This window comes from Microcebus murinus, chromosome 14 (genome assembly GCF_040939455.1).
Source record: "Microcebus murinus isolate Inina chromosome 14, M.murinus_Inina_mat1.0, whole genome shotgun sequence".
Lineage (NCBI taxonomy): Eukaryota > Metazoa > Chordata > Mammalia > Primates > Cheirogaleidae > Microcebus > Microcebus murinus.
In genome coordinates, this window is record NC_134117.1 from 42,552,375 (window position 1) to 42,696,553 (window position 144,179).

General features: G+C 38.7%; 2 protein-coding genes, 1 non-coding gene and 1 pseudogene across 6 annotated transcripts; 1 reads left to right on the forward strand and 3 right to left on the reverse strand.

Annotated features, from left to right (window-relative positions):
- Positions 1–41,527: 41,527 nt before the first annotated feature.
- IPMK (inositol polyphosphate multikinase) lies at positions 41,528–88,903 on the reverse strand. Of its 2 annotated transcripts, none has more exons than XM_012762835.3 (6): positions 88,404–88,903; positions 72,518–72,603; positions 69,381–69,477; positions 56,114–56,286; positions 47,534–47,615; positions 41,528–44,966 (listed from the first exon to the last, which is right to left on the reverse strand). In XM_012762835.3, exons 1-6 carry the CDS (start codon positions 88,591–88,593, stop codon positions 44,344–44,346), a joined length of 1,251 nt encoding a protein of 416 aa, XP_012618289.1. In that variant the 5' UTR covers positions 88,594–88,903; the 3' UTR covers positions 41,528–44,343. The 2 variants fall into 2 exon arrangements, with proteins under 2 accessions (XP_012618289.1, XP_012618288.1); XM_012762834.3 differs by having other exon boundaries at positions 72,509–72,603.
- Positions 88,904–90,037: 1,134 nt separating this feature from the next.
- Positions 90,038–109,642, forward strand: CISD1 (CDGSH iron sulfur domain 1). Of its 3 annotated transcripts, none has more exons than XM_012762840.3 (4): positions 90,038–90,226; positions 96,725–96,865; positions 99,051–99,256; positions 109,226–109,642. In XM_012762840.3, exons 2-4 carry the CDS (start codon positions 96,859–96,861, stop codon positions 109,313–109,315), a joined length of 303 nt encoding a protein of 100 aa, XP_012618294.1. In that variant the 5' UTR covers positions 90,038–90,226; positions 96,725–96,858; the 3' UTR covers positions 109,316–109,642. The 3 variants fall into 3 exon arrangements, with proteins under 3 accessions (XP_012618294.1, XP_012618290.1, XP_012618292.1); XM_012762838.3 differs by lacking the exon at positions 90,038–90,226 and adding an exon at positions 94,201–94,329; XM_012762836.3 differs by lacking the exon at positions 96,725–96,865 and having other exon boundaries at positions 90,041–90,226.
- Positions 109,643–115,044: 5,402 nt separating this feature from the next.
- On the reverse strand, positions 115,045–115,193 carry LOC142875738 (uncharacterized; annotated as a pseudogene).
- A 17,939-nt stretch (positions 115,194–133,132) lies between these two features.
- Positions 133,133–133,269, reverse strand: LOC142875741 (U4 spliceosomal RNA). The gene has a single exon (XR_012923036.1). It is a non-coding gene; the product is annotated as a U4 spliceosomal RNA (small nuclear RNA).
- Between the last annotated feature and the right edge of the window lie 10,910 nt (positions 133,270–144,179).

The window sequence follows — 144,179 nt, forward strand, 5'->3', positions numbered from 1 at the left end:
GCTTGCCTACACAAGAGCTCTTTCCACAATCAGAGGCAAAGCCGTCAGCAGTGGCATACCTCACTCTACATTTAGAGGTTTTCTTTAAAGACAAGTATATAGACGCCTATGAAGTAAAATATTGTGGAAAGAGTGAGACTGCTGAGCAGCACAAGAGCCTGATGGAGCTTTCTTCATGAATTTCTAAACCTGCAGTGATGGTGGGGCTCCGGATCTATGGTTGTGCTTTGAGATTTAATTAGGAAAATATCACAGCTTTTTTTTTATGTTCCCTTTAACTACCTCTGACTTCATCCCAAAGAGTAAGGAATGTTGTTATAGACTGGTCAAGATACTGGACTACAGTTCCAGAGTTGGACCTCCAGAGGGGTTGAAATTCAATGTACATGACCGTGGTCTTTCTTTACAGGTATTTTATTCTTAGAGACTAAAGAAAGTAGAGGTAGGATTGACCCAAAGAAAGTCTGATTAAATCCTCACTTTATTTTGGACTGAGAGAAAGCAAAGGTGGCCCCAAGCACCTGATTTTGAACAATAAACAGTGTTGTTCACAAAAGAAAACCCAAGGAAAAACATGAATAGTGCTTAAACTGGAATAAATAGAAAAAGAAAGTAAATTAGTAGAAATATGTTAAGGGAGGGGGAGATGGTCCTCCTCCATGATAAAATTCCCACAGACCTAAGGAATTCCAGATGAAAAAAAAGTATGATGGCGTAAGAATAGAGGAGGGCCAAGAAAGCCTTACAATTGTGCTAGGGCAAAAAATATGCAAAGATCATGAATTATTCTTAGGAAAGTGCCTGTTAAAAGTGCAGAGTGATCTGCTACAACAAAGAATGAGCTCTATCTCCCTAGAGACAATCCATATTTTAGGAACTGAATTATGTCCCCCCAAAATATATTAAAGCCCTGACCCCCAATGTGACTATATCTGGAGATAGGACCCTTAAGGAAGTTATTAAGGTTAAATGAGATTATAAGGGTAAGGCCCTAATCTGATAGAACTGATGTATTTATAAGAAGAGGAAGAGACACTATAGTTCTCTCTCTCTCTTTCTCTCTCTCTCTCACTTTCGCTCTCGCTCTCACTCTTGCTCTCTACAGAGGAAAGGCCATATGAGGACATAGCAAGAAGGTTGCTGTCTGCAAGCCAGGAAGAGGGCCCTCACCAGAAACTGAATCTGCCAGCACCTTGATCTGGGACTTCTAGCCTCTATAACTAAGAGAAAATAAATTCTGTGGTTTAAGCCATTCAATCTGTGGTATCTTGCTATAACAACTTGAACTGGCTAATACATACACTAACTCAGCAATGGAGCACAAGGAAGTAGAAACTCAAAGAAAGATAGAAAAAAAAAAAAAAACTAGAGATTTTAAATAAACAAAATGGACACCAAGAAAAGAAGAATTCAGGAAAGACCTGAGGATGGGCAACGCCACTATAGCAGGTTGCTAAATTTTACAGAAAGATAGGAGTTTTAGATGCCGCCCTCGGAGAAAAGACAATTTGAACAGTGGTGGATTTCCCCCTGAGTATAAGAGCTACTGTATTAACCTCCTGACGGGCGAGTCCTCCCTACTGAGTTGTCATTTCACCAGTCCTTCTCTCTGGAGAACCGGCATAGATTGATTACCACCTGGCAAAGCTGGACCCAAGAAGTCTTTGTCTTTCACTCTATTCTCTTTACTCTATCCATCAACTTCCCCCAGATAAATCTCTGTTATAGTCTGCGGTCCATATCAGCAATGTAGATCTAGAATACAACACGTGTTAAGTTCCAACTAATACTTTGTCATAAGGAAACTTGACTGCTGCTCTGATTGAGAGCTGCTGAAGCAGGAACATTGGGTGCTGCAATTTCACGTGCTCTGCGCGTTGTTGGAACTTTAGAACCAAAAACACATGTGGGAGTTGGAATCAAAATAATCCAAATTTTGAGATACCTGATGGTGCTAAAAGGAACAACTTCAGTTCCAGGGAAAGGCAGCTGCAGTAGAAGAAACTCAGATTCCAAATAAGCCACCACTGACAGAGAATGAGCCAACCAAGAAGGGGATGAAAGAAATTGGGGAAAATAAGCTGTTTTATACATATTTGGCAACAAAAAGAAAGCAGATTTGTTTTATTGTGTCTTTAATTTCTCTGATGAGATGAAGGATTGACTTACTAAGGGAATTCATATTGGTCAACTTTAGGTTTATTTTTTTTTTAATTTTTCCAGGGCATTACTGAGGCATACTTTAGGTTTATTGTGTTATATCATTATAAAGTAGATGAACCCAAATTGAAATCCTAGATCCATCGCTCATGAACATATTGTTTTGACAAACTTAAAGTCTCTGAGCCTCCAGTCTCTTCTCTATGAAATGAGATTTATGATACTAACCATCTCAGAGTGTTAATGTGAGAGTCAAGTTAAACAATGCCTGAAATGTGCTTTGCACATAATAATTGCTCAATAAATGTTAGATAATATTGTTGCTATTATTTTTATCTGTATTTTCCTCTGGTGCAAATAGTAAAACACTATTTGGTAACACTATGTGGTAAGCTATGTGGGAGGGGTAGAGTAGTAGGAGGAGGAGAAACATCTAGCACTAAGCAACCTCTTACTATGTGCTAGACACTGTATTCTATTATTATTACTATTGTATTTTTATTTATTACGTACCTATTTGTTTCATTTATTACTTATTAACCATAACATTATGGACTAGGTACAATTACTTTACAGATGACAGAGCAATTGAAAAAAGTTCAGAAGGAATAAGCGTTTTACCAAGTCAACACTGGTAGTAACGCCAGGCACAGTGGTCATGCCTATAATCCTAGCACTCTGGGAGGCCGAGGCGGGAGGATCGCTCAAGGTCAGGAGTGCGAGACCAGCCTGAGCAAGAGCGAGACCCCATCTCTACTAAAAGAATAGAAAGAAATTAGCTGGATGACTAAAAAATATATATACATATATATATATATATATATATAAAATTAGCCGGGCATGGTGGCACATGCCTGTAGTCCCAGCTACTCAGGAGGCTGAGGCAGTAGGATCTCTTGAGCCCAAGAGACTGAGGTTGCTGTGAGCTAGGCCGACGCCATGGCACTCTAGCCTGGGCAACAGAATGAGACTCTGTCTCAAAAAGAAAAACATGCATTTAATGTATTAGGTTTTTGAAATCCTGTTGGCCAAGCCACATCCTATACCAATTTAGTCAGGATCTTTGGTGGCAGGGGAAAGCAAAACACAAGCAACAATCTTTTTTCAATCTCAGATCATTCCAATGGGCAACTAGTGAAATAAACCACATAACCTATTTTGGTTCTAGACCTCAGAGCACTAAGGATGGGCAAAAATAAATTCTCCCTATGTCTCAGTGTAAACCATTAAAGTTCTACAGTAGATTTAGGGACTAGAGTTGGAGCAAAATAATGTTCCTTGCTGCCATCATTTTACTCCATTAATATATGTTCCCTTTGGAGACTTTGCATGATTAAACTGGAATAGTATTGAAGGGTTTGGGATCAAGTCCTCTTTGGGTCAAATATGATTCATGCTTTCTTACTGCATAATATTTCTAAGAAATTTCAGAGCCCACTGTCTCTCTAATTACAATAGTGCTCTTTTCCCTTCCCATTTCCCTCAAGTCTTCAGCAATACTTCAACTGAAAATTAGAACCTATATAATTATAATATGGTTCCTGAAATACCAGAAATGATTTTTAAAGTATCATAAAAATACTTACAAAAGGAGGGAAAATGTATCTGACAGAAATACAACAGGTCAGCCAAAACTTCTATTTACATGTATCATGAAACAAAAATCATGGTTCTATTTGCCCTATAACTATGAAAAATTACATGTTATCTTCACCAAGGAAGAAAATTTTAAAGCAATAACAATAAATATAAAACTATGCATAAAGAAAGAGGTTAAAATAGCAGTATCAGAATGAAACAACCATGGCCACAGACCGTGGCTCTTAATTAAGTTTACACATTACGATCTCCTAGTGAGCTTTTTAAAGACCAATTGAACCAGAATCTTTAGAAGTGAGACCCATGCATCATTTGTTTTGTTTTGTTTTGCTTTGCTTCTGCTCCCTAGGTGATTCCAATGTTCAGCCAAGATTGAGAATCATTGCTTTAAAAAATGGTATTTCAGGACCTTGGACAGCCATATGCTGATTTGGAAGTAGGAAGAAAAGAATAATAAATTGAGACACTGTATTTGAGATAGAGTCTCTCTCTGTTGCCTGGGCTAGAGTGCAGTGGTTACATCATAGCTCACAGCAACCTCAAACTCCTGGGCACAAGCAATCCTCCTGCCTCAGCCTCCTGAGTAGCTGGGACTCCAGGAGAACACCACCCCACCCAGATAGAGACACTATTTTCAAATGATTACTTTTTACTGGATTTTACTCTTCCACTTTTGATAGAATAATATTTATAAGACATAATGGCTCAAAACACATAGCATTTAGAGGAAAGAATAAAACAAAAGTTAAAAATTGCTTAAATTTAAACTATTCTTAAAATTAAAAAGACATAATGGCATTTTCCTTTTTATTCTGCTATAAGAAAAAGAAGATTATAATAAATAGAAACTTTACGGGACAGACAAGAACATAAAGACTGAACAAAACACATTGTTGGACAACTTTGGCTTATGTAACATCAACCTGCAACTGATGAAATTAACAAAAAACAAAAAATAAGAAACTTTCTGGCTTACCTCAAACTAAGTTCAATTAATTCTCAGGCCATAATGTACTATGATTTATGGAGTACTTAAGGGAGAGAGACCCTTTCACTATTTATCATCAGCCTTCCTACTTCCCAGTCAAATTATATTAGCAAATTTCCGTTTTGCAAAGCACCTGTTGACCTGATCACTATAGGTCATACAATGCAAAAAACTATTGCAATTATCTGGCTAATTCATGATGAGCAGGGCATTACCATAGCATTCAGGACACTTCATTGTCATTTTCACTACAATATAGCCAAATTACTTTTTAGAAAGCCAGATAAAGCAGCCCACATTTATCAGGCAAAACCACAGAGGCACTATGCAAATGCCCCAATCTTTTCCATCAAATGTGGTATTTCGGTCAGTTAATCATTAAAAGCACCTTTCATTAAACAAAGGAGTCTGACTGTGAAGGCCTAAAGCCAAACAAAACTCATAGGGAAATAGAAAATGCCTACATTATCTTATTTATTTATAAACGACTAGTCACTGGAAATCAAAAACAAGAGAGATGTTTGTTTTCTCCATCAATAAAGTAAACCGTTTCCATGTTATTTTTTAAAAGAGAAAGTCCTTTCAGGTATCTGGTTCATCTTATGAATGGTTGCGGTCTTCGTGATAATTTTTAAAACTTTAGTTTAGAGCTTAGACTACTAGAGTCAGAAGTCAGTTTTTCAAACCACCCATTGTCACTCCTGCACGATCCAATGAGCTCTGTGTAATGCTCTGTCCAAAGAGAATGGTGAGTCTGTGGCCATACCACCCTGAATGCACCCAATCTCATCTGATCTCTGAAGCTAAGCAGGGTCATGCCTGGTTAGTACTTGGATGGGAGAATGGTGAGCACACTGGACCATGCTTCCTGTGACTTTGAAAAGAAAAACCATTAAAGCATAATGTCAGAAATATTTACAGTTGCCAACAATTCCATCTCTGAGCTAAAGTCATAAATACTTGACTAAATTCCAAAGCAATATTTATGAGATTTTTTTTCCCTTGAGAAACAATTGCAATCTCTAAAAATGTCTGTGGTTAAAAAAAAAAAATCTAGTTGAAAAATGTATGTTTGTTTCTGGTTTCACAAAACTTTGGAATCTGTGGTACAAGAGGCCCTAGCACTTGTCTCTTTAACCCTTACCTCTGCCTGGGTGCCACTTGCAAAACTTAAAGCCTTCAGCTGTTCTAAGGGGTTGCTTAGTTGCTTTGGCTAAAAGCCTCTCTGGTAGGTCTTGCTTTTTTGTATTGTGTCTAAACCCTGCCCATTAATTAGGAACTGGAACAAAATCACTGTAAATACTGGAAGGATAAGCAAATCGGTTTCCAAAGCATATATTTTTGAGATTGATTAGCCACATGGGCAAACAGAGATACCAAATGTCACTAGCACACAGTTCATTATCTATCCTGAATTCTGTATTCACTTGCCTAGGGCATAAGAAAGTATGTGTTACTAAGGAACATAACAGAGAAAGGACCTAACAATTTATGATAAAAACTAATGAGGTAGGTGGCTAATCTAGAATTGATAGATAGTAGATAGAAAATTTCCCCCCAAGTGAAAATTTTGCTCTTTTTAGTTATTTTTGTGTGTGTGTTTTTTTATTGAAGTGAAAATCCCATTAACACAAAATTAGTCATTTTAAAGTGAACAAAACAGTGTGATCTTTCTAGGTATTTTAAAGCCTAGACTGGCTAATCATGCCATACCAATGCTAAAGGTGAATGCTATAGTTAATCAGATTTTTTTTGTACTTTATTTTTATGTCATGTTTATGCCAAATGAAAGGTTCAACTGATTTTTCTCATTGAACGGATTTTATTAGACACAGCTGACTCAAATCGACTGATTATTCAGGACATGCTTACATAACACTACAATAATAGATCCACCAGAAGAAAAATAATAATCAAGGAGATTGTGTCCTCATGTATTTTTGCTAATGGGCAACATCTTTACTTTTTAATTTACCATTGCAGTATCTTAGAGACATAACTCAGCAGTAACTCCATTGAACCCTAAGACATCCACAAAGAGAAGCCCTGTGCACAGGTTCAGGAGACCTGACTTCATCTCTATCACCACTTAGAGTTTACAAATGCCTTTGACAACAATGGATTCAGCTTCTCTGATCCTGCCCAGGGAAGAATTATACCGTGATACTTGACTCTTCCATACTAAGCAGTAAGCTTGGGCAGCGAACGGCAAATTTAGAAAACATACAAAGTCTGCTTTGTAGAACTCCCAAATTCACTAATCAGAGTCCTTCCACCGTGTTACACTCTGGGTGACCAGTGAATTTCTGTGCCTCTGCATAATCAGGCCTGGATGCAGCATCCTAAACATTTCTCAACTCTGATCAATCTATTGCTTTATGCCCAGTGCTTTATTGATTGCTTTTGATAGTATAATGAACAACTCAGAACTATAAAGCTTAAAGGCTGTTAACTAATGAAACCTCACATTATTATTGTGCTTTAGCCTCAGAGACACAAAGGGAACCATTGAGAAACCTTCAAACCTCTTGTTAATCTGAAGGAGAGAATGGGTTTGGGCCGCAATGAGATATCACTTAACTCCAGTGAGAATGGTCTTTATCAAAAAGTCCCCAAACAACAAATGCTGGCATGGATGCAGAGAGAGAGGAACACTCCTACACTGCTGGTGGGACTGCAAACTAGTTCAACCTCTGTGGAAAGCAATATGGAGATACCTCAAAGCGATACAAGTAGATCTACCATTTGATCCAGCAATCCCACTACTGGGCATCTACCCAAAAGATCAAAAGTCACTTTATGAAAAAGACACATGCACTCGAATGTTTATAGCAGCACAATTCACAATCGCAATGCTGTGGAAACAACCCAAGTGCCCATCAATTCATGAGTGGATTAATAAAATGTGGTATATGTATACCATGGAGTACTACTCAGCTTTAAGAAACAATGGCGATATAGCACCTCTTGTATGTTCCTGGATACAGCTGGAGCCCATTTTACTAAGTGAAGCATCTCAAGAATGGAAAAACAAGCACCACATGTACTCACCAGCAAATTGGTATTAACGGATCAACACCTAAGTGAACATATAGAAGTAACATTTATCGGGTGTCAGGAGGGTGGAAGGGGGGAGGAAGGGATGGGTATATACAAACTCAATGAGTGAGATGTGCAACATTTGGGGGATGGACATGCTTGAAGCTCTTACTCGAGGGGGGAGGGGGGCATAGGCAATATACGTAACCTTAACACTTGTACTCCCATAATACACTAAAATAAAATAAATAAATAAATTTTTAAAAAGAGAGAGAATGGATTTGGGGCACCTCAGTTCCTTCTGTGCTCCTATAACTGCAGCTGTGGACTATTGCCCTGATAAGGCAGATCTTGAGAATGTGTTTATTTTATGCTTAAGAAATTACAAATGTTAGTCTAGGGGCAGAGATTTCACTCTAGAATCACCTGTGCAGCTTTTCAATGGCAGATGTCCATGCCTGTGACCTACCTCAAGGGCTGCTGTCTCTAGCATCCAGGCACCTGTGGTCTTTGAAAGCACCTGGGTGAGTTTTAGCCACAGCAGGGGTTGACTTCCTCTCGAAAAAAAATTCTGGCCATTAGACTATTACTGGGAACCAACCTAAATTTTAAGTTCTATGATGTGCAATTAAGCCCTTATCTCTCCACAAACACAAGTGAAGATTCCATCCCACAGTCTGTTCTGTTGGCCCCTTCTAGGACCCCAAGAATCTTAGGCAAAGATTTCTAGTACCAAACATGACATCAGGGTTTTAAATACAGATTGCATTTGTCTCCTAATATTCACCATTGATGAATGAGAGGTTGAAGTCCTGGTGACTCCACTCCATTACTGAAATGAATTGAAGGGCTTCAGAAAAGCATCCCCAGCCAAGCCATCAATAATGTAAAAATACGGTCCCTGTGGAGTGCAAAGTAGATGTCTTTTTTGATGGGAACATCCTGTGTGGCCTTTGGGGGTGGGAGGGGCATTAGGAAGGGGTGACTGTTTAATTAAGAGAGCTCATCAGCCCTGTCAGGACAAAGTCACTCTCCAAACTCGCTCATCAAATCTTAACAAGAGCACGTCTGCCACCTAGTGTTGAAAGCCGGCATAAAATTCTGCCAGCATTCAAAAACAAGCCGCTCCCCTCTCTCTGGGGTCTACTTCGGTTTTACTTTTCCATAGCTAAAATCAACTCAGGAGATTGGGGTATGCTTGGCAGTCATAAGAAAAGGTATCATGTATGGGTGAAACCTGTAAAAACATTTATACTCATCACTCACTCACTTACTGATGACTATAAAAATCAATCCAAAAAGTCATGACCCATGTGTCTTATGTTCATTCTCATTATGTGTGCCAACTGGCTCCCCAAAATTGGAAACCAGAAAAATACACATTTGTGGAGACGCACCCTTGCAGTAAGCAGCGATATGTAGTTTCTACATGCACGTTTATAAACTTCAGAAATTTTGCTCCTCGTTGGCTGACAGTCATTTAAATTTCAAAGAGGATAGCAGTGAGGATTGTACTTTTGGTACTGAAATTCAGTTTTTCACAAAATACAATTTACATTAAAATGTTCTATGCCTACAAAATGCCTCAGGCTCACAGGTCACTGGGCTAAAGAGCTCTACCCCCCCCCCAGGTAATAACAATAAAGACTCTTCATCCCTCACCTAGCTTTCCTCAGCTGGAAAATAAGCCTGAATTTACTTGCAAGGAGGTGTTGAGGGATAGCTATTACATGCAAGAGTAAAAGGTCTTGTGGAAGCAAAGATGCAGATGTGCTGTAGTGGTATTATAAGGCCCTTTCTTCCAGCCAGAGTACGAGCTGCATTATAGCTAATGGGATGAGGGATGGATCGCCAGCTAAGAGATTCAGGGGGAGGAGCCTGCCGGGATGACCAACACATTCTTCCTCGGGGTCCAACCTCCACAATGCAGTCTAACCTCTTTGCAGCGGCCAAGGTTAAACATAGAACTATGATCCTCTGGGAACAAAGGACTAATGGCCACAATGGGAATTTATCCAGCCACCACTGTGAAAGTAGTCTAAGCCTGATCTTTCTTCTAGTCACATATTTTGCCCCAGAGAGAACTAACTGGCACTTACTAAGTACCAGCCACTGTGCTTTACCTACAGTGTTACTCTCATTTTACAAGTGAGATAGCACTAGCTGTCTGACACCAAAGTCCATGCTATTCCCAATACCCTGCACCAACCAGGCCTGAAGGAACTAGAGGTCTTCCAGACATCTGGGAAATTCCAGCATTCCATTTACTCTTGATACCATAAGACACCTTGGCCATAAGCTCTAGAAAAAAATATATATATAGTATTTGGAACTCCAAACCAACGTGCTTTAAACATTAGACTTGTTTATACAGTCTGTTACCAACACTTTCATGATCTAAACCATATGGCCGGCCACAGTGGCTCACGCCTGTAAACCCTAGCACTCTGGGAGGTCGAGGCAGGAGGACAGCTTGAGCTCAGGAGTTCGAGACCAGCCTGAGCAAGAGCGAGACTCCATCTCTACTGAAAACAGAAAAATTAGCTGGGCGTAGCGGTGAGTGCTTGCAGTCATGGCTACTCGGGAGGCTGAGGCAGGAGGATCGCTTGAGCCCAGGAGTTTGAGGTTGCTGTGAGCTGGGCTGATGCCACGGCACTCACTCTAGCCTGGGCAACAGAGTGAGACTGTGTCTCAAAAAAAATAAATAAATAAACCATATGAACAAGAAGTCACCCAAGATCCATATATATATATATATATATATATATATAATTTATTATTTTAGCATATTATGGGGGTACAAGTGTTAAGGTTATTGCCCATGCCCCTCTTCACCCTCGAGTCACCCAAGATCCTTTGACCTCATGTCAGGATTTTAACAGTCACCTCCTAATTGGTATCTTTTGAGCCACGGGTGCTCCCTCCACTGGTGCTCTAAATTCACCTTCCCACATACCTACTTTGTCATAGCACATTCATGCTTTCGTATTTCTCCTGTGGTCCAGAACAAAATCCAAATTGCCTACTGTGGCATTTGAAGCTTTCCTCCATCTCACCTCAATCTAGAAATTCAGCCTTTTCTGGTGCTCCATGTATCTTCCTTTCTAATTAGTAGCATATGTCTGCTTACTAGAAAAATGCCCTTGTTTACATATCTCTGCTCCTTCACTACTATAGTTTTCAAATCTAGAATGATCTTGCCAATCTTCCCTGCTTGTCCATATGTTCCCCATACGTTTCTTGTCTGGGCTTTAGTCCCATCTCCTTAATGAGGACTTCTCCATCATGTCATCTCTCAGTGGTGATTCTGACGACGGAAGTGCTCCAGCTCTTATCGTCAGTATCATCCATGGAACAGGTGTGTGTGTGTGTGTTTCCCCATTGCACGGAGCTCTTTGGGGGCAGAAACCACATTTCCAATTCAATGTTAAAATACATTTATTCTCTTGATTTCACCCCACCGTCAGCCAAGTTTGGGCTTACATGGCAGCAGCTGCCACCCACCCAAAGAAGGACACAAAAATCAGACTGTCCTACACATACCCAGGAAAATACCCACTGTCCTGCAGTGGGCTGCCATGAGACTGAAAAAGAAGTGAGCTACACTTCCTAAACCTTCTTGCCCACTCTGCGTGACTGAGTGGGGCCCCACTGTCTCTGGTCCCAGGCCACAGCCCACAGCATTTGGAGAGTTTAACAGCTGGCTGTGACCCACCCTCAGGCCATCTGAAGTGTTGTGACTGCAGCTGGGGAAGGACAGGGAAGACAAAGATCTCCTAAGCCTGCCTACGACCGTACCCACCACTGTGCTGTGGGTGGCAGTGGACTGCACACTAGATGAACCCAACCCACCGCAGTTACTTACCAGCAATGCCAACACAGACCCCTTGCGTCCCAGTGAGCTGCTCCACCACCACTCCTGCCATCATTCACATCCCACCAGCCGCCCAGGAGGAGCCTGAGAATCTGCCCACACGCTGAGCCCACTCCTCCCAGTATCAGCTTCTGAGCAAGCTGCCTGGAGGCCCAAAAATTTGTCCTCCAGGACCCACTAACAGTGGTGCTAGTGTAAGCTGCTCTGGTACCTAAAACTAGGCCCATTCATCCTTCTTCTGCCTCCACTGGGGCCCAAAGTCTGGCTCAGCTGACATCCAAGTCCCCAGAAAAACTTCACCATAACCTCAACTAATAACTAAGTGTCCATCCACAGAGGATTGGATAGAGGAAATGTGGTCTATACACACAATGGAATATTATTCAGCTACAGTAAAGAATGAAATCATGTCTTTTGCAGCAACGTGGATGAAACCGGGGGCCATTATCTTAAGTGAAACAACTCAGGCACAGAAAGACAAGTACCACATGTTCTCACTCGTAAGCGTGAGCTAAATAATGTGTATAAGTGGAAGCAGAGAGTGGAATTATGGACAATGGAGACTCGGAGGGGTGGGGGGATTAGGTGATGGGAGGTTGCTTGGTAGGTACAACGCGTGCTGCTCCAGCGATGGGTGCTCTGAAGGCCCTGACTTCACCACCATATGTCAATGTACCAAAATTGCACTTATACCTCATGAATATATACAAATAAAAAATTAATGGGAACAACACATTTATTGAGAATCTACTCTGTGCCAGACACTGTGCTTCATACTGTCTTATACTTCTTTTAACCCCCTACATGACACCTGACACCCAGCTGGACTTAAAGTGAGTGGTTCAAGAAATATTTGCAGAAGAAAGAAAGGAAGCTAACGCTATTTGAGGGCGTACTCTGAGGCAAGCCCTGTAGTAGATGTTTTATGTGCACTATTTTATGTAATTATAAAAAACCACCCTATGAGGCAGGTATTTTTCCATCTTTGAGGATGAAAAACTAATATTCTAAGAAGTTAAACAATTTGCCAAAGGTCACCTAAAACATGGTCAAGTTCAGATCAAAGCTAGTGGTTCCTACCTCCAAAATACGTCATGTTGTAGAGTTGCCTTGTCTTTATCACACTTAAATATTTCCTCTGACTCGTTCCCATGTCTAACATAAGCATTTAAACTGGTAAGGGATCCCACAAAAGAAAAATATTCTTTGGGACACAACTGACTCTTTCAAATAAAACACCATCCTGCAAGGAGAAATTCTCCTTTTCTCACCAAATTGTCCCCTAAATTAGTTGGTGCATATGAGTCCAAGTTATAAATTAGACAATACAAATTTGTCATAATAGAGTAGTTTGAATTTAGATGCAAATACTATGTTTGAATTTTTAAGACTGTTAGTAGTATGAAGATTTTTTTCCCCTAAAAATTCAGCCTCTAGATCTAAATACCAAATTACAGAAAATTCAGGGTTCTAGGGACAAGCCAAGCAATGCCATGAAGAATTAATAAGCCAAATTCAGAATATGGAGCATTTTATTGAACAAATGATGCAATTTGGGCAATAGATCAATGGCCCATCAAGTCAGCAGCTAAGCTAGAACTGAACCCAGGAAGTATTCAGTTGGCGCTAGAATCTGGGCTCTTAACCACTACACTGTATATACTGTCATATTTCTCCCTTGATTGTTATCCTTAGCCCAATAGAAATATATATATGTTATATAAAAATATAATCTCACAACGTGATACCCTTCAAACTTAAATCAGAAACTGAACAACTTCACTTTTCCTCCAAAAAATAAAAAGACAATTTTAAATGTTTTATTCTTTACCAGTGGTATAAACATTCCTGACAGCATGGCTCAGTGCCATGATGAAAAATAAAACCACAAAGCCATCCCCGGCCACCACCACTGACATCAGCAAGCCTGGGATGGTTGCCATGACTCTAACAATGTGAGTACACTCTTGTCCCACAGTCTCAGTCTTTCTCCTGGTTATTCAACATGACCATTGTATAACAACTGAACTTCCTTTCTACGCGGTTGAATGAGATTGGTAATAATGCATCCAGCTATTGATTTCAACATCTGCAAACATTTTGTCAAAACAAAAGTTTGTCAAGCAATTTAAGATGATCTAATTTTAAAATCAGACTAAAATGATAACTAACCATTTTTTATGGTTTCAATCTTTGTACTGGGTATTTTTACTTATGCGGGTTAAATTGTTTACTCCCAGCAGACAAAATGTATTTATACCATGTGAAGCCCTTGAAATATCTTCAGGAAGACAAAGTTCCCAGGATTCAAATCACAGGTTCCCACACCTAACTAATTATCACAACTTCCAGGTCAGATTTGCAAAAACACAGGCTTCTAGGCTTCGTCTTAGAGCATCTGAGTCTGATTCTGTGAGGCTCACGAATTTTTAATTTTTTAAAACTCCTAGTGATTTTGATGGTCAAGTTTGAGATGCTCTGCTGCAGTAAACAGGAAGAGTCCTTCTCTTTCTTTTTGTTCCTGTACGGGCCCATGGGTAGGAACTTCCACCATGAATTTTATTCTAAGTATTAGGAAAGTTTCTCCCAGCCATTTGTTCCTCTTCTCCTCAAGTGCTCCCACTCCAGAAAAGAGAAATGAATTGCCTTGATTGGGGACTTTGAGAGAAGGTTCCTGAACATGCGCAGCCCATCCTCTGGACTCTGGTTTTTGCTCTCTCCCAGGGAGGTCTGCTCAGAAGTAGAGAATCTTCTCCAATCTGCTCCTGCTTCTATACTGTAACTACCCCTAGAATGGCTCTGTCTTCTAGGCTTCTCTCTTAGCCCTCTGACTCTTCTCTATCTGAACCTGAAGGGCTAGGCACAGGCTGTGACCCTCCAATTGTCTGGACAACAAGTATCCACTTTACAAACCTAATACCTCCTACATGTAATTCCCAAGGTGTAGACTTGTGTGCACATAAAAGGAGTTTCCTATGTAGACAACAAAATGAATCCTTGCTATGATCTGAGTTTTGTGCATCTTAACACATACAAATTCATATGTTGAAACCCCCCAATGTGAGAATATTTGGAGATTGAGCCTTTGGGAGCCTTTGGCAGAACCCTCATGAATGGGATTAATGCCCTTCTAAAAAGGGCTCCAGAGCGTTCCCTCGCCCCTTCCACCATGTGAGGACACACCAAAAAGAAGCCATCTATGAACCAAGAAAAGCAGGCTCTCACCAGACACCAAATCTGCTGGTGCCTTGACCTTGGACATCCAAGTCCTTGATCTTGGATGTCCCAGCCTCCAGAACCATAAGAAATAAATTTCTGTTGTTTATAAGCCACCCAGTGGTCGGTATTTTGTTATTGCAGCCCAAATGGGCTAAGACAATCCCGCATTTTAATTCCCACCCGGTTCCTGTAGCTACTTCTCAACTAGCTCCCTGAGAACTCCTGATTCAGATGCCCTGGTATCCAGCCAAAACACATCTGCGTAGCTCATGTTGTGTTTCACCACTAATCAGGAAGTGGTGCCCAGCAAGCCCCAGAGTAAACAAAAAGATGGAGCTGGAAAGCAGGCAGGAGGTTGGTGAAAGGTGCCCTTTGCACTGCCTCTGGCAAACCTCACCTATGGCATCAGCAGGTCGAGATTAAAAGATGGAGTAAAAGAGGATGCATTGATTAGAAATAGAAAAACAAAGGGATTGCAGGGGACAAAAGGAAAAAGGCTTTCCCTCCATTATCTCTCCTTGGTAGAGCCAGATTCAATAGCTTCTAGGGGTAGAAGGTTGATCCTCCTAAATATCATATATCCTTTCTTCCTATCACCTACACACACATGCATGCACACGTACATACACACAAACACATGCACAACCCTCATTCTTAAGGCTGTATCTACAGCTGAGTCATCTTACGCAGCAAAAGCACGTGCATCAGGCATGTTAATTTTGCTGAACATGTTTCAGTGTGAATTTTATATATAATTATTGTACAAAAGAGAAATAACAGCTTTTCCAAAATGAATGCTATAAAAAAAATACTCCAAGCTCCAATTTCATTAACAGCTTTCTTTATGCAAACTCCATTATGCTGAAGGTAGAAATACAGAGGTGACTTTGATGTCACTTTTTAAAAAGTGTGCAGGTGTAGGCTGGGCGCGGTGGCTCACACGTGTAATCCTAGCACTCTGGGAGGCTGAGGCATGACGATTGCTTGAGCTTAGGAGTTGGAGACCAGCCTGAGCAACAGTGCAACCCCACCTCTATCCAAAATAGAAAAATTAGCCTGGTTCGGTGATGGCACGTGCCTGTAGTCCCAGCTACTCAGGAGTCTGAGGCAGGAGGATAGCTTGAGCCCAGGAGTTTGAGGTTGAAGTGAGCTATGAGGACACCATTGCACTCTAGCCAGGGTGACAAAATGAGACTTGGTCTCCAAAAAAAACAAAAACAAAAACAAAAAAAAGGTGCCCAGGTGTTTTCAGTTTAAAGGTAAACACCAGATAGAGTTTTCATAGACAAGTAAATGCACTTTTCAAAACTCTTCAAACCAAATCTTGTTGATATTTTTATAAAGAGTTTCAGAGTATATTGTGGAATAGCAATAAGGAAAAAAGATAAAACAAACCATCATACCAAGAAGCAATTCTGATACTGAGAGAACCATTAATAACAGCCTCACGATGTTACAGATTATCTACCATCAGAGCTTAACATACATGCATGCAATCAACATGCATCAAGTTTGACTTTGCCAACTTGAAATTGATTATGATTCTAGCAGCAGTTGTTCATTTTCTTGTCTATGATGGAAAAAAGAACTCATGAAGAAAATCAATAGTATTGATAACATAGGAGAGTGCTTCTTAACTTAAAAAATAACAAATATTCAAACTCTTTTTAAAATTCTTTTGCAAAAAGCAATATTGACTTAAGAAGCAAAAGCCATTGTCTCATTGCACATACATTCATAGACTGTTCTTTAACAATAAAAATTAAGGGGCCTGGCACGGTGGCTCACACCTGTAATCCTAGCACTCTGGGAAGCTGAGGCAGGTGGATCGCTCAAGGTCAGGAGTTCAAAACCAGCCTGAGCAAGAGCGAGACCTTGTCTCTACTATAAATAGAAATAAATTTGTCGGCCAACTAATATATATAGAAAAAATAAGCCGGGCATGGTGGCGCATGCCTGTAGTCCCAGCTACTCGGGAGGCTGAGGCAGGAGGATTGCTTGAGCCCAGGAGTTTGAGGTTGCTATGAGCTAGGCTGACGCCATGCCACTCACTCTAGCCTGGGCAACAAAGCGAGACTCTGTCTCAAAAAAAAAAAAAAAAATTAAGGAAAGTGCTGATGTGCCATCAAGAGAGTTTTTCCAACTATAGTGGATGCTCTTTAATCCATTTTCATATTCTCCTCTGAACTGCCTACTGACCAGCAGTGCTCTTCTGTAAGGACAAATGATCCCTACACAGACTAAAATTAATTGACCAATATGGAGATGGTCCCAGGCTGGTGAGAACTGAACCCAGATTGGGTTATCACACAATCCTAATGAAAACTAAAGCATAATTCCAACAGCCCTCCCTGTGAGCCACTTACAGGATGTCTATTTATATGCAAACAATGCAACTATAATTCACTTAGCCTAGTGGTTTTGAACTATCCTATTCATGGTTTCATTAAAGTAAGCATTCAGGGAGGTTTGGAGTACAAGTAGACACTTAAAAATTTCAACTGAATTTATTTATAATTTTTTTCAAATTTATTCAGTTTTCATAGACATTATCACCCACACTGCCATTAATTTAAATTAGTAACATGGTGCTATCATGCTGAGTTCTGAAGAATTCATACTATAAATATATGCATTTTAAATAATGAGATAGAGGCTGGACGAGGTGGCTCACACCTGTAATCCTAGCACTCTGGGAGGCTGAGGCAGGAGGATAACTCGAGGTCAGGAGTTCAAGACCAGCCAGAGTAAGAGAGAGACCCTGTCTCTACTAAAAATAGTAAGAAATTAATTGGTCAACTGAAAACATATAGAAAAAAATTAGCTGGGCATGGTGGCGCATACCTGTAGTCCCAGCTACTGGGGAGGCAAGGCAGAAGGATCGCTTACACCCAGGAGTTTGAGGTTGTTGTGAGCTAGGCTGGTGCCACAGCACTCTAGCCAGGTCAACAGAGTGAGTGAAACTCTGTCTCAAAAAAAAATAAAAATAAAAAATAAAATAAATAAATAACTAGATAGATTATAACTGCACTTTCTTTAACTAAGAGCAATTACATATTCTCCACCTTGCAGCAAATATTTAAAAATAAGCTACCTCAATGCATTATATGTACACATATAATATTTATCAAGGGTCACCAAGGGTTTGGTTCTGCTATTTTTTAAATATACTTTACATCAGGCCGGGCATGGTGGTTCACGCCTCTAATCCTAGCACTCTGGGAGGCCGAGGCGGGCAGATTGCTCAAGGTCAGGAGTTCGAAACCAGCCTGAGCAAGAGCAAGACCCCGTCTCTACTATAAATAGAAAGAAATTAATTGGCTAACTAATATATATAGAAAAAATTAGCCAGGCATGGTGGTGCATGCCTGTAGTCCCAGCTACTTGGGAGGCTAAGGCAGAAGGATCGCTTGAGCCCAGGAGTCTGAGGTTGCTGTGAGCTAGGCTGATGCCATGGCACTCACTCTAGCCTGGGCAACAAAGCGAGACTCTGTCTCAAAAAAAAAAAAAAAAAAAATATATATATATATATATATATATATACTTTACATCAAAGGCATTGATATTCTTATCTGGCAAGATAACATCCCAAGCAAGATATGAATTAATCAGATATTTGGAAATCATTCAATTTCACGTAAGAGTAAGGGAAAGAAAACACATTAACTGGCAAAGAAAATGCATTTTCACCTATAAGAATATTGATTTGTTCATACAAATGGAAGAGCAGTGGTTTACTTTACCAGCAGAAATGTCTAATATGGACCCTTAGGATCTATTTTGTACTATAATTTCAAATATTTGAATGTTAGATTGTTCCACCAAGTTGCAAATTTATTCTTCTCTTGCATCAAAAATGTATTCCTCTGTATGATTTTTTTCTACTTTAGCAAAAATAATTTATTGCTAGATGGCTTTATAAGGCAGAAGGAAATATACTTATCTCTTTAATATCTTTTTTTTTTTTGAGACAGAGTCTCGCTTTGTTGCCCAGGCTAGAGTGAGTGCTGTGGCATCAGCCTAGCTCACAGCAACCTCAAACTCCTGGGCTCAAGCAATCCTTCTGCCTCAGCCTCCCGAGTAGCTGGTACTACAGGCATGCGCCACCATGCCCGGCTAATTTTTTCTATATATATTAGTTGGCCAATTAATTTATTTCTATTTATAGTAGGACCTTTAAAAGTGATTTAGGGAAACCGAGCTACTCTCTGGCCTTATAATAGTATGAAGAGCATGAGGAATTCAACATTGTGGGATGGTCACTTTTAACAAAACCAGTAAGTTTAAATACAGAGAATAAAAGTTCAAATCCCTAAATTCTCTGAATGAGGAGGAACTAATGTCTTTCTATTATTATTTAGAACCAAAGCTGAGATAACTAGGGACCAAACTCCTTCAGGTTGTTCAGCCTCATGATTCCTTACATGACAATTATAGCATCAGTCACTAAGGAATGGGACACCAAGAATTTTACTAAGAGTGTTTGACAGGATTTAGAAGATTTGGACTACCACAAGCCTCCAACTCCCCAGGACCCTCCTCAGACAAATGAGTCAGACTCTCTGCCCTGGCCTGATCAGGCTGCACCCACTTTCTTAAAGACCCTCACTCCCTTACCTGAGTGAATCACTTTGCAAAGGGAAGCCACTTCCCAATTCTCATCCTCAATCTTTCCCTCACCTCAACTCCTCACAGTCTTCAGATATTAACTACAATGAATGATAGGAGACTAAACCCAGGAGGAAAATTAACTGTAGCATGCTGCTTACATTTCAGGAAAGGTACTATACCACAGTGGTTAAGACAACAGGCACTGGCCCCGACTGCCTGAATTCTAGCTTTTCTTGTGACACTGACTATGTGACCTTCATCAAGGCCCTTTACATACTTTTGCCTCAGTTTCCTCCTCTGTAAAATTGGAATAATAAGTTTTCCACTTAGGGTTTTTATTTTATTTTTTTTTTTTTATTTTTTTTGAGACAGAGTCTCACTTTGTTGCCTAGGCTAGAGTGAGTGCCATGGCGTCAGCCTAGCTCACAGCAACCTCAAACTCCTGGCTCAAGCAATCCTTCTGCCTCAGCCTCCCAAGTAGCTGGGACTACAGGCATGCGCCACCATGCCCGGCTAATTTTTTCTATATATATTAGTTGGCCAATTAATTTCTTTCTATTTATAGTAGAGACGGGGTCTCGCTCTTGCTCAGGCTGGTTTCGAACTCCTGACCTCGAGCAATCCTCCCGCCTCGGCCTCCCAGAGAGCTAGGATTACAGGCGTGAGCCACCCCGCCTGGCTAGGGTTTTTGTAATAACTAAAATGAGTCAATATATAATGTGCTTGGAACAGCAGGCACATAGTAAATGCTACGCAAGTCGTAGCTATTATTGCATGTTACATTAAACTAGCTTTAGATCACAGTCCACTTGGGCTCCACCCAGCTGTCATCTCTTAGTGTAGTTAGACTCTGGCCTTTTCTGCCATCCAGGTTCCATACTGACATGTTCCACACTTCTAGGTCACTGTCACTCCCAGCACAGTCAATCTACACAGCTCCTGTGCAGGTAACCAAGTAAACAAAGACAATTGTCACCACCCAACTGGGTCACTTGTCCGCTGCCCAGATAGAGGTCAATATACTGAAACAGCAGGAGTTGCAGCAGAGAGAGAGAGAGTTTAACATCACAAGGCACCAAGAAGGAGATGGAAGAAATTTCTCAAATCCATCTCCGTAAGAATTTGCGAGCTAAGATTTTTAAAGGTGGTTTGACAAACAAAAGGCTAGGGAATTGGGTCTGTTGGTTGGCTGGGTTTGAATTCATAGGGCTGGGAAGCAGAAATTGTCTTCTTGGCTGAGAGTTTCTGGGAAGAGGGTCACAGGACCTGTTGGATCTGTTCCCGTACGTGGACACTAGTCCAGTCAGTTGGTATCCCCAAATACAGAGTCTAGAAGATATCTCAAAAACCACTTCTAGGTTTTACAATAGCAATGTTATCCAGAGAAGCAATGGGAGAAGTCACAGTCTTTCTGCTGTCGAGGATACATGACACTTAAATAGTAAGCAATTATAGCAGTAGGCAAGTTAGGGGACAATCACGAGTTAACTTTTAGTTAATGTCTTACTTCTGTGGAATTCAGTATTTTATCACAATTCTTGCCTTATGGCCTTACCTTATTTTTTTTTTTTATTTCGGCATATTATGGGGGAACCTTACCTTATTTTAATATAGGCACTTTCACAATGACAACGCTGTATGTGCCAATACCAGATTCATCTTACTTAATCTGCAACATGAAAAAGAAGAATTGTACACTGAGATCAAAACAGAGAGGCCTAGATTATATCTTCCGCTTTTGATAAAACTACCGTTTCCCACTTTACAAGCTGTTGTGGACTGAGTGTTTATATACCCCCAAAATCCACATGGTGAATTCTAACCTCCAATGTGATGGTATTTGGAGATGTGGCCTTTGGGAGGTAATTAGGAGCCCTCATGATAAAGATTAGTGTCCTTATAAGAAGAGAGCTTGCTCCATAGAGGTAGCCCCACTACCCTTCACCACCAGCCCCTGCGTAAGGGCCCTGGGAGGAAGTTATAGCTATTCACAGCCAGAAAGAGAGCCCGCACCAGAGCCTGACCATGCTGGCACTCTGATCTCAGACTCCCAGCCTCCATAACTGTGAGAAAATAAACACAGCTAGTCTATAATACTTTGGTATGGCAGCCCCAGCTAACCAAGACACAGGCATAATCTTTTGTCCTCACAAGAGTGCACAAGACCCAGTCCCTGCCCCCAGGGAATATGCAGTTTAGTGATTAGGTGCTAACTCCAAGTCATTAGATACAGAGATAAGTACAAGGAAAGCTTGAAGGAAGGAATATATAAACTACTCCCTCAACACACACCCACAACTCTCTGCCAAATGCCAGGGGTTTGTCTGGTTCTTTCTTGATGACAGCAAGCAATGTAATTTGAAAACTATGTCAAGTATGTATTTCTTCCCACTCCTTGCCTAGCAGCTTCTCAAGAACTATCAGGAACTTCTCAGGAACTCCTTCTCCTTCTCCTCCTACTTTCTCCTTCTCCTCCTCCTTCTTCTTCTTCCTTCTCTCTCTCTCCCTGTCTCTCTCTCCTTCCCTTCCCCTCCCTCCTCTCTTCCTCTGAGTGTGTCTGTGTGCATGCACAAACATGAGTGTGCATATGCATTTTCTTGCACTTTTGCCCTCACCTGTTTCAAAATTCTTGGAAGAGGTTGGATCAGGAAATCACTAGTATCCTGAGGTTGCAAAGCAAGCATGCCCTTCTGAGTGTGGTGGTTTCAGAACCAAGGACAGCACTTTGTCCTACTCTCCCATATTTAGAATTTTGTATCTACACCTATGGGAGTGTTATGATCAGATTTCCCCTAAAGTCACAGTTAAGACAGATCTTTTAGGTACTACTCTAAGAAAATAATATCAATAGTAAAATAATGGTAGTAATACCTAACTTTTTGAGCATTTAATATATGCCATACATCTATTATTTAACTCCCATAGCAAACCTGTAAGGTAGGTATTTTTATTATCTCCATGTTATAGTTGAGAAACAAATGCAGAAGGGGATCAAGCGATTTGCTCAAGGTCACGTGGATAGTAAGAATCAGAGCCAGAATTGGAATCTAAGTTAGGCATTTATTATTATTATTCTATTTGACATCTCTACTTACATAACTGTTTGCTGGAATTATTGTTTCTCTGAATAATTTTTCTGTAATAAAACACTGTTTTCCAGGAACACTGTTAGAATTATGTGCATTCCACCTTATGAACTTTACACTGACATAATTTAATTAATCATGGGACACTGAGCTTCCATGAAGCCGAATAACATGCAGGGTTTCCTGCAAGGAGTTATGTCATGAGGCTGGGAGGCTGAGACAAAATGTTCTCAATTAACCACTGCCACCAATAGGGAGGAAATGGCAAAGGCAAATGATTTTCAAGGAAAATTGCTGTTTGGGGAGAACTTTATGAGGCACTTTTGCAATATTTTGAAATGTTATGTTCACTTTTTAAAAATAAAGTTTATTACAGTCTTTTCAAATATGTATACATATATATTAAATATAATATACTTAAGAAAAATAAAACCAAAAGGAAACACTCATTTTCCAATACACAAAGATAACCACTCTTTCTATTTTGGGGCATTCCTCCACAGCTTGTTTTTTTAACAAAGTTAATTTCCCCAAGTGGGGAAGCGAGTGGATCCTTTCTGGTTCACACAAAGTTGCTAAGCATTTATCAACTGAACATACTAGAGCTCCAAGTAAACACTCATTTGAAGGAAGAACATCATTCTTTTTTAAAATAAAGTACTTAAAATTTATCTAGTAAAGATTTTGGATAAGCTTGTGGATATTTTGAAGTCGAGTTCCAGTTATAAACCATAAATATTAGTAGCTGATTTAATGATCCCATGGGGGGGGGAAATCTTGAATCCGAGGATTTCAGGAACTCCAAAATCAACTTGCTATCTACCTGTATACCACTAGGTGGCACTAAGTGATTTTTCTTTTCTCTAAGTAAACTGACTTATGTGTTGCCTGCATGTGAGTGCCCACATTTTACCCCCTTGTGCTTATTATTAAAAGGTGAAAATGAACTTGAGGAAAAGTTTTGAGCGGTGGAAAAGTTTTAAAACTGAATTGTGGTGAAATTTTAAATTAACTTATATGATCTGGACATGCTTCTGCTGTTGTACTTTTACTCTTTTAATCCACATATACTTTCAAAACTGCCTTACAACATCAGAAAGTCACCACAAGACTGTAAGGAAATAATTAACCAATATAATTAAGTGCATCTTTAAAACCTTTATTCCTGAGTTATACAATACTTTCAAATAGAAACAATCTGATTTTTAGTACTGGCCTTTCAACATCTTCTTAACTATATAGAGTATCTCCATGAAAAACAAGAACCAAAAAACCCACATCTTTAATTTGAATATTTTCATCATGTAATCTGATCATAGATTTTTTTTAAACAATGATATGATATACATAATACAGTATATTCTCATTAATCCAGGCATCTCTTGTTAGGGAAATCAGAGTGTTGGGAAGTAAGCAAATCTAGTGTGAGAGTTAAACTGTTAGGTAGATAGTTAGGATCTCCAGTTCTTCCCAGAACAAGGACTCCCAGCTTTGGTGCTATCTGAGCAATTGTTCCACCTGGGAAGAAGGATAAGGGCGAGCTCTTCATTTTTGTATGCCCCACCCCTTAATCCTATCCCAAGCAACTGCTAGACCTGGGGAAGGAGGTAATCCTTTATCAATGTGAGAATTCCCCGGCCCAGGCATGATAGGATTTAGAAGGTGACCTAGAGTAGCGTAAAGGTAATTATTATGCCATTAGCTTGGATCTGCATTGTGGTTAACCCCAGGCGGGCTTTCAGAGATGGAGCTCATGAATGCAGATTTTGAGGACACCTGTTGATTATTTGATAACATCCCACACCTCTCCAAGAGCCTGCCCCCAGACTCAGCTAATAAAAGGAAACAATCCAAGAAATCAGAGAGAGACTTAGAGAGAGAGAGAGTGGGTCAGTCTATCAGTGAGTGAGTCGGCCATTCTTGGTGATAGACCCGTTTTGTTCTACAACAAAAAGCTGCTCATGTGAAACTGCTTCCTACCTGAGGTTACTCAGTGAATTGGTCCTGCTGGTGACTCTTCCAAGCAGGGAGGCAGAGACCAGGATAACGGTCTGGACTTAACACTTCGGTGTGTCTGATCATTCTTGCCAAGAGCACACTAAGAACTGAAGGCAGACTGCCACCCTGACAACACAACCTGGCCCCTTAGATCCAGGTTGAACTCTTTATATGAAGCTCCATGAACAGAGTTCAGAAGTCAGAAGTTGCTTAACTTCTCTAGGCCTTTTCCTCATCTGTAAATTTGGAATAAAACTTTCTCATAGAGATGTTTCAAGGATTAAACAGGTTTGACATCAGTAACAGAGAGGGGGGGAAATGCTACTAAATCTACCACAGCTAACTATGCTTGTCAAAAAGAGGGTATCAGGCCAGGCACTATGGCTCACACCTGTAATCCTAGCACTCTGGGAGGCTGGAGGTGGCAGGATTGCTTGAGGCCAGGAGTTCAAGACCATCCTGAACAAGAGTGAAACTGTCTCTACAAAAAATAGAAGAATTAGTTGGGTGTGGTGGCGCACAACTGTAGTCCCAGCTACTTGGGAGGCTGAGATAGGACAATCACTTGAGCCCAGGAGTTTGAAGTTGCAGTGAACTATAATGATGCTACTGCACTTTAGCCCGGGCCACAGAGCAAGACCAACCCCAAAAGTGGCTATCATTAATTCATTTCCACAAAACTAAATTTCTGTTCCTATTCTTCTATTTATAGACATTGTTGAGAAAGAGGAGACAAAAACAGCCTGAAAGCCTTGGCCAGTGCTATTAAGCTTAAGGTCTGAAGTAGGTAGATAGTCTGCTGTTTTTAACAAAGACATTAAAGACTCAGATGTACTATTAAAAATTCCTGAAGGGGGAGATGAAGGGACTGAAGGGTAGTTTAAGAGATGATGTTTAACATTCTATTTTAATTTGTGTTATTGCAATATAACCAAGTTTTTCATTCCCAAGCCTTCCCTTAAGCTACTCAAAGGCCTGTGTGAGTAGTTTGGGAGGAAATCAAGGACAAGGAGCTGAGTCCAACCCTTGCTCGGTGTGGAGCAGAAAGAGCAGCTGCAGAAACAAACAAGATCAGAGCCTGTTACTGAAAACTCAGCATTTGTCCACGAAGCCAAAGAAGAACAAGGACAAGTGGTTTGAGGAGGAAGGAAAGAGAGTTTACTTTGCCAGCAAAGGAGGAAAAAACGGTAGACCTTTTATCTCAAAATCCAAATTTTTCCTGAACATTTGCAGAAATACAGAGCTTTTAAAGGACGGCTTCTCAGCTTCAGGCAAATACTGTTCAACTACAGTTGATAAGTCTGATCATCCCATCTCCACTGAGGGCAATCTTGTGACCTCCTCCAGGATCTCCCTTTACCAGGTCGGGCTGGACCATCTCTTGCTGCACAAATAAACGAAAGGCTTACCCTGCCCCTCCCAACCACTGGCCTGAGGCAGAGATGCAGGCTTTAGTTATCAAAAACGAGTGGAGGCTGTTTTAAAGAGATAAAATATTTTTACCATGTTTTTCTAGGCCATTCCTCTGTTATAGGCCTAGGAGCAATACAAATCTGGGTAGTTTTTGTTAAACGCAAGACCCTAGGATTTCACAGTGTCTCCTGTGTACTTTCATTTGGAAAGTACATCGTATTTCTTTTAGGATGTGAGAAAGACAGTTCTAACCATGTATGTGTTTGCAGAGTTGAGCCTCATTATTCACAGATGCCATATCTGTGGATTCACTTACCTGCTGAAATTTATCTGTAGCCCCCAAGTCAACATTCGTGGAATTTTCTCAGTCATTTCTAGACATGGGCAGAGCAGCAAAAACTTCGATTCATCCGATGTGCACGTTCCCAGCTGAGCTCGAACAGGTAATGAATGCTCTGCCTTCTTGTTTCTGCTCTCATAAACAAGTGTTCTTTTTGCAGTCTATTTTAATGCCACATTTTTTTTTGCATTTGGGTACTTTTTTTTTCCCCAGTGATATTGCTGTTTAAAATGTCCCTCCAAAGTATAGTACTGAAGTGCTGTCTAGAGCTCCTAAGCGTGGAAAAGCTGTGATGAGCCTGAGGAAGAAGATACATGAGTGGTGAGCTTCATTCAGGCAGGAGTGACAGTGCTGTCCGTCAGCTGGGATTCAATGGGAATGAATCAACGACATGTAGTAACTAAAGGGTCTTTGAACAAGATCACACATTAAGGTACTGCAATAAAAGCGTGATGCCAACCACATGGAGTTAGCATTCAGACTCCTCAGGTTAGAGGGCAGAGTCCCCCAAAAGACTGCCCTTGCTTCAGATTCCAGTTTGGAGGTGTCCAGGCCACCCACCCTTCTTACCAACAGGCTGCAAATCTGGGGGTTTCAAGGACCCCCTCAGGTTTAATAATTCACTAGAATGACCCACAGAACTCAAGGAAATACTATGCTTATGATTACAGTTTACAGCAGGGGTCCTCAAACTACGGCTCGGGCCACGTGCGGCCTGCCGAGGACATTCATCTGGCCTGTGGGTGTTTTTGCCGCCCGCTGCCTGTCCTGCTTAGCAGCTCGTCTGGGGCCCACAGTGCGCATGTGTGGAATGTGCGCCACACTCTCCGTCAGTCCTCCCAAGGTCTGAGGGACAGTGAACTGGCCCCCTGTTTAAAACCTTTGAGGACCCCTGGTTTACTGTAAAGGATACAAATCAATTCCTAGTGGACAGGGTAGAAAAATAAAAAAAATAAAAAAAAAAAAAAAAAGGATACAAATCAGGAATAACTAAGTAAAGAGACAGGGAGAGAGGGCTAGGAGGGTCCCAAATGCAGAGCTCTCGTGCCTGTTAAAAAACCTTTTGTTCCAACATGAATGTCATTTGTTAAGAAGAAAAAAAAAGAGGCCAGGTGCAGTGGCTCACGCCTGTAATCCTAGCACTCCAGGAGGCCGAGGTGGGCGGATTGCTCGAGGTCAGGAGTTCGAAACCAGCCTGAGCAAGAGTGAGACCCCCGTCTCTACTATAAATGGAAAGAAATTAATTGGCCGGGCATGGTGGCGCATGCCTGTAGTGTCAACTACTCAGGAGGCTGAGGCAGGAGGATCGCTTGAGCCCAGGAGTTTGAGGTTGCTGTGAGCTAGGCTGACACCACGGCACTCACTCTAGCCTGGGCAACAAAGCGAGACTCTGTCTCAAAAAAAAGAGAAAAAAGAAAAGAAAAATTATATTAAAATTCAAATTCTTAATGAAAAAAAAAGCAGAAAACCTTTTGTTAAAAAGGGAGAGAGAAGCTGCTGAAAAAGGTAAAGCAAAACTAACCAACAACACTATAGACTAGGGCCATTTGTGATTAGACGGCCTTGCAATCCTCAAAAGCCCGTGAAGCAATTAGGTAATGGGATCATGAATATTTGTTTTCTAAAAATTAGAGTCACCAAAAAGACATTACTCATTCATTCACCTATTCTGTGCCAAGCAGTGTTCTGGGTGCTATGGAAACAGCCATGAGCAAAATGACAAAGCTTTTGCTCTGGTGGAGCTGTCTTTCTAGAGGGGGGTATAAGATGGGGGCACAGGAGACAGACAATAAATAAATAAGAAGAAAACATATGTCAGATCGTAGTAAGAGTTATGAAGAAAAATCAAACGGTGTAAAATGCCTGAGTAACGAGGCACTGACTGGCTGTTTTTGCTCAGAGAAAACCTTCTCTGGCAGGGATACATACGCACAGAGAACTGGAAAATGTGGGGGAGAACTCTGTGAATATGTGAGTTGGAAATTCCAGGTAAAGGCACGTGCAAATTTCAGACATAGGATGAAAGAACTGCAAGGAGGGTGGTACTAGCTCAGCCCGAGGGCTAAGTATATAATATATAAGGATGTAATATGTATATAAAGATAATAAGTATATTAATAAGTAATAAGTATATAATGGGAATGAGAGCAGAAAGGTGGTGACAGATTCATGAACTTAAGTCTCTGGAAACGATCATAAGTATTTTGGATTTTATTCAAGTGGGATGGGAAACTATTGGAGGATTTTGAGCAGGAAGGTGAAACAATTTGACTTGGATTTTCTAAACATCATCGTTCTCACTGCTAAGTGGAGAAAGAGAATAAGATGACAGAGGGAGAGGCTTGGAGCTCACAGGAGACCATTGAGCAATCCTGGAAAGAGGTCCCAGTGACTTGGACTTGGGTATTAGCATCAGAGGTGGGGAATACATCAGATTCTGGATGTGTTTTGAAAGTAGAACCAACAAGATTTGCTGTGAAATGGATTTGGAGGGTATGACAAAAACAAGTCAAGGATGACTCAAGTTTTGGTGCAAGGACAAGGGAAAGACAGTGTTGACATTATGGAACTGGGGAAAAGCAAAAAGAAATCTGTATATTTTTCTAAGTCTTTTCCAAATACTGCTCTGGCGTAGCTAAATTACATTGTGACTATACCATTTCTAGTTACTTTAGCTGCTAAATGGCTAATGGCTTAAACATGTAAAGTACAGCACTTGGGGTTGAGTAAAGATTCAATAAATATTAGCTACTATTACTACACTTTAGATCACAGTTTAACTTTTAGGTATTTTATAAAATATCCAGAACAACCAGACCAAAAATAGGGATAGTCTATGAGAAAATAATCCTGTATTTTTCTGACTTAGTGACTACTTATCATCCATCTAGGTAAAGGAAAAGTGTTTAACTGTATGAATACTCAAAAGAAACTAAATTTGAATGCATGGTTCTCTGATTTGTTCTGTTGGTTTTTTGTTTTGTTTTGGTTTGAAACAGAGTCTTGCTCTGTTGTCAGGGCTAGAGTGCCCTGGCACCAGCCTAGCTCACAGCAACCTCAAACTCCTGGGCTCAAGCAATCCTCCTGCCTCTGCCTCCCAAGTAGCTGGCCCCACAGAGGCATGCCACCACACCTGGCTAATTTTTTCTAATTTTAGTAGAGATGGGTCTCACTCTTGCTCAGACTGGTCTTGAACTCCTGACCATACCAATCCTCCTGCCTTGGCATCCCAGCGTGCTAGGATTACAGGTGTGAGCCACTGTGCCTGGTCTGATTTGTTCTCTTGGAATGACAATCACAAGTTTAAGAGATGGAGATTAAAACAGTTAGTGAGCTCCTAAGAAATGTTGCTGGAGGAATGACATTTAACTTTTATAATCCAGAAAACTAACATTTCTTCAATCCAAATGTTTTCTGCCCTGTGCTCTTTTGTTTAGTTTCCATGCTTTTTGTTTTTTTGTTTTGTTTTGTTTTGTTTTTGAGACAGAGTCTCACTCTGTTCCCCGGGCTAGAGTGCCATGGCATCAGCCTAGCTCACAGCAACCTCAAACTCCTGGGCTCAAGCAATCCTCCTGCCTCAGCCTCCCAAGTAGCTGGGACTACAGGCACGTGCCACCATGCCCAGCCAATTTTTTCTATATATTTTTAGTTGGCCAATTAATTTCTATTTTTTAGTAGAGACGGGGTCTCGGTCTTGTTCAGGCTGGTTTCAAACTCCTGACCTTCAGCAATCCACCTGTCTTGGCCTCCCAGAGTGCTAGGATTACAGGCATGAGCCACCACACCCAGCCAAGTTTCCATGAAAACAAACTGAATGTACTGCTTAGAACAAGGACAACTAGCAGAGCATGCGCAGGTCCCACTTTTCCCATTGCTTATTTTAATCAACTTTATTGAATTATAATATACATATAGTCAAAAAGCAATTATTCAATAAGTTTCATGAGTTTTGACAAATAGATACATTGTGTGCCCACTGTCACCATCTAGATAAACGATATTGCCATCCTTGCTTTCCCAGCAAATCCTGTCACCTCTTCTGGTGACAACCTCTTCTACTTATTGTGGAAGATGATTAACGCCCAGTCACCAATCTCTGTCCACCCAGGGGAAATCAAGCCTATGAGTCTAGTGGTTTTTCTCCTTTTTGGGAGAAGGAGGGACTTCTACTTCAAGGTGACACTACCTGGTATATTTGGGGGATGCATATATTAATGAAGTTTTTCAAAGTTTTATCTAATACAATCATCCTTCAGTATTTGTGGGTGTTGGTTCCCAAACTCCCATGAATACCAAATTTCATGGATGCTCAAGTCCATTCTAGATAACTTACTATACCTAATACAGTGTAAATGCTATGTAAATAATTGTTATATTGTACTTTTGAATTTGTACTATTTTTCATTAATGTATTGTTATTTTTACTGTTTCCTCCCTCCCCCCCAACATTTTCAATCTGTGTTTGGTTGGCTCCATGGCTGAGGACCCCAAGAACACGGAGAGCTCACTGTATTCTTCTCCTCAAGTGCTCCTAGATAAAATTATGTCTGTCTGTCTTTGGGTGGGACTTTTCTAACTTTGTATTAATGAAAGATGAACAAATAATGTTGTTGTGGAGAAGAACTGGGCCCTTTCTGTTGACCAATGCCAGCTGCAGGTGTTGCAGTTTTCAGTGCATCTCATTTATTTGCACTGCATACTTCTCAGATGCAGTGGTTTCGCTGGGATTCAGAAAGCTGTAATGGATCAGGCCAGCAGCAGATCACCAAACAGTGACCATGACTTTTTTTGGTGCAAGTTTGGCTTTGAGAAGTGCTTTTTTGGAGCTTCTTCTCAATCCAACTACTGAGCTGGTCGTCGCCAGTTATAGTATAAAATCCACTTTTTGTCGCATGTTCACAATACAATTGAGAAACAATTTACTGTTGAGGACACTTCAAAATGAAGATTACTTTTGATTTTTGGTCGGCTCATGAGGCACCCACTTACTGAGCTTTTTCACCTTTCTAATTTGCTTCAAATGACCAATGACCGAAAAATGGTCAACATTGAGTTCTTCGGCAACTTCTCATGTGGTTGTAAGAGGACCAGCTTCAACATTGCTCTCCATTGGTTGTTTTCAACTTCTGTTTTTTTTTTTTTCTCTTTTTTTTTTTTATTTTTTTATTTTTTTTATTTTTTTTATTTATTTATTTATTTTGAGACAGAGTCTCGCTTTGTTGCCCAGGCTAGAGTGAGTGCCATGGCGTCAGCCTAGCTCACAGCAACCTCAAACTCCTGGGCTCCAGCGATCCTTCTGCCTCAGCCTCCCGAGTAGCTGGGACTACAGGCATGCGCCACCATGCCCAGCTAATTTTTTACATATATATATCAGTTGGCCAATTAATTTCTTTCTATTTATAGTAGAGACGGGGTCTCGCTCTTGCTCAGGCTGGTTTTGAACTCCTGACCTTGAGCAATCCGCCCGCCTCGGCCTCCCAAGAGCTAGGATTATAGGCGTGAGCCACTGCGCCCGGCCTGTTTTCAACTTCTGAAGGCCGGCCACTATGCTCCTTGTCTTTAAGGCCTTCGTCTCCTTTGCAAAACATCTTGAACCACCGTGCACTGTATGTTTGTTAGCAGTTCCTGGGCAAAATGCATTGTTGATGTTGCGAATTGTTTGCTCTGCTTTATGACCCATTTTGAACTAGAATAAGAAAATTGCTTGAATTTGCTTTTTGTCTAACAGAATTTCCATAGTCTAAAATAAATATAAAATAAACAGCAAGTAATAAGTCATTAGCAAAAAAACATAAAGTGAGAAATGTGCATTAAAATGATGTATAACATAACCACATTTAAGAATGTATTCTAGGCCGGGCGCGGTGGCTCACGCCTGTAATCCCAGCACACTGGGAGGCCGAGGCAGGTAGATCGCTCAAGGTCAGGAGTTCGAAACCAGCCTGAGCAAGAGCAAGACCCCGTCTCTACTATAAATAGAAAGAAATTAATTGGTCAACTAATATATGTAGAAAAAATTAGCCGGGCATGGTGGTGCATGCCTGTAGTCCCCAGCTACTGGGGAGGCTGAGGCAGGAGGATTGCTTGAGCCCAGGAGTTTGAGGTTGCTGTGAGCTAGGCTGACACCATGGCACTCACTCTAGCCTGGGCAACAAAGCGAAACTGTCTCAAAAAAAAAAAAAAGAATGTATTCTAGTCCTTCATTTTGTTAGTTTTGCTGAGAAACAAAAAATAAAGAAAAATAAAGTAAAAAAAAAAAAAGGAATGTATTCTAGACTGGGCATGGTGGCTCACGCCTATAATCTAGCACTCTGGGAAACACAGAGACCGTGTAACAATGAAGAGGGGAAAAGGCTGAAAATGGCTATAGTAACACTCAAATTGCAAATTTTTATGCAGAAGCAGCTCATTTCTTCATTACAAGATAGAACTTTTACAGATGTGGAAATACAACCTAATTTTTTTTTTCTATTTTGGTTCAATTACTATTTAAGGTCTTTTTTTTTTATGATGCTACTGTTTTATGAGAACACACTGGACCATTCATTATATAAGGTCAAAATATTTTCACTAGAAGAGAGGCCACTAAATTACAGAAACTCCATTAAAACTTTTCTTACAATGTAATTAATACCCTCTCTTAGTTTAGAAAAAATAACTAGTATGCCTTGGCGTATCCCTAATAATGTGAAGAACTTGACTCTCTTTGAATTATGGTGTGTCTGGGTTTGTACCCAAGTTCCTGATACCTTCGGCAAAGCTGTTAAACTATTTGGTCACAAGCTTTCCCATCTACCCAGTGAGAATTGGAAGAAAAATAAATTTTAGCATGAAAATGTTTTACATAAGAAAAAAAAGCATTGTTCACACCTGTAATCCTAGCACTCCAGGAGGCCGAAACAGGAGGATCGTTTGAGCTCAGGAGTTCGAGATCAGCCTGAGCAAGAGTGAGACCCAGTCTCTATTAAAAGTAAAAAGAAATTAGCTGGACAACTAAAAATATATAGAAAAAATTAGTCAGGCATGGTGGTACATGCCTGAAGTCCCAGCTACTCAGGAGGCTGAGGCAGGAGGATCGCTTAAGCCCAGGAGTTTGAGGTTGCTCTGAGCTAGGCTGATGCCACGGTACTCTAGCCTGGGCAACAGAGTGAGACTGTGTCTCAAAAAAAACCAAAAAGAATTGTACACAAAAGTTAATAGTAGCTTCATTATGGTAGTCAGACACTGGAAACAATCCAAATTTCTATCAACAGGTCAATAAATAAACAAATTGTGGTGTGTGTGTGTGTATACTATATATAGAATTCTACTAAGCAATGAAAAGAAATGAACTATTGATACATGTGACTATAAGAATGAATCTCAAAACAATTATGCCTTGAGAAAGAAGTCATATAGAAAACATAGGAATAATGAAAATTCAAACTAATGTATGTACTTGAAAGCAGATCAGTATTTGTCTGGGAATGGAGGTAGAAAGAGGAAATGGGGAGGAGGGACAGCAGGAGGGGTTATCAAAGGGCACAAGAAACTTTTTAGAATTGATTAATATGTTCATTTTCTTGATTATTGCAACAGTTTCAAGAATGTATGCATATATCAAAATTTTTCAAATTGTACATTTCAAATACATGCAATTTATTGTATATAAATTAATAAAGCTGTTAAAAAAGATAAATCATATTTGTCTGGGTCTACTTCTAAACTTTCTATTCTGTTCCATTTATCTGTGTGTTTTATCTATTCTCCAAATATCACAGTGTCTTTTTTTTCTTTTTTCCCATAGCTTTATAATGAATCTTGAAATCTGGTAGTGAGAATCCTACAACTTCATTCTTTTTCAAAATTGTTTTGGCTATTCTATTTCCTTTGCCCTTCCATACAGATTCTAGAATCAGATTGTGGATTTCTAAGAAGAAAAATTCTGCTAGGATTGTGTTAAATTTATAGATCATTTTGGTAATAAAATTAACATCTTAAAAACATCGAGTCTTCCAATTCATAAACCTGATATAGTCTCCATTTATTTAGTTCTTCTTTGACTTTTGGGTATCGGGTTATAAAACTCATATGTGTGAATAGATCATATTATCTATTAAGTTGTGATTCAGGATAGCAAATATGGTTTTATAAAATATTTGTTATTAAAAGTTATGTCTAATAGATTTGAGAACCTGACCTAAAGAATTATTACATAAAAGAGAAGACTGATGTTCAGAGAAAAACCAGGACTCACTGGTTTGTGAAAAGAAAACTATTCAACAAGAGGCTGAGAAGACAAGAGGTTGGAGTAAAAAAGAGAGTGAGATGGCAACACAGCCAGAGGAAAACCGAGGACATTTATAAAGGAGAGTGTGATCAACTGTGTCAAATGCTATTATGTTATGTAAAATGATGAGAACTGAACTTCAGATTTAATAATATAGAGGTTGTTAGTGGCCTTGACAAGAACTGTTTCTGTGGATGAGGGTAGGGTGGTGGGGCTGGGGGTGGGAAAGGCGGATTGGAGTGGGTTAAGAGGGAATAGGAGGAGAATTGGAAATAGGTTGAGGAATTTTGCTAGAAAAGGAGCCAAGAAATGGGGTGGAAGATGTAGGAGTATGGGGGAAGTCACTAGAACGTATTTGATGTATGAGAATGTATTGGATCTAAAGGGCAGCAGTAGAGTTGGGTTCGCACAGAAATTGGCAATGTTCACCCATTATAACAGTAGGAAGGAAAAAAATGTATGGATGTAGACTTAGATTTGAGGGTGAGGTGATGTGAAAGTTCTTTGGATTACTACCATTTTCTTAGTGAAAAAATAAAATCATGGACTAAGAGAGGATGTGGGAGGAGGCATGGAGAACCAGCTCTCTGGAAGAATGGTGGACGGAATTGGTTTGGGAAGTGTGGTAGGATTGCCTGGACAGTATCGAGACCATTTGGAGTCTGAACTCATAGATTTCAAGTGATACCAGTTAAATGGCTGTTCTTTTCTTCAACGATTTTCATCTCTAAGTTACATGTATTGAGTTGATGGAAAAAGGAAGAAAATCAGGGTTCAAGTTTTCTAGAATATGATGGAGGGAAGAGGGCTAGGGAGTTTGTGGCCATATGTATGAGAGCAGCTATAATGAAGGACTTTGAATCCAAATTGTTTGAGGACTAAAATAATAGCATGAAGATGATGGACAGCACAAAGGTTAGGACCAATGTACTGCATCCTGGTGGGGGAAAAAATAAGTTGCCCTAACCGTAAAGAGAGGGAGTTGAAAGTGTAGGAGGAGATAGTCAGAGTGGAATAGTAATCAGTAATGTCTAGGGTGTGTCCGTAAGAATGAGTGGCTGAAGTAGGATAGGAGAACAAAACCTTTGGAAGTGAGGTCAGGGACTGATAGGTCAGGGTGTTGGAAAAACCTATGTGTACATAGAAATCACTGAGAACAACTTTAGAAACGGGTGTGGAGCACACATGTAAGCCAGGTGTACCATAGTTCATGTCATTGGAGGGGCTGTGAATAGATGGCTGCAGTAGGGCGTGACAGCAGGTACTTCAGAGGAGTTTGCCTTGTTTTGGTGAAGGAAGGAGGCAGGACTAAGAATGACTCTGGAAGTGGCTACAGAACATTTATCACCTCCTGGCCCAAAGATATCTACTTTTGGGGGAAAAAAAACAGCCACCACTGACATTTAGTATCTCCTTCTGAAAATATAAGGAATTGTGCAATATCTTTTGGAAGAATTACTATAAACAGTTTAAGAACATTGTGATAACTTGAAATACACTTTGGTTATTTGCAGATTTTGTTATGTGGAAGCTTCTAATATGTTATCTGCTATTTATGGCTTCATCTCAAAAGAATATCATATTTCAGAGTCAAATAGTTCAGCCCTTTTTTGAAAGCAAGGTCTCCACAAAAGCTATAAAGAAAAAGTAAAAATTAGCCTGGAAAAGCTGCATAGCACACATTTGTGTAGTTACTGAGCACAAGTCTGATTAGTCATCCTACTTGAGATGAGGCAGAATTACTATAAATCTAGAAACTAGAAATTAGGGATAAACCCACTGACTGATTCGTGTAAGTCAAGAGGGCTAGATGTTGTCATTTGAAAAAGAAGACTGACTAGTTTTATTATACCCAAGAAATACATTAAAACAAATTAAAAGAGTGAAAACCATAATGGTATCTCCCCTAGGGAACATGAATGGGAAATGCATGGGAAAGGGAAATTATAAATAAACACGCATTTCTCTTTCACCCTTCCTGGTATATGATACACTAACAATAGAAAAAAATAATAGGGAAAAAACGACAATGAATTAATGTGAAATTCTGATTTAGAGGAATGAAAATCCAGTTAACCTGACAATAAAACAACACATTCAAATTCAAATAGTATTTTGGAATTAAGTAGCCCCTGCACCTAACAACTGAGATAGTTTTAATATCAACTGGTGAACTGATGTCTCTAATACATAATAAAAGGTATGCATTTTTGTATAATTTGTCATAGAAACATAACAGTTTGTGCACACCTGGAAGAAAAATCAACTGACATTTATCACCAAGGAAGGTCATGAATAAGGATTGCTTAGGATACCAAACTAGTCTCTTAACTCTAACATGGAAATTTAAATGGAAGATGGCAACATTGTGAGACTGTTTAGTGAGTTCTACCTAGGAGACATAATGGATGGAAACCCAGATGAAAGAAAGAAAAAAAAAAAAAGACAAGGGATTTTTAAATTTGCATATGCTGCTTGTCCTGCTGCCTCCGTTCTGATCTGCAGATTAAATACCCACATTGTCTCACTTGTTCTGACATTGCTGCCTGATGAAGCCATGAACCAGAACAAGACTCACTTTTCTGCTTGTGGGTGACAATCACAAAAAAGAAGGCCGGGCGCAGTGGCTCACGCCTGTAATCCTAGCACTCTGGGAGGCCGAGGCAGGTGGATTGCTCAAGGTCAGGAGTTCGAAACCAGCCTGAGCAAGAGTGAGACTCCGTCTCTACTATAAATAGAAAGAAATTAATTGGCCAACTAATTAATATAGATAGAAAAAATTAGCTGGGCACAGTGGCGCATGCCTGTAGTCCCAGCTACTCAGGAGGCTGAGGCAGGAGGATCGTTTGAGCCCAGGAGTTTGAGGTTGCTGTGAGCGAGGCTGACGTCACGGCACTCACTCTAGCCTGGGCAACAAAGCGAGACTCTGTCTCAAAAAAAAAAAAAAAAGAAAGAAAAAGAAAAAAAAAGACTCACTTTGCTGGTGCTCTGTGAGCTAACCTGATGATGGAGCCTGTGGTTGATTCCACTGTGGCCTCCCTGTGTCCTGACCTTCTTCAGTGCTCTCCCTTGCTCACTCTGGACTTGGCAACAGCCGCAAACTTAACTCAAACAGAAGCTTGAAACCTGTTTGCATGTTTAGCTTGTTCTCTTGGACCCCTATTACACCTAAGAGAACTGCCTGGGCTACCCTGCTGAAAGGATGGAAGAGACACATTATCCCATCCCCAGTTCCCCCATGACCTGCCAGCTAATTGTAGACACAGGAGTAAGTCAACATCAGCCAGGAGCAGCAGAACCACCCAGCCGCCTTGTAGACCCATACAAAGAATAAAGGGGGTTGTTTAAGCCGCTTACATTTTGAGATGTTACGCAGAAATAATGGCTGACAGAGTGGTCCATCTAGTCTTTTACTTAGATTGTCCTCTGCCTCTGACATAACCTGAGTGGGTTAAGGCCAATGACTACAGGGAGTGGAAAATGGAAATTAAGACTGATGAGAGCTAAAAGCTATGGTATTACAGTTTCTTTACAAATATGAGAATGCTTTTTGAACAGGATCCAAGCCCCATAAGCTATGGATTAAGCCTATTCATCATAAGTTTATGATCTTCAAAACATATTAGGTGATACTGTTTCTCTCTTCATAGACTAACAAATGTCCATGTGAGGGTTCCACATTGATCATTTTCCTTGTGTCCATCCCAAGGCACTTTGTCAAATTATATTAACTTGTATTAAATAATAATTTTAAAGGCCTTCCTAACTTCTTTTAGAAACATACAGATTTGATTTTCAACATTTCAGGGCATCTGAACCAATTGTACCATATCATTTATGTCCAACGCATCTGTTGAATGTTGTCAGATGGCAAATACAACATAATTAAGCATAATGTTTTCTTAGATTGGCAAAATAGTTTACGTTCACCCAGAAAAAAAAAAAAAAGGATAATGCCACAAATAAATGACAAGTCTATTATTACAAGACTCCCAAAATCTGTCGCAGGAGGTAGGCTTTAATGTCCTGACATAGGTGATGAACTTTTCTTCTAATTGAGAATGGCCATTGCTGGCTGTGTCCTCTCATATTCTAACCCATTTTTTTTCTCAGTTGCCAGAATTCTCTTGGCCTTCAAACAGCTCTGGTTGGGTCTGTGCTCAAAGTGGTCCAAGTTCTACTGCACACCCAACCACCACCACCTTTTTGGAAATCTTGCTACTCAAAGTGTGGTCCATGGACCATCAGCATCACAGACCTATCCAGGCTTACTTAATCACAATCTGCATTTAAACCAAATTCTGAGCGATTATGCTCACTTTTATTTCCCTTCAGCGTTTATTTAGTTTTTAAACTTAGCTATAACTTGGGGACTATGGCAGTGGGATTCTCTGTTATTTTCAACAGTTAGGCAGCCAGTCTTAACCAGAACAGAGAACGAAACTACTTCACTTAGTATTGCTCTTCCCCATGGCATAGGCCCAGAAGCAGGCATTAAGGGGGAATTCAATACTGGCTTCTTGAGCACTATGATCTTATGAAACACCCTCTTCCACCTCTTGCATGCTATTAGAATGGGGTCCCCTCTCTTCACAATCCTGCTGGATATTGAGAAGTATCAATTAATTAACTCCAGTAACATTTTTATCCCACATTTACATTTTTATCCTACATTTTCTCTCTTAACCAGGCAGTATACATCTTGAGAACAGGCACTAAATCTTACTCAACTTTTAAAAATCACCAAAGTCAAATATAGTGCCTAGCAAAAGAGAAAGTATTCAACAGTGCCCTTTTTCAAATTAATAATGAAAAGAAAAACTTGGCCCCTGATTAGGTAACTGACTCATGAAATTTCAAGCACACACAAAAAATCTTACCTACTTCTTAAGTTTTAAAATTATAGTATATATTTTCACAGCCACGTCAATTTGTTTCTCCTATTGTCCACTTCTACCAGGTTGATTCCAAAGACTTTAGTTCATATGATAGAAAAAATAAATATGCATTCTAAATAATTTTCCTACTTTGTCATTTCCAATGTGTGGGCTTCTTTCTACTAACACCCCTGTCTTAATCATCTTTGAGTCTCTGATAATTCCTACAGTTTCTGGTATATAACATGTACTCAAGTATTTATTGAATGAGTTATTTTTAAACCACTATGAGTTTGTTAGCATGTTACAATTAATGAAAAAAAGCTCCAATGTAAAACATTTTAATAGGTTGTCAAATATACAGTTATTAGAATTATCTAAATATCAATTATAAAAATCAGTATCACATTAGATGATTCTATAAAATAAAAAACACAAATCACACATCGACAATAACCCCTGCAGTCCAAGAATACCCCCCAATAGTACAAATTACAAACACATTAAAAAAAACCCAAAAACTAAAGACATTATTTAGACATTTAAACCAAAGTAAATGACTAGACTAAGTACATTCATTCATCAAGTACAATAAATTAAGCATTGCTGCTTATAGTCACTAATAACACAATTTTAGGTGCAATTTCACATGCTTTCATAAATCTTCCAGTATAGTTCCCATAGTAAAGTGTCTTTGTGCACACCATTTTCATTTATATGCAGGTGCATCATACATCATACTTAAGACTATTTCACTTCATAAACTGTTAATATATACTGTAAGCGAACACCAGGCCAAAGTTTAACCCCAACGATGACAAAATTTAAAAATTCTCAAAAGCATATACTGATTTGTTTAATTGCATGAGTACTATTTCCACTTACCAGAGGCTATTAAGTAAGGAGAATTTAAATATTAACTCAAAAAAAGATGGAGGCCCTTTCCTAAAATAGTAAGTATTTTAGTAACAATATAATTGTCAAATTTAAAATACCAGTGATTTGAAGATAAGATGGAGGCCTAACATATTTTGTACTACATTATAAAATACACTAAAAAATATGCAGTTAACTTGCTTGTGAATATGTAATGTTTTCACAGTGATGTTATGTTAAACACTACTCTAAATGGACAATCTAAGTAAACGTACCTTTACCAAAAAGAAAAATGAAAAATTAAGGCTCTTTGAATGCTATTTATAACTATTACTCAAACTCAGAAGTCAAATAGAGATTACAATGCTGCGAAATACTATTTCTAACCTATTGTTTGCTTCATCTCAATACTTATTACTTTATCTTTACACAAACTCAAATGATAGTTATCTTTAATATCTTCAAATGCATATTTCTCTATATCTCTTTTAATTAAGCTCCCAACCCCACCCCTTCTAGACAGAATGTGACCAATGGTTAGGGCCTTGTCTGATTGGTTCACACTTTATAATGGGGGGCTAAAAATGCCTGGCAAGTGGTATACATCCAATAAATATTTTTGAATGAACTGAGAAGTCTGACCTCCAAAGGCAACCCTACTTGTTTTCCCAAAGCAAACTGCTACCTCTTTAGATAACCAGATTGATACAATTTTTAAAAAGAAATTGGTCTCTCCTAGGCTATGAAAACATTACAGGATGTAATAAAATAACTGAGACTATAAATGTATCAAATCAAGGTTAAAGGCACTGGATAAGAAAGATAATTACAAAGCATTGTAAACAACTTTTAAAGTAAATCAAGTTTTAAAGTATAAAATGCCAAACTGCTAAGAGAAAATGTACTAAAATGATGCCAATGCTTTATAATAGTGGACACGATTTCTGTAATTTCGCCAATAAAATTCCTTCGTTGCTCTACCATTTTCTTTCACCCTAGTCTTCTATAATAGTCTAAACCCTAGAAACAAACATTTTCAGTCTCATGAAACATAAAAATTGCAACTGAAATACCTATGGAAATTCTTTTTTCTTAAATGATGTTATAAATTTGACAGACTTTATAGATATGATATGAAGAATATCATCTTGGAAGTTATAAAATACTAAATTATACTCAATCGAAATTCAGAAAAAAAGTTCTTATTCAGTTGAACATAATCTAGAGCCCCAAAATAGCCAATTGTAGTGTAAAGAGGCAAAGTAAGTACAATCTCTCCAGACACATAAAACAAATACTGAGTTGAAATACCACAAGCTCCACGTTAGAGCCATTTAATATACACATTTTCATAACTTGTTTCTTGAAAAACTATTTAGATAAAATATTTAGCATTTATCATTGATTTTAATTTATTTGAATCTATGCAACTTCCATCCATATTAAAATATCAATGTAAATACTTTATTATAAAACTATTATACAATTTAAATTTTTATTAGAGAAATGTATTATTCACATCCACAATTTCTTAAAGTCCTTTTTTTTTTAAAGTCCTTTTTAAATGAGTGTATTTCATAAGAAATACTCTAAAAACATTACTAAGATAATCCTATTAACCCAAACTATATCCTTACTATGCTTATTTCTTAAATATTTACCTGTTTAACTATGCTTCGTGAATAGTGATCATTCATCCCCGCAGTGGTAAATTTCAACATAATCTTAAATGACTGGACTATACACTTAAACACTCACATGTAGATTACATAAACAGATACTTATTCTGTTACATGTAAACTTAGTTATAAAGTAACATAAAATGAGCATTGAATAACAGTGATAAAAAATGTAAACACAGAATTAAATGTTAATCCCTTCCCTGAAAAACAAAAGATAAAAAGCGCTTCTTGTTTTATTAAAACAAAACAAAGTATGATCTATTGTATCAAAAAGATACTGATTTTACAAAACTATTATTTCCAAATACAGATAAAGAAAATCTGGAACAGTTAATTCAGACTTTATTGAGCTAAAATGTGCAAAAAAATCTGATAATACTTGTTTATTAAATTCATTGTACATAGGCTGATACCATCTCATACAAAAAAGACTCCTGTCTTGTTAAGATTCAAACTAGTGTTAAATTATCTGACCTTAAGATTTATTGAACCACTATCCAAATAACAAAAGTCCAACTTGTAAGAGAAAAAAAAGTAAAACTAAAAATTTTTTTCTGTCAATCATGACTTGAAATTCATTCCCACTCTCACCCAAAAAAACCTGTAGCCAATTCCCATTTAGACAGTGGAAAAAAATATGAATTCGTTATGAAAAATTCTTACACTGATTGTAAATGAAAACTTAAAAGCAATCAAACTTTGCTATGAATAAAATGCATAAAATTTTTAAAGTTATTCTGGTTTAACTGATTTACTAAGCATAGAATTCGCAAAGCATCTGGTACATTTGTTTGGACTCAGGTAGTTGTAAAGTACTCCCAAACAGAGCTGGGAAGGTAAGATAAACATAAAATACAATATTTTTCTCCATACCACAACAAAGGCAACTGGATTCAGAAGTTTAATTTGTAACTCTAGAAGGAAAAGAAGAGGAAAAAAGTCTGATAATTCACAATTCTAAAACATTTTCCAGGACAATGGCATAACTGCTAAACTACTTAGACATATGAGTGAATTGAAGTGCAAGTAGTGACAGCATTAACATCAAATGTATTTGAAAATTCATTTTCAAAGTTTTAAATGTTTTCAATGACAAATAACTAGTTACTTTTTAAAAAGTGGTGGGTATGAAACAAAGATAAAACTTACAAATCTAATTTTTCCAGAAAAAGTAACATTCCCCTTGCCCCCATGAAATACATTATAATTTCTCTGTTGAATACGATATAAACCTGTTTTGAACAAGAGTGAAATAGAAGGGTGGATTTAGATACATACCAAACCCTATATGATGCACTAATTTACACATAGTACTTTTGATAACACATGATTGGATGCTGTCTTCCACTGATTTTAGAAAATTTTGAGAAACACTATTTTTAGCAATGTACATTTTATACTACTGTTTAAAAGGGGACATAAAAGTTAAAAAAAATAAACAAAGCTTCAATCATACACCTTTTTGATGATGCAGTTAGAGAAAAAGGTATTATACAGTTTATGCCAGTGTTCACAATGTAGTAAATACATATTCTGATTTTCTCACAAATGAAAGATTTTAAAAGAAAAGTATTTTGTTTCTTACAAATAACTTCTTTCTTCTCCTAACCCTGGTGAGAATAATTAGTGCCCTTAATTTTAAGATTTTTGCTGTTGTTTTTGTTTATGTCAATTATCTTTTTCATGAAGTATAATATTTTGAAATATATATAAAAATGAAAATTAAAGGGAAAACCTGCTTTTAGAATGCAACATTTTAAATCATTTCACTAAGAAGCACCTTTTGATATGCTGGTCTGAACTTTTAATGCAAAACCTAAACAGTACTTATTTCTGAAGTAGAATTTTCTCCAGTTTTAATAACTTCATACATAGCAATAACAGACATCAACCTGTGCTTTCTAGATTTCTGTTGGTGTTCTAACAGTTTAGCAATTGTTTAGATATGGCTCATTCTCAAGGTTGGGTGGACAGAGATTTCATGATAAATTGGCTACAAAAAGCTAACTAAACTCTTAATGACTAAATAATGGTTTGCGTTTTGCTTGAGTCAAATTAAATGTGTAAGCCAAGTACCACCACATCCCTGCTTAACATTCTTAAGTTTCTTTATTCTTCATAGTCTTCTACTGAACAAATAATTAGTTTTCCTGAGTAAGATTATAAAAAAGTTAACCTTTCTTTCAAAAGTATAAAGACAAATAAAATGTTGACTCACCATACAAATTTTGTACATAGCATTACAGGTACAGAGATATTGACTGCTGCTCTTCATTATGACTGGCCCACCCCTTAAAAAGACTGCAAAGGATTCAATTGTCTAAAATACTTTGAAGTACAGTAATTAAATGCTTTAGCCCATACACATATCCCTCATCTATTGTGTTGCTAGGGAACACATGCGCAAAATCGATCATTCGCACTTCTACTTCTGCAATCTCTTGGCAATCAGTGGGAAGATGGTAGAAAACTTTTTCCAGTTGGGAAAGTACATTTCCATTTAAATGTTCCTGTGACATGCTTTTCCACCCATTGTCGTGCTCCATATTTTCAACTTTCAATGAAGTCTGACTGTGATGCTTTTTTGAATACATTCTTCTGTGACGAGCATACATCTTGGACAAGCTTTTGCCTACTGAAGCTTCTATTTTTCCATTTGCTGTGGAACTTAACACATGAAAGTTATTATTGTATTCCAGTACTTCTGTCTCTGACAGTTGTCCTTTGGACAAAAACTTTTCTGCCAAAGTTCTGTCATGCGATTTTGTAGTGGTTGGCTGAGATGAACCTTCATAAACAAACAGTAATGAACTTGCGTAGAAGTTAAGCTGCTCCTGGCTTTCAAACCACTGCAGAATTTTCTTAATTTTCTGAATACTGGCAGCAATAGCATCTTTTCTTAGGGAGAACCCATTATGAAAAAACCTGGAGACACCTATAGAAAGAATAATATTAGGATTATGATCAAATTATGAAACAACTACGGGAAATACACTCATTGTAGGTCAAATTCCTGAATTTTTCTCCATCATCCTCTAAAATTAAGTGAACAGTTAATTATAGAATTTTAAGAATTCTAGTCAAATTAGGAACTTAGATCACAATTTTTAGTGAAGATGCTCTTATTAGAAAGCATTTAAATGACACTAATGTAATATGAAATATCCTATTTAGACAAAAAGGAAATTTATTACAGGTAGACTAGTAGTTTAGTTCTCTCTATATATTCTCTTGAGAAATATGATTCCAACATTTCCTCCATTTGCTATTGTGAGGGATTTCATAGTAAAGTTACTTGTTTGTTAAAATCACATTTAAAAGCGAATCTAAAACCTTGAGTAAAATTGTAATTTTTGGGTTTTTTTTTGAGACAGGGTCTCACTCTGTCACCCAGGCTAGAGTGCGGTAGCGTCATCATAGCTCACTGCAACATCAAACTGCTGGGGCTCAAGAGATCCTCCTCCTTCAGCCTCCTCAGTAGCTGGAACTACAGGCACATGCCACATGTCCAGCTAATTTTTCTATTTTCTTTATTTGCTCAGGCTGATCTTGAACTCTTGGCCTCAAGCAATCTTCCAGCATTGGCCTCCCAAAATGCTAGGATTATAGGAATGAGCCACTTCACCGGGCCAACAACCATTTTTATTAAAGTGAAGGAGTCTCACTCTTTTGCCCACGCTGGAGTACAGTGGTGCGATCATAGCTCACTATAGTCTTGAACTCCTGGGCTCAAGCAATCCTCCTGCCTCAGCCTCCCCAATAGCTGGGATTATAGCATGAGCCACCATACCCAGCTAAAATCATTTTTAATGGGATCAACAACCCATTACCAAATACCAAACTATAACTCTTCTAATTTTTATTTGTTCTCAATAATAAATGTCTAATATAATATTATTTCCAGGAATCTAGGATATTGTTGCTTCTGTAATATTTTGGTCACAAGTATTTTAGAAGCATGTATGTTAACAGACGTTATTTAAATCAGTGTAATGCCATTTGATTATTCATTATGTAGCTCTAGAAGCTTGTAATATATAGAAATTTTAGTAAAAATACATTATATGCTACAACACACATTTTTAAGTCTCTTATGTAACAGGCAGTTTTAATATACCATGATCTATAACATTTACTTTACTTTAAAAATGATTTAGTGGTGGCTCACACCTGTAATCTTAGCACTCTGGGTGGCCAAGGCAGGTGGATCGCTCAAGGTCAGGAGTTTGAAATCAGCCTGAGCAGGAGTGAGACCCCCCTCACCCGGTCTCTACTTAAAATAGAAAGAAATTAATTGGCCAACTAAAAATATATAGAAAAAATGAGCCGGGCATGGTGGCACATGCCTGCAGTCCCAGCTACTCGGGAGGCTGAGGCAGAAGGATTGCTTGAGCCCAGGAGTTTGAGGTTGCTGTGAGCTAGGCTGATGCCACGGCACTCTAGCCTGGGCAAAAGAGTGAGACTCGGTCTAAAAAAAAAAAAAAAAAAAAAAAAAAGACTTAAAGACAACTCTAGTTCTAGTATTGAGCTAGATGGATGGTTCATGGATGCTCATTATTTATTTATTTTTGAGACAGAGTCTCGCTTTGTTGCCCAGGCTATAGTGAGTGCCGTGGCATCAGCATAGCTCATAGCAACCTCAAACTGGGCTCAAGCAATCCTCCTGCCTCAGCCTCCCGAGTAGCCGGGACTACAGGCATGCGCCACCCATGCCCGGCTAATTTTTTCTATACATATTAGTTGGCCAATTAATTTCTTTCTATTTATAGTAGAGACAGGGTCTCGCTCTTGCTCAGGCTGGTTTTGAACTCCTGACCTCGAGCAATCCGCCCGTCTCAGCCTCCCAGAGTGCCAGGATTACAGGCGTGAGCCACTGTGCCCGGCCGATGTTCGTTATTTTTTTAAAAAGTGTATTAATAAGAAATAAGTGAAAATATAAGGCCGGGCGCGGTGGCTCACGCCTGTAATCCTAGCTCTCTGGGAGGCCGAGGCGGGTGGATTGCTCGAGGTCAGGAGTTCGAAACCAGCCTGAGCAAGAGTGAGACCCCCGTCTCTATTATAAATAGAAAGAAATTAATTGGCCAACTAATATATATATACAAAAAATTAGCCGGGCATGGTGGCGAATGCCTGTAGTCCCAGCTACTTGGGAGGCTGAGGCAGGAGGATTGCTTGAGCCAGGAGTTTGAGGTTGCTGTGAGCTAGACTGATGCCACGGCACTCACTCTAGCCTGGGCAATAAAGTGAGACTCTGTCTCAAAAAAAAAAAAAAAAAAAAAAAAAGAAATAAGTGAAAATATAAAAGACAGCCATTCATGGACCCATGGTTTTGGTGTATCATGAACCAGTGAATATGATTAATCCAATTCTGAGAATCTAAGTTTTATTTTAAAAACAATTTTATTATCAATTGAATCAGTATTCCAAAGGAATTGAATTAAAACTGAAATAACTTTAGAATTAACAGTCCAATAATAAAAGCATTAGTTTTTTAATCCTTACCATCCTTTATAGTTTCTTTTGTTAAGCTTCTTCCATAGTGCTGGTTTTGTGTCTCGTAACTATCAGTATGAACATGATAAACCTGTCAAAAAAAGCAGTGAATATTAAAACACTAATGCTCCCTGACCATGTGGTATTTATCCTAGCAACTGAAGGGTAAAGGATGAGCTCTATCCATATAATTCATTCTAACAGATTTGAGAAGAAAATAATCATAAAGTTATATCAAATGGATGCTGAAAAGGCATTTAACAAATCTAACACCCACTGATGATGAAAAAAAAAAAACTCTTTGTGATAAGGATAGATGAATATTTCCAATATGATAAAAATTATCTATCTCAATCCACCAGAAGTTAGCCTCAAGTTTAACACACTGTCCGCCACACTAGAAAGAAATATTTTTCCTTGGCCACAGTGTTTCATTAAAAAAATAGAATAAAAACCTCAAAAACAAAATGATCCTAATTTAATGAAAATTTGTTAGTTTTTATTGTTTTCTGTGCGTAAGTTATAAGCAACTTGAAAATAGTTCTCACAGCTCCCAAGGTGAAGAGATGTGAGTTACATATGCTTCACAAGCCTTGTGCTCAAAACTAGCATGAGTTAAATACAAGTCACATGGCAGTTAACATGATAAAGGGGAAATAAGGAAGCGTTTCTTTTAAAATATATATACAACCACAACAAGTAAGAAGTGCAATGTTTGGGGGATGGACATGCTTAAAGCTCTTACTTGAGGGGGGCGGGGGGCATGGGCAATATAAGTAACCTTAACACTTGTACCCCCATAATACACTAAAATAAAATAAAAATAAAAAAAATATAAGCAGCTTCTATAAAAAGTATTCTACTACAATGTCTTCTTATCAAATTATTATCTAATCTTGTTCCAGAATTATTAGCAAATGTAAATAAATAAGAGAAAGAAATTAGGGGTATAATAATTTGGAAAGACAGAAATAAAGTTATTACTCTTTGTAGACAATGGTTGTACACTGAAAAATCAACTGAAAAATGAAAACAAACAATAAAAATTTGAAATGATGGTTAAATACAAACTAGTAAATAGAAAATAAGCTTTCATATATACAAATAACCAGTTAGAAAATGTACTGAAACACACCATTTACAAAAGCAACAAAAATAAATCCATAAAAATAAACCAAGTAAAAGAACTATAAAAACACATCTTTTAAAATATTCCTAAGATACACACTCATGTTCTCAGAGAAGATTCAACATCATAAAAAATATGTCTATGTAAATTAATCTATAACTAAAATGAGATTATAATAAAACCACCAACATTTTTTTTTTAACTATGTAAACTAATCCTAAAGTTCATAGACAAAAACAAGAGCCAGGAAAAACTGAAATAAGATTAATAAGGTGGGACTGATCTTACCAACCTCCCGGACATTAAAACATATTTTAGTATCACATACATGTGAGAATTTAATATGTGATAATGGGATTTTAACTCAGTGGGAAAAGATGCATTATTTATTAAATTGTGTTAGTCTGAGTAAGTAGCAATTTGGAAAAAAATAAGTTGTATTAATACCTAATACCTTATGCCACGATAAATTCCAAATGTATCAATGATCAAAATGTATAAAATAAAAGGACCCCCCCAAACATGGAAGAATTCTTGAATAACTGATAGCCAGGGTAGGCATTTCCAACTAAAACTCAGAAATTCCCAACACATCAATATGTTTTTAAAATGTTCATAGTAAATTTTTTTGATATGTATTATTTATACATATTTATGGGGTACATGTGATATTTTCTTACATGCACAGAAAGTGTAATGATCAAGTCAGGGTATTTAGTATTTATCATTTCTATGTGTTTACAGGGTTTTTGCCAGAGAAGAACTATTTGAAATTTATATGAGGAACAAAAGGCATGTTTATACTTATACACAAATGAACAAAGGGTCTGAAGAGTTCATGGAAACCAAACAGCTCTCAAACATACCAGGAGCACAGCCCTTCCTCCCTCATTGTGACAACCAAATAACATCTCTAGACATTGCCAAATGTCTCCCTAGGGGGAAAAATTGCCTGTGGTTGAAAACCACTGCTGTATATCAGGCAAACTGCCAATATCTATCAAAATTATAAATGTACGTAAGTCCAGCGACTCCCCTTTAAAAACTCATCCCATAAATATGGTAGCACAAAGATAGAATGAGGTAGGTCTATGGTTACTCCCTGTAACGTTATTTGTAACTGCAAAGGACAACAATCAAAGGATCCATCAAAGGGAACTGGCTAAATTACAATATAATAATAGTATGCCACTATGAAGACATCTCCAGGATAAAGGAGAAAAAACCAAGATACAGAACAGTGTTTAATGTAGGTTTTGTAATAAAAGAACATGCATATATAGTATTTGTGTGTTTAAAACATCTTGGGAAGGATATATTGGGGAAAAAATAACTATAATATAGTATCCTGTGTAGAGGCAGACTATTCATTGTACAGGCATATATTGTTTTATTGTGTTTTACAGATACTACATTTTTTACAAACTGAAGATTTGTGGCACTCTGCATCGACTAAGTCTATCGGCACCATTTTCCCAACAGCATGTGCTTACTTTGTGTCTCTATGTCACATTTTGGTAGTTCTTGTAATATTTCAAACTTTTTCATTATTATTTTATCTGCTATGGTGATCTGTGATCAGTGATCTTTGTTGTTACTATTATAACTGTTTTGGGGAACCACAAACCACAACCATGTAAGATGAGAATTTAATTGATAAATGTGTGTGTTCTGACTGCTCTACAGACTGTTCCTTCTTCCCTGCCCCACCCCTTTCCTTGGACTTCCCTATTCCCTGAGACACATTATTGAAATTAGGCCAATAAATAACCCTATAATGGTCTCTAAGCATTCAAATGAAAAGAAGAGTTGCACATCTCTCACTTTAAATCAAAAGTTAGAAATGATTAAGCTTAATGAGGAAGGCACATCAAAAGCCGAGACAGGCTGAAGGCTAGGCCTCTTGTGTCAAACAGCTAAGTTGTGAATGCAAAAGAAGAGTTCTTGGAGGAAATTAAAAGTGCTACTTCAGTGAACACATAAATGATAAGAAAGCAAAACAGAGTAATTGCTGATACAGAGAAAGTTTTAGTGGTCAGGATAGAAGATCAAACCAGCCACAACATTCCCTTAAGCCAAAATCCAATCCACAGCAAGGCTTTAACTCTCTTCAATTTTGTGAAGGCTAAAAGAGGTGAGGAAACTGCAGAAGAGAACTTGGAAGCTAGCAGAGGTTGGTTCATGAGGTTTAAGAAAAGAAGCCATCTCCATAACATAAAAGTGCAAGGTGAAGCAGCAAGTGCTGATGATGTAGAAGCTGCAAGCTATCCAGAAGATCTAGCTAAAATGACTGATGAAACTACAACAAACAACAGATTTTCAATGTAGACAAAACAGCTCTCTACCGGAAGAAAATGCCATCTAAGATTCATTGCTAGAGAGTCAATGTCTAGCTTCAAAGGACAGGCTGTTGTTAGGGGCAAAAGCAGCTGGTGACTTTAAGTTGAAGCCAATGCTCATTTACCATTTCAAAAATCCTAGGGCTCTTAAGAATTATGCTGAAACTACTCTGACTGTGCTGTATAAATGAAACAACAAAGCCTGAATGATAGTACATCTGTTTATAGCATGGTTTACGGAATATTTTAAGCCCACTGTTGAGACCTACTGCTTAGGGAAAAAAGATTCCTTTCAAAATATTACTGTTCATTGACAATGAACCTGGTCACCCAAAAGCTCTGATAGAGATGTATAAAAAGATTAATATTGTTTTCATGCCTGTTAAAACAATATCCATTCTACAGTTCATGCATCAAGGAGTAATTTCAACTTTCAAGTCTTATTATTTAAGAAATACATTCTGTTAAGCTATAGCTGCAATAGATAGTAATTTCTCTGATGGATCTGGACAAACTAAATTGAAAATCTTCTGGGAAGGATTTACCATTCTAGATACCATTAAAAACATTTGGGATTCATTAGAGGAGATCAAAACATTAACATAATAGGAGTTTGGATATTCCCACTTTACTAAAGCTGGAATGGAAAGAGATCTGAGAGTTTCTCCAATCTCTACCCACTGTCCACTCTTGGTCAGCAGCAAAGATATTTGTAAATCGAAAGTTACACTCCCACCCTGAAAACATGTAAATATGTAGCAAACTGGTTATCTAATTTTTTTAAATGGAAAGAAAGCTGGGAGATGTGTGTGGGAGAACAGAGTGACAAGCAAAAGCAAACTCCAGCTTTTCCTGGACCCTATTTTACCATAGGATTTGCTAATTTTATATGAACTTAAAATGTCAGGAGCAACCAAATTCAAACATCTTTAGCAAAATATATTTCACATTAAATCAATGTATGGGACAGAGGAATCTGAAGTGTTACTATCCCAAACTATTGTAAAGAAAATAGCCTAAAAAAAAAAAAAAAAAAGAAATACAAAAGAATGAATTTGAGTTTTAGACAATGTGATCAATAAAGATCAAAAACAGAAGTATTTTTTCTCCAAGTAATTAGGAAATGCTACTTCTCTTAAAAGAGTATTTCTTTGTCAAAAATTTACGATGTTTTAGAAGCAAGACTTGTCAGTAAAAAGAAAAAAAAATATAAATAAAAAAAAATAAAAAAAAATTTACGATGTTGCCAAAATATACTGAAACAGATAAAATAATCTAAAATGCTGAATTACATGTTTTAAAAAAATTCATGTGAATTTCTACAAATTATATTTCAGTTACTTTTCTTTTGGTAAATAAATATAATAAATTCCTACAATTAAATAGCATATGTTTCAAGGGCAATACAAAGTGCAAAAAATGTTTAATTTACACAATAGTTAATCCACAAAGACACTTTGAAAAAACTATTAAATCCCAAAGGAAGTTGCTGATACTAAATGCTTTTAAATCTGATCCTTTAAGATACATACACCCTCTAAAGTATACAGTATACTCCAGCCACCTTACACTAACGCCTGTTTCACTATATGCTCTGCTTTGTAGTTTTCCACATATTATTGTCCTCTGTTGCCAGTTTAAAAACCCACCCTTTCCAAAATCACTCAACACTCTCCTTTTTTGACTCCCTTGTTCTCACAGGCTCTCTTTTGTTTCTACCTCTTTTATAATACATATCTCAGTAAATCTTTTTATTAAATCAATGGTGAGTCTTGCAACTTACACAATTTTGGGATTAAGGAAATGAATTTACCACCCACCAAAGAAATAAACTATTTTAAAAAATTAATCCTAACACTACTACTATGGCTTATCTCTCAGTTTTAATATTCTAGAATTGTATAATTAAACCTATACTCATTATCATTTGTTATTTTACACTTCAATCATATCATGTCTCAGGTAAGTACATAATACCTAATTATAAACATTAAGTGCTATCTTAAGAAGGTATGAAAACAAAAACAGGGAACCCAAATTGATCTACACATCCAACATTACAATCCCTACCAAAATCCTACCTGGCATTTTTTTGCAGAAACTGACAAGCTGATCCTAAAATTCATGTGGAAATATAAGGGACCCAAAATAGCCAAAAAACCCAAAACAAAAACAAAACGTAACCCCAAAACCCTGAAAAACAAGAACAAAGTCGGAGAACTCACAATTCAAAACTTACCCCAAAGCTACTTTAATCAAGACAGTGTGGTGCTGGCATAAGGACAGACAATACAGATCAATGGAATAGAAATGAGACTCCACAAATAACAATGCCATTTGCAATCAGTGACATGGAAGTGTCATTAGGGAACTTAGTGAGGAGTCAAGCATGATGGGGCAGAAGCCAGACTGGAATGGGCTGAACACATAGTGGGGAAATAAGGAAACAGAAATAACCAGTTCGGTTGTAAACATGTTCGGTTGTAACCAGTTCGGTTGTAGACATGTTAAACGTGCAGCTGGAGAGCACAGCAGGATAAAGGTGGGGTTTTGATGTTTTGTTTTTTAAAAAATTGAGAGTGAATTGAACATATTTAAAACAAAGGGAAACGATCCAATAAAGAGAGAGAGAGTGAAGTTAAAGATATAATAAAGACAAGACAGAATACCAGGTTCCTTGAGACTGATGTACTTTATAGTACACAGATGGCTCTAAAACTAGTTTTAACAGAATGGTTGCAAAGAAAAAAAAAAAGAATACCAGGTTCTTGAAGGAGTAAGAGGCAAAGTGATCCAGCAGCATAGGGAAGGGCTATCCTTAGACAGGAGGACAGAAAATTCTTCAATGTGACAGGAAGGAATAAAGAAGTAATAAAAGCAATTGTAGGTAAGGTATATACATCTATTATCAGGAAGACATATATATATATATGATAAGATATATCATATATATAAGATATATATATATCTTTTATCAGGAAATTAAGGGAAATTCTGAGGCTTTTGTTTTTTCTGAAGCAGAAGGCAAAGTCATTTGCCAAGAGACAGAAAGTAGGAGGGTGAGACAACTGAAAACAGTGGATGTTTAAATATTAATAGTTGGCCGGGCGCTGTGGCTCACGCCTGTAATCCTAGCTCTTGGGAGGCCGAGGCGGGCGGATTGCTCGAGGTCAGGAGTTCAAAACCAGCCTGAGCAAGAGCGAGACCCCGTCTCTACTATAAACAGAAAGAAATTAATTGGCCAACTGATATATATATAAAAAAAATTAGCCGGGCATAGTGGCGCATGCCTGTAGTCCCAGCTACCCAGGAGGCTGAGGCAGAAGGATCACTCGAGCCCAGGAGTTTGAGGTTGCTGTGAGCTAGGCTGACGCCACGGCACTCACTCTAGCCTGGGCAACAAAGTGAGACTCTGTCTCAAAAAAAAAAATAAATAAATAAAAATAAAAAAAATAAATATTAATAGTTGCTCAGATTCCTGTGGAATGTTTTGTTTTTAACATTATTCCATTACCTTTTCTCCTTTTCTATATACACACATTTAATTATAATTTTCCAAAACAAAATAATTACTTGAACAATTTCTCTGATTGTATTTACAATTAGAGTATCAAATTCAATTGTGCTATTATTACCACCACACTAACAATTTATCTATAATTGGTTCCTATTAGCTCTCCTATTTAAAACTCAAAAAGGAAAATCCATATATCAACTTACATGAATTTCAAAATTACCCATTATGCTTATATAGGTAAGCAAGCATTTGGTAATATCCACAAATTTTGCATCCACACATCTAGAAGACACAGTATTTGTTTAGAGGATTTTATTCCCCATTATTTTTGTTGTTGTTGTTTTTGAGACAGAGACTCACTTTGTTGCCTAGGCTAGAGTGAGTGCTGTAGCATCAGCCTTGCTCACAGCAACCTCAATCTCCTGGGCTCAAGAGATCCTCCTGCCTCAGCCTCCCGAGTAGCTGGGACTACAGGCATGCACCCATATTTTTTCTATATATATTTTTAGTTGGTCAATTAATTTCTTTCTATTTTTAGTAGAGACGAGGTCTCACTCAGGCTGGTTTCGAACTCCTGACCTCAAGCGATCTGCCCGCCTCAGCCTCCCAGAGTGCTAGGATTACAGGCGTGAGCCACCATACCCGGCCCCCCATTACTTCTTGACTGTGGTATATTATTTGCAAAATGGCTTCAACAATTCTTCCCACACTAAAGCACATTGCTACTGGAATTATGATTTCACTTTCCCCACCATCAGAAGTGGAGTCTATTCCTACTCCCTACCAATCTAGGCTGGCCATATGCTAGACTGTGACCTACAAAATTACACAGAAGGAACAGCAAATAGCTTCCTGACCGTGAGTTCAAGAACCCTTGTAGCTCCTGTTCTTACCTTCTTGGAATGTGGTGCTGCGACATGAAAAAGCCTGAGCTACCCTTCTGACGGTTAAGACCACATAGAAAAAGGCCCAGTCGACCCTTAGTACCAACTTCCCAACATGAGAATGAGGTCACTGTAGACCACTAGCCCCAGCTGAGTCTTCAGGTGACTGCGGCCACATGAGGGACTCTAGCTGAGATCAGCTAAGAACTGTCTACCTTAGCCCAACTCAAATTGCACATCTACCGAACTGTGTGCAAATAAAGCAAATATTTTAAATCACAAAATCTGAAACAATAACTTAACTTTTAGTTTCTCTTTTCTATTTTAAAAATACAGAAAAGGCATTAAATATATAAACTTAGCACTTTTCTCATGGGAAAATCATAAATAATATCACATTTGCTTTTAATATTTATTTTGCACCTAAAATTAAGGCTTCTTTAAAACAAAATTGCCAGAGTCAGTCTTGAGTTTCAGCTATCCATTCATTTATTTATTAATAACCTATTTTATGGCAGGACTATTGAGAAACTGATCATGTATCAGTAAACAAAAAGATAAAAATTCCTGCCCTCAGAGTTTACACATTGAGCAGTCATAGACAATCCAATTCCAAAATATATTGTCTTCTGATACATTAGCATTATAATGACATTCATAATTTTCAAGGGAAAAACATGCAAAGATAAATTTTTATATTATACTAATAATCATTCTTACCCTCATGCCAAGCACCAAGAACCCAATCTCTTCCATTAATGGGTACTTGCTGACCTGTTGCTGAATCTTCTCAGATGAGGCAAAAGGATCATAGCTTTTTCGCCCTATCTTTACATCCATTATACAGGGCTTATTAAATTTATGAGTCACATCTTCCAGTTTTAGGTATAAATCTGTTATTAAAGAAAAACCTTAATTAGTAATAGGCAAATATATTACTACTTAAGTAAGTGCCAAGGGAAAACAAAATGTTAGGAAATCCTTAAACAAGTTAAAATAAGTCTAGTTGACAATTATTATTCCACCTGAAAAAAAGACTGACCAATAAATTTATACAAAGTATAAATATCATAAACACTTAACAGAGACAATTAAATAATATTCAACCATAAGCAAAGGTATGAAGTAGATATAACATTTCCAAGGACATCAAAAAAGCAATGAGATTATTTCAAAGCTGTTCCAGAATTAATTCCCCTTTTGAATATAATTTATTTTATCTATGCCTCAGCAGATCTTTTTAGTATCTTAATAATTCTTTAAAATTTATTCTTCATTTAAAATTAGAAATAGAACTAAATTCTTCCCACAAAGTAATACAACAGAAGTAGAGGTTAAGGTTAGGAAAGGGTAAACCAATCCAAATGATGATCACTGCCAAACACATATTCTAGTCTTTCTAATTTAAAAGGAAAAAACAAATATCTTGCTTTTTAGAATACAAGCAAACCTCAAAAGTTGGTCTATAAATCACTTTGGCAGCCTGCATACATCTTTCCACAGGAAACTTTACATAGAGATTCAAGTATAATATTATAAAAGCCCCAGTTATCATATACAGCTGACCTGCAAGGGTCCAGGGCCACTGAGGAAAGAAGAAAAGAAATTCTTTCCCCCTCTCCTGGGTAAAAGAATCTTCTCTAAGTTTTGAATGAGATCATGATTTGTTCTTTTTTTTTTTGAGACAGAGTCTCAATTTGTTGCCCAGGCTAGAGTGCTGTGGCGTCAGCCTAGCTCACAGCAACCTCAATCTCCTGGGCTCAAGCAATCCTGCTGCCCTCAGCCTCACGAGTAGCTGGGACTACAGGCATGCGCCACCATGCCCGGCTAATTTTTTCTATATATATTAGTTGGCCAATTAATTTCTTTCTATTTATAGTAGAGACAGGGGTCTCGCTCTTGCTCAGGCTGGTTTTGAACTCCTGACCTCGAGCAATCCGCCTGCCTGAGCCTCCCAGAGTACTAGGATTATAGGTGTGAGCAACCTCGCCCGGCCAAGATCATGATTTTTAAGTTATCTATAAGAAGCATTTCTCTTAAAAACTTCTCATCAAAGACAGAATAGATTATATCCTGCTGTCTATCACCATGACAAATAATGTTAGAGAAGATATTTATATTTATAAATACATATATGTATATATATTCTGAACTAAATAAAAGGGTACTAAGGGTAAGAGAAGCCTTAACCTCTAATGTCCTTTCTTTGTCCCTGTCCCACCAAGACTAGCATGGTTACTAAATTACAACCAGAAAGTCTGTGCTTAAGACCTAAATGCTAGAAGAAAAAGAAATAAACTTTTTGTGAGGAGACACAGTCTCACTCTGTTGCCCGGGCTAGAGTGCTGTGGTATCAGCCTAGCTCACAGCAACCTCAAACTCCTGGGCACAAGCGATCCTCTGCCTCAACTTCCAGAGTAACTGGGACTACAGGTGTGTGCCACCATGCTGGACTAATTTTTTTTTTTTCTGTTTTTAGTAGAGATAGGGTCTCACTCTTGCTGAGGCTGGTCTCAAACTCCTGACCTCAAGTGATCCTCCCATCTCAGCCTCTCAGAGTGCTAGGATTACAGGCGTGAGCCACTGCGCCCGGCCCAAAACAAAAATATTTTTTAAATATAAGTTTTTTAAATTAAAAAAAAAAAAAAAAGAAATTTGTGCTGAACCAAAAATGAGAACAACCCAGCTAGGGCTTGAAAAAGTTTTAAACTCCTCAGATTTCAAAGACATAAATCTTCTACTTCAAGGGTAAAAGATAAATTTTATCCCATCGACAAAGGAAGACGGGAGGAGGGTTTTGACTATGAAGAAGTAGGTGAAATTCTGTGTTTAAAAGATAACTACAGGCAGGACGTGGTGGCTCACGCCTGTAATCCTAGCACTCTGGGAGGCCGAGGCAGGCAGATCTTTCAGGAGTCAGGAGTTTGAAACCAGCCTAAGCCAGAGCGAGACCCCGTCTCTACTAAAAATAGAAAGAAATAAATTGGCCAACTAAAAATATACATACAAAAAATTAGCCGGGCATGGTGGTGCATGCCTGTAGTCCCAGCTATTCGGAAGGCTGAGGCAGGAGGATCACTTGAGCCCAGGAGATTGAGGTCGCTGTGAGCTAGGCTGATGCCACGGCACTCACTCTAGCCTGAGCAACAAAGTGAGACTCTGTCTCTAAATAAATAAAAAATAAAAGATAACTACAGGATGGTATGAGAAGATGGGGAAGAAAGCAGCACAGGACCATTCCCTTCAGATTCTCTCCTCCTATCTCCAAAGCAAAAGGGAAGGAAAAAGGGATGGAAAAAGATGCTCTCTCTATAGTTGCATAAGAATTTCAGTAACAAGGCTTCCATTTCAAATATCAGAAAAATCTAATTAGACTATAATACAGTAGATCCGTGGCATTTACTAATTTATCATTACTTTAGAATCAAGAGACTCCAAAAATCTCACTGTGGTGAAGCTATATGGAAATATAAAGATAGTGAGTGAACCCTGCTAACTATCACAGCATCTGTATCCCAGCAAAGGGTTATTATTTTCTATTAATAAATATTAATAGAATTAATCACTACCAATTTGGTAGTGATTAAAAACAAACAATAAACTCTTTATGATAAGCAGAGGTGACAGAAGCCAGATAGAGACTTAGCAAGTCTGGAAATGAAATCCCTATTTCTACCTTCTCTTCTTAGAAAAGAGGAAAATACAAATGCAAACTCCCCATCTTAAAGGAACACAATAAATGTTTGCTGAATGAATGAGTGTTTGCCCTTCCCATTCCTACTGCCTAGTGGAACTTTGGACTCAGCCTTCCTCGTGCTATAATAAATTGAGTCATTCCTTCAGTAAATAGGGCTAAGTATCATGGGTATTATATGATGTTATTTAGACTAGCCAAATGTGTTCTTCTTTATCTTATTTTCAGGTTTTTGACATGTTTTATATGATTAAAATCACCAAACAACCATGAAATTACTTATTAGCCTTCAGAAATAAACCTTAAGTTAAGGCCTACTGAGGATTAGTTTGGTACTTTCAGTTCTCTGGCCTCAAATCTTTTTTTAAGTGAAAATAAGAATTTGAGATCTCATTTTTCTTTCCCTTGAAGTTATGAAAATAAATATCAAAACCTGCTTTAGAGGCTGGGCATGGTGGCTCACGCCTGTACACCTAGCACTCTGGGAGGCTGAGGAAGGAGGATCACTCGAGGTCAGGAGTTCGAGACCAGCCTGAGCAAGAGCAAGACCCTGTCTCTATTAAAAATAGAAAGAAATTAACTGAACAACTAAAAATATATAGAAAAACAAATTAGCTGGCCATGGTGGCGCATGCCTGTAGTCCCATACTCGGAAGGCTTAGGCAGAAGGATCGCTTGAACCCAGGAGTTTGAGGTTGTTGTGAGCTAGGCTGATGCCATGGCACTCTAGCCCGGGCATCAGAGCGAGACTCTGTCTCAAGAAAAAAACCACAACTGCTTTAGAGATGCAATTATTAAGAAAGAATGTGTTGCCAGGCAAACAAAGTGGCAAAAAAAAAAAAAAAAAAAAAAAAAAGAAAGAATGTGATGTTGAGTATCTAGCAGCTTACCACAAGTGCTTTTGAAGAAGGTAAATAGGAAAATAGGACATAATCTGAGTACTAAGATTTTTACTAATTTTTTTTATAGGCCATCATCAATAGAAATAAATTTGAATATTAATTCACTCTGAAAAATGCTATTAGCAAATTCTTTCCCTAAAATAGAAGTAGTAGGTCAATGTTGAGATTCAGTTACTCAAATGATAAGTTATTTTACTACAAGGCAGTCTCATTTATAAGGCAATGCCACAGACTAGATAACAAAGGACACCTTTTCAGCTAGGCCCCTCTGGGTATACAGTGAAACAGTATTTTTCCATTTGCAGGTCACAACCCACAGTCCATTACTGGACTGTAAATTCAACTTAATGGGTTGTAACCAAAAGTTTCTTGAATGAAAAGTTCTTGGATGAAAGAGAAAAGAGAAAAATGACTATCTCACAGCAAGACTAAGTATCATGTGGTTTAGTTTCATCTTAAAAACACTGAGTTGTGATGTAAAAATGTATTTATTAAATGTCATAGACTAGTTTTAAAAAACATTTGATTCGACAGAACGTCACTATGTCATTATGATGTCTGCCCAACTCAAGAGCTATCCTCAGACTCACAGAGGTGGCCCCTTTGCAATCACTGTCACACTTTGGGAATCTAGCCCCACAGCCATATAGACACCAAAGCAGCAGCAAACATCCTGACACAAGCTTGGCCAGTATTGCCAACTTGGACTTGGGACTCAGATAACCTATTGGTGACTTCTATGGATGACTGGTGCTACAGAAGCACAGGAAGGCAGAGGAAAGAAGAGGAAGGGTTGAGGAAATGACGACAAAACACAGAAAGAGTTCTCTCTAAGCTCTGATAGAGTTCAGTTTCTGATTCCAGTCCCATTCTAGGCTTAGATGCATAGCTCTTGACTTTCACAAGACACCCCTGTATCCTTATAATTCTTCCTTTTTATTAATCAAGTTCAAGTTTATTTCTACAACTCGTATCCAAAGAATCTTAACTGAAATGGCTGAGTGTGTAAAGCAATGGCTGCTCTGAAAGCAGAGAAAGCAAGCTCAAAATCTCAACTCCACCATTTGCTAGCTTGTGACCTCAACAGGACTTCTCTAAACTCCAAATTATATGTAAAATGGAGATATTTATAGAATCTACCACAGGGATATCATGAAGACTAAATGAGATAAATACATTGTAAAGTGCTTAGTATAGTGTCAGTCCTAGTTCCATAAATGAAAGTAACAATATTCCCTCACTGCTTCAAAAATAAAATTTCGCATATTCAAGATGTAATTATTGTCAAGGCACTGGTCTAGGATATATAAGTGAACAAAAGAAGATAAAAATCCTGTCTTCATAGAGCTGCTTTTTTTTTTTTTTTTTTTTTGAGACAGAGTCTCGCTTTGTTGTCCAGGCTAGAGTGAGTGCCGTGGCATCAGCCTAGCTCACAGCAACCTCAAACTCCTGGGCTCAAGCAATCCTGCTGCCTCAGCCTCCCGAGTAGCTGGGACTACAGGCATGCGCCACCATGCCCGGCTAATTTTTTCTATATATATCAGTTGGCCAATTAATTTCTTTCTATTTATAGTAGAGATGGGGTCTCGCTTTTGCTCAGGCTGGTTTCGAACTCCTGACCTCGAGCAATCCGCCCGCCTCAGCCTCCCAGAGTGATAGGATTAGAGGCGTGAGCCACCGCACCCAGCCTTATAGAGCTGCTTTTTAAGAGCAGAAATAGGGCCGGGCGCTGTGGCTCACGCCTGTAATCCTAGCTCTTGGGAGGCCGAGGCGGGCGGATTGCTCAAGGTCAGGAGTTCAAAACCAGCCTGAGCAAGAGCGAGACCCCGTCTCTACTATAAATAGAAAGAAACCAATTGGCCAACTAACATATATATATATAAAATTAGCCGGGCATGGTGGCACATGCCTGTAGTCCCAGCTACTCGGGAGGCTGAGGCAGAAGGATTACTTGAGCCCAGGAGTTTGAGGTTGCTGTGAGCTAGGCTGACGCCACGGCACTCACTCTAGCCTGGACAACAAAGTGAGACTCTGTCTCAAAAAAAAAAAAAAAAAAAAAAGAGCAGAAACAGCATTATATTTAGCATAACACCTGGTACACATCTGGTACTCACTAAACATTTATTAATTTTACCTGTAAGTACATGTAAATATTAAACATGCAGTGTTAACAAATATTAATACCTGATAACTATGTCAGGTCACCAATGAGTCCAGGTTGAACTTCAATATTCAGTATAAATAGAAATATAAGATGATTCTCTGGAGTTTACACATACCCTTCCAAATAAGATAAGCACAATTTAATACCCACAAAATAAAAAGATGTAGTCACAACTCAATTAGGTGTTTGAAAATGGATACTCTCCAACTCTTGAGGCTAATATCAAGCCTTAGCCTGCAGTTAAATATTAACGAGAACATCTACTTATTATACATTGATTTTATCTCAGTTAAAATAACCCTCTGTTGCATGTGTCATGACTATAAAACACACTCCATCCAACCACTAACCTCAAGCAGGCCTTTAATGTTGCTCAACTATACTATATTTCCAAAATCTAGTCATTTCCATCCTCTCAGATTACTATTTCATACTTCCTTCCTCATCCATACTCCCAGCTTGCTTCTCTATTTATTTTTTAATTCTGAAGAAAAAATTACAGATTAGTTATGGTAAAGATCACTGCAGTAAATATGAGAGCTGAGTATTTTTTTAGACTATATTAATGGCAAAAAGATGATGATAGGCGGGGCGCGGTGGCTCACGCCTGTAATGCTAGCACTCTGGGAGGCCGAGGCAGGAGGATCTCTCAGGAGTCAGGAGTTCGAAACCAGCCTGAGCAAGAGCGAGACCCCGTCTCTACTAAAAATAGAAAGAAATTAATTGGCCAACTAAAAATATATAGAAAAAATTAGCTGGGCATGGTGGTGCATGCCTGTAGTCTCAGCTACTCAGCAGGCTGAGGCAGAAGGATTGCTTGAGCCCAGGAGTTTGAGGTTGCTGTGAGCTAGGCTGACGCCATGGCACTCACTCTAGCCTGAGCAACAAAGTGAAACTCTATCTCAAAAAATAAAAAATAAAAAATAAAAAATAAAAAGATGATGATAGCAAATAGAAAATATGCTCTAAAATTCATAAAAAAAAATCTGATAGACTAATAGGATGGATATATTCTATCCAGAATAGTTTAAGTTCACCATGCCTGTAATCCTAACACTCTGGGAGGCCGAGGTAGGAGGACTGCTTGAGCTCAGGAGTTCAAGACCAGTCTGAGCAAAAGTGAGATCCCTCTCTACTAAAAACAGAAAAATTAGCCAGGCACACTGGCATGCACCTGTAGTCCTAGCTACTCGGGAGGCTGAGACAGGATTGCTTAAGACCAGGAGTATGAGATTGTAGTGAGCTATGATCATGTCACTGCACTCTATCCAAAACAACAGACTGAGACTCTTTCTCAAAAAAAAAAAAAAAGAATATAAATTAGACTATATTAATATGTTTGAAAAATAGCTTATAAAATTATATATTTCATATGATATAATTTATAAGACAAAATTTTGAATATTAAAAAACAGCAGACCTGATTTTTACATATATACATATATATGTGTACAAATCACAAAGACACATAGCATAATTAACTAGATTTACTTTTATAAATTCAGGAAACACTATTTAGGGCAACTGCTTCTTAAGAAGCCAGTCCTTAAGAAGTCTAAGGACTGACACTTGTATACCTGAGATCTGAGAGAAATATTCTATAAAGCTTAGTCCTGGCATTAGTATAATAAATAAAAGAACATCTACTCTTATAAATATGTGGAGTTCATTTCAAGAGATCACAGAGACTAGAAATATAGTTAAATATAGCAATGGCCAATAACTTGTTATTTATTTAATTTATAGAAAATATACAGAATTTCTATAGTTCCTTAATTAATCTTTTAGAGGTGAAGATCATGAAAATAACTACCAGGTGTTCCAAAATACAACACTTCATGCTGTTATAAGTAGAATATTAAGTAAGATTTCTCAGTGGCCCTACTACTCAAAATATAATGTTTCAGGCTGTTGATGATAGTATAAGATTATACAAGGTTACTATGAATGAAGGAAATTTGTAGAAAAATTAAATATAATTGTCTTAAACATAAATTAAATAAATTATTTTATAATATATTTGGTCTAAAAAAATTCCTTTAGTAAATTTTCTACTGCTAGAATATAGTCTTTAAGAGAGGTAATAAACCTCAAGGCTTTCCCAAGAAAAGAAAAAAAGTGAAAAAAATAAAAATAAAAATAAATAAATAAATAAAAAGAGGTGGAAATTCCCAGTATTAAAGGAGGAAAAATGAAAACATTTAAATTATGGAAAAATCAAAAATTCTACAGATAAGTTAATAGTAAAGATGAGATAATCAGTTCCTTTAAAGGAAAGACAAAGGGGAGGAATTTTTGGGAATAGAAGGAAGACTTATTTAGATCCCCTTAATGAATAGTATTGATTATATAAACTATGAAAATATGAGTTCCAAGCTTTATTAAGTGTTTTCCTACTGTTTCTGGAAAATCACTAGTTATTAGTTACCATCTTTGCTTCTGAAACACCCCCCCCCCACAAAAGGAGAAAAGGGTAGGTAGGAAACCACTGGCCAACTATGAAGCCACATGGAAAAATGGATATGACCTTGTTTTTCCACATCAGTCATCAGCTATTTCTGAGAACAACAGAAGTTGAAAACAGAATTATAAGTAGAGAACCTGAGCCTCCAAACTTGGGATAAAAAGAGAGGGAGGGAACAGACATATATGCTAGCTTCTTTCAGTTTATGCTTCCTAAAACTTGACTAGCAGCTAGCTCCAGCAACCTACAAATAAATCAGGCTGGAGATTACATTTGAAAACTCTCAATTTGCTCAAACCTACTTGATGTTATACTTTTCTATCTCTCCAAATAACTAACAATATCTAAAAGGTTTTTGATGGTTCGTGTACTAGGCTTCTATGTGTTTGCACAGATGTACAAATGAGATTTATTATATACGTTAATAACTAGCTTGAGAAAAGATAACTGCCAACAGATGTTGTATTTTTAAAAATCCCACTGGTCATGTTATAAAATTAAACTATGGTAATGATTATACAACTGTGAATATACTAAAAATCACTGAATTGCATGCTTTAAATGGGTGAGTTTTATGGTATGTAAATTAAATCTCAATAAAACTGTCATAAAAAATTAAAAGATCTTATTGGTCACCATATTCTTATACTTGAACAAGTTGACTTTTAGCATTTTACTAATTTGGATTATAAAAAACCATATCAGCTTTATAAAACTCTACCTTAAACACCTAATAAAGATGCCCAGGCTCACACTTGTAATCCCAGCACTTTGGGAGGCTAGGGCAGGAGGATCACTTGAGCCCAGGAGTTAGAGGTTACAGTGAGTGATAAGCCACTGCACTCTGTGTGGACAACAGAGTAAGACCCTGTCTCTAAAAACAAAAAAAAAGAAAGAAAGAAAAAAAAAAAGATGCTCAAACAAAAAGAAAAGACAGAAAATAATGTCATTAATTTAAGGCTATGTAAAGCACAGTAATGCAAACCATAGAATTTTACTAAAACTTAGGACATCTTATATTTCTTTCATTTATAATCAAAAGAACACAAAGATGATTCTATGAATTCTCTAGAAAAATCAAAACTAAACAATCTGCACAGTCCAACAGTTTTGTCCAACTTCTTTCAGAGTTAATAAAGTAGGAAAGGAATAGAAAATCCTTTGAGACAACTGTTGATATTACTGGACCACTTTATATCATGTATACTTTATACCCTGTCCTTTTTCCCCTTCTGTTTACATTTTCTCTTCTCTTCTCATCTTAGTAGCACCAATATCTCCAGTCATATTCAAACAAGAGAATTAAATTTTACAAAATATTCTCACACAACATGCATCTTCACAACTCTATTTAAATGTCTTTAAATCTATAGAAGAAAACATAGTGCTCAAAAAAGGTTACTGGTTAGCCAAGTTCATAAAACTTGTAAATAACCAAGGTAGAAGAAGCCAAGTCTTTTGACTTCAAAGTTACTGCCCTTTCTATATTAGCACAGATGAACCTCAAGATTATTTAGTATTAAAGACCAAAAAGGTTGATTACTAACAAGTCCTTGATTTTTTAATCATGTGCTAGTAATCCTAAACTAAAAATGTTATTTTTAAGTAAAATATTTCTTCTCTTATCCAAAATCTTTTTGTATACTCTGCTTTTCAAGTAATGACACTATGTTTGCTCAGTTATTTTATCATTTCCAAACAATCTTTTAAACTGAGCTTTTAATTATCTAGACTTCTAATCAAACACCATCTTCAGCAACCTTTGTTAATCTTTCAATGTCACTTTACTGAGGAATGATGATTTGTTCTAAAAGTAAACAGCAACCAGGCCAGGCATGGTAGCTCACACCTATAATCCTAGCACTCTGGGAGGCAGAGGCGGGAGGATTGCTCGAGGTCAGCAGTTCAAGACCAGCCTGAGCAAGAGCAAGATACGTCTCTACTAAAAATAGAAAGAAATCAATTGGCCAACTAAAAATATATAGAAAAAATTAGCCAGGCACGGTGGCGCATGCTTGTAGTCCCAGCTACTCGGGAGGCTGAGGCAGGAGGATTGCTTGAGCCCAGAAGTTTGAGGTTGCTGTGAGCTAGGCTGATGCCAGGGTACTCACTCTAGCCTGGGCAACAGAGACTCTCTCTCCAAAAAAAAACAGCAACCAGCAGCCAAGTTCAATGGAATCTACATACTTTAACTTCTTCTTTCCTTTATCTTGTATATAACATTCCTGAAAAGTGCCACTTGGAGCAAACTAAAAAAAAAAAAAAAAGGGGGGGGGAGACATTAACAATGAAAAACTCTAAGGGATCTCTACAAGCATGTGTGCAAGAGATTATAAAGAGAATGATAAACCGGGCACAGTGGCTCACATCTGTAATCCTAGCACTCTGGGAGGCAAGAGCAAGAGGATCACTTACTGTCAGGAGTTCAAGACCTGCCTGAGCAAGAGTGAGACTTCATCTCTACATAGAAAAATTAGCCAGGCATGGTAGCAGATGCCTATAGTCTCAGCTACTCAGGAGGCTGAGGCAGGAGGATGGCTTGAGTCCAGGAGTTCCAGGTTACAGTGACCTGTGATGAAGCCACTGCACACTAGCCTGGGAGACAGAGGGAGACTCTGTCTCAAAAAAAAAAAAAGGGGGGGAGGGTAATCGCAATGACTTGTAAAGTAATTTAAATAAAATGCTGCTCTGAATCATAAAAGTATATATATTCGAGACTAAAAGGCCTTTAAACCCACAAAAAGAAGGAAGGAATTAAGAAAAGGTACAAGGTAGGGAGAGAAAAAAGAAAGAAATAGTTAATAAAGCCTCAGCTCACTTTCTTTTTTTCCCCATACAATTAAAGTACATGATACATAAACTAAGAACAGAAAAATAAAAATAAAAATAAAGTACATGAGAATCCTAAATACTGAAAGAAGTCAGCAATTTACTATTATCTAGCTGAGGATACTCACAGGGAAAAACATGATTTCCTATTAAGGAAACTTGGCACACAAAGTCAATGAGTCAAAAGAAGACAAGAACCAAGGAAAGGAACAAGCTGGGAGTGGAATCTTCTTCCCTGTCTGTTCTTAAAATGTGGTTCAAGAACTATCTACATCAGCAGAGTATAGTGGCTCATGCCTGTAATCCCTAGAGGCTGAGGCAGGAGGATTGCTTGAATCTAGGAGTTGGAGACCAGCCTGGGCAACACAGCTAGACCCTGTCTCTAAAAAAATATTTCAAAAATTAGCCAGGCAGGATGGCATAGGCCTATAGCCCAGCTACTTAAGAGGCTGATGTGACAGGAGCATTTGAGTCCAGGACTTCAAGTTTGCAGTGAACTATGATTATGTCACTGTACTCCAGCCTGGCAACAGAGCAAGAACCCATCTCATTCATTCATGTATTCATATATAAGTAACTATCTACATCAGAAAAACCTGTGGCTTTTATTTAACCAGTGTATCATTAAACCCCGACATAAACCTGCATAACCAAAATGTCTGGGAGTTAAGCCTATACATTTTCATTTTAACAAAACCATAGGTTATTCTTAAACCCATTCAAATTTAAAACCCTTTCCCCTCAATTCAACTTTGTCAAAGGTGAGGTAGTCAAGCTGCTCATTTAATTAAATTCTATCTGCTCTGGCAAAGGCCTTCAAGGGGCAAATACTGCTTCAAGTATTAATTAACATTAAGAAAGAGAAATTCTGTGCCCTTTTCTAGGTCATTTTATCATCTATGAAACTAAACAGTGTATATCAAAAGACTGTAATTTAAAGCCTGGAGGTGAGGAATAAAGGAATAGGAGATAGAAAGTTATACAGAGAAAATAATTTTCTTGTTTTTTTATTACTCAAAATGGGAAAAGAAATTGCGCAATAAATTAGAAAAGAATATCTGTAAATTAATATAGTATTGAGTACTTGTGTGTGTGTGTGTATATATACACTTCCATCCAACTATAACAGATTGGTTATTTACTTGCATATGCCATTCTAAAAAATGGTTATGAAAACAAAAGTATTAACAAGTTATATTTAGTGAAGGAAAAATCAAAAAGAAAAACACATATATCGTATGTTTTTAAAATACATACCAGGCAGGCAGATGGGAGGGGGAGGAGGGATGGGTATATACACACCTAATGGGTGCGGTGCGCACCATCTGGGTGATACCATGTTTTCCCGAAAATAACACCTACCCATAAAATAAGCCCTAGCAGGATTTCTAAGCATTTGTGCAATATAAGCCCTACCTCGAAAATAAGACCTAGTGATGGGTGTGGCTACGTAGCATACCTGCACAACCCATGCATTTCGTCACGGAGTGGTAAAGAAGTTTTCATCTGCCTCATCCTGACAGCTACTATCCCAGAGGTGAATGGAAAGGTGCAGGCAGCCCCACCAACAGGCTCCCCCTGTCAGGTCCTGGCCATCCTGTGCGTACTGCAAGCTGAGGCTTTGAGGGGAAAATAACATATCCCTTGAAAATAAGCCCTAGGGTGTCTTCTTGAGGAAAAATAAACATAAGACCCTGTCTTATTTTCGGGGAAACACGGTAGACACACTTGAAGCTCTCACTCAAGTGGGACAAAGGCAATATATGTAACCTAAACATTTGTACCCCCATAATATGCTGAAATTAAAAAAATTTTTTTAAAAAAAAATAAATGCACGTCAAAAATAAATAAATACATACTAGGCTTAATTTACATAATTCCTTTTAAAAAGCCACTCTCATGAATTAAAAGATGAATTTTTAAGAAAAGATTACCATTTGGTGCAGTGGGAGGTGACCAGATGCCATAATATTTTGGCAAATATTTTCGTAGCTCTAGAAGAACACCATCAGCACAATCAGCAGCATAAACCTGAAACAAAGAAAAACACTGTTAGTTTCTTAGAATGCTTTATAACTGTCCTGCACATTTCTCAAATAAAACATTGTGTTGAATCATAACTGAATCATGATTTATCAACTGTAAGTAAGTTGGAATAGCAAAAAAGATTACTGTGTGTATTCAGTGAATAACTATGTATTATTTAGAGTACACTCTTCTTGGTTATCTATTTCTAGCCTTTCACTGTCCTTGAACTATTTTACAACTAAGTTATAGATAACTGATAACAAATGCAAAATAATTGTTATCTATAGACATGCAAATAAATTCTGGCCAGAGGAGGTTCAACTAACTTTCCTATATGTTCCATGGGAGAAGGAAATTTAGTATCCATATATAAACTCATTTCACTCTGCCTTTATTCCATATAAATTTGTACTTCTTTGACTTCTCTTTTGAACCAGTTTTAACATCTGCCTGGTTCCCTCATCAAATAATGAGTTAAAGAAAATCTTCAAATGTATTTATTTTGATTCTGTAAGGAATTGTGATTTTATCTTTTTTTTTAAAAAAAAAGTATCCTTCAACACACTGTAAGTCTAACCATTGCTCATTTAATTCCTTGATTTATAACCACTAATAATTCTAGATACTAGAAATTTCTAATATCCCAGAACTAGGTTTTAGTATTTTTCCTGAAAAAAACAAAATATTTTTATTTTAAAAACTACTTGTAGGACATTTTATCCAATGAACTCTCAATGAACCAGGAATAAAGTAGATCTCTATGTACTGACCTAAACAAGTCCATGGTATATTTATAAGAGAAAAAAATAAAAGGCATATTGCACACATATACGTACAAGTTCATGAAATTAAGATACACCTGAGTGTATCACCTCTGTAAAACACACAGGAAAAATTACAAATATGCATTTAAAACATCATAGTTTATTCTGAGATAAAAATGAGAGAGTAGAGAGGTAAACTTTCTATTATTACTTTAAATATTTTTTAAAAAGTAGTGGGACTGGTGTTTACTGCAACATGCCAGATAAGATAATTCAAAAAATCCTTCTATCTAGAAATGTAAAGTAAAATATAACAAATATTTTCTTAGATTCATATCTGAGCTCTCAAGGAAAAAAAGGAAACTCATAGGCATCCAAAACTAAGAGGAAATAAAATGTGGTAAGCTGAGTAGTGATGTTTGGGCTTCACAGAAGTTCACACTGAATACCTGAATCAAAGGACCTCTGAATTCAGGCACCAGACAGAGGTGAGGGCAGAGTTATTATACTGAAACATGGAGAGTAGAAAAAATTCCAAATATTGAACAGTGAAAAGACTGGCTTCCCTCTCCCTTCCCAACCACTACATTCTAAGAATGCTGGCAGCCAAGCTGATTGAGAAAAAGAGAGAAGCAAATAAAAAATATTAGGAATAAAAAGGGAATCATAACTAGATACAGCATGATTTTTTAAACAATACTATGAAGGACTCTGCCAAGTGGACAATTTTGTATCAAAAAAAAAAAATACAATGGAGCTATATTCTACTATCACATTAACAAAAAAAATCTGAAGACCTTTAAGAAACTGAATCAGTTGTTAAAAATCTGTCCCTTCCCAGGAAAAAAGGAAAAACGGAAAGAAAGCATGAAAAAAAGGAAAGAAAAAAGAGAGAGAGACAGACAGACAGACAACAGGCTGCTCTGATGAATTTATAGATAAGTTCTATCAAGGCCTGTAAAGAACAAAAGCCTTATCTGATATAAATACTTCAACAAAACAGATAACTCATTTGATGAAGCTAAAAGAAATGTGATATCAAAGCCAGGTAAGGACAATATGTGAAGAAAATAATAGTTCAATCTCATTTATGCACATAGCTGGAAAAAAAAATCAAACACTACTAAATAAAATCTAGCAATGCATATTATTAAAAAAAAAAAAACCAAATAAAAAGACATGTTCAAGTAAGTTTTATTCCAGAAACGAAAGGTGATGATAATATAGAAATCTATTATCATATTTTACTACATTAACAGATTAAAGAAAGGAAAATCATACAATCATTTCCATAGCTACAGAAAAGGTAGCTGAAAAATATTCAATACTCCTGTGTCAAATTGTTTCTTAAAATAAAAATAGGAAAGATGTTGTGTATTTTTCCTTCCCTCCACTCTTCTCCACCCAAGAGGCTGACTTGAATCAACTGTAGCAGGGTTGTTCCTTGCTTCTTTTTTTTTTTTTTTTTTTTTTTTGGAAACAGAGTCTTACTCTGTCACCCCAGCTAGAGAGTGGCCATGGCATCAGCCTAGCTCATGGCACCTTAAACTCCTGGGCTCAAGCAATCCTTCTGCCTCAGCCTCCCAAGTAGCTGGGACTACAGGCATGCGCCACCATGCCCAGCTAATTTTTTTCTATTTCTGGTAGAGAAGGAGTCTTTCTCTTGCTCAGGCTGGTCTCCAACTCCTGACCTTGAGCAATCCTCCCACCTCAGCCTCCCACCCAGAGTGCTAGGATTACAGGCATAAGCCACCACACCTGGCCAGTCCCTCGCCTCTTGCCATTGCCAACAAGAAACTGGAGGGTTGGAGTAGAGCTGAGGTCAGGTTATTTACTTCTCTAGCTCCCTCCTTACCAGGCCATAGGCTCCTCCTAAAGTTATCTTCCCTGTGATCCAGGAACCACTCTCCCTCCTTGCCCCTTCAGGCCCGGGACAGTATAACTTTATATTATCTTTTGCAGGTTGCCATAAACTCTGGCCACACCTTTGTAAATAGTCCCTTTATTAAACCAACAGTGTATCATTTGTTTCTAGACAAAACCTTTCCTTAAGCTGAGAAGAAACAGCTACCGCAAACTCAGAATGAGAATCTCTAAGAAATGAAACAGAAAATACTAGATGATATCACATGCAATAAAGCACTGTTTTCACAATGCTTTTATTTCCATTATATACACACAGTAAACTAGGACATGCTGTCAAATATATTTCTTACTGTGAGTCACCAGAAAACTGAGAAATACTTTGAATATGACAAAACAAATCTTACCTGACTTACCATATTATAGAATTCCAGCTCTCTTGGGCCCCTTGGAGGTGGCTGTAATTGTTTCAAAACTGTGCCGTCTGGATGTTGCAGGATACCTACGTAAAAAAAATTAGAATTTTTTAATGCTCTAATAATAATGTAACTTGCTGCACAAAACAGATTAAATGTTCCTAAAGCGACAGGTAAAATAATTTCATAAATTTAAGGATTTACTTTTACTTATTTCAGAATACTCAACCAACACGTTTTAGTACTTGTTATATGTAAAACATCAGAATATAAATTCAAAATAGCTTAGTTTAATTGTCTCCAACCACACTGCTCCCTCATGGCCCCCTTAGACTTAAAATATGTGTTAAATTTTTACAAAAATTTCTCAGTGATAGACTTTCCCTGAGATGTTAATTGATAGTTAAACAAAGAAGCAAGTGAAAAGCAACAGCACAAATTGATCCCACTTTTAAAAACAGAAGGAAAAAATACATGTTAACAGTGGCAATATATAAATTTCCTACTTGGTAATTTTTTAAAAGTCTCTCTCATCTGTTATAAGAAAGCAACCAACAAATGTTCCTGATTCAGATGTACTGTATACAGTTGTACAGACAGTACAAGGATATCTAGCCAATGGGAAAAGTGACAGCAGAATCAGGCACCAAGCCTGGAGCAGGAAGGGGCACATTTTTATAATCTGACCATTCAAAGGGGGAGACTTTTTCTAAGCTCCTCATACGGGTACCAACACTGGCCCTATCCCTATCCTATGAAGACTCGTTCCCAAAATTTTAAGTTAAAATATTAAATGTTTATGTATTTATCATAAAATCATGCTAATTAGAACAAAATATGGCTTAAATAAATCTATTTAGAACTTGGGTGAAATATTCCATTTGAGTTTCTATTTTTTTTTTTAGCAAGTGTTAGAAATTTTTAACCATGGCAAAAGTGCAGAATTCAATCACTAGAAGCAGAAAGTCTCAACTAAAAAGGTATAGCAATAAATATTTTTAAGACCTAGCTAGAGAAGGGAGGTAAATGTTAATCTATATGGATAAGATTGATTGGCAAACAGTCAAAAGATTATGGGACTTCAAGGAGTAGTCTAACATACCTAAAAATTACTGAAGAGGAATTCTGTTCCTGAAGGTTGAGAGGGAGAACAAGAAGGGCCTTTAGGCCCGGTGCGGTGACTCACGCCTTTAATCCTAGCACTCTGGGAGGCCGAGGCAGGTGGATTGCTCTAGGTCAGGAGTTCGAAACCAGCCTGAGCAAGAGCGAGACCCCGTCTCTACTATAAATAGAAAGAAATTAATTGGCCAACTAATATATATAGAAAAAAATTAGCTGGGCATGGTGGCAAATGTCTGTAGTCCCAGCTACTTGGGAGGCTGAGGCAGGAGGATCGCTTGAGCCCAGGAGTTTGAGGTTGCTGTGAGTAGGCTGATGCCACAGCACTCACTCTAGGCTAGGCAACAAAGTGAGACTCTGTCTCAAAAAAAAAAAAAAAAAAAGAAGGGCCTTTACTCCCATGGTTACGACGTTTTCTATGGGGCTAGTGATGAGTGGTAGATGCAAAGAAGCCTTGAGGAACAAAATTTTAAAGGGGAAAAAATGGGGCATTCATAAATGAGCAGAGAACCATGGCAGCTTCTCTACTTTGAGGTAGGCACCTGGTCTAGATATAGGTAATCTTCCTATTAGACAAATGCATTTTATCAGACAAGCAGAAATCAGTCTGGCTATAGACAACAGTATGGGGAAGTAGAATGGACTAGAGGTTACAACACTCCCAACACAAAAACAGATTGCTTGGTCCAACAAGTCTCCCATATTACTCATCCTGCAATGCAACCCCTCAAATTTTTGAGAAAGCAGAAGATGGTAACCCCAGGCATTCTCCAGCTGAGTGAATTCCACAACCAAATAAACCGACAGTATCTGAATCTGCAGCCAATCCCACCCGCAACCCGACCCCCATCTACCACTCAAACACTGTCAAGATTTTAAAAAGGAGGCATCTTGGAAACCTGAGCCAATAACAGATGAACTGAATCTAAGACTGCAGACTAGCACCAGCTCAACTAAACTCTACGAGGAACATACTTATAAACCCCTTGCCCTAAACAGAGGAAAGGGAATTGGGGGAGACAAAGCAAAAAATAGTACACTTACAAAATACAGTAAATAGCAGCCGATACACAACTGAACAAATCACTGTAATTAGCAAACAAGGATGTTAAAACAAAAATTATAAATACGTTAAAAAAATTATGAAAGTACCCTAAAATCAAAGTCTGAAAAGAAAAATAAAAGAAAAAAGTTTAAAAAATTTTTAAAAAATTATAAAAGAAGATGGATATAAATGCTGAAGAGATGAGGTATTTTGGGAGAAAAACGGACTCTAAAAAAAAAAAAACTAAAAGAAATTCTAAAACCAAAAAGGCACAATATCTGAAATAAAAAATTCAATTAATAGGCCAGGTGTGGTGGCTCAAGCCTGTAATCCTAGCACTCTGGGAGGCCGAGGTAGGCAGATTGCTCAAGGTCAGGAGTTCAAAACCAGCCTGAGCAAGAATGAGACCCCATCTCTACTAAAAATAGAAAGAAATTAATTGGCCAACTAAAAACATATAGAAAAAATTAGCCGGGCATGGTGGCACATGCCTGTAGTCCCCACTACTCGGGAGGCTGAGGCAGAAAGATTGCTTGAGCCCAGGAGTTTAAGGTTGCTGTGAGCGAGGCTGATGCCAGGGCACTCCAGCCCAGGCAACAGAGTGAAAATCTGTCTTAAAAAAAAAAATTCATTTAACAGAATTAAGTCAACAAATGAACAATCACAGAAGAAAGGAGCAATGAATATTTGAACATTAAGAAAGACTAATAGAAAATATATAAATTAAAGCAAAAAAAAGAAAAGTACCTAAAAAGAAAAAGGAAATATAGCATTATAAATCTGTAGGGTACTAGTAAGCATTTTAACAAACATGTAGTTGGAGCTATCATCAGGAGAAAAGAGAACGGATCAGAGAAAAAATTGTGGGCTTCCACTTTCCACCTAAGACATAGAAAGCTAGAAAGAACATTGCTCTCACTTGATAACAAGAAACAGCTAGATAATCTACAAAATCATAACCTTTCTTGAAACCATGATGGAGCTGAGATAGTAAATAACAAAATGAACTCTAAGGAAAGACTCATACCACTATGAAAAGGTAGATGGGAACACTGGAGAAGCATGGGAAGATGAGGCCATCTTACAAGAAGATAAGAATAATACAGCTAAAATTTTTAACAAATATCTAAAGGCAAAGTATAGGTTAGGATGAAAGCACAGAACTCCTAGAAATTGCAAACATTTGCATCATCATCTCCAGGAACCTCTCTCTTCCAGGCCATCAAGATAAAGATTAGAGCAACCAGAAATAAATGATCCTCAGAGATATAAGCTTTGAGGAAGGGAATCACCACTACTGCAAGAAAAACAACCCTTTCCCCTGTGGAACAAAAGTCTTAAGCTGTTGAAGTAAGGGCATCAAATCATGTTGTCTCCAAAGCACAGGTAAAGACCTGTTGTGGATGGGGTAAAAAAAAAAATATATATATATATATATTCTCCTACCCTGGTAGTTACAGAGAGACAGGAAATCATACTGGATCCTGATTTCATAGGTCTCCTATTGCTGGGTGAGGGAAATGAAATTCTCATGCAAAGGATGTGCTGAAGACACAAGGCAGAGTTTGACTCCCACAGGAAAGGGTAGCAGGATCCCTGAATAAACTCCATTTCCAAGTATCAGGATTATAGAACCTACCCAACATTGCAGATGGACCAGGAAAAGAATATCTCTGCAGCCTAGTATCAGGCTAGCAATCACCAAAGCAAAAAACAACAGTACTCTACATTTGCAGAAAGGGCATGAACATGGAGAAAAACCATCTCTGAGGCTTAGGTGCACAAACACATAAAACAAAGGGTTAAAAACAGTAAACTGAGAAAAATCCTCTGGCAAATCAGACCCACCCTAAACATAAGGTAACACCAGTGGAATTTCAAATCCATGGTGCATTGAAAGGTATATTAGTGCATTGAAAGGCTCTGGCTGCCATAACAAAATACCATAGACTGGACAACTTAAACAACCGAAACTTATTTTCCCATAGTTCGGAAGGCTAAATTTCCCAGATCAAGGTGCTGATATTTGGTTCCTGGTAAGGAACTCTCTTCTCACCGTGTTCTCACATGATGGAGATTGAGAAAAAGCTCTCTTATATCTCTTCTTATAAGGACATCTATCCTACAGGATCAAGGATCCACCCTTCTGGCCTCATTTAACCTTAATTACCTCCATAAAAGCCTCATCTCCAACTACAATCACCCTGGCATGTGGGACTTCAACATATGAGTTTTGGGGGACACAAACACTCAGTCTATAACAGAAAACAACTATAACAAAATGCAAATTTGGCTTAACTCTTCACTAGATTGTCTCAAATCACAAACACTAATAGTCAAGCAGAAGAGGTGTATTCATTTCAGTAATACTGTTTGCCTCAGTTGCTATAGTCCTACACATGATGCCCATTAGAATTTAATAAAAATTGTGCTGGGCACATTGGCTCCCACCTGTAATCCTAGCACTCTGGGAGGCCGAGGCGGGCAGATTGCTCGAGGTCAGGAGTTAGAAACCAACCTGAGCAAGAGTGAGACCCATCTCTACTATAAATAGAAATTTCTTTCTATAAAATAGAAAGAAAAACCCTGTCTCTACTAAAATAATAGAAAGAAATTAATTGACCAACTAAACAAATATATATATACAAAAAAAAAAATTAGCCGGGCATGGTGGCATATGCTTATAGTCCCAGCTAGTCGGGAGGATGAGGCAGTAGGATCTCTTGAGCCCAAGAGACTGAGGTTGCTATGAGCCAGGCTGACGCCAGGACACTCGCTCTAGCCTGGGCAACAAAGTGAGACTCTGTCTCAAAAAAAAAAAAAAAGAGTCAAATGGAAACAGAATCAAATAGTACCATAGGATGACTGTAGTTAAGAATAATTTATTATACATATCAAAATAGAAGATTTGGAATGTTTCCAATACAAAGAATGTTTGAGGTGATAGATATCCTAATTATCATGATTGATCATTATACTCTGTATTCATGTATCAAAATATCACATATACCCCATAAATATGTACAAAATATATGAAGCAAAAACTGGCAGAACTGAAAGGGTAGACAAATCCACAGAGGATAAATCCACAATTGCTCTCCTAATAAGTGATAAAACAAATAAACGGAACACTAGCAATGATGTATTACATTTAAACTACAGTATTAAATAACCTGACCAAATTGACACTTGTAGAATGAATATTACATCTAACAGAATATACATTATTTTCATGTATAAATGGAGAATTTACCAAGATTAACTATGTGCCAGACCATAACAGAAGTCTAAAATTTAAAAGGATTGAAATCACACAGAGAATAATATTCTCTGACCACACTGGAAATAACAAGATACTTGGGGAAATACCAAATAGTTGGAAAGTAAACAACACATTTCTAATTATCCATGGATCAAAATTCACAAGGAAAATTAGAAAATATTGTTAATTAAGTGATAATGAAAACTCAACATATCAAAACTTATGGAAGAGCTAAAGTATCACTTAGTACTTAAACGGAAATGTGTAGTTTTAAATGCTTGTATTAGAAAAGAAAATAGAAGTTTTCAACTTAACTTGTCAAAGAATATATTAACCTTAAATAAGTAGAAAAATAGGAGTGAAAAAAAAATCAACAAAGAAATGGACAATGGAGAAAAATAAGTGAAATAAAAAAGTGGGTCTTTAAGATCAATAAAGCTGTTAAACCTCTAGCTACATGAGACAAGGAGAAAAAAGGAACATAAGATTATCATTATTAGAAACAAATGAAAAAGACAGAATTATCACCATAAACACTAAAATATTAAAAAGATAAGAGAATTATAAACTTCATACTAGTAAACTCAACAACTCTGATAAAATGAAAAAATTCTTTTAGATACAAATTATTAAAACTAACATAAGAAGAAATAAATCTGAATTACTGTAATTCTATTAAGAATATTGAATTCAAAACTTAAAACCTGCTAAGACAACTGCATACCCAAATGGCTTCACTAATAAATTTTATCAAACATTTACAGAAAAAAAAAATACTAATCTTAACAGATTTGTTCAGAAAATAGCAAAGTATCATTTTCCAACTCATTTTATGAAACCTGTATAATACTGATTTCAAAGAAACTCCAGCAAAGACTTAAAAGAAAATTACAGACCATGATTCCAAATGAACATAGTCACAAAAATCTTTAACAAAATACTGGTAAATTCAATCCAGCAATATATACAGGATAATTTATCATGACCATGTGGACTCTATTCTAGGAATGCAAGTTGGTTTAAATATTCCAAAATGAATAAATATATTGATGTTTTGAGGAGACACAGTTCTCAATGAAAAAGAAGGGGGACACAAGTACAGAATGGAGGGAGGCAAAGAAGAACCTCGTGGTGTTGAATTTAAATTATTGGTATGGGAAATAACTCAAAATTTTAAGAATATGAAATTATATATTTCTTGGTCCAGTCTGTGAAAGGACAAACAGCGACCACACCCAAGGAACCATGAGCACACCTAGTGCCCAAGAGTATGGCTTCTAAACATCATTCACCCTTAAAAGAACCAGGGTTTCTGCAAGAAACCCAGGGATGGGATACGGAAAGCACAAACTGATTGTGGAACATCTTTTTACATCAAAGAGTGAAAAAATGCTTTATAAGAAAAAAAAGGGAAATGTCAAGAAGCCAGCTTGAAGCAGCTCACTGCCCAAATCTGAGGCAACTTCGGCATCAGAGAGAGCAGCAACAATATGGACAATATCCACCCATTAAAGTTTTAAAAATCCATTAGTCCATCCTAATAAAGAATGAATGAATGAGGAGGAAAATCTATTACTTAATGCCAACTCACCAATGTAACAAGAATGACAGAGTTAGAATATTACTATTTCGCAATTATCATAGTAATGAGTCTGTCAAATATCATCAGTGAATGTAAAGTTTGATGAGAAACAGGATATGTAACAGTCTCAAAACACTCCTCTGAAATTACTTAATTATAACAGAAACAAGGATAACTTTATAGTAGAAAACCCTAGCAGACAACACTTAACCAGGTGATCAAAGTTATACTACCAACAATGCACTTGATATCCTGTGCCTTATAATATGATGCTTTGAGGACACAAATTATAATAGCATGCTCACCCAAAATGCATAATTCTGAATCTAACCATGACAAAACAAACCTAATTTAAAGGATATTCTAAAATGCCACACATCTATACTCTTTAAAAATTTCATGGTTATGAAAGTTAAAATATAACTGCTCCAAATAATATGCAACTGAAGAGTCATGACAACTAAACATGATATATGCTCCTGCTGAGGGAAAAAAGGTATTAAAAGATATTCTTGGAACAACAGCAAAAGCCAAATGTTAAATATTCTCAATTTTATAATTTTACCATGGTTAGGTAAGAAAATGGTCTTACTTTTAGGAGATACACAATTATTTAGAAGAAAGGGATCATGATGTCTACAATTTATTCTTAAATGGTTCGACAAAATCATCATCACCATATACAGAGAGCAATAAAGCAATTGTGGGAAAATATTAATAACTGCTAAATCCAGATGAACAGCATTCTTTAGTTCATTATACTATTCTGGCAACTTTTTTCTAAGTTTGAATTTTTTTCAAAATATAAAATGTTCTTTTAAAAAGCAGCACAACTTTCAGAAGCATCAAATTATAAAGGAAATATCTAGTGAACACTGTATATAAGACCTCTACACTGAAAACTAAACACTAAGACAAATTAACAGACTAAATAAATCAAAAGATTTACCATTGTAAGTACTGAAGTCTCAATATTGTAAAGAAATCAATTCTTATGAGAGCAATCTACAGATTGAAAGAAATGGCAAACAGAATTTTTTACATCAATGTTTTATAGTTTTCATTATAGAGATCTTGCACTTCTTTGGTTAAGTTCACTCCTAGGTATTTTATTATATTTGTAGCTATTATAAATGAGATTACTTTCTTGGTTTCTTTGTCAGATTGTTTACTGTTGGCATATAGAAAGGCTTCTAATTTTTGTATATTGATTTTGTATGCTGCAATTTTACTGAATTTATTTATCAATTCTAATACTTTTTTGTGGAGTCTTTAGCTTTCTCTAGATATAAGATCATACAGTGTACAAACAAGGATAATCTGACTTCTTTTCCAATTTGGATGCCTTTTATTTCTTTCTCTTGTCTGATAACTCTAGCTAGAACTTCCAGTACTATGTTGAATAACACAGTAGTAAAAGTGGGCGTCCTTGTTTTGTTCCAGATCTTAGAGGAAAGACCTTCTGTTTTTCCCCATTCAGTATGATACTCACTGTAGGTCTCTCATATATGGCTTTTATCATGAAAAAAACTGAAGAGGACACAAAAAAAGTGAAAGATATAAAAAAAGTGAAAGATATTCCATGCTCACAGATTGGAAGGATCAATATTATAAAAATGTTCATACTACTCAAAGCAATTTACAGATTAAATTCAATCCCCATTAAAATACCAAAAACATTCTTCACAAAAATAGAAAGTATAATCCCCAAATTTATATGGAACCACAAAAGACTCAGAATAGCCAAAGCTATCCTCAACTAAAAGAACAAAACTGGAAGAATCACATTACCTGACTCAAAATTATACTACAGAGCTGTAGTAACCAAAACAGCATATTACTGGCATAAAAACAGACACATAGACCAATGGAACAGAATAGAGAACCCAGAAATAAATCCATACCATCCACAGTGAACTTATCTTTGAAAAAGGTGACAAGAGCATACAATGGGGAAAGGACAGTCTCTCCAATAAATGGTGCTGGGAAAACTGGATATTCATATGCAGAAGAATGAAACTAGACCTTTATCTCTTGCCATATACAAAAATCAAATCAAAATGTTTTAAAGACTTAAATCTAAGACCTGAAACTATTAAACTACAAAAAGAAAACATGCGGGACATTGGTCTGGGCAAGGACTTCTTCAGTAATTCCCAAAGCACAGGCAACCAAAGTAAAATTAGAAAAATGGGATCACATCAAGCTAAAAAGCTTCTGCACAGCAAAAGAAACAATCAACAAAGTGCAGAGACAACCCATAGAATGGAAGAAAATACTTGCAAACTACTCTTCTGACATGGGATTAATAACCAGAATATATTATTAGGAGCTCCAACAACCCCATGAAAAAAAATCAAATAATCCAATTTTTAAAATGGGCAAATAATCTGAATAGACATTTCTCAAAAGAAGACATACAAATGGCCAACAGGTATATGAAAAAATGCTCAATATAATTAGTTAGCAGAGAAATGCAATCAAAACTACAATGAGAAGTTAATTCAGTATATTGAAAAGATATCTAAATTCCCATGTTTATTGCAGCACTATTCACAATAGCCAAGATATGGAATCAACCCAAGTGCCCATCAATGGATGAATAAAGAACATATGGTACACATACACAACAGAATATCATTCAGCCATTAAAAAGAATGAAATCCTGTCATTTGCAATAACATAGACAGAAATTAAGGATATTACGTTAAATGAAATAAGCCAGACACAGAAAGATAAATACTGCATGTTCTCACTCATATGTGGGAGCTAAAAACAAAAATTGAACTCATGGAGATAAGAGTAGAATGATGGTTACAAGAGGCTTGGAAAGGAGTGAGAAGGGGAAGACAGAGAGAGGATTAAATATACAGCTAGGGGCCAGGAGTAATGGCTCACACCTATAATCCTAGCATTCTGGGAGGTCGAGGTGGGAGGATTGCTCAAGGTCAGGAGTTCTAGACCAGCCTTAGCAAGAGTGAGATCCCATCTCTACTAAAAACAGAAAGAAATTATCTGGACAACTAAAAATATATAGAAAAAATTAGCTGGCCGTGGGTGCACATGCCTGTAGTCCCAGCTGCTCGAGAGGCTGAGGCAGGAGGATTGCTTGAGCCCAGGAGTTGGAGGTTGCTGTGAGCTACGCTGACGCCATGGCACTTTAGCCTGGGCAACAGAGTGAGACGGTCTCAAAAAAGGAAAAAAGAAAGAAAGAGCTTCCAATGGCCAAATTTGGGACAATCTGAGCAGCAAAATAAATAAATACTATAAAAAGTTATTCACATGTTATAAAATAGGAATCCATGATGCAAACTGATCATAAATAAGGATACACATACACAGGAGTAAAGAAATGGAAGGCTATTTCTCAGAATGCAGACTATTAGAGGGAGTGGCCAGACGCAATGCTCACGCCAGTAATCCTAGCACCCTGGGAGGCTGAGACAGGAGGATCACCGGAGGTCAGGAGTTCCAGACCAGCCTGAGCAACAGCAAGACCCTGTCTCTACTAAAAATAGAAAGAAATTAGCTGGACAACTAAAAATATAATATAGAAAAAATAATTAGCCACATATGGTGGCTCATGCCTGTAGTCCCAGCTACTCAGGAGGCTGAGGCAAAAGGATCACTTGATCCCAGGAGTTTGAGGTTGGCTGCTGTGAGCTAGACTGACACCACGGCACGCTAGCCCAGGCAACAGAGCCATACTGTCTCAAAAAATAAATAAAAAAATAAATTAGAAGGAGTGATAAAACTGGAAAAATCAAAATTTTGCAAATATTAAAGACCGCTTCAGGGACAGGCACATTGGCTCAGGCCTATAATCCCAACACTTTGGGAGGCCAAGTATGGCTTGAGGCCAGGGGTTTAAGACCAGCCTAGGCAACACAGCGAGACCCCCTCACTATAAAAAATTTTTAAGTTGGCTGGGTGTGGTGGCACACATCTATACTTCCAGCTTCTTGGGAGGCTGAGGCAGGAGGATTGCTTGAGCCCAGGAGTTCAAGGATACAGTTAGCTTGACTGCACCATTGTATTCCAGCCTGGGGTACAAAGCCAAATCCGGTTTCTTTAGAAAGAAGGAAAGAAAAAAGGCTGCTTCAAATAAGAATCGATAGAACCTATATCTATGTAAAGTCTAATGAGTATCCAGATATCTGCATAATCTTAATGTGTCTCCCCACAAATAGTTTCTTAATTGCAGAAGGAAAAATACTAACTATATACTGAAGAAGCCAGACCATGCTTGGACCAGATTATCAAAATTAATACCACTAATAAGGGGCAGACAGACACTGTGGGCCTTCAGATGACATATCTTAAAAAAGACACACTTATATTAATAAAATGTTCCAGCCAGGAATATATCACCTGAATCTCATCATAAGGACCTATCAAAAACTCAAACTGAAGAATATTTCATAAAGTAACTGGCCTGTACTCTTTATAAATGCAAAGTCATAAAACACAGAGAAAGGCTGAGGATATGTTACAAATGAAAGGAGACTAAGAGACATTACAACTAAACACAGTGAGTGATCCTGGACTGAATCTTGTACTGAGAAAAACAAATATGATAAAACACATTACAGTTTTGGAACTGATGAAAAAAATCAGAATATGGACTGTTAAATTTTTCCCATTTGATAAATGTGCTGTAGCTACAGAAGAGGACACCTTTGTTCCAAGGAAATACAAACTGAAGTATTACCATGTAAACCAGTTTGAAAATAGTTAAGAAAACATAAGATATGGCCGGGTGTGGTGGCTCACGCCTGTAATCCTAGCTCTCTGGGAGGCTGAGCCAGGTGGATTGCTCGAGGTCAGGAGTTTAAAACCAGCCTGAGCAAGAGCGAGACCCGTCTCTACTATAAATAGAAAGAAATTAATTGGCCAACTAATATATATATATATAAAAAATTAGCCGGGCATGGTGGCACATGCCTGTAGTCCCAGCTACGCGTGAGGCTGAGGCAGTAGGATCGCTTGAGCCCAGGAGATTAAGGTTGCTGTGAGCTAGGCTGATGCCATGGCACTCGCTGTAGCCTGGACAACAAAGTGAGACTGTAAGGCCGGGCTCGGTCCTAGCACTCTGGGAGGCCGAGGCGGGCGGATTGCTCAAGGTCAGGAGTTCAAAACCAGCCTGAGCGAGACCCCGTCTCTACCATAAAAATAGAAAGAAATTAATTGGCCAACTAATATATATAATATAAAAAAAAAATCAGCCGGGCATGGTGGCTCGTGCCTGTAGTCCCAGCTACTCGGGAGGCTGAGGCAGGAGGATTGCTTGAGCCCAGGAGTTTGAGGTTGCTGTGAGCTAGGCTGACGCCACGGCACTCACTCTAGCCTAGGCAAGAAAGCGAGACTCTGTCTCAAAAAAAAAAAAAGTGAGACTGTGTCTCAAAAAAAAAAGAAAATTAGATGCACAGAGAAAGAGATAATAAAACAAATTTAGCCAAATGTTAAATTCTCTCTATTGTTATTATAACTTTTCTGTAAGTTTGAAGTTATTTTAAGTCATTTAGTTTCAAAGGATATCTAATAAGAACAGACTAGTAATTCAGAATAGTTGTGGGTCTACCCCCTACAATTATCAGATTAAATTTTTATTTTCCCTATAGACTACTTCATTTCTATATCCTAAATTGGATCAAAATACAAATACCAGATTTCAACCATTTGTTTAAAACTTTAAGAACTTTTGAAAGAAATTAATGGTACTTATTAAATATGAAAACAGAAAAAGTTATGCCTGTAATCCCAGCACTTAGGGGAAGCCAAGGAGGCAGGAGAATGGCTTGAGCCTAGGAGTTTGAGGTTACAATGAGATATCTATGATCACACCACTGCACTCTAGCCCATCTCTTTAAAAAAAAAAAAAACTTGTTTAAATAGAAAAAGGATTTTACGCTAATTTTGGTGCACTTTGGGAATTTAAATTGATAGCTAGTACGCTTTTGTGAAATCTTCCTATAGAAATAGTTACAATGTGCAAGGTATATAATGTACACAAATGCTTAATATATACACTATTTATAATCGCAAAAAAAAATGATGAAAAATCTAAATATCTACCACTGGAGAAATAGTTAAATTATGATACATCTACACTGTAGAATACAACATAGTTTTTAAAAAGAATGAAGTATATCATAAGTATAAAAATGTGGGTATGCTATATGATATAAATTGAACAAGAAAAGTTGCCAGATAGTAGTTAACAGATTATTTATATGAAAACCCAGAATTGTGTTAATGTGTTTTATGTGTCCAGAAACTAAGGCCTAAAAGGATGGACAGGAAATAGTTACCAGTGATTGCCCCTAGGAGAATGAGTGGGGGGGAGGGCACTATATAAATGGAATTTTTTCCCTAAAAGATCATGTTCTATTTCTACAATTTTAAAAAACTAAACACTTTGTGTTCTTAGAACTAAGATTGAAATGAACTTTGATGAAATATGACTCCAATGAAGAACATAAAATATAACTCTGATATCAGAACTATTAACATTCTCATTCATTACTTAGCTATGTAACAAGATATGTTCTTCTGTTCACGCACCTTTGTTCTATCAAGTTCCACATTTTTAGTTTTTAAACTAACAAAGCCAACAACTCCTTTCTGGAAATAGGTAAGATATTAATCTTAAATCGAAAAATCCCTGGAGAACCAGAGAAGAGGAATCCAAAAAAAAAAAAAGAAAAGAAAAATCCTTGTTAACTAATGATAGTAACAAAAACTTAGAAACAAAAACAAGTACCCACACAACATCCTTAACAAAGTTTATCTGAGAACTTTTTTTTGAAACAGCATAATGACTGCAACTGACACACCAAAGTATGATCTAAAGGACATACTTTAAACTATATGTGATTTATGATAGTGGAGAGATGTAATAAATTGTTGAACTTTGAATTACCATCTTGTTATCCATTTTATGAATAAGAAAGACTGTCATCATTCAGGTTTCCTTTTACTAACAATATATGCAGGATTGTGTAAATACTTGAGAATTAAATTAAACAAATACTTATTACGTTGCTAGCACAGTATGTTCTAGACATTGTACTCAGGTGTCACAAAGACAGTTCCTAGTCAAAAGAACCTTACAAAACTGAAAAAATAAAGTTTATTTAAAATTGAATACAATAAATAAAGACTACTTCCAGAACCTAAATACTCCTTTCATTAGGCAATTTGGGTGCTAAATTAACTTTCAGATGGTTTGTAATGTAGTTTTAAGTCATATTCAGGGTACATTTGTAATTAGTTGGAGATCATTCTCTCACTAGGATCACAAATTACAAACTTTGGTAAGCAATGGCTATATTCTTAAGTGGCAATCATTATTGAGATTGTCTTTATTCTCCTTTGCATATACGTCAACTCTAGGGATCCTTATGGAAACAATTACTTTTTCAGGCATCTAGAATATTATTAGGAACATTATCATCACAATTTATTAATATAAATCAAAAGGAATTCATTCGTCTGTTAACAGTGACCACATGAGCACTCTCAAACTCTCATTACCAGACAGTGAAACACAGGAGGAAATGTCTATGCTAAGCACCTTGAGAACACTGTTGTTTCTTTACCACAGTGTACTAAAGGAACTGTCAATTTTCACTCTTTCAACATTTCCTGAGTGTAACTGAGTCCCAGTCTTTGTACAAGGCTATGGGGGATGAATAGATTTGGTCTCTAACCTCAAGGAATTCACAATTTAGGGGGGAGAAAGATACACAAACAGCCTAGATGATGACATCATTAATGCCTAACTTTCAACATTCCAACTACTACTGATCCATTTTCAAAAAGCCTTGAGTTGTTTCCACAAGCACAATACATAGTGGAAAAAACAGTACTCCAAGGAAGAACTCTTGGTTTCACGTTTCTAACACACAGTAGCTGTGTGACCTTAGACTTGTCACTTCATCAGCTACCTCGTCTAAATAAGTCAGTATTACCTTATCAGCCTAAACCCGAATCATTTTACCAGCATAAACCAAAGTGTCTCTAGTTAGTGGCTCTCCCCGGTCAAAGAACCACAATACTCACAATACTCATCCAACAGATTCCCCACACAATCATGGCCCAGGGAATCACTGTAAGCTAGGTGAATTACAGTTCCTAAACCGTGATAGGCTTTAAAAGTTGGTAACTCACAAAATATATTACAGAGATCAGGATACAGTCTTATAAAATGAACAATAACTGAATATTTTATCTGTATACGATTCTAGTACAACAGCTGGGTGTATTTGCTACCCTGAATCCGCATCCCTCACAGAGAAATCAAGGAGACACCAGAAAAACCTTCTCAAGGAACAGGGAAAGATCCCGGATAAGCTAAAACAAGCTCCCCCACTCCCCACCCCAAAAAAAAAAAAAAAAAGGCCGTTTTTTTTCTTCCCCTCCAGCTATGCAGCTGCACCCAGCAGAGAAGTACTAGATTAGCATCATCTGCATTTCATTCCTTTTCTTTTGCAATAGCTACTCGCCTATAATAAACAGACCTTGTGCTCAGGGGAGAATTTACTTCCCCGTCCAGTAAAAATGAAGTTCCTTATTTTTACCAACAACGCCGGCTCCAATCAACACCCACCCTCCCAGGGGGTGGGTGAGACCAGGCACGCCTCTCCCCTTCACCCCGGCTGCAAGTCTGACGTCCTACACCCTAGAAATCGCCCCACTTTCCGAGCCCCTTCTACACGGGGGGCGAGGCTCCGGGGAAGAGCGGAAGAGGCCAGGGGTTGGCGTGCAGAGCCAGGGGGGCGTCCAGGCCGGCCCGGGCGTGCCAGGCTGCCTCAGCCGGCCAGGGGGCTCGCGGAGGCGGAAGGGGAGCGGCGAGCCCCGTGCCACCAGCACTTACCCACTTTGTCCTTCCCGTACATGTGCCCGGCCACCTGATGCGAGAGGGGCACGCAGCCGTTGAGGAAGCGGAGCCTGCTCCCCGCCGGCTGCGGGGTGCCCTCGGGGGTGGCCTCGCTCGCCGGTGGGGTCCGCATTTCTGGGGGGCCGGGAGCCTCGAGCCGGAGGGGGGATGGCGGCTCTGTTGCCATAACGGAGAGCAGAAGCGGTAGCGGTGGCCAGAGGAGGCAAAAATACGGCAAAGGAGGGGGCGCCGGAGAACCCGGGGGTCGCTCAAGCTCGGGCGCGAGGAGGCCCGGGGGTTCCCGCGACTGGTGCCCGCTGAGGCCCGGGGAGGGGGCCCATGACGCCGCGGAGGCGCGGGCGCTCCCCTGCCCAACTCTCGGCGGAGCGCGGCTCCGGGGACCGCTCCTCCGCTGCCGCGGCCGCTGGCCCGGCGCTGCCCAGGAGACGGAACCGAGCCGTGCAGCGGCGGCGGCAGCAGCGCCCCGCGCTCCCTGGGGCCCTGACGGCGACGGCGGCCCCGCCTCCCGCGCCCCCGCCCCCTCCCGCCGTCCTCCAGTCCCCTCAGCTGCCGCGCGCGCGTCAGCGCCGCCTGCACAGCCGCCGCCGCGAGCTTCCGACTGCGCGACCCGCGGCCGCCGCCGCTACTGAGCATGCCCAGAGGCCGCCCGACGGGACCCCCGCGGCGGGGCGGGCGCGCGGCGCGGCCGGGCCTGCGGACCGCGACGTGGACGCGGCGAGCGCCCTCGCGGGCCTCGTCACCGCCACCCCGGCTGGCGTTACGATGCTGCCGGGCCGCCGTGCCTCCATTCATTCCACGCGCGCCGGCGCGGGATCAAAGACCCCAGGGTCTGCCGAGTGTAAGCGGCAGGCAGGTATTAAGAGACGCGGCAGGCAGGGAGCGGTGCACGCTTGACTGCAGTCACTTCCCACCCCGCACGAAAACAGTAGAAATAAAAACAGGCAGCTGGTTAGAAGACGAGCCTTCAAAACACCTTGCAAGTTCATCCTAGCGCCCCTCCCAAACTGCTGCCTCTAAGCCGCTTGTATAAAAATAAAAACTTTGGAATCCACACTAATTTCAGGCTGAGAAAGAAAATAATCCTAATTCTCTTTTTTAAAGCGAACAATTTTTTTATGAAGCAATGAGCAGGTTTTCTTCGCTCCGCACTCGAGCTCTAGATAGCGCAGGTGCCAAGGTCCTGAATAGACGGCTAACAAGGTGAAAGGGATGGATGCACACCGGAAGCTGCGGGAGGTTCTGGAGTAGGACTCGATCATCGATTCCTGCCTGTCTGCCACTGGCATTTTATATGAGAACTGGACCTGGCCTTGCAGGTAAAATCAAACAAGAACTGAGCGAGAAAATTTGGCGTGAAATATTATATATCTGATTAAGGTAAGCGTCTTACTAGCACCTGCCCTCTGCCCCAGAAACACACACCTGGAAGAGACGTAAAATCTGGCCTGGACTCCCCATTCCCAGGGCCCCGCCCCTCAGGGTTGCGCAAACTCAGTTGCTTCCTCTCCAAATCTTCCGCCCCCCTCACCCCCCGCTGCTGCTGTCAAAATCCGGACTCGACTTCCTTAAGGCCCTGGGCACAGCTCCACGCATGCTCAGAATTAGCCGGGGTCGATCTCGCACACACGTGCTTACGGCCCGCCGCGGCGCCTGCGCGGTAGCAGCCTGGTGTCGGTGCGCTTAGGACGCCTCTCGCGCCTTGGCTCCCGCTGTCCGCGCGAGCCGGTTTGTGCCCAGTGCCCTGTGCACACGCCTTGCAAGCGACGGCGCCATGAGTCTGACCAGTTCCAGCGTACGAGGTGAAGTGGGGCCTGAGGGCGAGAGAGGCTAGCGGCCTGCGCACCGGTTGCAGCGCCCGCGGCTCCTCTGGGTTGTTGGCGCTGCGCTCCGCGCCCTCCGGTCCGATAACCTTGGGATGCAGAAGGGCAAGCGCTCGGCCCAGCTGCGGGCTGCGGGCGGGACAGGGAAAGGGAGCGAGGGAAAGGAGCGGATTGGTGGTGTCACCAGGCATTAGTGGCGTGGGGCCGTGCAGGCATGTTCCCTTCTCTGGTCCACGTTTTGCCCTAACTAGCCAAATCCTAAAGCCTCATGACCCCGCTGCTCGCTTTTCTTGTTCTAGCCTTAAGTTGCTTCAATATCCTTAATTCACGAGGCCGGGAGGCCGGAGGGAGGAAAGGATGGATGGGAGAGTGGGAAACAGGTTCTCCCTTCTCACGTTTAAATCGGCGTGGAGCCAAAACGTCGATTTCCTGCAATCCTGAAGCGATGCATGACTAATCACATCTTAGTTTTACAGATTTTTTTTTTCTAAAGGGAAGAAACCCAATCCGAAGTCTTCAGTTTTCCCAGTTTTTTATTATGCCCCTGGCATCTGGCGCTCTGAGGCGGTAGTCCAGGGTGGAGGATTGAGAACGGAGTTTCTTGAGCCTTCGGCTTTCTCAGCCATGCTTCCCTTGTGCTAGTACCTAGTATTCGTAAACAATACTTCGCAGAAAGTCCAATAAAAATCAACAGAATTTACAGAAGTCGTTTAGTGTAGAGTTTACCTTTATAACAATTCTTGGTGATGTTATAATCATTAATATAATACTGTGTGACCAGCAACAGGATATACGTGATCTCTCTGCCCAGGTGTAAAACGCCACTCCCCAAGGTTTGGTTACCTGTAACTGTAGTTGAGTAAAGGTAAAGAGATTGTCCAGAAGTTAAAATAGCCCCGTTGATTCATTCAGTAAATATTAATCATCTATAGTGCCGGGTTCTGTAAAAACCTGTAAAAAGTCCCTACTAATTTGAACCCTAATTTTCTAATAGGTAGATTCCATAAATTGGAAAGTTCCATTTCTCTTAATAAAATTTACCTGGCAGAATTAGGGTGATAATCCATGACATTTCTGAGTTACTAGTGATAAAGAGGTGATTATTTGCATAAATTATTAATAGAGAGTGATTTTTTTTGTTTGTTTAAAAAAAACATTTTCTTGGGATTAAGAGGATTGTGTGAAATGAGATGTTCATGTGACTTGTGCTGCTGACAATTTTTAATTTTACAGGAAAACTGCACATGTTTGAGGTAGGCCAAAAGATGACAAAATGTGTGTTTGTCAAAAACTTGGGATTTTTTTGTGTGTGCATGAGCACTGAATTCTGTTCAGGTCGCATACTATTGAAATGTGAAGTTGGTGAACCCCTAGAACTTATCACTAGCAGTAGTGAACTTATTAGCTGCAGTGACTTTTTTTGCAATCAGTACAAGGTTTTTGTTCTTGAAGTCTAACCACGGGGGACTTCAAAGGCAACTTTCCCATTAGTTTGCCATTGTCTAAGGGACAGTAAATTGCATAATGAAGCAGATTATTAGCTTCAACTTGAAGTATTCAGCTTTGTTATGAGGAGTAACTATATTTGACCATAAAGGTAGTTGTGAGGACTGTAGGCAGAGGGCCAAAGCCATTGTAAATCTCTTCTACCTGCACTTTTCCCCTCAAACGTAGTGGTAGGTGAGGTAGGGACTGTCTTGGAAATGTCCTAGAGAATGTCTTGGGAACCTACCTACAAATGTTTAGATCTCATAAAAATTTGGTTCTACTTTCAGTTTTTAAACTGAACCCTTATTCGTTCTTACAGGTTGAAAATCAATTTAGTCTTTTAATTTGGGGGAAGATGATCATGTCTTTTCTCAGTTAAATGAACTCATAAAAGGCTTAGAATGGTATGTCACAATGGTAAACACTAAATGAAAAATAAAAGAATGTATATAGGCATGCAGAATTCTTATTTTTATTCAGAAGAAAAGTAATGGGTAGATTATAAATAAAACTTAATGGGACCAGGCCAGGATTGCACTCAGGGAGAGACATTGAGAATCAATGATTGGAATTGAAATCATATCAAAGATCAGTGTCATTGAGATGGCTGTTGATACCAGTACGGTAGATTCAACCATTAGTTTTTGGGTTTTTTTAGTTTTTTTTGTTTTTTTTTTTTTTTTTTTTGAGACAGAGTCTCACTTTGTTGCCCAGGCTAGAATGAGTGCTGTGGCATCAGCCCAGCTCACAGCAACCTCAAACTCCTGGACTCAAGCGATCCTTCTGCCTCAGCCTCTGGAGTAGCTGGTACTACAGGCATGTGCCACCATGCCTGGCTAATTTTTTTTCTATATATTTTTAGTTGGCCAATTAATTTCTTTCTATTTTTAGTAGAGACGGGGTCTCGCACTTGCTCAGGCTGGTTTTGAACTCCTGACCTTAAGTGATCCACAAACCTCAGCCTCCCAGAATGCTAGGATTACAGGCGGGAGCCACCACGCCCAGCCTCAACCATTAGTTTATGAACATATCCTACTCCCAAGCTGCCTCCAAAACTCATTGACTCTACTCTCATCCTTAACTCCTTCCCTTCTGTTTGAAAGGAAGAGATTAACTCTGAGCCCATTCTCTCTCTCTGTCCTCCAGATGCCCTTTTCTTCTGCTTCCTTAAACTTTTACCTTACCAATGCCTGTTGCTTTTAAATCTTTAGCCCCTCCTAAAGGTTTTCTTCTCTTCAACCTAAAGCCACTCATAACCCCATCTTAAAAAAAAAAAGAAACCAACTAACCCAAATATTTTAAAAGCCCTTCCTTAACCTGCCTTCCCTCGAATCACTTCTTTTCATACTTTGTTTTACCCTCAAGTTACAAAATGGGGATTTGTCTGTCCACCTTATGCTTTGTTATCCATCCCAAACCCCGATCATTACAATGCATGTAACCAAAATCACATTTCAAAAATTCTTACTGACTTTTATATCCTTGTGCATTGTATTGAAACTAATTCATAAATTTCTAGTTCACTTAACCTCAACATGTTAAAATATTGTTTTGGTTCACTAAATTCATTGAATCATTAAAAGTAACTTAAGGATTTTTATCTGAGAGGGAATGTGTGGATCATACTGAGAATAAATGTGATAACTCCTATAGGTTGTAAACAATAAATAAATAATGAAGGGTGTGAGATTTGGAGCTAATGAAACAATATTGGCTATCAGTTGATGCTTCTTGGAGCTAGGTTAGGGTAAATGGGGGTTCATTATAGTATTACCCGAATATGCCTGAAATGTTCCATAATAAAGGTTTTGTTTGGTTTGGTGGCATAAAACAACAAATCTATTCCCTCATATTACTGGTGGCCAGAAGTCTGAAATCAGTATCACTGGGTCAAAACCAAGGTGCTGGCAGGGCCTTGCTTCCTTTTCATCTGGAGGCTTTTGGGGAGAATCTATTTCTTTTCTTTTCTTTCTTTCTTTCTTTCTTTCTTTCTTTCTTTCTTTCTTTCTTTCTTTCTTTCTTTGGGGAGAATCTATTTCTTTTCTTTTCTTTCTTTCTTTCTTTCTTTCTTTCTTTCTTTTTTTTTTTTTTTTTTTTTGTAGCAGGGGTAGGAGGGAGGGTGAAGGGAAACTCAGAGACCATTTCTTGTGTCTTCCAGCCTCACAGGAAGTAAATTCTGCACTTTTGGTACAATAGGTTAAGAAGAGGGCAAAGTTAATTTAAGGCATTTGGTGTAAGAGTGATACAATGGTAAGATGGATAGATGGCATTGCAAATTCAAATTACTCATCCATTATTTCCTTTTACTCAAGTAACATGGAATACATATGAACAATATCTTTGAATACCACCTGTGTGCTGGGCCTTGAGGAAAAAAAACATTACCAGGCACAACCTACCTGTCTGTGTGTGGGAGAGCTAAAGGAGGGAAGGGTTTAAACACAGCTCCCCTCCCCCTCTCCTGATGGAAGAGAAGGAACATTCTGATTCTGTGGCAGTTGACAGTGGGCAGAAGAAGGCAGTTTGGGGCAGAAAACGTGCTAAGGGAAAAGAAGTAGAGTGAGATTTCTGAATGAAAGCAAAATAATCCCATGGTAAACAAAGGCCAAGGATGAGGTTATGAACGAGGGTGTGTGGTTTGAGAACAAATCCATGTTTTCTCTATCTCTGAATAATTATTTAAGAGAGAAAACCAAAGATTATACAATAGTAGGCCAAGGGAAGGGTACAAAGTGGGGGATTATTTAGAAATGTTACCTTTCTCTGTATTTTTGGTCTTTAATGGTATTTATATAGATAGAAAGCATTGTTAACCAAGGTCTGGTAGGGTGGGGTTTGACCTAACTACAGGAATAACTGTCTGGGAAAAGAAAGTGAGGATAAACCATAAGAGGCAGAAATAATGCTCAGGATTTTTTTGGCCCCAGTTCTCAATCAGTATCTGAAAGGTGCCAGCTGAAATATCTTTAAAAATTGGGTCTTGGTAAAGTCCCTTGTTGCATCTGAGATTGTGACTATTCTTAATAGGCATATACCCTATCAAGGACTGAATGTTACTTGGGTTTTTTTCATTTTTACTTGTTTCGTTTCTTAGGTTTTCAGTTCTTTCTCTATCCTAATTGTTGACTTTTGGATCTGTCATCATTTTTCTTTCTGTATAGTTCCCCTTTTTACCCCTAGAGTTGCCAGTGGTATTCATAGCTTTTTGCCAGAAAAGACTGCTTCAGGCAGCAGTCATAAAGTGATAAAATAGCAACATTTTTCTTCTGGGAACTCTTGCATTTGCCCCTAATGAGATTAGAGAATTAGAATTTGGGAAAGGGAGGGGGGAAGAGAAATGGAAATTCTTATGACCTTGGAGCAAATGCAAAGCTATTTCCTAGCACTCATGGTACTGTGGAATTTATGTAGGGTTGTAAGTGACCCTTGGCAGGGGGATAGGGTCAAAGAGTGCATGTTTTGATTCCCCATGGGGCAACTGCTCTTGGTCAGTTACCATTTCTTTCAGTGATGCCTTTGGTGTTGCCTCTTTTCCATGTCATTTCTTCCACCATCAGAGAATCCCAAGGGAGATTATAAAAGTTTTTTTTTTTTTTTAAATGTCACTAAATGGATGCAGTTGATAATTTGAGAAAAGAGAATAGAAAGATGTTTTAATGGCTAGGAGAGATTTCTTTTGACGTTTCTCGTGAGTTTCACATGGAAATTCCTATAGGGTTCTCTTTTTATATCTTGAAACAAATTAATACTAGCCAATTGTGCTTGTTCTTTGGATCTCAGAACTTTTTGCAATAGATAGGCACCATTCAAGCATATATGTTAGAGAGTATTTCATAATTCACCTAAAAAGTAAAATGTAGCTAAAATCAACATTTAGGGAGTTGGTATTTTAGTCTTTTGAGATATTGCCCCCTTTTAAGTTTTTACTAAAGGCTACATTCAGCAAACATTGAGCATTGAGCATATACTATGCAAAGCAATGTTTTTAGCCCATTCTGTGATAGGCATATTAGCTATTCAGAGTGGCTTTCCATTAGCTAAGAAGAGGATTGCTATAGCTCCTAACATAGAGAATATTTTCTCAAGAAAGGTCCGTGATAAATAATGCCTCAGAAAGGAAGACTATGAATCTAGCTAAAAAAATCACAGCAAAGTTGTAGCCCTGCTTGGAATTACCACAGGGAAACACCATGAAGCAGCACTAAAATTCAAGACAAATCTACACAAAATGAGTACCTTCTTGAAAAATGACCTCTGTTGAGGTCAAAGGTTTGAGACTGGGGGGAGGGGAATGGGCATTTATTGAAACCTTAAAATCTGTACCCCCATAATATGCTGAAATTTAAAAAAAATTAATAAAAAAAAAAGTTTGAGGCTGTCAAATGACTTATTAACTTTTTTCTCCAGTCATGCAGCACCTGGAAAGGACCAAAATATTAATGTTTATTTTAGGGGATTATAGCAAGGAGGAATAGAAATGCTGTGAAAAGGAAAACAATCTAAAGAAAAATACTACTATGGTTGAAAATGGAATCCAAGGAACATGTTAATTAGAAACATTTGACAAAATCTAAACTGTTAAATGAACTAGAAGAGTAGAGCAAGATAAAAGAAACTAAGTGTGAGAATTGTTCCCTTCCATTAGAGTTTTGTGAAAATGAGCTCCAATTTTCTGTAAGGCACTATTAGATATGGTGATTGATCCCACTGGTGAAAATAAGAAATTTGACTCAATAGTGCAAATAAGCCATCCAGTAAATTATTCATTGTGTGTTTTTATTTGGCCTTGGAATGTGGGTTTTTTGGGTTTTGTTTGGGGGGTTTTGGTTTTGGTTTTGGTTTTTTTGTTTTTTTCCCTGTACTTATCTCTCTAGGGTTTTATTTGATAGTCTGGGAACTTATTTCAAACACTGTGAAGATCTGACTCAGGAAGTGCTGGGAAGCAGTCCAGTGTGTTTATCCTGACCCTTGTTCAACTTCTTCCTACAGCCCGCTCCATGCTGGGAATACTCAACTCTCCTCTGAGGCTGAGGCTAACCAGATTATGCTGAACTTGCTTCTCTCCAACATTGCCTGGAGCTGGGTTTCTAAGGACTCCTTAAAAAGCTACACAAAAAGAATAGATGGCTTGTTAGTCAAATAATTTTTTTTTATTATTAGATAGGAGAATAATGTCATTATTAGGTTATTAAGTATGAAATGTCCAATCTCCTTAAGTACTGTGTTTGATAGTTGATATCTCTGATGTTTCACTTTAACACTTCTTGTTTTATTTTTATTGTGAAGGTATATCTTCAGTCTTTCAAACACATGTTTTGGCTTGTGATTATCTTTCACATTTTTTTAAGAGCAATTTTTGTTAAAAATGGATAAGTCAAAAAATCATGTTATTTTCAAATATGAGTTATATTGTGGAACCAATGCAGCACAGACAGCTCGAAATATCAACGAAGTGTTTGGGAAGGATGTGGCTAATGAATGCGCAGTAGTACATCATGGTTTGAGAAGTTCTGTTCTGGAGATCTTAATCTTGAAAGTGAGCCATGTGGGCAACCTGAGACCAAGGTGGATAATGATGAGCTGAAAGCTGTAGTGGAAGCGAATCCATCTCAACCTATGTGTGAATTAACAAGGTTTGGCGTTATTATTCCAACAATATTGGACCGTTTGAAACAAATCAGCAAGGTATAGAAGTTGGATAAGATGACTACCACATGAATTAAATGAGCATCAGAAGAGAAGTCATTTTGAAGCTTGCCTTTCTTTGTCATGACATAAAGATGAGCCATTTCTATACCATATTGTTACATGTGATGAAAAATGGATTCTTTTTGACAGTCTCAAGCATTCGGCACAGTGGTTGGATAAAGAAGAAATACCCAAACACAGTCCAAAACCAAATATTCATCAAAAAAACCTAATGATGTCTGTCTGGTGGTATAGCACTGGTATTATCCACTACAGCTTCATGAAACCTGGTCATTTGATTACAGTGAATGTCTACTGCAATCAAGTGGACAAAATGATAAGGATGCGATTACAGGCCAGTCTTCTTTCTTGCAAGACAAGGCTCGACCTCATGTGGCACACACAATGCTGCTCATACTACAGAGGCTGGACTTGAAAGCTGTCTGTCATCCACTGTATTCACCAGACCTTGCACAACTGACTACCACTTCTTGCAAGGAAAAGTAGTCAATTCTCAACAAGCTATAGAAAACACCTTTTGAGATTTCATCACCACTGGCTTTCCAGGCTTCTTCACTTCTGGCATAGATAAGCTACTGTTGAGATGCCAAAACTGTGTTGATAATTCAAGCGCATAATTTGATCCATTGTACTGCTTCTTGTTTGAGATAATAAAGTACACTTTTGATTAGAAATCGGACATTTCATATTTAATGATCTAATAAATTTAAAATGAAGTACATAGAGAATTCAAATAAATTTAGAATTTATTAAATGGGAATGTAGTTGTAATTATATTAACCATGTTTATGAAATTAATGAGAAAGCACTTTGAAATTTTATAAAAAACAGACTTTTGAATGGCCTTGAAACCTAGAATCCTGCTAGGTATATCCCTTTGAATGTTTAACATTAGGGTGGTTTTGTATTATATGTCATTTTCTTTTCCTTTTTTTTTTTTTAATTTTTATATACCTTATTTTTTTCTTTTTCCTTCTGAGACTCAAGTTGGAGTATGTGTCCTTTTTTATTTTTTCTCTTTGGATACCAGTTCTCTTGTAGCTTTATGCAATAGTTGAGTTTTGGTAAATTAAATCATTTAAAAATTACTAAGGGACCTTCTGTTTTAAAGGACTATGATGAGTCATTTTGTTAACATAATCACCTTCCAATTTTTTTGTTTATAATCTGAATTTTCATGTTTCAGGTGTGTGTATTTTTTTAAGCAATAGGTACCTGCAGACTCACATGTTATTTAAAATCTCTATCTATAAACACTTTAAAAAGATTATTGAGCTTGTTTTTTTTCCTCCAGCTATAGAATAATTTTCCAGTTTGCCTTTTATAAATTATCTGTCATCACTAAATGGAAAAAAAAAAATAAATAAATAAAAAAAAAATAAAAAATAAATGGAAAATACACAATTGCTCAGTAAGGGCTGGGGACAATCTACAATCTTAACAAACAACTATTACACCAGTGTGTTCTGGTCATTTTATTAACATTAAAATCCTTGAACTGTTGGAATACTTAATGCTCAAAAACTGGATTTTCTGAATATTCATATAGAGTATTAATGTATGTTTTGATTTTGGTAATTATTCCTGTTTTCTTTCCCTGCTCTAGTTGAATGGATTGCAGCAGTCACCATTGCTGCTGGAACAGCTGCACTCGGTTATCTAGCTTATAAAAGATTTTATATTAAAGATCATCGCAGTAAAGCAATGGTAAACCTTCACATCCAGAAAGACAACCCCAAGGTAGTACATGCTTTTGACATGGAGGATTTGGGAGATAAAGCTGTGTACTGCCGTTGTTGGAGATCCAAAAAGGTGAGCAAAATAATTACTTTATACAGTGCTATTTTTCACATTTCTTTTGAAACCATTCTATCAAACTTGTATCACCAGATATCGTTATGATATTCCTTTTTCTTCTTTCTTTTTTAATAGATCCTTTTCTTCTTTGTTTTCCATATACCCTTAAGGAATATATTTACTAAAATATATAACCACTTTATAGTAAAATTACACTGTATCCTCCTTGAGTTTGGGCAAATTTAACCATATTCTTGGCCCAAGAAAGGAGAAAAATCCCTCTAACTTACTCTTAGGATTTCCTCTCCAGGTGGATCTTAGCTTCCACTATCCCAAAGAAGGGAGTGGGTAGCCTAATTGCAAAGAGAAACAAAGGAAGTAATTTCCTTTTTTGAGTTTTCAAGCTCTGGATACTAAGACAAGTTTTAGAAATTTCAAAAGAAATTTTTTCTTAAATTACCCAGAAACTTTTTATCTGGTAAGTAAATAAGCTACCTTTCAGTTGCAGCTCCTATAGTTAAATATTTAAAAACATAGAATTCTTAAAAATAATTTTCTTTTGTAAGAATTACATTTTTGTTGGAAGTGTTATCTATAATACCTGCAGGTTTTAGACATGATGACAGCCAGTGACCCAAAGATGGTAAAATCCTTTCCCAAGCTTATCTCAGAAGGATCTGTACAATGAATAACTTCAAGATTTTTGGTGTATTGTGAGAAAAATGGTGTAAACTCTGTATATACTGTCACTATTACCATTCAAATAAAATGGATTTCACCAAAAAAAGAAAGAAAGAAAATATTAAAAGGCCCCCCAAAATAAACAATAATATGATGTATCTACTTCTGAAAGCACATTATATTGTGGGGTCTCTTCCTACAGTGGAAGGCCATTTTCATGAATCACATGTAACAAATATGGAAGAAACCAAATACTACCTATTCTTTGAGCATCCCTAATCTGAAATACTTCAAACTCTGAAAATTTTTTTCTTCTTTTTTTTTTTTTTTTTAATGTTTTAAAGGCAGGATCTAGCTCTGTCACCCAGGCTGAAGTATAGTGGTGTGATCATAGCTCACTGCAGCCTCAAACTCCTGGGCTCAAGAGATCCTCTCACCTCAGGCTCCCGGATAACTAGGACACATACCATTGCTTCTAGCTAATTTGGGGGGGGGGGGGTGTTGTTTGTTTGTTTAGTTTTTTATAGAGACAGAATCTCACTATGTTGCCCAGGCTGATGTCAAATCCCTGGCCTCAAGCAATCCTCCCCCCTCAGCCTCCCAAAGTACTAGGATTACACGAGTGAGTCACCATGCCCAGCCCAAAATCCAAAACTTTTAAGTACTGATCTGACATGCCACTAGTGGAAAATTTCATACCTAACCTTATGTGGCACATTGTGAGTCAAAGTCGAAACACAAGTTCATAACACACAGTTAATTCAACATCCCCAAGGGAGAAAAGCTTCCCTCAGTCCCCTCCAGCTGCTGATGTTTAACAGCTAATAGAGGTATTCTAGGGTTGCTACTATGCTGCTTAGTTACTCTGGATTATGTTTTTTCACTGTGTTAATGATATGTCATATATTTTACGCTTATGTGTGAATAAGGGTAAAGAAATGATTGCTTATCAGTAGCATATAAATTCAGAGTTATGAATGATGGTAACACCAAACAGCCATAGATTGTCCACATGGGTGGCTGAAGTAGGTGACATAGTGTATTCCAGTGTATCCAGAAACTCTTTGATGAATATATGCAATATGAACCACAAATTAATAGGCCCATTTCAACTAACTGTACCTTTAAAAAGCAGTGTTCATTTGGAATGTGGGATTGTTAGTAAGTACTAAGCAGGGTAGCTAGAAAATAAATTGTCAATAATGTGCCATAGACTGGTCCAGGTTTGTTTTTTTAAAACTGTGCCTATAATAGGCTCCATTTTCTTGTTGATTATTGAAACATAAGAAGTAATGCATCTAGACATTAGGTTAGTCAGTGATCTTAAATTCACTGTCTGCTAGCCGGGCGCGGTGGCTCACGCCTGTAATCCTAGCTCTCTGGGAGGCTGAGGCGGGCGGATTGCTCGAGGTCAGGAGTTCGAAACCAGCCTGAGCAAGAGTGAGACCCCGTCTCTACTATAAATAGAAAGAAATTAATTGGCCAACTAATATATATACAAAAAATTAGCCGGGCATGGTGGCGAATGCCTGTAGTCCCAGCTACTTGGGAGGCTGAGGCAGCAGGATTGCTTGAGCCAGGAGTTTGAGGTTGCTGTGAGCTAGGCTGACGCCACGGCACTCACTCTAGCCTGGGCAACAAAGCGAGACTCTGTCTCAAAAAAAAAAAAAATTCACTGTCTGCTATATATGAACACATGAGAAAAGTTAAATTGTAAAACATCCAGTGTTATAGATGTGTATAGTAGATGTATTAAAAGTGCTCTAAATAAAGGATTAGAAGAGGATAGTGCCATCAACAGAAATAAGGAATTCAAGGTGAAAGCTAATTTTCCAGGACAGTGATAAGGAGTTCAGTTTTCAAAGAGTGGATTTGAGGTGACAGTTGAATGGAAATGTTCACATGAGCTGAAATGGGGGATTAAAGCTGAGACATCAGGGTTGGAGATAGAGATCAGCAAAACTGATGAGTCACGTGTAGGAATGCAACTGATCCTTGATGCAGATAAAAAGCAAAGGCAAAGTATGAAGTCTGGGAGAATGCTCTGCATTTGAAAAGAGGAACAAGAGCCATTTAAGAAGATGGAATGGTCTAGAGAGATTAGAATAAAACTAAAAATATTATGGCTTCAAAGTGGAAAAGGGAGCAGTTTCAAAGATTAAGTACTGAACACTGGCCTGTGCAAAGACAACCAGGTGAATAGTCTATTATAGTAAGACTGTTAGAGTATGCAATTGTCCTTTTGGTGTCATTTCAACAGAGTAATTAATTAGAAGTGGTGTCCAAGTGGGTGAAGTGTGAATTAACTAATAAAGAAATGCCATAAGTCTGAGTGTATGTCAGATTTTCAGTAAATGTAATAGTAGATGGAAAGAAATAAGGTAATTGCTTGAGTAACCACTAAAGCTTAACTTTGAGATCTGGTAAAGGGTGTTTGCTTTGATTGTGTCTTCCCAGAGGGTAAAAAGTCCAATAAAGTAAATAAAGACTTTAATGAACTAAGATTTCAAGTATTTCAGGAAGGATCACAAATGGACACAGGCTAGTGGTTTAACGATTTATTAGACTTTCTAATTCAACAAAACATTCCAGGATTATTCCTTCCTTTTAACAATTAGAATTTCCAAGTGGTTAGACTAGGGATTGCCATTTCCTATAGGTATATTTTAAGAGAAGGAATGAATGCCATACCAGTCATTTTATCAATATTTTTTCAATGTCTTTTTTCCCCCCTTTTATGCCATTTAGTGATCGTTTTTGCATCTAGGATTGGCCAGTTCTGAATTTTCACTGAATTATTATTCCTACATGAATCAATTAAGAGTTCATTTTGACCATTATTCAAGTTAAGGAATGTTGTTATTCTTTAGACACCTTTGGAAACTCCCTACATTCCTGAGGTTCCTAATGTTATCACACAGGTGCTAAGTCACACACTTACATGCCAGTTCACAGAAGACTTGTAATTAATACCTTTGAGTGGCTATATTGAGTTTATATTCAATCATTTTTTCCCTCATACAAACCAGTTAAAGTGTAATCACAAGTAGCCTATTGTGTGTCTTCAACACTTTGAGCAGATTTCCCAAACCTAATGCCTAATGAATCAGATCTCTTAGTAATACGCAGAAATTGCTTTTTTATTTTTTTTTTTAGCACACCCCATTTCTCTTCTCCTCCTCCTACCAGGATTGATATGTCCTCTACTGTTTCAGAAATTGGCCTATTTCATAGTACAGTTTTCCCTCATCTGTGGATTGGTTCCAAGACCTTCCCCAGGTACCACAATCTGAGGATACCAAAGTCCCTGATAAAAAGTGGTATAGCATAATACCTAATACAATGTAAATCCTATATAAATAGTTGTTATACTGTACTGTTTAGAGAATAATGACAAGAAAAAAAATGTGTACATGTTCACTACAGACACAATTTTTTCTTTCCCCAAATATTTTCCATCCACACTTGGTTGAATCCATGGACACAGAACCCGTGGATACACAGCAGGCCAACTATATTTCACAAGAGGGCTGTCTGTATTTGAAGTGAGAATGAAAGGAGTCAGTAGAGAAGTTATTAAAGTGACTGCAGGGAAAGGTATTACTGAGACAAGGGTGTCTTGACAGGGGTGGAAGGAAAAGAGAGTAAGAGCACAGATGTGAAACGCAGCCTTAAGAAGGAAGATAGTCTTACTTTCAAAACAAGATGAAAGAGGGAAGAGTATGGGACCTAGTCTTGCTAGATTCCCATCCCTCCCACCCATCTCAGGTAGGTTACATCATTTGCTGAGACACATGATGGCCACCTAGGAAGCTGGGGAGTTTAAATAAAGACAGAAAAAGAATGCAGACTAAGAAATAAGAAAGAGGAAAACCTTGCCAGTTAACATCAGGAGCTCAATTGAAATGGAAATGAAATGTGACATGACGGTACAATGTAGAATCTTTTTCTTCCATATACAGTTTTAAGATTTTTTTTTTTTTTTTTTTTGAGACAGAGTCTCGCTTAATTGCCCAGGCTAGAGTGAGTGCCGTGGCGTCAGCCTTGTTCACAGCAACCTCAAACTCCTGGGCTCAAGGGATCCTCCTGCCTCAGCCTCCTCAGTAGCTGGGACTACAGGCATGCGCCACCATGCCCAGCTAATTTTTTCTATATATATCAGATGGCCAATTAATTTCTTTCTATTTATAGTAGAGACGGGGTCTCACTCTTGCTCAGGGTGGTTTCGAACTCCTGACCTCGAGCGATCCGCCCGCCTCGGCCTCCCAAAGTGCTGGGATTACAGGCATGAGCCACCGCGCCCGGCCCAGTTTTAAGATTTGAGTTGCAATTTTTTGTTTTGTTGTTGGTAGTGGCTGGCTTCTTGGTTTGGGGGGATAGGGGCTATTGAGAGAGAAATTAAAGTGGATTATATTAAACTGAGTCCTATTTCTTCATGCAAACAATATTCTCTGAATGTTGGTTATATTCCTTGGCCAAGCCACATAAAGGCAATCTTGTAAGATCTTAATTTCGCTTTATGCATTTTTATATTTTATCTGCTACCTCACATTTTATTAAAGTAAGTATATAAGAATAGTATAAAATGTCATGTTGTTCTCTACGGAAGTCTCAAAGATCTCATTACTTTTCTCTTTCTCAACCAAAGCAAGGGCAGTTTATGGTAATAAGCCACAATGGCTCCAGGCAACTTTCTTGGAACAAAAATCAAAACTCTCATTAAAAGTAAAAAATTTGGAGAAGGAAGATAATTGTCTTTTAGAAACTTGTTTCAATTAAAATAAATAAGCCAGGGAAAAGCATTTATTTATTTTTATCTTGAATTGCCCTCGAGACAGAGACATAACTTGAGATGTGCAGCCAGAAAAGAAACAAACCTTGTGTTTTTTATGAAGACCCTGATAGTATTGCTAGCTTTCCAGGTGGAGAGCAGGAATCTCTAGTGTTTTCTTTCCTAAACCTTTATTCCAGCCTCTTCTTCCCACTGTCCCACTCTTTCTTCCCTACTTTTAAAGATGTTTGGGGCCGGGTGCAGTGCCTCATGCCTGTAATTCCCAGGAATTCGAGGCCAGCCTGAGCAACATAAGGAGACCCCGTCTCTACAAAATGATAAAAAGAATTAGCCCGGCACGGTGGTGCACGCCTATAGTGCCTGCTACTCAGGAGGCTGAAGCAGGATTGCTTGAGCCCAGGTGTTTGAGGTTGCAGTGGGCTATTATGACACCACAGCACTCCGACCCACGTGACAGAGCAAAACCATGTTTCCAAAATAAAAAAAATTAAAAGATACTTGGGATTTGTAGTTTTCAAATTGGGTTAACAAACATAAAAAGGTGTTTTTTGCACATACAGGGAAATTCAGCCAATTTGATTTACAAACTTTCTCCATGATTTGTTAAGAAACAAACATCTTAGAACAAATTAAGTATTGATACTACATTAGCTGATTTAAATGTACCCTTTTTGTTTTTCGTAATTTTACTTTTTTTTTTTTTTTTTTTTTTTTTTGAGACACAGTCTCACTTTGTTGCCCAGGCTAGAGTGAGTGCCATGGCGTCAGCCTAGCTCACAGCAACCTCAAACTCCTGGGCTCAAGCAATCCTGCTGCCTCAGCCTCCCGAGTAGCTGGGACTTCAGGCATGCGCCACCATGCCTGGCTAATGTTTTTCTATATATATTAGTTGGCCAATTAATTTCTTTCTATTTATAGTAGAGACGGGGTCTTGCTCTTGTTCAGGCTGGTTTCGAACTCCTGACCTTGAGCGATCTGCCCGCCTCAGCCTCCCAGAGTGCTAGGATTATAGGTGTGAGCCACCGAGCCAGGCCTGTAATTTTACTTTCTGCTTTGTCAGTTTAACAAATTTCAAAATTAAGAAATCACTAATGAATAAATATAATCACAAAGTTTGGGAGATGATTCTGATTTAAGGCAACAATTCTTAGAGTTTAATGATGTATATTAAATAAAAAGTACCATTAAAAGAAGCATCTCTGAACAAAATTGTTTCCTAGTTTAAAGGCATAAAAGCTTTATACACTTTAAACACATGAAAGTTTATTAACAACAGGATCTACTACTCATTGCTTTTTTAAAAAAATGTTTGTTTTTTGTTTGCTTTTAAGAACATGAAGAAACACGGCCGGGCGCGGTGGCTCACGCCTGTAATCCTAGCTCTCTGGGAGGCCGAGGCGGGTGGATTGCTCAAGGTCAGGAGTTCAAAACCAGCCTGAGCAAGAGCGAGACCCCGTCTCTACTATAAATAGAAAGAAACTAATTGGCCAACTGATATATATATAAAAAATTAGCCGGGCATGGTGGCGCATGCCTGTAGTCCCAGCTACTCGGGAGGCTGAGACAGAAGGATTGCTCGAGCCCAGGAGTTTGAGGTTGCTGTGAGCTAGGCTGACGCCACGGCACTCACACTAGCCTGGGCAACAAAGCGAGACTCTGTCTCAAAAAAAAAAAAGAACATGAAGAAACAGTCCAATTTCAGCTTTTAGTCAGAGTATTAGAAAAAATACATTCTCATTTTAGGTGTATGACTTTCTTATTAACTTATAATGTTTTCTTTGTGTATTTTTATATGGAGTTTTCTCCTGTTCTTGATTCTATATGTGGAAGAAAATAATTTAAGAAAATGTTGATTTTTTCTAATGTTTTCAACATGAGATTAAAAAAGAAATAAAAGTTAAACATGCCATTTCAGTGAGTTATTTGAGGCTTTTTATTTAGAAATGTTTAATTTTTCAAAAGTACATTAAACCTGTGGATAAAACTATACAATGAAGTATTTTGTGTGTGCTATTTATAAAAATGGAGTCTTTTACCATATAAACTTTATTCTCACCGTAAAATCATCTGTGTTTGTTTATTAAACATATGTCACTTTGAAAGGCTGCTCTTTACTGTAGGATACATTTTAGTTTGATTTTTATAGCCTCTTTCCTCATTCATGCCAAGAAAAGCTGAAAACTTGGGTTCATGCTTTTGCTTCAATGACTTGTTTTTAATATGAATATACTGTGTACATCTTACTGACCTAAAAAAAGAAATAATGTAAGCATTACATACATTACATTTATATTGCTATCTACCCTGGGGTGGAATTTATATCTGGAAATATAAGATATGCTGATATAACTTTTAACTAATTTAGTGCCTTTTATAATTATTTACAGACAGTAAAATTAAAATTGGATTTCTTTAACGTCAACCAAATATTATTAATCTTAGGATACACACTTTTGGATATCAAAGTTTACCATCATTGTGAGGTTTTACATATCTAAAATTATACTCCCTTCACTCTAAATAATAAGGGAATTGTTACTCTAAAGGCCAAGACTCCTGTTACTTTACTCTTTTAAATAGGTTCCTTGAATGCACATGTGTACTTTATACTAGTCAGTGAAACTCTAGATTCTCAAATGCAGGTACATTGAGAACACCACGATTAATACAAAGATGCTCACTAGCTAGCTCTTGTCCTTTAACATGAGATAGGAATAAAAGGTATAAATATGGAAATAAAGAAAGAAACAACAAACTTACTGATAATTGTACCCTCTAACTGTAACAGTCTGAGGAGTCATCTAAAACATGGAATTCTTATTTTTTTAATCATGTAACAATAGGAAAGGATATACTTGCAAAAACCAATGATAGCAAGAGTATTCAGATATAAAAATACCTAATTATAATAACCATAAAAAATGTAGCAGAAATAATCTTATCAGAATATGCATGAGACCTGAGGATGAAAACTATAAGAGATGTAAAACGTGACCAAAAAAATTCTCAAGCTTATCTGGAAGAATAAAGTGATAAAGTTAACAAAGAAGAGAATAATGAAGGAAAACTAGCCCTACCAAATACTGAAACATTTTAGACACATCCCAGTGTAGTAGGCTGATCAATATAATAACATAGAACCTATAAATAGGTGCTTTTTATATGTACAATTTGTTTAGATAATATTATGAATAAAGGTATGATAATATGGGAGGCAACAACCTCTAATACTGAAACAACAGGATCTTAGAACAGCATAGTATGTTCTACAGAAAACTATGATAATGGATATCAGAGGAAAATGTTCATAGTTCAATCAGCTTGAGAAATTCTGTGTTAAAATGGTATTTTTTTTACAGCAGGACCTCTAACATCATGGTGTATGTTGTGACTTGAGGGCTTCTGTGCATGGTGGCTCATATATGTCATCCCAGCACTTTGGGAGGCTGAGAGGCAGGAGGATCTTGTGAGACTTTGAAACCAGCTTAGGCAAAATGTCTACAAAAAATTTAAAAATTAGCTGGATGTGGTGGTACACACCTGTCATCCTAGCTACTCAGGAGGCTGAGGCAGGAGAATCAGCTGTGCCCAGGAGTTTGAGGCTGTAGTGAGCTAAGATTGTGCCACTGCACTGTAGCCTGGACAACAGAGCAAGACCCTGACCTCTTTTTAAAAAGAAGCCCTATGCGATGTGTTTTAAACATAGAACAGAACCAAATCAGACTATCTTGCAGAGTTGAGCTTTGGAGCACACTCTGAAACTTAGAAATTTGGTTTTATCCCTTTCGCTCCCACTGGACACCAAAATGTCACTTGTATCTAAAATGTGAAGTCATGAAAAGGAATGGAAATTTATATTTTTCACATCTCTAAAAGAAAGATGTTTCCGTGACTGATATTAAAAAGAGAAATATTGCTATACTTGACATTGACATATGAAAGTGGAGAAATTAAAGGTACCAAAAATAAACAAAATGAAAAGCTTTGGGGAAAAGATTGCTACAAAAAGATGATCAACATCAGAATAATATAAAGATTTTCAATGAGTGAGCTTAAACTCTTATAAATAGGCAATGGACATAGTTCACTGGAAAAGAATGTACTAGGCCCTTCCTTTTGCTCTCCCTTTGCTGTGACAGTGGGTCCAGTCATCTGTGACGTATGTATCATGCTCTGTAAACCTATATCTTGCTCTTGACCTATAATCCTATCTTTCTCTCCTCCATAAACCTCATTTTCCTGCTTGCCTTAAAAAAATGTACTAGTACAAAAGTTTTTAATATTCATAATCAAATATTACACTGAAATTCAATTAATGAACTTTGTATTATCCATGGGTCGATTTCTTCCTCCTATTCAGTCTATATTACTTTACATATGCTCTTAAGAAAACCTATATAAGGTAGCTGAGAAAAATCTTTTTTATATGAATTAAGCATCACATTCCATTCTGCTAAGCATAATACGGATTTGGAGATTAGATATTTTACATTCTCTCTTTCTCTTCCTAGTTCCCATTCTGTGATGGGGCTCACACAAAACACAACGAAGAGACCGGAGACAACGTGGGACCTCTGATCATCAAGAAAAAAGAAACTTAAATGGACAGTTTTGATGCTGCAAACCAACTTGTCATGATGTTACCTGATTGTTTAATTAGAATGACTACCACTTCTGTCTAATTCACCTCCCCCGGGTTCTAGATGTGGTATATTGCAAACTAGAGCTTTCATATTCATGGCATTTGCCTTACTTGTTGAAACATTGTGGTGCACATTTGTTTAAACAAAAAAAAAAGAAGGAAAAAGTAAAAACCAACCTCATGGCCTGTGGGTTATTTTGGTCTTGTAAGGATCCGTTTCTTAAAATATTGACATTAGAATATAGTTGTATCTTGAAGTCAACATATTAAATTATTCTGAAAATCATGCATTTGCAGATTGTACTTGTAAGTTCCAAAGAAAAATTATCACCTTTTCATACTCGTTAACCTAGAAAGTAAATGGGTGTGATTAAGCTACATTAATTTCTTAATGCAATCTAGAAAAACTGTTAATGACCTTGGTTTTCTTCATGAGATTTGTAACAACACTGAGAAAATATGATTTCTGTGTTTTCACAGTTTTCAATCAAAAAATGAACTATGAATATTCTGCTTAATTATAAGTAATCATAAGTCAGCCAGGTCAGTAATAAAGGGGTGATAATTTCTTTGTATTCATCTTCATGGATATTTAATTGATCCATTAAATGGAACCAATGTGGAGATTTAGATCAAAGTGATATTAGACTTAAAATAGTCGTGAACAGGCTGGGTGCAGTGGCTCACGCCTGTCATCCTAGCACTCTGGAAGGCCGAGGCAGGCGGATTGCTCGAGGTCAGGAGTTAGAAACCAGCCTGAGCAAAAGTGAGACCCCGTCTCTACTATAAATAGAAGTTAATTGGCCAACTAATATATATAGAAAAAATTAGCGGGGCATGGTGGTGCATACCCGTAGTCCAGCTACTCCGGAGGCTGAGGCAGACGGATTGCTTGAGCCCAGGAGTCTGAAGTTGCTTCAGACTGTGGCTAGGTTGACACCACGGCACTCACTCTAGCCTGGGCAACAAAGCGACACTGTCTCAAAAAAAAAAAAAAATAGTCACGAACAGTATCTTAAAATGTATTATTACAGAATTCTAGCCCAAGGAGTGTCAAGCACTTGAACTGAGGACTTTGAAGGAATTGGAGCACATAATTTCAAGTCTTTTGATCACAAAGCCACATATCCATGACAGAAATAGTGGTCACAAGGTTAGATCAAAGGCGTGGGAAGATTTCTTCTTCCCCACTCTGGCTAATGAAGTGCATGGCTTTTAAATTGTATGATCATTTTCTTAAAAGCAAAAATTTGAAGACAAGTGTTTGTTTATGTAATATTCTTCAAAGACTCAGACCAGAAACATTACATTCATTACTAATTCAGAAAAAAGGAAATATGGGAACTGAAAATAATTAGCAATAGGAGAAGACAGGAATAAAATATTTCTAGAGAGACATTTCACTTTTGGATTTTACAGGTTAGAAGGAAAAGTCTTGATAAAATATGTATATAATATGGGCAAACATAATTTGATAAACATTCTCATTATTTATTTTAGTACACTTGAATTCTCGGTAATAATCACAAGTTTCTACTTGCTAAAATCGAGTTACCTTAACAGGAATCAAACCTGGCAGCAACATTCCTATATTTTTTAAATGTACAATTTTTTATGTCACAGTAGATAAAAATGGATACCAAAATTATATACACTAGTTTTACATTTAAGGAAACCCATGTGACTGTTTTCCACATGTCTTCAAGACATACCTTCAGTATAAAATCTAAAATCCAGGCCAGGTGCAGTGGCTCAAACCTCTAATCCTAGCACTCTGGGAGGCCATGGCAGGAGGATCACTTTAGGTCAGGAGTTTCAGACCAGCCTGGGCAAGATTGAGAACCCATCTCTACTAAAAATAGAAAATAACCGGGTGTGGTGGCAGGTTCCTGTAATCCCAGCTACTTGGGAGGCTAAGGCAGGAGAATCACTTGAGCCCAGGAGTTTGAGGTTTCTGTGAGCTAGGCTAATGCCACTGGGCACTCTAGCCCAGGTGACAGAGTGAGACTCTGTCTCAAAAAATAAATTAATTAAAGAAAGTCCTGTAAACCCTGATTCTGTCAGATTTTTAGGGTGAATTTTTTCCTTGCCTATGCCACTTTAAATAACTATGAGTGCGGCCGGGCGCGGTGGCTCACACCTGTAATCATAACACTCTGGGAGGCCGAGGCGGGCGGATTGCTCCAGGTCAGGAGTTCAAAACCAGCCTGAGCAAAAGTGAGACCCCGTCTCTACTATAAATAGAAAGAAATTAATTGGCCAACTAATACATACATAGAAAAAATTAGCCGGGCGTGGTGGCACATGCCTGTAGTCCCAGCTACTTGGGAGGCTGAGGCAGGAGGATTGCTTGAGCCCAGGAGTTTGAGGTTGCTGTGAGCTAGGCTGACACCACGGCACTCACTCTAGCCTGGGCGACAAAGTGAGACTCTGTTTCAAAAAAAATAAAAATAAAAAAAAAACTATGAGTGGGCCAGCAAAAGAAAGCATACTTTTTAAAGAAAAGTTAATAAACCCCAAAAGTTTCTGATAAAGGGACATCTTTTTAACTTAATAGACTCAACTGTGTTATTTTGATTTTGAAATATTGTTAGTCATGCTTTTTTTATGGGGAGGGGAACTAGTGCCAATTCTCAAAACTTTAGGATTATATGAGTGTGAATGTGGCAAAATTGTAGATGATCACCTTACTATGAAGTATAGATCTCCATGAACATTTTGAGGATCAAAAATATTTAGGTAAGTGTATTTTCAGTGTCATGTTAAAATTTCATTACTTCCTTTTGAACTAGAATTCCTTGATGATATGAAAACATTTTCGTATTATTTAACCTAAAAAAGTGGGTTAGGTTAATGTGAGATGTTTTCATACAGAAATCATTGTGTGTAACTACTGTTCTAGTTAAGCACTTCAAATCTTCGAATTGCCTTTTCATTGGTTAAGCTATCAGGCAAGTGGGGCTCCAATCTGTTTTTCTCTATATCATTTATGTTCATTGATTTTTGAAGTAAGATCTTGTGCTAGGTTGAAAAGTTTCTAATGTGAAGAATTTTATTTTGCAGTGATTTAGAGTGACATTCATCTGTTCATACAGCAGACATTATTAGGCATCCATAGACCATATCATTGAGAATGAAACATTTCAGAGAATTAGAAGCTCACACTATGGCACAGCTTACATTAATATGGTAATTTATGATTTGGGGTTATTTTCCTTGACAAATTATAACAGCTACAACCATATATACCAAGTATTTCTATTAAAAAGTAGATGAAATTATGTGATTTTTCATTAGTTATGAAGTTTTGTTTTGAGACAGAGTCTCGCTCTCTTTTCTGGGTTAGAGTGACTTGGCGTCAGCCTAGCTCATAGCAACCTCAAACTCCTGGGCTCAAGCGATCCTCCTGCCTCAACCTTCTGGGTAGCTGGGACGACAGGCACGCGCCACCATGCCCAGCTGATTTTTTCTATTTTTAGTTGTTTGGCTAATTTCTTTCTATTTTTAGTAGAGACGGGGGTCTCACTCTTGCTCAGGCTGATCTCGAACTCCTGAGCTCAAGCGATCCTCCCGCGTCGGCCTCCCAGAGTGCTAGGATTACAGGTGTGAGCCACCGCGCCCTGCCAATGGAGATTTTTTAAATTTGGTTTTGCTAAAGATAAACATTAATTAACTAAGGCTCCTAATTAGCAACATACAGTGTTTAGTGTTGGGGTATCTGTGAGGTTGTATTATCCTATTAGTTGTCAGAAGCTATGTTTTGTCTCCCTGACTTTAATACTAGCTGACCTCAGATGAAGCTACTCACGTCTAAGCCTTTTAAATTGAAGTGATTGAACTAAATGGCATTTTAGGCAATTGTTCCCAAACCCTAGGCCAAAACTAAATTTTCAGCCATCCACAAGGAAAAAAAAATGCTAGTAGGTTGTCAACTCAAATTTAATTTTTATAATAAGATTATCCAACTTTTGTGGTATTGAAGTATCCTTTTATGAGATGCTGATAGTGGTATTCACTGCTTTAAGTATCTTTACTTGGCAAAATAAAAAGTTCGCAGCCCTATGCCCCAACTTTTTTTTTTTTTAACTGCTCCATGAATCTCAAAAGTCTGGAAACCTCTGCTTGTTGCAGACCTCATAAATGAAAATAATAATAATAATAATTAATTAAAAAAAATAAAAGTCTGGGAACCACCAAGCCAAGATCCCATCTAGAGTTCTGAGACTTAATGATTTTATTACGGTATTAGCACAGTTTTATTTATTTTGATATTTATATATGTAGAAATTTTCATAAATGATTAATATTAGCACAATGTGTTGAGGCTTCATGGAAAGTTAACTGTAAAAAAAAAAAAACAGGTTTTACTTCCATTCAGTTTACTATCATGGATCCAAGCCAAGGGTAATATCAATGCATCTTAATGCCTTCCCAATCTATATCTTTAAATGATTAAATAAAATATACATCGTGGAGATTGGCAAGGGGTGATTAGCTGAGCATCTGCCTTTCCTTAGAAAACTCCCTATTTTTTATGGACTTAAATAAAGAATTGTTTCATAAACAAAGGAATTACATATATTAAGTGAAGTTGCCAGCAGTCATGCTAAAGGAAATTTTGTAACCCGTAAATCAGTGAAAAAATATAATTAAGATTATAAATTGGAGGTGTTAGAATGGTGTTATGTCTCTGAACAACAAAAAAGGCAATTTGGCCTCAGGCATGGAACACAAGAATGCCAAGCTTGGAATATTGTCAGCTAGGTGTGTTGTAAACTAGATGTTCTTCACTTACCTTTTATCTCTAAGGATAGTCTTATTTCTACTTCTTCCAGTCTATCCCTTAGAGATAACCAGAAGTCAATTTCTGTCAAGACTTCATGCTTTAAGTGTGAGATTGTTTGATTTGTAAGTATACAGTTGTATAAATTCCCAGCTTTGTTTTTCATTGAAAATAATTTTGAGCATTGCCCACCTGCCTTACATGCTCATTACTGGGGAATCAAGGGATAAATTTTTCTGCTGGTAATGCTACCTACCAACATTTTCATAGGCAGTGGTTCATACAACTCAGTATACAAGATAGACATGAGAGATGATTTCTTTTATGGCTCCAGCATCCATTAAACTTAGCAAAATCTGTTAAATTTATTTCCAAATCTCCCCAACTATGAAATGTAGACTTCCACTTATATAATCCATCTCTGCATAGTAATCTTATGCTAAACCTTCTTAACACAGGCTCCCTCTCCTCATTCTACACAAGAAGGCTCTGTATTTACCTTAATACCATGATTTTAAAGTTTTAAACGTTCTCAGCCTTCATCTTTCCAACACAGTCTACCCTGTAGCCTTCACATGGACCTTTTCCATGTCATCACCTTTGCATCCCTTCCAACAAAGAGCATTTGATCATTGCTTAAAGCAATGATCAAATGCTTAAAGCAAAGAACCTCACTCCTTTCTCTTTTAAAACTTTTCCCCGTAGAATGCACAGGGAAGCCGAGTCTAGCACCGAAGCTGCAGTGATTGGCTTTCTGTTGCTGGTTACTGCTTCCAGCCTGACCCTGAACGCCACCTAGTGTACAGTCTCTGATAATGAAAATATTAAACCATAAATTACACTTCAGAATTTAACAATGTCATCCAATACAAGCACTTGATATACGTCCCTGATCTTTATATATATATATATATACACATACATACATACATACATAAAAATTAAAACCTATATTTCAAGTCATCATGGCGGGGTATGGGGAAAAGTTTTCAATTAGCAATAATCGCACCTCGGGTAAACCTCATTGGCTATGATACTGCCACTGCACAAAGGTCCCCGATCTTGAAGTACCTTTGTACACCAGAAAGTTGGGTCACTTGCAGCAGTTTAGTTTTACTTTGCTGTGGCTCCCTTATGCTTTTGGCATCTGGTTTGGAAAACCATTGAAAGTGTTCCAGGACTCACTTTTTTTAACCCCTGAGAAAGAAAATATTTTTTCAAGTTTGGTCATTACAATACTCTCAGTATCCAGAACAGTTAGAAGTACATAGCAAATGGTCAATAAATATTTGTTTTAATTAAATAAGCTTTAAATGCAATTTTTAAAGGCAATTGCCCCCAAATCATTATTTTTGTCTTGTTCACCCCCAAATCCTAATTGTGTTTTTTCAAATTTGTTTAACTCGGCCAGGCGCGGTGGCTCATGCCTGTAATCCTAGCACTGTGGGAGGCTGAGGCAGGCGGATTGCTCGAGGTCAGGAGTTCAAAACCAGTCTGAGCAAGAGCAAGACCCCATCTCTACTATAAAGAGAAAGAAATTAATTGGCCAACTAATATATATAGAAAAAATTAGCCGGGCATGGTGGCTCATTCCTGTAGTCCCAGCTACTGGGGAGGCTGAGGCAGCAGGGTTGCTTGAGCCCAGGAGATTGAGGTTGCTGTGAGCTAGGCTGACGCCATGGCACTCACTCTAGCCTGGGCAACAAAGTGAGACTCTGTCTCAAAAAAAAAACAAAAAAACACAATTTGTTTCTCTACATCCAGTATTCTAAATTTTTGGTTTTTTTCTTTCTTTTAAGCCAGTCAAATTTAGCAGTAGGGGCTTGAATACCAACTTTAGTGACACTAATGTTAATAAGTTCTGATAACCCACTACCATTGGACCAGCCTAAGTATCCTAAATTTTTGAACATGCCTGTTAGGAAAATCTTCTGAATGGCTCTCTTATCTTGACAAGATTGGCTATAATTTAGTCTACCTAATCGACATTTCTGTGGCTAAAACTTGTGGTAGAAAAACCAGCCAGGCATGGTGGCTTACACCTGTAATCCCAGCACTTTGGGAGGCCGAGGTAGGAGGATAGCTTTTAGAGACCATTCTGGAAAACATACTGAGACCCCCATCCTTATCAAAGAAAAAATGAAAAGCTGGATGTGATGGGTGTGCCTGTAGTCCCAGCTACTTGGGAGTCTAAGGCAGGAGAATCACTTGAGCTCAGAAGTTCAAGGCTTCAGTGAGATATGATGGCACCACTGCACTCCAGCCTGGGCAACCAAGAGAGATGCTATCTCTAATTTCTTTCTAATTTTTTTTTAGTAGAGATGGGGTCTCTCTCTTCGTCAGGCTAGTTTCGAACTCCTGACCTTGAGCAATCCACCCACCTTGGCCTCCCAGAGTGGTAGGACAGGTGAGCCACCATGCCCAGCCAAGATGCTATCTCTAAAAAAAAAAAGAAAGAAAGAAAGAAGAAGAAGCCAGACACAGTGGCTTACACATGTAATCCTAGTACTCTGGGAGGCCGAGGTGGGTGGATTGCTTGAGGTCAGGAGTTCGAGACCAGCTCTGCTAAAAATAGAAAAAAATTAGCTGGACAACTAAAAATATAGGAAAAATTAGCCGGGCATGGTGGCGCATGCCTGTAGTCCCAGTTACTCTCGAGGCTGAGGCAGGAGGATTGCTTGAGCCCAGGAGGTTGAGGTTGCTGTGAGCTAGGCTGATGTTGCCTACTTGGGAGGCTGAAGCAGAAGGATTGCTTGAGCCCAGGAGTTTGAGGTTCCTGTGAGCTAGGCTGATGTCACAGCACTCTAGTCCTGGCAACAGAGCAAGCGAGACTCTGTCTCAACAACAAAAAAAGGAACAAATTAAAAAAAGAAAAACCAACAAAAACTATTATCCAGAAGCAGCTTGTTTTAAGCCAGTAGGCACATGGCTCATCACAATTGTAGAAAAGTATGATAATTGGGTTATTTCAAATCTGTGGACAGTGCTCTGGGAGAAAGCAGCTATGAAAGACCAAAATTTCTGGTGTTTGTCAGCCTGAAAGGCCTGCTAATTGCATTTATTACCTCCTTGGGGACATTGTGGACTGGTGCAACAATCACGGGCTTCTAAATCAGACTTAAGTTCAAATTCCTGCTCTGCCCCTAACTAGCTGAGATCTTGAAGAAATTAATCTATGTGATGATTGATTTTATGTGTCAATTTGACTGGGCCACAAGGCGCCCGGATATTTGGTCAAACATTCTTCTGGGTGTTTTCTGTATTTTTGAATGAGATTAACATTTAAATCGGTAAAGCAAATTCCTGTCTCTAAAGTGGATTGGCCTCATCCAATCCTTTGAAGGCTTCAGTAGAACAAAAATGCTGTCCCTCCTCCAGCAAGAGAAAATTCTTCCTGCCTGACTGCCTTTGAACTGAAACATTGATTCTTCCTGCATCTCCGGCTTGCTGACACACCTGCAGATCTTGTCAGCCTCCATCTCTCTCTCTCTCTCTCTCTCTCTCTCTCTCTCTCTCTCTCTCTCTCTCTCCACCTCCACCCCCTTTCCACCCATGCCCATCTCCATCCCATTTCTTTTTTAAAGCATATAAAAGGGAGATTGTAGCTACCTTGCAAGGGTTAGAGATAATGAATTGAAACATCATACTTAACACATAGTACAAGCTAGCATGGCTTCTTTACCCTACTATTATGTCACTTGCTAAAAGCAGTATGGAGATTGAATCATTTCATACATAAATAATAGAAATGATTGAACATTGGCAAACATATATTTTTAACATTCCCAAGACAATTTTCTTGCACAAAAATTGTCCCCTATATTTATACATGAGAGAAAAAAAATCAGTTTTTAAAATTAGAGGGTTGTTCTCCGGTAATTTCTACAAATAATTACTGTCAACCTAATGAGAGAAACTGAAGCAAAATTAATATAAGTTGATAGTTTATTTGAGCCAAATTTAAGGACTGCAATCTGGGAGACACAGATTCAAGTTACCATGAATATATGTTCTGATTAGCAGCAGTTATAAGTGGGTTTTTAAAGGAAAAAAGGCCTGGTACTGTGGCTCATGCCTGTAATCCCAAGGCAGGCAACATAGCAAGACCCACCAAAAAATAAATAAAGAAAAAAAGAAGGGACAGTTCTTACACTGGTTCATTAAAATAACATAAGGTATTGATTGGCTATACATTGTTATTTGTGTAAAACTCTCTGAACATGAAGATAATGGGTGAAGGCCACATGCAACTTGGGATAACATTTTAGGTAATTTATCAGCTAGTCTGGAAACTACAGTGAAGGAAAGAAACAACAAAATGCCTTTAAACATTTGTCCCTGGGCATGGGTGGGTGGGAGGTGTGACTAAAGTCTCATGTCTCTCTGGGCCTGATACATTTTACATGCCTCCCATAGCTCAGACTGCTTTGAGCTACTTTTCTTTGTCATTGGGTTCCTACTGTTAACCAGGCTGTAAGTAATAAGACTGAAATAATTTCTACCCTCATGGAGTTTACCAATGTACCAACACACACACCCCAACTCCTAGTAGGGGGAAAGGTTAGTGTTAAAGATAAGTATCAGGTCACTGTTAATTACTATGATTAGAGATATGAAGTAGGAGAGAAAAGCACATAAGCTGGAAGAGCACAGAGGCATGAATCTACAACCACAATTCAGGGCACTAAAAACTGAAGAATGAGTAAGTTTTTGAGGGGGAAGAGAGGCAGTAAGTTTCAAGGTCGAGAGACCGTTTCAGAGCAGCCCACCTTGCTCTCTCTACTGAGATGGTTCTGATTGGTTCTACCACTTGTTATGTCTGCAGTGTGCCTTCCTGTGGAATAATACCATTAATAATATTTTTCTCCTGACTTTTAACGTGCAAGGTGAAATCCAGTTGTCATTGCTGACTCATCAGGTGACAACAGGGCAAAGTCAGGATTAAACTGAGGTAGAAGAGCCTGATTCTTATTGCCTTGGCCAAAACTTAAACAAAGGTCTTGTGGAAAGGCATGGTAGCCCACATCTGTAATCCTAGCACTCTGGGAGGCTGAGGCAGGCGGATTGTTTTAGCGCAGGAGTTTGAGACCAGCCTGAGCAAGAGCGAGACCCCGTCTCTACTAAAACAAAAATAGAACAAAATTAGCTGGACAACTAAAAAATATATAGAAAAAAAATCAGCTGGGCATGGTGGTGCATTCCTGTAGTCCCAGGTACTTGGGAGGCTGAGGCAGGAGGATCGCTTGAGCCCAGGAGGTTGAGGTTGCTGTGAGCTAGACGGATGCCAAGCCACTCTAGACTAGGCAATGGAGTGAGAGTCTGCCTCAAAAAAATAAAAAAGTCTTGTATTCAACCAAGACCACTTCACTAGAGAGGTTAAAAAGTTAAATCATTGGTGGTTTTGTATTGTTGTCATTGTCTAACGAAGAAATACCTGATCTGGATGGAAATGTTTCATGACCCCAGTATAAATAGTAATGTTTTCAATCAAGCTGTACCATAGTGTAATTTTGCAGAGGAGGGTAAGGTGGGTGTTTATATCAAAACCATTCTCGGAACTCATTGCCCATTAGTGAGCACCTAGGGGAATCTCTAACAAAAAGCTAAGGACTCTTGGTCAGGTCATTTAACCTCTCTGAGCCCTGCAGAAACAGAGATAATAGGACTATCTCACAGAGCTGCCATGCAGATGAAATACATAGGCAGCACTTTACACAGTGCCCAACACCTGTTAAGTGTGCTCAATTATTCATTGTTGTCCATTGTGTTCAGCTGTTTAACAGCATAGGCAATGCTGTAGGAATTCTTAAGACCGCAGAATCAACACTGTTTCAGTTCAAAGAAGCTGTTTTCTTGATTGGAAACTATAGTTTGGTCATAACCATAGTCAACCAACTAAAGCTGGTTTGGGGGGTAAGGTTGCTTTGTTTGTGATACCCTTTGCTTGATCAACACTGTGTAAAGACCCAGACGAAGAAACTGGAAAAGGACAGAAGCAATAAACATAAAGGCAATGAGAATGGAAACGAACTGAGAGAAGTAGCCCAAACATTCCTACTTTTTCTAGTTCCCTTTTTGTCCTTGAGCCTGCTCTATTAATATCTGCTCCATAGAAGGAAAGTCCAGAGAGAAATCCAAGTTCTGAAGATTCCCACGCACTCGTTACCACGCCCACCAGAGGGACTCCTGGTCACACCTTTCTATGGCTAGGTAATAGGAGGAGTGGGTCAGAGTCTTTTCTGTAGAAGATTCCTCATTAACGTTTCATCAAGATTAGAGAAACTGTGAGACATTGACTAATGGGAGGTGTACCACCTGATTTCAAAAAAGCAGTTTCAACCAGCTAAGTTTTTATAGGTGTCCTAAGAAAAGAAAGAGGAGAATGTAAACCCCAAGGGCAGAATCAGATACCAGACAGTAAGCTGATCAAAGCAAGCGGATCTCAGCCTGTTCTTTTATCAGTAGGAACAGAAAAAATGCACACTAGCAGGGTAGGAGCTCTAAGAAACTCCACATGTGACACCAAATAAAATGTCTAATCTCACATTGCCTTCAAATACGTCTCAAACTTTAGGAAATGTTTAAAAATAATACACTTCCTCGGTAAAGCACATTTCCCAAACCTTAATCTTCTAAATTTCCCAAGGGTAATGAGTTTGTTTTTCCCTCTCGGTAAAAAGGATTCCATATATTCATGTTTAGTAGGGTAAAATGAAGAGTCAACTATCTATGTGTATCTCTATCTGTGTATTTTTATATGTGGTATTTATGATGTTGTACAAGTATCAACTGCAAGCCAAAAAGTCATTTCACAGATACTAATCAAGGTATAAAGTCTACAGTTAGAGAAGAAGCAAACATGCTTTTGGGGATTATAATTGACATTGGAAGACAAGTGGAAAGTCTAGAGGGATCCACAAAAAGAGGAACAAGCTCTTTGGGTTTCAATACTTGGGAAAGACTGCATGGAGAAAGTCAAATATGCTCTGTCTCTTTAAATACACACAAGGAAAAAGAGACCAGTAAGTAATGAAAGACCTGCCACAGTTGTCCGTTCCATAGCACTAGCACAAATAAACAAACAGCCTTTCCCTCAATAACGTTTGAACACAGGCCAAAACAATGGAAGAAGAGCTCAATGAGAGATGAAATTTCATGGCAACCCTCTTCCAACACAAATGCCTTCAAATTTTCTTTATCCCTACTTAATCACTAAGGCCATCAGTTTAAGCCAGATGATTTCACAAGAACCTGGCCACTAATAAATACTATCTTATCTGTAGAGGGTTTTACGGAGATTCCAAAATGCTTCTTATTTATCATCTCAGTTGATCTTCACAGCAACACTGTGAGGTAGGAATGGTTTCTTAGTCCTCATTTCACAGATGGCCCGAAAAGCTAGGTGCCTTGCGGTGGTCACCCCATTAACAGGGAAGAATGCGAGTCAAACTCAGATATATACTCACCTGAAGTCCTGTGTGTTTTCTGCAGTAACAGATAATCTCCTGTAGCATACCCAAACGTGGAAATATAGCTAATTTTAATTCTTTTTCTTTTCTCTTCTGTATCTTCCTCTGTCTTCACTCTTCTTTTTTGAAGATCACCCCTCTATATTTTTTTCTAGAAGCCTACAAGTTTCTCCCACCTATGTATGTCTTTATCCTTTGTGTATCTTTGAGTGCTCAGCGTACACACCTTTTGCAAAGATGTGGGTAACGTCTATTTTGCTTCTGTTATTTTGTCCCTCTCATCCTCGTTCTGTTCTGACTCTAAAGACTACAGGCCATTTGGCATGGATTTTATGTGTCAGTCGCTCTCTTTTCTTCTTATCTGAGGCCTTTAAGCATGAAGTGACCCAAACTGATATGCTCCCTGGACTTCCACTCATGCCATAGACCTCAGCTTCCACAGTATCTGAAATAGTCTCTAACTGAATTTAAGATTTCAGAGTGTTTATTTCACTTGTCACAGTGCCACCAAACCTTCATATTCCCAGGTCCACATATCAAAAACCTGCCCTGGGTTATATTATATTGCTTTACTATAACATGTCTCCCACCTAATTATGTGATCTCCAACAATAATCTCATTCCTGAATAATAATGTATGTGAGCAATCTTTAGCTTGCTACTTGAAGCTGTTTCCTGTAAAAACTGCTCTTCAGATCTCTTATTCCTTCAGCTGCTTCTTCACACATAAACCATAAGCTTTACATCACACTCCTTCCTTGCAGTCTGTCTAAAAGTAGGCAAAATGGGATTTCACATCAAAGTTTCACCTACATAATCCCCGAGGACCAGCTGACTTGGAAACTAATCCTAGCAACAGATAATCTTTGCAGAGACTTCTGATCAAGTGGGGTAGTTTTTGCTTCCTGAGACATTGCTGATCTTCCCTTTTATATTCCAGTGACCTTACAGGAATAAGCAGATGTCCCAATAGTGTCAGTGCTGGGCGGGTGTGGTGGCTCACGCCTGTAATCCTAGCACTCTGGGAGGCCGAGGCGGGAGGATTGCTCGAGGTCAGGAGTTCGAAACCAGCCTGAGCAACAGCAAGACCCCATCTCTACTATAAATAGAAAGAAATTAATTGGCCAACTAATATATATAGAAAAAATTAGCCGGGCATGGTGATGCATGCCTGTTTTTCCCAGCTACTCGGGAGGCTGAGGCAGCAAGATTGCTTGAGCCCAGGAGTTTGAGGTTGCTGTGAGCTAGGCTGACGCCATGGCACTTACTCTAGCCTGGGCAACAAAGTGAGACTCTGTCTTAAAAAAAGAAAAAAAAAAAAAAAAGAAGTCCCATTGGCCTTTTCACCTCCTGAATGTACAGCAGACTTTCTCTCCTTACTTTTCTTCTGTTCCATCCTTTATATGTTGCAGGACAAAAATACTGTAATATAGGCCGGGCGCGGTGGCTCACGCCTGTAATCCTAGCACTCTGGGAGGCCGAGGCGGGTGGATTGCTCAAGGTCGGGAGTTCGAAACCAGCCTGAGCGAGACCCTGTCTCTACTAAAAATAGAAAGAAATGAATTGGCCAACTAATATATATAGAAAAAATTAGCCGGGCATGGTGGCGCATGCCTGTAGTCCCAGCTACTCAGGAGGCTGAGGCAGTAGGATCACTTGAACCCAGGAGTTTGAGGTTGCTGTGAGCTAGGCTGACACCATGGCACTCACTCTAGCCTGGGCAACAAAGTGAGACTCTGTCTCCAAAAAAAAAAAAAAAAAAAAATACTGTAATATTTCTTTTGCTTCCTTTGCTTCCTTTGCTACTACCTTTCTATATCCTGTTTGTGGTGCCTATTATCACACAAAAGCGGCTGCAGATCTTGGCTCCACTCCACTCATATCACCTGTGTGACCCTCAGCAAATGAGTTGCTCCTCTGAACCTCAAAGTCTGTGTGTATAAAATAGGAAAGGTGATTGCTACGTCAAAGGGCTATTGTGAGGAACACATCAGATAATATAGCTAAAACATTTAGCACACTGTCTGGCACATGGTAAGTGCCAAGAAGTCATGTTATTATTTATTATTATTATTCTACCTCCCCTCACTTGCAGTTCTTTTCAATGCTCACTCCCCATTTTCCTCACTGTACAATCTTTTTACCCTTCATCAATTATTTTTCAAGGACTTCATCTATTCTCTTTCAAGGTGGACCACTACCTAACCTTCTATCAAGGCACCAATCCCAATATTCAAAATGCCAATAACACTGATTAAATACTCACTGTAATGTCTAGTTCTATATTAGACGTGATGACCTCAGAGAAGTAAATTGAGCTCAAAGGGAAAGACTCTTAACCACTTCTGGACCGTGCTTACCGGCCACGAAACCTCGCCCACAGCCGGCACTCATAGTCCGCAGGATAGTTTGTGCTGTGCATTGACCACGAATCCATTTTGCTCTTGTGTGATGAGGAAAGCTTTAAAGCACTGAAAGCTTGTTTTACTTTACAGGCAGCTTTACTTGTAATGTAAATCAGAGTAGGTAACATATACATATATGTTTTCATTACGCTATTTTTAAATGTTCACAATTTTATTTTGACAAACGAAAAATTAGAAAAGTCGTATCACGGCTGTCGGCTAAAGCGGCTGTGCGCGTTCATCTGTGGCTGTCGACTATAGTCGATGCTGGTCCCGAAGTGATTGGAACTCCAGTGTTTTGAATCCTGGGCAATCACAACTGAATCTCCAAAGTAGAATACATTTGCATTTGGTTTTCTACTGTCTTTTGATTATCTTATATGTTTAAAAAATCTGAAAATCCACCATATTTATGAATAATGTCCACATTAACTAATGGGTTAAATCTGAACCCTTCACCTGGTCATTCAAGGCCCTTCAGGATATAACCCTAACTTTCTTTTCTTATCCTTCACTACTCCCTAATACCTGCCTTCCACGTAATGCCTTGTTCATTATTCAGCATTCCCCAGTGTTTGCCTCCACGTTCTGGCCTCTGTAGCTTGCTTATGGTATTCCCTTTGCATCATGTGCCCCCCTCCCCCCGCACCCTTTTTTGTGTGTAATATTATTTATTCTCAACAACCGTGTCAAATTCCATCTTCTCTGATGTCACTGACAATCGCTATTTCTTTTGCACTCACCAAACTCATATGGAGTTATTCATTCATGGAGGGTAGTACAAAATATCTAACTGATGCTTTGAATACAAAGATAAATTTTAAGAAATGGTCTTTGACTTTAAAACAATTCTAGGCCGGGCATGGTGGCTCGTGCCTGTAATCCTAGCAACTCTGGGAGTCCAAGGCAGGTGGATCGCTCAAGATCAGGAGTTGGAAACCAGCCTGAGCAAGAGCAAGACCCCATCTCTACTAAAAATAGAAACAAATTAATTGGCCCACTAAAAATATATATATATTTATATAAAAATATATATTTTTATATAAATATATATTTTTATATAAATATATATTTATATATATATATATATATATAAAATTAGCCCAGCATGGTGGCACATGCCTGTAGTCCCAGCTACTTGGGAGGCTGAGGGAGTAGGACTGCTTAAGCCCAGGAGTTTGAGGTTGTTGTGAGCTAGGCTGACTCCACAGCACTTTAAGCCCCGGCGACAGAGTGAGACTCTGTCTCAAAAAAAAAAAAAAAAAATTCCAACCTAGCTGGAAAACTAGTAACAATAACTACAGAACAAAATAGTGCTAAAGTAAAGTATGTATAAAGTACAGTGATTCAATCAATTCAAATTCTATTCTTCGGGGAGAATTCTACGGGGAAGTTGAACTATCTTTCCAGAGAAAGTGGCATTTGAACTGGTACACGAAGGATAAATGAGATTTGCCTGGTCAAAGAATAAGAAGAAATTATACAGGGAGTTAAGGGAGCGAAACCACTGGGGGAAAGCAGTGAAGAGGCATTCGGTTGGGTAGTGTGCTATATTGTAGAACTAAGTTATTCGCTGTGGTTCTTCATGACCAAGCCTGACAACCCCTCTGAACCTGAAAGCCTGTGTATACAAAATAGGAAAGTTAATTGCTACTTCAAAGGGATATTGTGAGGAATAAACCACATAATATACCTAAGGCATTTATCACATCTGGTGCATAATAAATGCCAAGATGCCCTCAACGTCCCCGGCCCACACCTTAGGGATCAGAGATTCCAATGTAATGTAGACCCCTCTCCAAGCTGTCCTCCCTTCTTAAAATTCCTCCCTGCACCTTTCTTTTTTCCTGGATAAGTCTATTTTCTTTCAAGAATCAATTCAGATATTGCCTCCTCCGGGGGAGCCATTAGTTAGGGTTAGGTCTCCTGTCTCTGTGGCCCACAGAACTCTGTTTACTTTTTGTCAGTCCTTATTACACTTAGTATAAACCTTTCTACTTAAGCTATGAAGTCTTTATATTCCCCTGCTACATATGTTAAATGAATGACGAGTCCATGGATGGGCACCTATTACATGGCAGAATCTCTGGTAGGCCCAAGGAGGAGAGTATAGTAACACATAGTTTTTGCTCCTAAGGAGTTTACAGTCCAGGGACTTTGTAAGTGGTGTATCAGAGGCTGAGGATGAAGAGAAAAGGAGGCATCTGGTTGTAGGAGCCATGGGCTGAGACACGAAAAGGATTCCCTTTGTCTGTCCCCAGCACCTAGTTACACAAAGACTGAAACCTTCTGGACCCATCCCATGGACAAAAGAACCACAAGCAAGACCGGGCGCGGTGGCTCACGCCTGTAATCCTAGCTCTCTGGGAGGCCGAGGCGGGCGGATTGCTCGAGGTCAGGAGTTCAAAACCAGCCTGAGCAAGAGCAAGACCTTGTCTCTACTATAAATAGAAAGAAATTAATTGGCCAACTGATATATATATAAAAAATTAGCCGGGCATGGTGGCGCATGCCTGTAGTCCCAGCTACTTGGGAGGCTGAGGCAGGAGGATTGCTTGAGCCCAGGAGTTTGAGGTTGCTGTGAGCTAGGCTGACGCCACGGCACTCACTCTAGCCTGGACAACAAAGTGAGACTCTGTCTCAAAAAAAAAAAAAGAACCACAAGCAAATTGTACATTGAAAATCCAAGATGAATTCCTGGCTTTGTTTGAATAATCTGGTAACATGAAACTACAGTCTCAGGATGGAGAAACAGCCCAAGACAGGGGTGGGCCCCCCTCCTTATCCTTCTTTCCAGGTGGGGCAATTGCTGAAGGCAACACCAAGGCAAAGCACCCACTTTTGTCCCTAGGAGAGTCTCAGAGTTCCCTTGCTATCTACCTCACAATAGTGGTTCTTACATGATGGTTCAAGGCCATGAAGAGCAACACACAGGCCTGTAGGTTGCGTATTGTTGCCCACCCCACCCTCACCTCCGGCCTCCAACAATTTTAATCAAATCATAGATATAACTTATCTGTAAGATCTTCACTGTATATTGCACCCTTTATAAACTGTCATCTTTATAATTATTTTCTAGAATTTAATCTCATCTGACATTCATATTGCAACCCCTACCTTCTATTTGTCTTTTCTTATCTTTGTTTATTGTTTTTACTTTTAATTTTTCTGAGTAATTTTAATTTGGTGCTCTCTCTATGTACAGAGTATACAACATAAATGTTTGCTTTATAATCCAACCAAAGTCTTTTAAAAAAATTTTTTTTAATTTAATTTTTGTAGAGATAGGGTCTCACATGGTTGCCCAGGCTGGTCTTAAATTCCTGGCCTCAAGCAATCCTCCCACCTTGGTCTCCCTAGTAGACAGGATTATACCCATGAGACACCGAGCCCAGTCAGAGTCTTTTTTTACTAGATAGGTTTTAGCATCTTCATATTTATGGATATAACATAAATATTTTTTGATGATTTCTTTATCTTTAGTTTTTTTTTATAATATTTCACTATATATATATATATATATATATATATATATATATATTTTTAGATAGAGCCTCACTTCGTTGCTCAGGCTAGAGTGAGTGCTGTGGTGTCAGCCTAGCTCACAGCAACCTCAAACTCCCAGGCTCAAGCAATCCTCCTGCCTCAGCCTCCCAAGTAGCTGGGACTACAGGCATGCGTGCCCGGCTCAAACTTTTCAAATTATCAAAGGAAGCCACATAGTGACACAAAAGAAGCATAGAAATATAGTGAAATATTGGGCAGGTGCAGTGGCTCACGCCTGTAATCCTAGCACTCTGAGAGGCTGAGGCAGGCAGATTGCTCGAGGTCGAGTTCAAAAACAGCCTGAGCAAGAGCGAGACTCCATCTCTACTATAAATAAAAAGAAATGAATTGGCCAACTAATATATATAGAAAAAATTAGCCGGGCATGGTGGCGAATGCCTGTAGTCCCAGCTACATGGGAGGCTGAGGCAGGAGGATTGCTTGAGCCAGGAGTTTGAGGTTGCTGTGAGCTAGGCTGACGCCATGGCATTCACTCTAGCCTGGGCAACAAAGCAAGACTCTGTCTCAAAAAAAAAAAATTTTGAAAAGTTTGCATTTTTGTTTTAGATGTTACCTTTATTATGAAATATATTTAATCATCTATTTGTTTAGATAGTATCTAGCTACAACCTATTAAGAAATTATGACATGAGCATATTTATATTTCTTTTTCCCTGTCTTCCATCTCTGTCACTAGTCTAAATGGATATCTGAGGGAAGCAAGATCCAGGGAGTGGGAATGGCAAGGGAAGAGGCCTGGGGTAGATTACATTTTGTTGATGTGTTTGCTTGAGAAATAGCTAGGAGGCCCCTGGGGCTGGAACTGAGTGAAGGAGGGGTGGGAGGGGATGGGGTCTAAAGAGGTCCTTCAGGCTGTGTGGGCCAAGGTGAATGCTTGGTTTGTCCTCTGAGGAAGATGGAATGCTACTGGAGGGCTTTTGGGCATGAGGTTGACATCTGATTTACATGCTACCCAGGCTTCTGTGTGCAGACTAAACAGTAGGGACACCAAGCACAGACACAAGGAAGCCACCTGGGAGGCTATTGCAATAACCTGGAGGAGAGAAATGACGGTGGCTTCATCTAGGACGGAGTGCTAGAGAATTGGTCAGATTCAGGATGTATCTTGAAGGTAGAATGGACCAGATTTGTTGATGAGTTAGATGTAGTACGTGAGAGAAAGAGAAAGGATTAGCGCAGGGCTTTTGACCTTAGCATTTACTGGAATGTTCTACAGATCCCTGCAGAAGGATAGCAAAACCTATTATTAAACCCCAAATTAGCAAGCCAGATACTTAAACCTATTATTAAACTACAATAATAATTGAAATGGTGTGATAAATGGAGCATGAATTTTTTTTTAAATCTATGAAAAAGGATAGAAACTTAGAAAGGACCTCAATTCAAATGGGAATTTAATATAAAAGTGGCATTTCTTTTTTTCTTTTTTTTTTTTTTTTGAGACAGAGTCTCGCTTTGTTGCCCTGGTTAGAGTGAGTGCCATGGCGTCAGCCTAGCTCACAGCAACCTCAAACTCCTGGGCTCAAGTGATCCTCCTGCCTCAGCCTCCTGAGTAGCTGGGACTACGACACCATGCCTGGCTAATTTTTTCTATATATATTAGTTGGCCAATTAATTTCTTTCTATTTACAGTAGAGACGGGGGTCTCGCTGTTGCTCAGGCTGGTTTCGAACTCCTGACCTCGAGCAATCCACCTGCCTCGGCCTCCCAGAGTGCTAGGATTACAGACGTGAACCACCGTGCCCGGCCAAAAGTGGCATTTCAAATCTTCAAAAAAAGGATAAATAATTCAAAGTATTGTGCTGAAACAATAGATAGCCATCTTGGGGGAAAAATTTGTTGGATACCTACCACTACCTGATATCTTACAACAAAATAAATTCCATTCCACAGTATTGTCCCTGGAAAGAGAAAACAAAAAAATTCCAGATCCATCCCCTTTCCAAAAATGTGAAGAGAGAGAGTACAAAGTTCTAGAAGGAAAGACAGGACAATATTTTTAAACTTTTTTTTTCTTTTTTTAGACAGACTCTTGTTCTGTCACCCCAGGTAGAGTGCAGTGGCGTCATCATAGCTCACTGCAACATTAAATTAGTGGACCCAAGCGAACCTCCTATCTCAGCCTCTCTAGTAGCTGGGACTACAGGCGCGTGCCACCACGCCTGGCTAATTTTTTTTCTTCTTCTTCTGTTTTTCAGTAGAGACAAGGTCTTGCTCTTGGTCAGGCTGGTTTCAAACTCCTGATTTCAGACAATCCTCCCTCCTCAGCCTCCCAGAGGGCTAGGATTATAGGCTTGAGCCACTTCACCCTCCTGGCCAATATTTTTTTAACTCTTGAGATGTGAATTTTTAGCCTACCACTTTTAGCCTATCAGTCTTTGAGTGAAAGATTTTTATAAGTATAACACAAAACACAGGTCCGGACCTGTATTTATAAAAACATACACAGAGAGGGTCACACAAAACCAGCATAAGAGCTATCTCTTCAGAAATGTCGGGAAATGAAATGTTTTTAATTTTATCTGTAACATTAAATATTGCAAATATATTCATTAAATCTGGGTGGTAGATATCTAGGGGGGATATTGTACACAATTTTGGCATTTTCTAAATGTTTAAAATATGTCACAATTTAAAGAGAGAAAGAGATGTAGATAAACTTAACCTAGTACCAAAGCCTTAGTCATCACTGAGAAGGAATGATTTTAAGTAATACTGTTTCTACTCACATTCTTCATTGAGCCAAGTCTGCACCCTCACAATGGGCTTGTGCCCAAAATTTGCTGGGGAGGCCTGGAGGGTAGGAGATGGAGAGGGAAAGAAATGCTGTAAATATAAACTACAAGTATAGTATTCTTAAAATTCTAGAAGATAGTAGTACAGGCTGGGCGTGGTGGCTCATACCAGTAATCCTAGCATTTTGGGAGCACAAGGTGGGAGGCTGGCTTGAGGTCAGGAGTTCAAGACCAGCCTGGGCAACATAGTAAGACCCATCTCTACACACACACACAAAAAAAAAAATTAAAAAGTTTGCCAGGCATACTGGTGTGCATCTGTAGTGTAGTCCCAGCTACTCAGGAGGTTGAGGCAGGAGGATTGCTTGAGCTCTGGAGTTCAAAGTTGCAGTGAGCTATGATTGTGCCACTCTGTACTCCAGCATGGGCCACAAAGCAAGACCCTGTCTCAAAAAAAAAAAAAAAAAGAGAGAGAGAGAGAGAGCTAGGGAAAAATTTCTACTTAAAAAAAAAATAAGGGCCGGGCGCGGTGGCTCACGCCTGTAATCCTAGCTCTCTGGGAGGCTGAGGCGGGCAGATTGCTCGAGGTCAGGAGTTCGAAACCAGCCTGAGCAAGAGTGAGACCCCGTCTCTACTATAAATAGAAAGAAATTAATTGTCCAACTAATATATATACAAAAAATTAGCCAGGCATGGTGGCGAATGCCTGTAGTCCCAGCTACTTGGGAGGCTGAGGCAGGAGGATTGCTTGAGCCAGGAGTTTGAGGTTGCTGTGAGCTGGGCTGATGCCACGGCACTCACTCTAGCCTGGGCAACAAAGCGAGACTCTGTCTCAAAAAAAAATAAAAAATAAAATAAAAGACAGTGGTGTAAACTCTGGTGCAGCAATTTTTCTAGTACTTCCATTTTGATTTCTGGTACATACTAAGGCCATGAAAAGAGAGAGGAGCCTTGGTAATATAATTGGATCTATTCTAGCAGGAAGCTAATTTCTTTCTTTCTTTCTTTTTTCAAACCTGTGTTATTCAAGAAGGCTAACTTCAACAGTGTGAAAAGTTAGCTTTCTTTTAGGCACTCCACCAGGAGTTAACACTGGCATTGCTAGCAAGAACCATTAGCTACTGTTCCAGTAACCATTAGCACTGCTCAGTTGAGAACACATTCTTTTTATAAGAATTTTACTGCAAGTGAAGTTCAGAGAGATTAAATAACATATCCATATTCACACAGCTGTTAAGTAGAGGGGTCAGGATTCAAACCCGAGTCACTCTGATTCCAAAATCCAAGCTCTTACACACAAATTCCTTTTTTCACTCAATCCTAGACAAAGATGAATGCTAAAGTTATTACCCACTATATTTCAAGAGGAGAGAGCATTCTGGACTAAGTCTAGCAGAAAAGTCAGTTTAGTTCCTTTCTAAAAAACAGTGCAGAGAAAGAAGAGAGTAAAGAAAGGAGATACTTCAAAAGAAAGAATATAGGCCAAGATGGGAGGATCCCTTGAGCTCAGGAGTTCGAGACCTGCCTGAGCAAGAGCGAGATGCCGTCTCCACTAAAAACAGAAAAATTAGCCAGGTGTGGTGGTGTGCGCCTGTAGTCCCAGCTACTCAGGAGGCTGAGGCAGGAGGATCGCTTGAGCCCAGGAGTCTGAGGTTGCTGTGAGCTAGGCTGACGTCACAGCACTGTAGCCTGGTGACAGAAAGTCTGTCTCAAAAAAAAATAAAATAAAATAAATTAAAAGAAAGAAAGAAAATAAATAAGAGGGGAAAAAAGGAATCAGAAGAGCAAAAGCAGAAGGGGAATGTATTAGGGGTTTTCTTGTTGTTGTTTTTTTTTGTTTTTATTTTTAAGACAGAGTCTTGCTACATTGCCCAGGCAGCTCTCAAACTCCTGGCCTTAAATAATCCTCCCAGCTCAACTTCCCAAGTAGCTGGGACTACAAGTGCAAACCACTGCACCCAGGTCTGTATTAGTTATTTATTGCTTCAAAACAGTATTACCAGAAATTTAGCAGCTTAAAATAACACACGTTTATTATCTCACAATTTCTGTGGGTTAAGAATCCAGGCATGGCTTGGTGTGAGAGTCTCATAAAGCTGACATCAAGGTGTTGGTCAGGCTGTGGTTTCATTGCAAGGTTTGGTTGGGAAGGGATCTGTTCCAAATTCAGACGGTTGGTAGCATAGGTTCTGTGGCCGGCTGGACTGAAAGCCTCATTTTCCTGCTGCCAGTGAAGGCCATCTTCATTTCATGGCTGGTTGTTGGCCAAAGGCTACTCTCAGGTTTTTGCCATGTGTGCCGTCCCGAAATGACCCTTTGCTTCGTCAATGCCAGCAAGCTGGGCATCATACCTTATGCAACGCAATCGCAGAAGTGACATGCAAAGGTCATAACCTTTGCAGCATTCTATTGGTTAGAAAAAAGTCACAGGCCCCACCCACACCAAAAGGAAAGGATTGCAGAACGGCATGAGTACCAGGAGATGGGGCTCTTCAGCAGTCATCTTCCGACCTGTCCACCCCAGGGAGCAAAGAATTTTAGGACTCAGACTCTGCCTCTCTATAAGCGTAAAAGAAATCCCCAAGACCAATACCTCCTAAAATTCCCTTCCCATTTCTTCACTTGCCAAATGAAGTATGATCCTTCAAAACCCAGATATTCATTTAACAAAGAAAAAAAAATTTTTTTTGGTTCCCTATCTGCACATTCCATTACTCCCTCCTCTGCTGCCCCTCAATGTTCTGTTCACACTTCTAATAGAGACAGCACTTAATATTACCTGTTTTTGTGTCTTTTTCTTTTCTTTTTTTTATTCAGACTCCATAGAGACTGTCAAAAATTGCCAGTGCCGACTATATTTCAAGTCATCATGGCCAGGTATTGGGAAAAGTTTATTAGCAATACTTGCGCCTCAGATAAACCTCTTGGGCTACGGTACTGCCACTGGCAAAGCTATGTGTCTTTTTCATACTTTCAACTTTTGAGGGCATGGCCCTGTCTTATTTATTGAAATAGTCACAGAATGTAAGCACATGCCTGCCACTTTATGGATTGTTCACAGGTGTTCCCTGATGAATTCATATATTAAATCTCTCAAGATAAGGTGTAGTAAGTCCTAGAGAAATGACATAGACAGTAAGTACTATAAGCATTCAGAGGAGTGAGAAGTTATATTTATTTCATATGAATCCAGATATAACAACTAGACTAATGGGTAAATGTTACAAGGAAAGAAACTTTAGGCTCACTTATAAGGAGAACTGTTAATAAGCAATCTAAGCCAGGCACGGTGGCTCACGCCTGTAATCCTGGCACTCTGGGAGACCGAGGCGGGTGGATCGTTTGAGCTCAGGAGTTCGAGACCAACCTGAGCAAGAGCAAGAATGAGACCGCGTCTCTACTAAAAATAGAAATAAATTAGCTGGACAACTAAAAATATATAGAAAAAATTAGCTGGGCATGGTAATGCATGCCTCTAGTCCCAGCTACTTGGGAGGCTGAGGCTGTAGGATTGCTTGAGCCCAGGAGTTTGACGTTGCTGTTAGCTAGGCTGATGCCACAGCACTCTAGCCTGGGCAACAGAGTGAGGCTCTGTCTCAAAAAATTAAAAAAAATACAAAATAAATAATCAATCTACTCTAGGAGCTGATCCCAAACTTACTAGACTTTCCTGTCGTTACAGAACGAGTGACCCCTGACATCTTTTCCAAACTTCCAATATATGACTTCATGAAGTTACTGGGGTTTTTTACCTCCAGTAGGCATCTCATCTGTGTTTTCTTCTTGCATTTGATATTTAACAGGATTTTTTCCTGGAGGAGATGGATGATGAAGGAATAGGAAACAGAAAGAGCTCAGACCTTTTCACAGCAAACCAAAAGCTTAGCCTGCATTCAGGTGGTTGATTGACCCTACAGTATGAGTCCTGGCTGGTGGGATGGAGAAGGGGTGCAGAATAAGAGTTCTGGTTCACAAACGGAGTAACTATGTGCCTAGGTTTGCACTAGACATTTGGTGCCATGAAAGATAGAAGCAGGAAGAATAGGGCAAGACACCAGATGCCTGGGCCTGTGTCACATCAGAGGACAAAAAGGGCCTTTCCATTGGAAAGAAAATGGAGACAACTTGAGTCTAGCTGGGTAGGAACCCATTAAAGTGGCATTTATCGGACCAAGCCCGAGAGATAACAATAGGGAAGAGATGGTCATTAACCTTTTTAAACAAACCCTACCCTCTCTTTTTCTGTGTTTTCCCCAAACTGTCCTTCTCCCCATGAGCTTTTCTCTCTGCCCACCAAGAAGTTCAAACCTCTCTTCCTCTCAGGTTCCCCTTCTCCCTTTTCTCTACCCCCAGCCACCCAAATGTCTTCTTGGCTCACCCCCCTTGGTTGTGTTTATTTTCTCAGGGTACTTACCCCACGTTTTATCTCTGTTGCTGGATTCTCCTGTCTTCAGACTGGGACAGCCAAGGTCCCAGGTGTCTCAAGGATTTGAGAGCAGCCCAGGGGAGAACAGGAAAGGCCTCCTTTTTGAAGATTTCTCTGCACTCTGTTTTTAGGCCTTTCCACCTGTATGAAAGTGGATGTTTGGTTGGTCCGAGTGCAGTGGTGTTTACAACTAATTGATCACAACCAGTTACAGATTCCTTTGTTCCTTCTCCACTCCCACTGCTCCACTTGACCAGCCTTTAAAAAATAAAAAATAAAAAAAATAAAAAAAAAAAGAAAGTGGATGTTTTAGTGGAGTAGATGTTTTTTATTCTCTAGTATTTGCAGTATGTTTCTTTCTTTTTATTTTTTTCTCACTCTGTTGCCCAGGCTACAGTGCCGTGGTGTCAGCCTAGCTCACAGCAACCTCAAACTCCTGGGCTCAAGCAATCCTCCTGCCTCAGCCTCCCGAGTAGCTGGGACTACAGGCATGCACCACCATGCCCAGCTAATTTTTTCTATGTATTTTTTAGTTGGCCCATTAATTTGTTTGTATTTTTAGTAGAGATGGGGTCTCGCTCTTGCTCAGGCTGGTTTCAAACTCCTGACCTTGAGCTATCCTCCCGCCTCGGCCTCCCAGAGTGCTAGGATTACAGGGGTGAGTCACCACACCCGGCCTGCAGTATGTTTCTAACTAAGCAATCCAGTCCATTTTGGTGCTTGCTGTTTTAAGTTATGCTTTTGCACATAGCTCAGACTCCAGTGATAAAGGATGAAATGAACTGAATGTGTTTTCATGGTAGACTGCTTCAGTGGACCCAGCAGACAGTACAATACATTAATGGATCAACCGTTTGTTTCTACAAGAAAATAATTTGGTTCCAGATAAGTTAAAAGAAAAATCAGTGTCAAGCTTTATGAAGGGGATTTTGGCACCATCTTTAAATATTAAAAATGCACAAACCATTTGACCTAAAAACTCTACTTCTAGGAATTTGTCCTATAGATTTATTTACACATGAGCAAATGATATAGGTTTGAGATTATTACATGGCATGCTGTTTGTAATAGCAAACCAAAAAAAACAATTTAAGGGTCAAAGAATGGGGTTCGGGTTAAATAGATCAAAGCACATGGCTACAATGAAATAAAATGCAGCGATTAAAAGAAACGAGGGGACCAGGTGAGGTGGCTCGTGCCTGTAATCCTAGCACTCTGGGAGGCCGAGGTGAGTGGATCGCTTGAATTCAGAAGTTCAAGACCATCCCAAGCAAGAGTGAGACCCCATCACTACTAAAAATAGAAAAAATTAGCCAAGCAACTAAGAATAGAAACAAAAAATTAGACAGGTATGGTGGCTTGTGCCTGCAGTCTCAGTTACTTGGTGGCTGAGGCAGGAGGATCGCTCTAGCCCAGGAGTTTGAGGTTGCTGTGAGCTAGGCTGACACCTAGCCTGGGCAACAGAGTGAGACTCTGTCTCAATAAATAAATAAATAAATAAATAAAATATAAAACAAAAGAAACAAAGAAGATATTTCTCTTTTTTTTCCACATTCACATAACTTTTATTAGTATATTGTTACAATTGTTCTGTTGTCGAAACCAAAGGGAGTTTAGGTCTAAGTCCAGTTGCTTGTCACAAGAAGAACCAATCATTGAGACAATGAGGATTGCCAAGGAAGAAAGGAATCTTTTTTTTTTTTTTTAGAGACAGAGTCTTGCTCTGTCACCCGGGCCACTGTAACCTCAAACTCCTAGGCTCAAGTGATCCTCTTGCTTCAGCCTCCTGAGTAGCTGGGACTACAGGTGCATACTACCATAGCCGGCTAATTTTTCTATTTTTAGTAAAAATGGAGGTCTCTGTCTTGCTCAGGCTGGTCTTTTTTTTTTTTTTGAGACAGAATCTTACTCAGTCGCCCTGGCTAGAGTGCCGTGGCGACAGCCTAGCTCACAGCAACCTCAAACTCCTGGGCTCAAGCGATCCTTCTGCCTCAGCCTTCAGAGTAGCTGGGACTACAGGCACGCACTACCATGCCCGGCTAATTTTTTCTATATATTTTTAGTTGTCCAGCTAATTTCTTTCTATGTATAGTAGAGACAGGGTCTCGCTCTTGCTCAGGCTGGTTTCGAACTCCTGAGGTCAAATGATCTGCCCGCCTCAGCCTCACAGAGTGCTAGGATTACAGGCATGAACCACCTCACCCAGCCAGAAAGAAATTTTTAATACCACAGAGAGAATGGGAGAAGCTGTCTCCAAGGCAGATATTTCCATACTGATATGAAACTCTACGATATATGTTAAGTAAAGAAAAGCAAGGCACATAAGAGTGTGTATATACCCTGTTCATAGCTACCATTTGTGTGTAAATATATATTTGTGTGTATATATGCATATATAGTAATTTAAATATCATAAAATTTTGTCCTGAGGCTTAAAGTACCAATGTTGGGCAATAAAAAATTTTTTTTTCAAAAAAAATCAGTGCAAAGCTTTATCCATAGCTACCATGATCTAAGTATTTGTTACATTAAATGCAATAGCATTAGCTTCTGAAATTCAAGCCAAACTTGAAAATGGCTGGAAATGATCCAGTCTGTGTTAGCCAAGAATATAATGAAAATAGGTAGCTTGTACCTGTGAGCCACCCCCCCAAAAAAGTAGCATTTTGCTTTGCTTGTTTAGGTATACCAAAAGGATATGAACTTTCTTCTCTAAGCAAGTCCTTCTAAATCAATTAAATTTAGTGATTAGAGTCCTTACAGGCCAAGAGCAGATGCTCAGATTTCCTTACATTGATTCCTATTTCTTTGAAAGTTCTGAATCTAAAAACTCCTTTGCAGGCCCTGCTCGAGACTTCCCCCACAAACCCTCCTCAACTGTGAGAGTCCCTAATGATGGCTCCTTTTCCTGACCCCAGAGAGGTTTTGGTTCAGGTCTTCACTGGGTACTTGGCTATATTATGTGTATTATTTTATCTTTATGTATGTGTTCTGAATTCCCAGTTACACTATGAACACTTGCAAGGCAATACCACTCATTGGAGGGGGAAAGATCTGGATTCAAATCCACTAACTAGAAACCACATGTTACTATGCAACTTGCCTACTTTGCTAATCCTCTCTAAGCCTCATCTATGAAATGAAAATAAAATCTATTTCAGGGGATTGATGTGATGATTGAATCAAACAACACACAAGCAACTGCGTGTCCTAGCATCTGATACATGTGAGTATCAGATGTGAGTCCTGTTGTCCTCATGTTCTAACAGAGTGATTTGTAGGAAAGCAGTCATCAGTGTATATTTTTTATGATAACATAGGTTTGTTTGTTTTCTTTCTTTCTTTTTTTTTTTTTTTTTTTTTTTTTTTTTTTTGCGACAGAGTCTCACTTTGTTGTCCAGGCTAGAGTGAGTGCCGTGGCGTCAGCCTAGCTCACAGCAACCTCAAACTCCTGGGCTTGAGTGATCCTTCTGTCTCAGCCTCCCGAGTAGCTGGGACTACAGGCATGCGCCACCATGCCCGGCTAATTTTTTATATATATATCAGTTGGCCAATTAATTTCTTTCTATTTATAGTAGAGACGGGGTCTCACTCTTGCTCAGGCTGGTTTTGAACTCCTGACCTTGAGCAATCCGCCCGCCTCGGCCTCCCAAGAGCTAGGATTACAGGCGTGAGCCACAGCGCCCGGCCTCTTTCTTTCTTTTTTTATTTTTACAAAAAAAGGAAACCAAATGTAAAGTAATTTTCAAAGATAAATAATTCAGTGGTCAAATATCTTACAGGGCAGAATTTAATTCTAATTCCCCCCATTCTATATGATGAAACTATTTTCAATAATACCAAGAAAGAAATGATTAATAATGGCCAGGAAAGAAATACAGATGGAGAAATTTTCTTTTAATTTCATATCATATATATAATCATGTTGGTAAAAATAAGAATAAAAATTAAACACTTCAGTGAAATTAAGGGAAAAAGTAAAAGCATTGATGTTTTTAATCACATTAATGTATTTTTGAAATAAGGGAAAATGTTTACACATTGGTCTGTGGAAGTCATGAATGACATTACATTTTGTATTTTTGAGTGTTGAGTTAGAAAAATTTGTCAATGATCTCATCAAATTTGACCTTCTTCACACATTTTTCTCATTCAATAGACAGAATAGTCAGATTTACCTACCAATCTCTCTTCAAAGCAAACATTATGCCCAGCTAATTTCAGACATTGACTTTTGATTTCTTCCAGCAATGAAAGACCAGCATCTTTCATTGTTTCTCTTGGCATTCCTTGAACTTTTATTCTTTTATAAATATAAATGCCCAGGTTCCTAACATTTTATTGTGGAACAGAATTCTCCACAATATCTATGTACAGATCTTCAAGGAATAATTTTAAAGCATTGTGTTTCATTGTATATTATTCATGTCTGATATCTGATTCTGGCTTTTTGAAAATTTTTCTTTTTCTTTCTTTCATTTTTTTTAGAGATGGAGTCTCACTCTGTTGCCCCGGCTAGAGTGCAATGGTGTCAGCCTAGCTCACAGCAACCTCAAACTCCTGGTCTCAAGTGATCCTGCTGCCTCAGCCTCCTGAGTAGCTGGGACTACAGCCATGCACTATGCCTGGCTAATTTTTTCTATATATTTTTAGTTGTCCAGCTAATTTCTTTCTATTTTTAGTAGAGACAGGGTCTCGCTCTTGCTCAGGCTGGCCTGGAACTCCTGACCTCGAGCGATCCTCCCGCCTTGGCCTCCCAGAATGCTAGGATTACAGGCATAAGCCACTGAGCCCAGCCCTTCTTTTTTTATTTTAAGACAAGGTCTTGCTCTGTTGCCCAAGCAGTGGTGTCATCACAGCTCATTACAACCCCAAACTTCTGTGCTCCTACCTACGATCCTCCTGCCTCAGCCTCCCGAATAGCTAGGACTACAGGCATGCACCACCACACCTGGGTAATTTCTTTATTTTATTCTTTTTTGAGACAGAGTTTCACTTTGTTACCTAGGCTAGAGTGAGTGCTGTGGCGTCCGCCTAGCTCACAGCAACCTCAAACTCCTGGGCTCAAGTAATCCTTCTGCCTCAGCCTCCTGAGTGGCTGGGACTACAGGCATGCGCCACCATGCCTGGCTAATTTTTTATATATATATTAGTTGGCCAATTAATTTCTTTCTATTTATAGTAGAGACGGGGGTCTCACTTTTGCTCAGGCTGGTTTCGAACTCCTGACCTCGAGCAATCCGCCCGCCTCGGCCTCCCAGAGTGCTAGGATTACAGGCGTGAGAAACCTCGCCCAGCCTTGTTTATTTTGCATCTACTGTTTAAATGTAGGGATATGAGGCGTGGTGGCATGGCCCTATAGTCTCAGCTACTGGAGAGCCTGAGGCAGGATGACCTGAGCCCAGGAATTTGAGGCTGCAGTGAGCTACGATCGATCGTGCCACTGCACTTCAGCTTGAGTACAGTGCAAGACCCTGTCTCTAAAAAATATATGAATGAATGAATGAATGTAGGGATATGTAAATGATGGGATTGGAAGCAAGAAACGCTAATAGACCTCAAAAATTCTAGACTATTATGAACTTACTTTCAAAACTAATGCAAAAAGCTAAATTCCATTGAACCAGGGGCCAAGAGCATAACTGAAAATTCTCCAAATTAATTTCCATGTAGTATGCAAAGCTATTAAAAGACTACTAATAAAAATGTGCTAATTAGAAGCTTACATATGTATTACTAAAACTCAACTGGTAATGAAAATATTCTAAAATTAGATTATGATGATGGCTTCACAACTCTGTGAATATAGTAAAACCCATTGAATTGTATACTTTATATAGGTGACTTTTATGGTATGTGAATTATAACATAATAAAAATAAAAAAATTCAAGAGAAATAGCAACAATTATTTAGAACTTAAATCAGTGATATATTTTGGGGGATAGGAGTATTTCATCATTGGCATTCTTTAGAATTGCTGAAAATTTTATATTATTCTTAAATTCCTTACATTGAGCCCTTTATAGTCTGCACCCACAGTGAAGAGCACCCATATCTCTATCCTTGGCACACCACTGGATCAGTTAGTGTACCCATAATTCTATATAACTTAATTGTTATTAAATTCTACCCCTGTAGCCTCTAAACTCATGGCAAAGATCCAAATATATGCTGTGCATGTATGGCCGCCCAAATGCTAAACCACAATAATCCAAGGGACTGTGGAATCTAGCACTAAATGACATATTCTGGGATGACCTTTAAGTATTCCTGCCTCTGATATTGGATTTTCTTTTTTTTTCTTTTGAGACAGAGTCTTGCTTTGTTGCCCAGGCTAGAGTGAGTGCCATGGTGTCAGCCTAGCTCACAGCAACCTCAAACTCCTAGGCTCAAGCAATCCTCCTGCCTCAGCCTCTCGAGTAGCTGGGACTACAGGCATGCGCCACCATGCCCAGCTAATTTTTTCTATATATATTAGTTGGACAATTAACTTCCTTCTATTTATAGTAGAGACGGGGTGTCGCTCTTGCTCAGGCTGGTTTCAAACTCCTGACCTCGAGCAATCCGCCCACCTCAGCCTCCCAGAGTGCTAGGATTACAGGCGTGAGCCACCGTGCCCGACCTGATATTGGATTTGGAGTTCCTTATCTGTCTTTGTCTATCTCCTTATCATCCTTTCTCTCCCTCTCCTCTTCCTCTCTCCCGCAGTCTGTGTTAGTAATATCTGAAAATTATTCCGAGAAGCTTAATGTTCTTAAATCCGCTGGTTGCCTGAGACTTTTTAACACCAGCAGAATAAGGTGATCTTTCTTTCTTAAGGTGTGAAGGTTACAGCAGCTGTGTAGCTACGACACCTACATTTGCAGTAATTCCACCTCCTTTTCCTGCAAAGGCAGGAGAAGATTTCAATCCTGACACCAGAAGTTTGCTTTGTTTTGAGGTGGGCGGGTTGTTAATGTTAAGATGTGACTCAGTTGTCTCCCCTTCCCTGCCAGGGTGGTGGGCTGGGGAGAGTTCAGAAATTAACAACATAGCAGTCACTTATGTAAGTACACCCTTTATGGGATGTTTCTGTCAAAACCCAGAAACTGTGGCCGTCCTTCCTATTTATGATCAATCGTGCTCTCCCTGTTCCCCAACGGCAAACATCCGAACACCATAGTTATGCCCTAGCAAAGGGGCCTCAGCCAAAGCCTCAAGCTTTTTCTCCTGGTCAAACATGTTTCTCTTCACTGTTTCCTGGGAAGCTGTACTCTTTTTGCTTTCGAATTTCACAAAATGAGTTGACTCTCTCGTTCTCAATCTCTTCTCATGTCTCCCATTTCCCGATCAGCTAATGATAGAGTATGTCCTTTTCCCCCAGGACGACAATGAATGAGGCCCTACAATGGATAAAAGCCAAAGAGACAGGCACACAAAAGGGAATGGCTCACAGAGCTCAGGGCCACTCACCTGCGATACAGAGGACAGGCCACTTCTTGGCCTGACTGTCCAGGGCCAACCAGGGTAGACTGCGTGAAGGCCAAATCCCACCCTCTGAGATCAACTATTCTCAAAAGAGTGGGGTTATTTATGGAGGGAGCATATGTATCTTGAAAAAGCATATTACAGTGTAGCGGAAGGCAGCACAGCGTCAAGGCTAAAAGCATGGCCATTAGCTCAGTCACTTACAGACTGTGGGATCTCACAAAAATTTTTTTTCTCTTTCAACCTCAGTTTCTATATATGTAAAATGGGGCTAACCAAGTATTTTTTTTTGCATTGAAAGGCAGATTTTTTTGTATTTCAATGTTTATGAATGTCTTTGTTTCCTGTTGCTTATAACAGAATACTTGAAATTGAGTAATTTATAAAGAAAAGGAATTTATTTCTTACGTCTATGGAGACCGAGAAGTCCCAGGTTAAGGTCTATGTCTGATGAGGACCTTGCTGGTGGGGACTCTTTGCAAATTCCCAAGGTAGCACAGGATATCAAATGGTGAGAGGGCTGAGCATGTTCGCATGCTCAGGTCTCTCTTCCTCTTCATACAAAGCCACCAGGCCCACTGCCATGATAACCCAATAATCCATGAATGGATTAATCCATTCAAGAGAGCAAAGCCTTCATGATCCAATCACCTCTTCAGGTTCCACTTCTCATTACTGCCACATTGCAGATTAAGTTTCAACATCAGTTTTGGGTTTTTTGTTTTGTTTTTTGAGACAGAGTCTTGCTCTGTCACCCTAGGTAGAATGCAGTGCCTTCATCATATCTCACAGCAACCTCTAACTCCTGGGCTCAAGTAGTCCTCCTGCCTCGGCCTCCCAAGTAGCTGGGACTATAGGCATGCACCACCATGCTCAGCTAATTTTTCTATTTTTAGTAGAGACAAGGTCTCACTCTTGCTCAGGCTGGTCTCAAACTCTTGAGCTCAAATGATGCCCCTACCTTGGCCTCCCAAAGTGCTAGGATTACAGGCATGAGTCATCATGAGTTTTGGAGAGTAGAAGTATTCAATGATGAAATTGGGGGCCGGGCGCAGTGGCTCAAGCCTGTAATCCTAGCACTCTGGGAGGCTGAGGTGGGCAGATTGCTGGAGGTCAGGAGTTCGAAACCAGCCTGAACAAGAGCAAGACCCCGTCTCTACTATAAATAGAAAGAAATTAATTGGCCAACTAATATATATAGAAAAAATTAGCCGGGCATGGTGGCACACGCCTATAGTCCCAGCTACTTGGAAGGCTGAGGCAGAAGGATTGCTTGAGCCCAGGAGTTTGAGGTTGCTGTGAGCTAGGCTGACACCATGGCACTCTAGCCCAGGCAACAAAGTAAGACTCTGTCTAAAAAAAAAAAAAAAAAAATCCCATCATCCCAAAAAGTTCCCTTATGCTTGTTTGCAGGTAACCCCCAAGTTCATGCCATTCCCAAGCCTAGGCCAACACTGGTCTGCTTCATTTTTGCCTTTACAAATTTACCTTTGTTGGACATTTCTTATAAATGAAAGCATATAATATGTAGGTGTTTTGCATCTGGCTTTTTTTTTGTCACTTGGCATAATGCTTATGATGTTCATGTTGCAGTATGTGTCAGTAGTTTGTTCCTTTTTATCACTTAAAAACATTCCATTGGTGAGGTGAGGTGGCTCACGCCTATAATTTTGCATTCTGGGAGTCCGAGGCAGGCGGATGGCTCAAGGTCAGGAGTTCGAAACCAGCCTGAGCGAGAGTGAGATCCCATCTCTACTAAAAATAGAAAGAAATTAGCTGGACAACTAAAAATATATAGAAAAAATTAGCTGGGCATGGTGGCGCATGCCTGTAGTTCCAGCTACTTGGGAGATTGAGGCAGAAAGATTGCTTGAGCCCAGGAGTTTGAGGTTGCTGTGAGCTAGGCTGACACCACAGCACCCTAGCCTGGGCAAAAGAGCGAGACTCTGTCTCTAAAAAAAAAAAAAAAA

What these genes read in the sequence shown, in the direction of transcription:
- IPMK (XM_012762834.3), bottom strand. Translation starts at nt 88,593, where the DNA reads ATGGCAACAGAGCCGCCATCCCCCCTCCGGCTCGAGGCTCCCGGCCCC. An exon ending in TCTATAATATGGTAAGTCAG is followed by an intron (nt 69,478 to 72,508) that starts GTAAGATTTGTT and finishes TCTTTGTTTCAG; the next exon opens with GTTTATGCTGCTGATTGTGC. An exon ending in ACCTCCCACTGCACCAAATG is followed by an intron (nt 56,287 to 69,380) that starts GTAATCTTTTCT and finishes CTTTAATAACAG; the next exon opens with ATTTATACCTAAAACTGGAA.
- CISD1 (XM_012762836.3), top strand. Translation starts at nt 90,199, where the DNA reads ATGAGTCTGACCAGTTCCAGCGTACGAG. An exon ending in GACCAGTTCCAGCGTACGAG is followed by an intron (nt 90,227 to 99,050) that starts GTGAAGTGGGGC and finishes TCCCTGCTCTAG; the next exon opens with TTGAATGGATTGCAGCAGTC. An exon ending in GTTGTTGGAGATCCAAAAAG is followed by an intron (nt 99,257 to 109,225) that starts GTGAGCAAAATA and finishes TTCTCTTCCTAG; the next exon opens with TTCCCATTCTGTGATGGGGC.